General features: G+C 43.2%; 5 protein-coding genes across 8 annotated transcripts in view; 2 read left to right on the forward strand and 3 right to left on the reverse strand.

The window, feature by feature from the left end:
• The first annotated feature begins 375 nt into the window (after positions 1–375).
• Tmem62 (transmembrane protein 62) lies at positions 376–36,310 on the forward strand. The gene is made up of 14 exons (XM_034495348.2): positions 376–809; positions 1,032–1,143; positions 2,431–2,568; positions 4,910–4,955; positions 9,527–9,668; positions 11,788–11,912; positions 12,041–12,163; positions 15,387–15,542; positions 17,921–18,080; positions 20,850–20,963; positions 23,523–23,607; positions 29,487–29,591; positions 33,121–33,239; positions 35,285–36,310. The coding sequence occupies exons 1-14, from the start codon at positions 630–632 to the stop codon at positions 35,609–35,611; spliced, it is 1,932 nt and encodes a 643-aa protein (XP_034351239.1). The 5' UTR covers positions 376–629; the 3' UTR covers positions 35,612–36,310.
• A 485-nt stretch (positions 36,311–36,795) lies between these two features.
• Ccndbp1 (cyclin D1 binding protein 1) lies at positions 36,796–46,269 on the forward strand. Of its 2 annotated transcripts, XM_034496704.2 has the most exons (11): positions 36,796–37,099; positions 37,208–37,267; positions 37,544–37,623; positions 38,536–38,617; positions 40,441–40,537; positions 40,703–40,776; positions 41,366–41,442; positions 41,733–42,010; positions 43,191–43,251; positions 45,518–45,564; positions 45,794–46,269. In XM_034496704.2, exons 1-11 carry the CDS (start codon positions 37,000–37,002, stop codon positions 45,906–45,908), a joined length of 1,071 nt encoding a protein of 356 aa, XP_034352595.1. In that variant the 5' UTR covers positions 36,796–36,999; the 3' UTR covers positions 45,909–46,269. The 2 variants fall into 2 exon arrangements, with proteins under 2 accessions (XP_034352595.1, XP_034352596.1); XM_034496705.2 differs by lacking the exons at positions 45,518–45,564; positions 45,794–46,269 and adding an exon at positions 43,796–44,044 and having other exon boundaries at positions 36,899–37,099.
• A 4,267-nt stretch (positions 46,270–50,536) lies between these two features.
• Epb42 (erythrocyte membrane protein band 4.2) lies at positions 50,537–73,178 on the reverse strand. The gene is made up of 13 exons (XM_034495374.2): positions 72,728–73,178; positions 70,780–70,965; positions 69,626–69,859; positions 61,982–62,100; positions 61,055–61,159; positions 59,625–59,799; positions 59,066–59,204; positions 58,681–58,784; positions 57,715–57,957; positions 56,475–56,774; positions 53,504–53,664; positions 53,177–53,310; positions 50,537–51,343 (listed from the first exon to the last, which is right to left on the reverse strand). The coding sequence occupies exons 1-13, from the start codon at positions 72,735–72,737 to the stop codon at positions 51,181–51,183; spliced, it is 2,073 nt and encodes a 690-aa protein (XP_034351265.1). The 5' UTR covers positions 72,738–73,178; the 3' UTR covers positions 50,537–51,180.
• Positions 73,179–82,021: 8,843 nt separating this feature from the next.
• Positions 82,022–120,153, reverse strand: Tgm5 (transglutaminase 5). The gene is made up of 13 exons (XM_034495819.2): positions 118,829–120,153; positions 110,750–110,944; positions 109,986–110,231; positions 108,374–108,492; positions 104,780–104,908; positions 104,049–104,226; positions 89,582–89,720; positions 88,846–88,949; positions 88,497–88,736; positions 84,641–85,006; positions 84,145–84,305; positions 82,526–82,659; positions 82,022–82,369 (listed from the first exon to the last, which is right to left on the reverse strand). The coding sequence occupies exons 1-13, from the start codon at positions 118,836–118,838 to the stop codon at positions 82,216–82,218; spliced, it is 2,175 nt and encodes a 724-aa protein (XP_034351710.1). The 5' UTR covers positions 118,839–120,153; the 3' UTR covers positions 82,022–82,215.
• A 6,992-nt stretch (positions 120,154–127,145) lies between these two features.
• The window catches only part of Tgm7 (transglutaminase 7), a 19,427-nt gene continuing 3,365 nt past the window's right edge, over positions 127,146–143,207 (reverse strand). For 2 of the 3 annotated variants that reach the window (XM_076929573.1, XM_076929571.1), the window contains exons 3-13: positions 142,375–142,620; positions 141,030–141,148; positions 138,332–138,460; positions 138,068–138,245; positions 135,511–135,649; positions 132,283–132,386; positions 131,639–131,881; positions 129,797–130,123; positions 129,374–129,534; positions 127,733–127,866; positions 127,146–127,506 (exon numbers count right to left, since the gene is read on the reverse strand). In XM_076929573.1, coding sequence (XP_076785688.1) covers positions 127,347–127,506; positions 127,733–127,866; positions 129,374–129,534; positions 129,797–130,123; positions 131,639–131,881; positions 132,283–132,386; positions 135,511–135,649; positions 138,068–138,245; positions 138,332–138,460; positions 141,030–141,148; positions 142,375–142,531 — 1,851 coding nt within the window. In that variant the 5' untranslated portion in view covers positions 142,532–142,620 and the 3' untranslated portion in view covers positions 127,146–127,346. The remainder of the gene's footprint in view (positions 127,507–127,732; positions 127,867–129,373; positions 129,535–129,796; positions 130,124–131,638; positions 131,882–132,282; positions 132,387–135,510; positions 135,650–138,067; positions 138,246–138,331; positions 138,461–141,029; positions 141,149–142,374; positions 142,621–143,207) is intronic. The other variant, XM_076929574.1, reaches the window with a different exon arrangement.

A 143,207-nucleotide genomic window follows, 5' to 3' on the forward strand; every position in this document is an offset into this window, starting at 1 on the left:
AGGAACTAAAGATTGTTTACAGCACGATTTGTATAAAAATATTTATTCTTAATAGCAACACATATTAAAGAGTTGAAAGCCAACAATAAAGAAGTAGGTTTGATAAATTAAGGCCACGACTAGAGTCTAACTCTGCTTTCGGCAATAGGAAAGATTAATTTACAAGAATACTACAGTGCCACGATATCATATAAATAAGTACATATAAAATCAGATTAAGGAAAAAGATAATTTCCTCAAGATAAGGAATCCTGTGGGGTTATGTTATTCCAGAAGGAGCCAGAGTAAGCCGCCTGTCGCATTTGTACTTTAAGAGGCGTCCTCATACTCACTTTGATTCTCACAAGCACCCTGCACGCACGCACGCACGCACGCAAGGTATCATTAACTTCGCTTTACAGGTGCTGAGGTCGCACCACGGTCAGGGATGCCAGACCCTGGAGGAGCCAGGTGGCTTGCTGCCTCCCTGCCACCCCCTCGCTTTGTTCTTCCTGGCCCTCACTACGCTGTCAAACGCCGGGAAGCCGGGCTGCAGAGGCGCGGAGGCCTGGGCTGAGGCGACTTGTGGAGGCGGCCGGAGGCCACAGAGGCCGGAAGTGCGGGCCGGAGCGCTCGGGGGCTGCGCCGCGATGGCGAGAATGCTGGCCGTCCGGGTGGTGGCGGGGCTGGCGGCGGCCGCGCTGGCCGCCCTGCTGTTGGAGCACTACGGCCTGGCTGGGCCGTCCACGCCGCTGCCGAAGCCCAGAGGCTCCCAGAGGTCGCACCCCGCCCCGGGCTCGGAAGCCAACAATATCTTCTGGGGTCTGCAGGTGAAGCCGCGGGAGGCTAGGGGAGGGCACAGCGGCGGACCGGCTCAGCGCAGCAGGGGGCCTCGGTCACTGTCCGCCAGGAGGCTCAGCTCTCCTTCCCCCGGGCTCGTTAGGGCATCTTTTTCTTTCCCTTCCGCTCCCGAGAGCTGACGGGCCACCCTTGTCGGTGCTGCTCTTCCTGACTCAGATAATGTGTCTCTGTCCAATGCCTGCTTTTGACAGATATCCGACATTCACCTGAGCAGGTTTCAAGATCCTGGCAGAGCGCTGGCCTTAGAGAAGTTCTGTTCGGAAACTATTGACATCATTCAACCGGCTCTTGTCCTGGCCACTGGTAGGAAGGATTCCTGTACTGTGTGTGTGGTGGTGTTCTGTGGTCCTGATGGTAGAATGGGCAGCAGCTCTTCACTTGAGGGTGTTGAGAACTCTGGCCCTAGCCCTCCAGTGAGCCCTTTGAAGTAGTGGATAATGGAGTCAGGATCCAGGCTAAATCCTTTGCCATCTCAAGGTTTTCTCAAAGCCCTAGGAATAAGGCTTGTAATACTTATGACCAGATGTTGTCTGCCATATTTGTGCCGTGTGTGTGTGTGTGTGTGTGTGTGTGTGTGTGTGTGTGTTGATGGTGATGATATCCTGATGAATTTGAAAATTAGGAAATATCCTTTAACCGGGAAAAAGGCTCCTTTTTGCTGACTTAAATTTTTCTGTACAAAGAGGTTATGTTTTCAGTTGTTTGAGGACTCAAATGACTTCATCTGACTGCATTTCCTAGACTCTTCAAACCTGTGTACATGTGACCCCCAAAGGTTGGGTAGAAAAAGCTCCAAGGAGTTATGTGTTCTGTGTTCTGTTTATTGGATGACTCAGCTGTCACTCACCCTTCTGAAACATGTCTCTTATTAAGATGAAGTATCAGCCCTCAGATAATGAATAAGCCCCTGCTTCAGGTGTTCTGTTACTTCCTAGAAACTTTGGCATTTCATTGGTCAAACCAGATTGGTTTTGCTCTGAAGTAATGCTTGGTCACAGCATAAATCCTGATTTAGGAGTTGGAAAACAACTGTTGCAATTGTAATAAGCACTTGCTAGAATGTTGCAACATCTCATAAAGGAGTTTCGTTTAGTATATTGGTGAATTTTGTACTGTGTGCTAGTTCTCTCTCTCTCTCTCTCTCTCTCTCTCTCTCTCTCTCTCTCTCTCTCTCTCTCATTATATATACCATGTTCTGCCTGCATGCTAGAAAAGGGTAATAGATCTCATTATAAATGGTTCTGAGCTACTATGTGGTTACAGTGAATTGAACTCAGGACCGCAGGAAGAGCAGCCATCTCTCTAGCCCATTGTAGTGGGCTCTTTAAGTCATTCCCCTCCCTCCACAACTCACTCCTAATATCACTATAGACTACATAAATACTTGTTAACCTATAATAATAGCACCCTTGCTGAGATAATCTTGTTAGTTTAAATGGCTTGCTTTGAACATATGTGGGCTCAATTGATTTTTATGTATGTGTGCTGAATAGTTTACGAATGTGTTTGCTCAGCATGCTTGTTTGTTTGTTTGTTTGGGTCCCCTGAAATTTATTTTACATTTCAAGTCAATTCTGTGTAAACCCACAGGAGACTTGACAGATGCCAAAACAAAGGAACACTTGGGATCCAGACAACATGAAGTAGAATGGCAAACTTACCAGAGAATTCTGAAGAAGACAAGAGTCATGGAAAAAACCAAGTGGCTGGATATCAAAGGAAATCATGGTAAATCTGCCAAAAACAGAATAGAATAAATCATATATTCCTTCAAAAATATAGGTTTTCACCGGACAGTGGTGGTGCACGCCTTTAATCCCAGCACTTGGGAGGCAGAGGCAGGAGGATTTCTGGGTTCAAGGCCAGTCTGGTCTACAGAGTGAGTTCCAGGACAGCCAGGACTACACAGAGAAACCCTATCTTGAAAAACCAAAAAAAAAAAAAAAAAAAAAAAAAAAAAAAAAAAAAAAAAAAAAAAGTTTTTCTAGTTTATATTATAAAGTTATAAAATGAAAAATTGTAACACAAAATTATAGTGAAGGCCACATCTCTTATGTGCAGCTATAACACATAATATTAAAACTTCAGAGACAGCTAGATCTCTGTGAGTTTGAGGCCAGACTAGTTCATATAGCAAGGTCTAGGTCAGCTAGGTTGCCCAGCAAGCCCCTGTATCAAAACAAACAAACAAAACATTCTAAAACATTTAGATATCATTGTTGACCTTCCAGGTGGAAGTTGGTATAGTCTTTTCTTCCTTACATGGGAGAAAGAGTTCTTCAGAAATTCCTGTGGGTAAATGTTTAAAATGGGTACGATAAATAGCTAAAATAAAATAAAAGTAAAGTAAAACCTCTCCTATATCGTGTTAAGTGAAAGAAGCTAAATCCACATTTTCTTAATGTCTGATTCCATTTATATGACATTCAAGAAAAGATGAAAACTATAGGCAGAAGACAGGTTGTGGTTGCCAGAGGTAGGGAAAGTAGGAGAAACTGATTTTTTTTATTGGTTATTTTATTTATTTACATTTCAAATGTTATCCTCCTTTCTGGTTTCCCTTCTGCAAACCCCCTATACCATCCCCTACCCCCCCCCCAGCTTCTATGAGGGTGCTCCCCTACCCATCCACCCACTCTCGCCTCACTGCCCTGGCATTCCCCTACACTGGGGCATCAAGACTCCACAGGACCAAGGGCCTCTCCTCCCATTGATGCCAGATAAGGCAATCCTCTGCTACATATGCAGCTGGAGCCATGGGTCCCTCCATGTGTACTCTTTGGTTGGTGGTTTAGTTCCTGGGAGCCCTGGGGGGGATTGTTTGGTTGATATTGTTGTTCTTCCTATGGGGTTCCAAACCCCATCAGCTCCTTCAGGTCTTCCCCTAACTCCTCCATTGAGGTCCTCCTGCTCAGTCCAATGGTTGGCTGCAAGCATCCACATCTGTATTGATCAGGCTCTGGCAGAGCCTCTCAGGGGACAGCCATACCAGGCTCCTGTCAGCAAGTGCTTCTTGGCATCAGCAATAGTGTCTGGGTTTGGTGTCTGCAGATGGGGTGGATCCCCAGGTGGGGCAGTCTCTGGATGGCCTTTCCTTCAGTCTCCGCTCCACTCTTTGTCCCTGCATTTCCTTTAGACAGGAGAAATTCTGGGTTAATATTTTTTAGATGGGTGAGAAACTGATTTTAAAGGCATTAAGATTTGGGATGCAGCTGAGCTGTTCTCTATTTTGATTGTGGTCTTAAACATATAACTGTGTATTTGTCAAAAGCCATAGAACTGAGACTATAGCTCAGTTGGTTGAGTACTTGCCTAGTATTTATAAGTCACTTGACTTGGTTCCTAAAACTGCATTCTGGGTGTGACAGCTTTCCTGAGGTAGAGGCAAGAGTACCACAGACAGATTCAAGATCATTCTCTCTGGCATAAAGTGTTCCAGGCCACCCTGACTGGAGGCTCTGTGTAGAAGCACTTGTTATAGTTGTATAGATCAGGCATGGATTTGTTTATTTCTGACTCTATAATCCCATGATTAAAACAGACAGCAACAAGACAGATTAATATAGCACACACCTATTCCCACAGCTCAAGGGAGGCCAAGGCAAGATGAACAAGTTTGAGGCCAACATGAGCTACATAGAAAGTTCCAGGCAGGGCTGGAGAGATGGCTCAGTGGTTAAGAGCACTGACTGCTCTTCCAGAGGTCCTGAGTTCAATTCCTAGCAACTACATGGTGGCTCACAGCCATCTGTAATGGGATCCGATGCCCTCTTCTGGTGTGTCAGCGACAGGATGTGTATAAGCATTAAATGAATAAATCTTAAAAAAAAAAAAAAAAAGAAAGAAAGAAAGAAAGGGGGGGGGGGGGAGAAAGAAAGTTCCAGGCAAGCAGAAACAACATCTAGTCTTGGAACTTTCCAAGTGATTTCTTCTGAACAACATTACAGTGTACCTACTATTCTTCAGTATGCTCAGTCAGTAAAGTTACTGCTTTTAAAATGCAGTTGAGTGTCATCTTGCCATTTAATGTGTTATAGAAAGTGATACATGTTTGCTTTTCTTCTTTTAGATGCATATAACATTCCAAGTCTGGAGAGCATCACCAATTATTACAGGTATCTAAATGACCACAAGGCAGACTACTAAGTAGAATCTATCAAAAGGAGAGTACAGCCCATTCAATAAATGAATAAACTCGCTTCTAACAGATGAAATTTCTTTAGAAAGAACTTTGGATAATTTAGAAAATGTGTGTGTGTGTGTGTGTGTGTGTGTGTGTATTACAATCAGTCCTTTTAAAAAATATTTTTCTCTGCTTTGGTACTTTTTGGATTTTGCTTTTAGGTTGGTCTGAAACATCTAATTCTCCTTCTAGCTTCAGCCTCATATGTGCTAAGAATATAGTCATGAGCCATCATGCCTGGCTCTCTTTTCCACTCCTTTTTTTTTTTTTAAAATAGAGTCTCACTATAAAATGGCCTGGAACTCACAGAGATCTCCCTGCCTCTATCTCAGGAATGCTAGGATTAGGGGTGTGGGTCACCACATCCAGCTTCATTTAATTCCTTTGGTTGCAGTTGGTACATAGAAGTGTTTAGATCAGAGCCTGTAACTGGACTACTAAGGTCAGTGGGTTTTCAGAATACGGAGAGATTGATTCTGTCAGCCTCTGGAGTGGCCACAGAGGTCAGTGGTCAACAATGGCTGTTTGATCCTGTCATTTGATTAATATAAATGTTACATTTTCTTTATATGTAATGAATGTGATCCCCCAGACACCTCTGTGTTAGAAGCAAACTCTAGCTTCAGTATATTGGGATGCTCCTTTTGGTTGCAATTTCACTTTCAGCTCCAGGGTACTGAGGAGTTTTAGTCTGCTTTGTCAATTAATCAGGCACTAACTGTTTACTAAGCACTCTTCACTAGTTTGTGCTGTTCTAGATAGAAGAGCTCGTGCTAAGGAATGGCTCCTGCCTTCAAGGAATTTATGTTCTGTTAAGAGAACATGTGCTGGGGGAACCATTAGAAAAGAACATGAAGCCGAGGCTGATGAAATGCTGTATGATTTGGTTCATATGAGACTCATTACAAGAAATCAGAAAAGCTAGAGGTCATCACAGGGCAGACACAGAGAAGGCCTATGAAGAGGGAAGATGGTTGTGTTGTTGTTTTGTTTGTTGTTTGTCTTGGTTGGTTAGTTGGGGTTTTTGTTTTCTTGAGACAGGTCTCACTGTGTAGTCCTGGCTGTCCTAGAACTTGCTCTGTAGACCAGGCTGGCCTCAAACTCACAGAGATTCACCTGTCTTTGTCTCCTCGGTGCTGGGATTGAAAACATGAGCCATCTCCACTCATCCCAGATAAGTAGAGATGTTCTTAAGAGATGGGTTGTGGTTGCAAGTTCATTCCATTGGTTTTCAAACTTGAGTATGCAGAATAGTTGCCAGAAATATATTTTTAATAAAGTGGTTTACTTAAGATTTTTGTTCTAGGAATTGAATCCAGGGCCTTGTGCAAGCCTGCCACAGTATCCCAAACCTGCCACAATGGCATATGCCTTTAGTCCCAGAGGCAGAGGCAGAAGCAGGCAGAATCTCTGTGATTTTGAGATCAGCCTGGTCTATGTAGTGAGTTCTAAGACAACCAGAACTACTTAGTGAGACACTATATGAAAAGAAGAAAACAATGTTAACATCAAATACTTAGACTCTGTATAAGTAGTTAAATATAGCTTTAAATGTGTATGCTAAAGTTTGAAAGTTTGTTTCTAAGTCTTACATGTTAACTAAGCTATTATATAAGACACTTAGATAAAAAATACCTATTTTTTAATATAGCTCTGAAATTTGAATATGACAGATGTATCTCTAGGGTGGGAGAGGATCCCTGCAGGTGTCATACAGGGAAGTAAACTGCATGAAGAGAAGGAGGAAAACCCAGTGCAAATTGACATTGTCCACTTGAGTCAGACTTTGTAGAGTTTAATGCCAGGCAGTCTATTGTCAGTGTATTGAAAACACAGTACAATTTGGGGAAGGTTTCCAGGCAATAGTCAGTCCATCCAGTCTAATTCCAGATGTACAATAAGGCTTAAGGTGTGATTATATAGCAGCTTTTACAAAGTACGTGTGACTGTGAGGGTGGGTTCTATAGAATCTACTGTAGTCTCTGACAGATAGCATACAGGTCATCAGGCCATAAAGTACATGTGATATCTACCCTAAGGATGGGTAATGGTCTAGGGAGGGAAGAATCAGAATAATCATTCTGAAGAATTTGGATGAGGTTTGTCCCTTCAGATAGCAAAAAAAAGTCACCAGGTCATTAACAACCTCCACTCTCAGCTTTCTGACTGGAATGCAGGGATTTGATTTTCTCTCCTCCACTGAGGAGACACCTCTGTGTGTTAATGTTCCTGGTTCTCTTAGTGGTTCTCTGTGAGGACAAGGCCTCACATCATACCTCCAGTAGAATCCATGCTTTCTTTTTTATTTATTCAATAAGTAATGAATGGATGCCTACTCTGTATTAACACATCCTTTCCATTCTTCACCATCTTACTTCATGGATACATGCTTGATACCTAAGACACTAAGGACAGTCATTATTAGATGTGGATCCTGCATGTGTCACCAACATGTATTTTAGAAACTGAAAACTCTACAGTCTGTGATTCTAGGCTCTCACCTTCCTCCTATCTTGATGACTTTCCTTGCAAGCTTCCTTACAGATTAAACTTCTTTATGCCTTTTCAAGAAGTTCATTCTTTCTGTATCTCCCCATTGTAAAGCCTCTAGACTTCCAGTATTATATACTCAATGAGCTCTCACTAATATTCTTTCTCTTTTGCAATGCTAGGTATCTGATCCAAGGCTACCTACCTACCATTGCACTACATTGCTAATCCTCACTGAAGGTTTTTTAAATTATTGTATTTCATGTGTATGAATGTTTTGTCTGCATATATGTATGTGTACCCTGTGTGTACCTGATGCCCCACAGAGGTCAGAAGAAGGAGAAAGAATTCCATGGAGTTGGAATTACAGGAAGTTGTGAGCCACCATACAGGAGCAATAGCTGAACTCAGGTCTTCTGCAAGAGCAGCAAGTGCTCTTATCTGCTGAGCTTTCTTGCCAGCCCCCTCGCTGAAGGTAGATTTGTTGTTTGTTTGATTTTTAAGATTTATTTTTAAATTTTAAATCATGCATTTTTGTGAGTGTGAGCATTGGAGTACAGCTGCTTGTGGAGTCAGAAGAGTGTGTTGGATCCCCTGGAACTGGTGTTAACAGGCTCTAATGTGGTGTATGGCATAGGTGAGAGGCACTAACTAAGGTCCTCTGTAAGAACTGCGTGCACTCTTAATCACTGAGCCATTTCTCTAGACACAACTGAAGTTTTTAGAAATCGATATGTAACAGCTCACTGGGCTCCGATTTGTTTCTTTGTGAATGTTTAGGGGACTCTAAGGTAGTCACCACCTGTGCTTCGCCTGGTGACTTTATGTCTTGTTTGTGAATGTTTAGGGGACTCTAAGGTAGTCACCACCTGTGCTTCGCCTGGTGACTTTATGTCTTGTTTGTGAATGTTTAGGGGACTCTAAGGTAGTCACCACCTGTGCTTCGCCTGGTGACTTTATGTCTTGTTTGTGAATGTTTAGGGGACTCTAAGGTAGTCACCACCTGTGCTTCGCCTGGTGACTTTATGTCTTGTCCTGGTACTTAGGTGAGTTCTTGGAGATACTGAGAGAAAAATGTTGAAATGCAATCCTTTTATCAAATGAAAATGTAGTTTAGTGAATTTCTCTTTCAGATCAGGAAATCTCTTTTTCAAATGGAAAAGATCTGGTGTGATAGTTGGACAGAAAATCTTTTAATATATATGGGACAATTTTGTTAAGATTTAAAAGAAAAGCACTCAGGGTAGGCACAGGCTGTAAATCTCAGTGGTTGCCTGGAAGAATATTGGGGAGAGATGGAAAAAAGCCATGCCACTTAAGCCTTCCTGGTGGTCAGACACATACCTGTGGGCAAGCAGTCACATGATGGGCAAGTGAACATCAGAAAGTCAGGAAGCCCAGGTATCAGAAAAAGCACACTTAGGTTTTGGCCAGCATCCAAGGAAGAGAGACAAAGAAAGAAAATGAAAAGTTGTACATTTCTAACTTGGGTCTCAGTCAGGCAGTTTCTCATGGTGGCTCCTAGTAACTACACTGAGCATTGAGAATTTTGGGAAGGAAAGGCACAATTATCTCATTAAAGAAGAAATTATCCCAAATCCAGATGTGGTGACACTTGCCTTTAATCTTAGCACTCAGGAGGCAGAGGCAAATGGATCTCTGAGTTTGAGGCCAGACTGGTCTGCAGAGTGAGTTCCAGGCCACCCAGGGCTATATAGTATAACCCTGTCTCAAACCAAACCAAACCAAACCAAACCAAACCAATAATTAAATAAATTAATGAAAAATTTGCATCTCTCTTTGGCATGGCTTAAAATGATTCTGCCTTCCTAGGGGTGGTCTCTTGGCCAGATGACTGACCCAGTCTAGTTGTAATGATTGGTTTCTGTCCAGGCCAGAGATCTATTCTCTTGACTGGAAGGAGTTTTTTTCTTAATGAGCCTTTATTACTGGTCTAACATAAAATCCACTCTTCTTATAGTTGCACTAAAACCTTGCTGTCTGTGTTTTTAGGAAGTACTCTGCGGTGCGTAAGGACGGCTCCTTCCATTACATCCACAGCACTCCCTTTGGCAACTATTCTTTCATCTCTGTGGATGCCACCCAAAGGCCAGGGCCTAAGAGACCCTATAATTTCTTTGGGATTTTAGATGAGGTATGACTTGAAAAATTCACTTTCTTTTGCAGCTCACCTGGTTTTACTTTTTTCTTGAATATATTTAGATCACTTCATTATCTTAAATAACCATGTTCTTATCAAGGAATACTCAAGAAAAATTTTACTGTGGTTACAAATATGTCTAGAAGCTACTAGCTATTTCAGAATTGTTACTACTGTCTCTATTCTTATCCCAAAAATTGGGAAGGAAGCACCTCACTTTTTATATTTATTAAGCAAATAAAAGTAATTATGGGTTAAGTATAGAATGTATTCAGCAAACTACAGAGCATGTAGCTTGGTGTACTATATGATATATCATTAAATCCCCACAACTGTCAATATTAATTAATGGTGTATATTTTTCTAATAAGAGAACAACTCAAACATTTTGGCAAGGCTAAGTGAAAAATTGTCATTCATAAAAGCACAGATGAGAAGCTCTTGTTATAACAGATATAACCAATGCTAGCTCCCTTATTTGATGGGCATATTCTTTCATGAGACACATGTGTCTGTTTATAAGAGTATAAGGTGATAAGATCAAGAAAGTCCCTGAGTGTTTCATCTACTATTGGAGCATATGACCAGTAGAGAAAAAATTATAGTGAATAGCAGGATTTGACAAGGATTTTTGAAAGAAATTCAGAGTTACGTGAATGTTTGAGAAGTAAAGCACACAGGATAAAGTTATGTTGTGCTTCCCAATTACCAAGTGCCTCTAGTGAGCTGGTGAATGTATATTAAAAAATTTTTTAGACTAGAGTTTTAAAGATACAGTACACAGACCAAGTATATAAAAACCAATTATAATGTTACCTAATGTAGAATCCCTGGTCTTTCATTATTGTTTTATTATTTTAGGCTTATTTATTTTGTCTTATGTATATGAGTGTCTTGCCAGTATGTTTGTATGTGGACCATGTGCATGCAATGTCCATGGGAGCCAGAAGAGGGTATCAGATCTTCTGGAACTGGAGTTACAAATGGTTGTGAACCATCATGTGGGTGCTGGGAACTCAGGTCCCCTGCAAGAACAGCCAGTGGTCTTAACCACTGAGCCATCTCTCCAGACTCTGAGTCTTCCCAGTCTCCCCCCAGTTTTACCAAATTAGAAATCCTGGGGGTAAGGCTCAGAAATTCATTACTGTAAATATGTTACAGATACTATAACTCTATATTATATGTATATTATATATGTGCAAATTATGTTTTGAAATAAATGACATGAGATGTTTTATATATAGTAAAATACACCCATTTTAAGTGTTTGAAGAATTTACAAATATGTATGCTGTTATAACTTTCACACAATCAAGATTTATTACTGCCCTAGAAAGCTTTCTTGTAGGGTCTGCCTTTACTCCCATGGTACAAGTGATTGTTTTCTATCAGCATGATTTTATTTACTCATAAAATTTTAAGTAAATGTGATCATATGTAATAGACTCTTGGGTTTGACTTCTTATTTTCAGTGTGATGCTTCTGAGAAGCATGTATGTAACTGTGTCCATTAGTAGTTCTTCACTTCTCACTACTGAGTAGAATTCTATTGTGGGGGTATATTATACTTTGTTGGAGTTTCTGATATTTGACTAATATGAATAGAGCTGGTAAGAACACTTAGGTTTGTCTGTGGACAAATAACATATGTGCATGCTTTAGCATTTTGGCTTAGTGTCTCTTTTAAAAATTGTGATGTATTAGTACACAAAACAACAAAAGATTAGTTGTCTCATTAAGGGGATAATTATTTACCCCATTCCTGACACTGGGAATTCAGCCTCATGCAGGCTCCGAGGCTAAAGCTTAACCTCTGGGCTACATCTCCAGACCTAAAAAGATTAACTAACTTATTCTTCAGGTTTTATACATCAAATACAGGTAATGCTTGTTCTGCATACTACAGTCATCTTAGAATCAAATGAATTATAAAGTAAATGAAAACAGTTTGGAACTGATGGAGACCCTTTTAGGTCATTATCTAGTAGAATTGGGGCCACAGAGACAATGTGATTATTGTTATAAACTTTAGGGAAAATGTTTAATTTGTTGGCATTGGATTTTAACCTGAGCCCAAATTTAGAGATCCTTCTATTTTTTTCTCCCATTTTAGAAACAGATGGAGGAACTCTTATCATTTTCCAAGAAAAGTAGTCAGAACAACCAGACGATTTGGTTTGGTCACTTTACAACATCAACTATCATGTCTCCATCCCCAGGGATCCGGACAGTAATGGGGTGAGACAGATCTATAGAACCAGAACTGGTTGTTTCTGGTTATTTCCCATTGCTGAGCCCACTTGGTTTTTTGAAGAGACTTTCTTATTGTCTTTGTTCATTTATCCTGTTTGTTTTTCGTTGTGTAGTTCAGCTACAGCTTATCTGTGTGGGCACCTCCATACTCTCGGTGGGCTGATGCCTGTTCTACACACTCGTCACTTTACAGGCACATTGGAACTTGAGGTGGGAGACTGGAAAGACAACAGAAGGTGAGGAAACTTCCCTATAAGTGAAACTTACACAGATTTTGCTAAAATACCGACACTTTTTTAATTAATATCATGGATGATCTCAGGAAAAATTTATGAGAATTCTGTTAGTTCAGTTTGTTAGTTTGGAGGATAGTTCCCACTATAGCCCAGGCTAATCTTTAATCCTTCAGCCTCAGACTCTCACATGCTGAGATTACAGGTACATACCAACCCTAATTCAATATATCTTCTTTTAAGGTAATATGTATGTCTCAATTTCTTTCTTGTGGCTGTGGTTAAATACTTTGACAAAATTAGTTAAGGGGGAATTTATTCTGGCTCACAAGTCAAGGGGACAGTCCATCATGTTGAGAAGACCAAGGCAGCTGGTGTCATCATGTCCACAGTCAGGAGCAGAGAGTACAGAATGCTCAGCTCTCTTCCCTTTTGCCATCCTTGATCCCAGCCAGGGCATGGTCCCCACAATGGGGGCAGGGCACTCTTCCTACTCCACTTAACAAAGTCAAAAGATTCCCCGACAGGCATGCTCTAGGTTCTGACAAGTTATTACTTAATATGTATTAAGTATGGACAATCATTTCCATTATGTAAAACTTGTTCTGATTTTTTTGATTATTTTTTTATTCACTCATTTATTTATTTACTGGGTTTTTTTGAGACAGGGTTTTGTTTTGTTTTGTTTTTGTTTTGTTTTGCATAACCTGGCTGTCTTGCAACTCATAGATCTGCCTGCCTCTGCCTCCTGAGTGCTAGGATTAAGGGCATGTGCCACTCCATCCATCTTACTTTTATTTTATATATATATATATATATATATATATATATATATATATATATGTGTGTGTGTGTGTGTGTGTGTGTGTGTGTGTGTGTGTGTGTATACATATATATGTGTGTATATACATGTACATATATATATGTGTACATATATATGTGTGTGTGTGCGTGTGTACATGTACATGTTAGTGCTTCAAAGTGGGGAACAGATCTTTGGAACTGGAGTTAGGGATGATTGTGAACTACTGTGTGGATGCTGGGAACCGAACCCAGGTTCTCTGCAAGAAGAGCAAGTACATTTAACTCTAAATGTAACTTTTATTCTCCTGCTGTAATTGTCTAGGAGGCTCACGCCTCTGTCTGCTAACCTGGACCTAGACCTGGAAGCTTCTAGCCACTGTACAATCTAATCTAGGTCTAGGCTGTTTTCAACTCTAAGACTTGCTGCTGAATAAGCTCACCCTTTCCAGCTCTTTCTGGCCGGTTCAACTCAGCTGTTCTGGCTCAAAATCCTCTCCCAGCTGATTTATTCAATCTGGCTTCTCCCAGCCTCTGAATTGCTCTGTTTGGCCTCAAACTAACTCTGGAAACCTGTTCTAACTTTCTAGCTCCTCATTCTCTGGCTCGTTCTCTCTTCAACCTGCCTCTGTAAAACTGCCCCCTTCTCCCCCTCTGTGCTGCTCCACTCTTCCTCTCAACTCTGTTGTACTGCTCTCCATGAACTCTACTGTATTCCTCCTATATTGCACTCTCTTTGTACTGTCTGTCTCTCCCTTAAATAGCTTCTCTTTCCTATTTGCCAAATCATTCTCTGACTCATCACTTTTTCTGCCACTCAATTAGACATCACTTTCAAACATGGGTGCTTCCTTCTGCAAACTAACTTTACCTTCATTGTTTGGAACTAAAGGTGAGTACTAAGGGTGTGTTTGTATTCCAAATAGATTAATGGCGTGTGCTAAGGGTTGAGCCATACCCTAACTGAAACAGGTTCAAATATCCTGTAATGCTGGGCGGTGGTGGCGCACGCCTTTAATCCCAGCACTTGGGAGGCAGAGGCAGGCGGATTTCTGAGTTCGAGGCCAGCCTGGTCTACAGAGTGAGTTCCAGGACAGCTAGGGCTACACAGAAAAACCCTGTCTCAAAAAACCAAAAAAAAAAAAAAAAAAAAAAAAAAAAAAAAAATTTTGTAATACTTAACTACTAAGCCATGTCTTCAGTCACTATAGCACCCATGTTTAGCATTATTATGCCATGTAAGTTTTAAGACACGTGCATTAGAATGTAGGTTTGTTTCTTTGTTTTCTTTTGAGGAATACTTTCAATATATTTAGTCCCTAACTAGCCTGATACTGGCTTTGTAGAGCAGGCTGATCTAGACATTGTAGTAGTCCATATGCCTTTGCCTCCTGAGTGCTGGGACCACAGGCATACACCACCATGTTGGCTTTTTTTTAATTCCATTTTGTTTGTTTCTTTGGTTGGTTGGTTTTGGTTTTTGTTTTCAAGAGAGCAATTCACTCTGCAGCCCAGGATATCCTAGAACTTATTCTTTAGCCTAGACTAGCCTCAAACTTACTATCCTCTTGACTCATCCTTTCTAGGGATGAGTACGAGCTACCACAGCTAAGTTGCTATACTATATAGTTTTAAAATCAAGTGTTAACAAGAATTGTGAAAAATTTTAATGATGCCCAAATCTCATCATTAAAAACATTGTATTGGTGTGGGCTGGTCTGTGAACCGAACTTTCAGATTCACTGGGGCTGAATTTTTTTTCTCTTGAATTTTATGCCAAACATTTAGTTATTTCTGTAATAGTAATTTAAATTCTTCAGATAAATAGGAGTTCACATATGATGTAGCATTGTTGTGGAATGAAGAATAGCAGATCTTAGACTTATGATGTACACCATAGTTTCAAAATAGTCATAAAAGTATTGCCTAAAAGTGAACTAATTTTTAAAACATTTATCTTTAAAATCAAAGAGTGCAGGCATTGTTCTAGATCACCACTAGCTTCATCACCTCAGTCAGATCCCAGCTGCTCAGACAGGATGAAGGATGAAGCAGTAGGAAAGAGAGAAGAAGCAGGAGCAACCCTACCTTGTATCAATTAATTGTATAAAAAGTCCCAGTTTTGTGGGTCTTATTGTTTATCTGTGTTTTACTTTCAAGCACCACCCCCCTTTGAGAAAGGGTGTCATGTAGCCCAGGGTAGCCCTGAGCTCACTATCTAGCTAAAGATGATCATGAACCTGATCCTCCTGCCTCTACCTCCTGAGTATTGGAATTGCAGGTATGTGCCTCACACCTGACTTTTGGGAACGCAGAGCTTCCTGTATACTAGGCAAGCATTCTGCCAACTCAGCTACATCCTTAGCTCTCCTTCAAGCTTAAGTACCTAAAGTAACTAAATTCCCTTTTCTCCTATGGTCTCTAGGTACCGGATCTTTGCCTTTGATCACGACCTCTTTAGCTTTGCAGATGTGACCTTTGACAAGTGGCCTGTGGTTCTTATCACCAATCCCAAATCACTCCTCTATAGCTGTGCTAAGCATGAACCACTAGAAAGGCTCTTCCATTCCACACACATAAGGTATGTCTTATGTTTCAGATTGACTTTCGGTTTGATATGGATGAAGAGTTAGTTATAATTGTTGTGATATGAAAGCTAAGGGATGTCCCACTGTTTTTTCAACAGCACAAACATATAAGCTGTTCTCTGTTTCATTTCCATTCAATGTACATGTGTATATGTGCATATATGTGTGTGTGCATACACATACATACATGCATACGTATAAGGCTTGGGAGTTGGGACTTGAACCAGAGCCTCATGCATGTCAGGCATCTGTTCTACCACTCTTTCTAGCCACCCCCAAACATAGTTATTTTTAAAGTTGATAAAATCTATAAAATCCTCCAAAACTCAAGCTGATCATTATTTTTTTGTGGATTTTATTTCAGCCTTTCTATTTACATATGTTTACTCTGTTATAACCATGACACATTACCTTATAAAATATGCTTATTTATTTATATTTATTAATTATTTACACAGTTAGAGATAAAACTAGGGTCTTATATGTTATAGTCCTCAACAAAAGTTACATACACCATAAGCTCAAATGAGAGCCCTTTCTTTCAGCCAGAGATAAAAGAACAGGCTCCCACTACAAAGAACTTGGGGACATTGGGGTTTGTAAAGCACAAACCACAGTTATACCCTAACAGGGGCAAGAAAGTCAAATGTTTCAAAGCTTTTGGTTCAGTTCATTAAAACAATGGTGGGCCTGTGTGGATTGCTCTGCTCTACAGGGAATGCTCCGTGGAGCTGGGAGCGCAGGGTGGAGCACAAGAGGGAGTTAGCTGAAAACAGGGAGAACTGATACTTGGCAGCTTTCTCTTGCTCTACACCTCAGTCCCATATGCTCTACTTTTAGAAATTTGTATCATCAGGATTTTTGTTTGTTTGTTTTGCTGAATAACCTGCCAAAAAAGCAAAACTTGTATAATCCTGATGAAATTCAAAATATAGTTTATGTATGAAATTTGCTAATGTTTGTTAATAGAATTCTAATGAGATGTTATTTTTGGACAAATATCTTTCAAATGTAAGATCATTTAATATATATATTTAAAAAATTTAAAAATTAAATATATGTGTACATATATGTGTGTTAATTTTTCAAGACAGGGTTTCACTGTGAAGCCCTGGCTGTCCTGGAACTCACTTTATAGACCAGGCTGGCCTTGAACTCAAGAGATCCACCTGCCTCTATACTAACTCTTGCAGAGCACAGCAATGGGATTATGTGTGTGTTTGCCCATTTCTGAAGAGCTGTTATTAGCACTTCTGGACACTCCTTCACATGTGGTCTCCATAAGACATGTCTTTTTATCATTGTCATCAGAAGGCACAGTCCAAGCCTTTCTTCTGTGTGCACTTATCCACTTTGTTGTTTTATTTATGATGTTAGGGTTGTGCTTTGAGGATGAACATCTGGTAAAAGTAGGTTCTTCTCTTGCTTGAATAATTTTTTCTTTTTTCTTTCTTTCTTGTTTTTTTAAATGATAGTGTTGTAGAAATGGGTAAAAATTCTTAGGAATTTAAATTTTTATTTATTATTTTTTATTGGGGGAGGGGCATGCAAACGCCATAGCATGCCTGTGGATATCAGAGGACTCCTTTTAGGAGCTGGTTTTCTTCCTTCTACCATGTAGATTCTGAGGTTTGAACTTATGTCACCAGGCTTAGTGAGAAGCCCCTTTACCCACTGAGCCATCTCAGCAAACCTCTCATATGAATATTGATGAAGATTGCCTGATTACTTTTTTATTTTTTTTTAGAACTAAAAATATTACTCCCCTCCCCCCAGTCATGGTCTCTTTATGTAGCCTGGGCTGACCCAGAAGTCACTATGTAGAACAGGCTGGCCCCTGCTAGCATGAATGTGGTGTCTAGGCTACCACATCTGGCCTATCAATCACATTTTTAATGATGTCTGGATATCAGTGCTAAGTGTTAACTGAGAGGCCTGGTATTCAGATCTGGGTATGGCCTTGCTTTTTCTGGCCAATACATCAGGAATCAAATAAATGAATTATAGGCTTGACATTAGATTAACAGGATATGATAGTTCTTTGATATTCTATTCCTAAGATTAAAACCAGGAATTCAGGAATTTCTTCAGAAAGAATTTTTGCTCTACCTTAGGTAGATTTATCAAATGAAACGGATTTTGCTTTCTAAAAATTTAATAATATTTTTAGGGGCTTGAGATACCACACCAAAAAAAATAATAGAAGTGTCTAATTTCTTAGCAGTTCATTGCCGAATTGTCCAAAGTCTCTGCAGTTGCACAGTGTGGTTCTGCCTGCGTTCATGTCCTCAGACTACAGTAGATTGCTCTCCTCTATAAACACAATGTCCTATACCTAAAATCATGCATTTTATATATGCTCTTATTTTAGAGTATTGGCCTTTTCCTTATCCCCCATCACTTCTGTCACTGTTAAGATTGATGGAGGTATTATAGGCCAGGCCTCTCACTTGTCTGGTCCTATTTTCATACTGAAGTGGAACCCTAAAAACTACAGTAATGGGACACATACCATAGAAGTATTCGTCCAGGTAAGTTAGTCATTGTTAGTGTGTTGTGTCAATGGTTGGGCTCTTGCCACAGTGAACTCTGATTTGGGTTTATTGCTAGTCAATTGGTAAGCAACAGATTTGATAAACAGTAGATGAAGCTTGAGTACAGTGTATTTAGCATGCTCTTTTGGAAGTGACATTTTACTTTATGTGTCTGGGCAGAGAAGACTGTGTGATGAAAGGCTAGAGGACAACTTGTGGGACTTGGTTCTCATTTAAATATACCATGTGGTTCACGAGGTTCTATGCAGGTTTACTTAGTGGCAAGCACCTTTACCCACTGAGCCATCTCACTGGCCTCAGTTTTTTTTGTCCCTTGTGATCTTCTTTCCTTCCATCTTTATCCCTAGGCAATCACTAATCAGCTTTCAATTTTACATGTAGAATTTTAAAAAATTAACCTGCTAAACCCTGGTGAGGTGCCAAACATGTGGTCCTAGCTACTCAGGAGACTGAGGAAAGGGAACCATGATGTCAACCCAGGTATATAGTAAGATGCTATCTCGAAATAATTCAGTCTACTGAGTATTAGACAGGTAACCTGGCTCTTTCATTTGTTAATGCTAAAGTCCTGTCCTTTTAAGTATACCACACTAGAAATAGTAAATGTAACTGTTATTCTCCTGTAATAATTGTCATCTCCAAGGCTTACTGCCTCAAGTCTTCTAACCTAGGCCTAGTCCTGGAAGCTTCTAGGCCATGTACAATCTTTTCTAGGCCTAGAATGTTTTCAGCCTCTGAGACTAATTGCTGAGTAAACTCACCCTTTCTAGTTCTTTCTGAACTCTAGCTGGCTGGTCACCTCAGCTCTTCTGGCTCAAACTCCTCTCCAGGCCAACTGATTTAATCTGGCTTCTCTCAGTTTCTTCTGAATTGATCTGCTTGGCCTTAAACTAACTCTAGCAATCTGTTCTGATCTTCTGGATCCTTCTGTCTTCATCAGTGTCTAACTTGTTCTCTTTCTGCAACCTGTCTGTAAAACTCTCCTGGTAAAACTGCCTTCTTTCTCTTTCCTTTCTCTTCTCTCTTCTTTCTCTCTGCCTGCTCTGCTCTCTTAAGTAGCTTCCCTTTCCTTTCTTATCTCATGAGGGTGGGGCATATTCTATTCTGTCAAATCTTTCTCTGGTTCATCAGTTTGTCTGCTGCTCAATTAGATGTTATTTTCAAACATTGTTGTTTCCTTCTACAAAGCAACTTTACCTTCATTGCTTGGGATTAAAGGTGTGTACTAAGTGTATGTCTGTATTCCAGCCAGAGGGATTAAAGGTGTGTGCTAAGGACAGAGCCACACCACAACTAGAAACAGTTTTTTTTTTCAGTAAATAACATAATCTTGGGGTTCACAGTGTAATTAAATATCCTACAACAGATAGGTGTGATTGTGTGTGTGTGTGTGTGTGTGTGTGTGCATATGCATTTGGTTGATTCAAATCAAAATCCAAACAAGGTTCACAGAATTGCAGTTATCTAAATAGTATCTCCCAGTTCTTTTACTGTATAAGTCCTCTCCTCACCCCTGATTTATTGTCCTTTTCCTTACCTTATTTTGAAAAAAAATATTTTTCATTTTCATATGTATGTGTGTGTATGGTATGTATGTGTGTATGTAGTGTGTATGTGTGGGCATGCATGCTTGTATATGTAGTTGCATATGTGTGTGCATGCATGTGGAGGCCTTTGGTTGGTGTTGGGAATCATCCTTATTTGCTCTGCCATCTTACTTATTGAGGCAGGATCTCTCAATCAAAGCCAGAGTTTTCAGGCATGTCAGGTCTCTTTAGCTAACCCAAGCATCCTATTTCTACCTTCTGAGGCTGGAATTATAGGTGGGCAGACCACCCTTCCCATCAAGAACTTTTAAGCTCTTGATGAGAACTCCAGTCCTCATGCTTGTGCACAGGACTTCAATCATTGAGCCACTTCCCCAACCCTTGCTTTGTTTTTTGAGGCAGGGTCTCTCACTGAACTGATATGAGTAAATTGGCCAGCTAGTGAATTCTAAGACTCAGCCTCTCTTCTTCCTCCCTGTAGGACTGGGGTTACAGATGCATTTGTTTGTTTGATTCATTGATTGATTATTTATTTATATGTATATGTGTTTATATCTGTGTAAGAGTTGGGCCAGTGTTTGCACCTGTACATGCACAGAGGCTGGAAGAAGGTGTGTCAGATCCCTCCGAGGTGGAGTTAACAGGCATCTGCAGGCAACCAAGTTTGTTATATGAGTAGTAGGATCCAAACCCCAGTCGTCATGATTGTATCATCTCTACAGTCCATTCCTGGCTTTTTGCATGGACTCTGGGAATTCATCTTGGGTCTCTGTGATTCAATAGCAAGCATTTTACCAACTGAGCCGTCTCTCTGGCTGTTTTATTTATTCTCCTCCTCCTCCTTCTTTTTTAATGCAGTGTCTCACTGCTTCTGTATCCCAAGAGCTGGGATTAGAGGTGAGCACCATTACACCTGGCTCCTGCTTGCTCTTTCTCCATTTTCTCTTCTCCTCACCATCTGAGCCCAGCACTGCTTCTAGGCTGCACAGCTCCTTAACCCTGCCTCCTTCAGATTCAGCCTTCAGGTTTAGTGTGGGAAGACAAGACAGGTCTTCAAGCCCAGGAAGCCTTTGTTGTAAGACATATATATACATAGGTATATACATTATATATAGATTATATAGATGGGTATATAATCATAACCAGATACATGTTTAAGCATGGCTGCAAGTTGCTTCCTGGCTGTGTTTCTAACTAGGATTCTGCTGGAAGAAGTAGGAGTGCTCACCACATGTTTTCTGCTCAAGAGAACGCTCATCTCACATTTGATCCTTTGGCATCATTTATTCTCCTTACTGACCACTACATTGTGGTGAGTAACTGCAATTAAATTTTACTTGTGTCTATGTGTTTGTTTGTTTGTTTTTGTTTTTACTGGATTTGGTGAATGCAAACTTCTAAATATAGTTATGTGTCAAGAAATCTACACCTTATAAAATCAAAGCTATTTATTTATCTAGATATTTATCTAGAAGAATAAAATGTTTTGTGTGTATGTGGTAGGGGATACACATACCATGGCATGTCTGTAGGTCAAAGGACAACTCACTAGAGTTGCTTCTCTCCTTCTACTGTATGGATCCACCCCAAGGATTGGATTCAGGTCATCGAGCTTGTTGGCAAGTGACTTTACTGCTGAATCATCTCACCAACTCAGGGGTTTTCTTTCTTTCTTTCTTTCTTTCTTTCTTTCTTTCTTTCTTTCTTTCTTTCTTCCTTTCTCTCTCTCTCTTTCTTTCTTTCTTTCTTTCTTTCTTTTGATTTATTAATTTTTATGTTTACAAATATTTTGCCTGCATGAATACCATGTGTACCATGCATGTGTACCATGTGTATGTCTGGTTCCCTTTAAGGTCAGAAGATCAGATCCCCCGGAACTAGCGTTTGGATTGTGGAAACCATTATGTGGATGCTGAGAATCAAACCTGGGTCCTTTGGAAGAACAGTCAGTGCTCTTAACACTGAGCCGTCTCTCTAAACCCCAGGAATTTGTGTGTGTGTGTGTGTGTGTGTGTGTGTGTGTGTGTTTAGTTTTTATTGAGTTTTGAGGCAAAGGGTTACTGTGTTTTTCAGGGTAGCCTTGGACATTTGAGGTCAAGCAATCCTCTTGCCTCAACCTCTTGAGTACCATGGATTATACAACTGCACACCACTGTGCCTGCCAATATTATTTCATAATGTAAATTTAGCTGTATTATAGTAATGTATATATGCATATATGAATATATTCTTTGATTAAATATATAACTCAATATGTTAAGGTTTATTTAAGAAATTATTAAATGAACATATATTTATTTAACCAATTATTTATTTAAAATTATTTCTAGCTTTTCTAATAATTTCAACTAGTTTTTTCATTAGTGTTAATGTAAGTTTCTTAGAATAAACTCCTACAACTGACTTGCTAAATGAGGAGAAGTCACACTATTTTTAACATAATTACATAATTTATTTATTGTTCTGTTTTCCCCCATCTTCCTCATTAAAATATAAGGCCCATTAGAGTAAGTGATCTTTGATATACCTACCATATAATAGGCCTTCAACAAATATTTCTAAAGTAAGTTAGTGATTGAGGACTTTTTTGGTTTTGTCTGGTTGGTTTTGTTTTGTTTTAACATTTACTATTCAATGGTCTGGAGAGAGGCTGTAGCAATTTATATTCTAGTTTCATGAGATCTTCCTTATCATGAATATCATAATCTACCCATGCCCCATATCCAACTTCAAATAAAACAGATTACCCTTCAAGTATAATGAAACTCTAATATTGGCCTAAGTAAATTCAGAAAAAGCAATATTAAACAGTTTATTATACTATCAGTGAATCAGATATTTGGTTCTCTTGACTACGTTTTTTTTATTACAGAATATTTTTGTTGTTAGTGGTAATGATGTTAAAAACAAAATCTCTTGTTTCTTTTTCTACACTACTTTTCATATCAAATGTGTGGGGTTTTCTAGGATAAATAATTCTTTAGTCCTCAGCAGACACTGCTTTGAGTATTGTAGACTTTAACTCAGTTCTCATACTGATGGCCAAGAGAGAGATAGCGCTGATCCCACAGGCTAAGGGCTTCTGTCCTACAAAGTCACCCTCCTCACCACCCTCTTCTCCCAGCATTCTGCTCCAGATGGCCACCAATGCTTCAGATGGAGCTAGTAACGGGAGGTTCCTAAGACATCTTTCTGGGGTTTAGTAACTTGCTAGACTAACTCACAGAACTTAGAAAAATAGTTTCCTTACTGGATTCCTGATTTATTATGTAAAGATACAACTCAGCATCAGCCAGATGGAAGAGAGGGCAGGGAGAATCTTGGATGTTCACATCCATGTCCTCTGAGGCACATGCCACTGTGCTAACTCTCCTGCCCTTGACTAGGGCAGCCTCTGAACCCTCCAGTAGGATGTCTATGCCAGTCTTAGTATGTAGGCATGGCTGATTAAATTATTGGCCATTAGTGATGAATTCTGCACCCTCTTCCCTGGAGAGCAAAGCGGGTGATGTGAGGATGCATGCCAATCCTCAACACATAGCTGGTCCCCCTGGCAACCAGCCCCTCCTCAGTGGCTTTCTGAAGCTTGTTACTAAGCACAGGTAGCATTCTCTCCACTCACTACCTCACAGTTGTCTCAGGAACTGTGGTCTACAGCCAAGTGTATTAACAGGAAGTACTCTACTATTTTCTATTATCGTTTATAAAATTACAAAAATCTTAGTAGTTACTGGAGAACAGGGGATGAGGAAGACTAAAATATGTGTTCCATATTGTGCCATTTCCATTTTTGCGAATGAAGCCAGTATGAAAGTCTTGTCTGGAGCTGTGCCAGCATATCTGTTCATATTAATGTCCCTTCTCCCTGCAGGCCCGGGTCCTGTTTGTGTTGATTGTGCTGACCCAGCTCACCATGCTGATTACATTCAGATATCTAGCATACCCAGAGCTTAAAGGTTAGTAGTCATGATTCCTTTTTATTCTAGAAGATGTGAAAATATCCCATAACACCCTCATCATTAACAAGTGTACAGAGGACTCTGTGAGGTACATCTTTCAAATGAAAATTCTCTTTCTTTGTGATATTTTTATCTTGAAAAATAATTCTCTTCACCCTTCTACTGTATGGCAATAAAATGGGGTTTAATAAAAATGGGGGAAATTCACAATATTATTTAAAATGGCAAATTTATAATATAAGTAGTTATTTTTATAAATAGCTATTTAATATAATTTATATTGAAATACATTTGGATAGAAAAATAAATAATTAAAGATAAGGCTTTAATACAAACTTGGAAAAATTTGGCTGGGCATAGTGTGCATGCATTTAATCTCAGAATTTAGGAAACAGAGGTGTTGCGGTAAATCTCTTGCCCATGGGGAGTCCATAGAATAAAGACACAAGTCAATAAATATAAAATGAATGCTGCATGCCTAGATTGGGCAGATTTACCATTAAACTACACTATTCCCCGGCTATGAGAGCTCTTAGCAACTTGCGGTTTCCTAGGTCTTCTTCGTCTTCTCTCTCTCCACCAACTGCCCCTCCGCCGCTTCTCTTTGTATTTTTTCGGGGGCTATTTGCAATCCCCAGCAAGGCAAGATTTTCTTTACTTCATCAAACATTTTTTCCACGATATTAATATCTGAATCAGCCAACAAAATATCATCCATATAATGATAAATAATTGATTTGGGAAACCTTTTGCGAATTATCTCCAATGGCTGTTGTACAAAGTATTGACACAAGGTAGGACTATTTACCATTCCTTGTGGTAAGACTTTCCAATGATATCTCTTTACTGGGCAACCTTTATTAAAGGTAGGTACTGAGAAAGCAAACCTTTCCCTATCACATTCATGTAGAGGAATTGTGAAGAAACAATCTTTCAGATCAACTATAATGGGCCAATCCTTAGGCAACAAGGAAGGCAATGGGATACCAGGCTGCAAAGAACCCATAGGCTGAATAATCTTATTAATTGCTCTGAGATCTGTCAACATCCTCCATTTGCCAGATTTCTTTTTAATGACAAATACTGGAGAATTCCAAGGACTGGTAGACTCTTCAATATGCTGAGCCTCCAGTTGTTCCTGGACCAACTGTTCTAATACCTGTAATTTTTCTTTTGTCATAGACCACTGCTCAATCCAAATAGGTTGATTAGACAACCACTTTAGTGATAATGTTGTTGGTGTCTTGGTAGCAATGGCTCTTTGGGGTAGAGCTAAATTCTTGGCCTCTACCATATGTTGTTTATGAACAGCTTGGACAGTGTGAGACTGCCTTAAATGAGGCGAGGGAGATAGCATGACAAAATAGAGCCAGAGGAAGAGAGATTTCCATAGACCAACTACTTGGTGAAGGTCGTTTTGCTGAAATAGAGGTGCAGGCTGTATATGATGAAGAAACTCTGGCATTGTGTAGATTGTCAGCCTTAAATGCCTGGGACAAAGTTGCAGAATCCGGGAAGAGACTTGAACCATTTACTCAAGTCATACAAGGGCCAAAAGAAACCTTCCCTGACTTTTTACAAAGGCTAACCTCAGCTGTCGAAAGGAGTATATCAGATTCAGTAGCAAGAAAGGCAATAATTGAGTCTTTAGCCTTTGAAAATGCAACTGCTGAGTGCAAGGAAGTAATCAGACCACTGAGGGCAAGGTCAGCATCAATAGATGAATGGATTAGATACACAGCTGATGTTGGATCTCACTCAGCTGATATGTCAGTAATAGGAAAAACTGCAACTAGAAACCTAGAGATGACCCAAGATTTCAAATGTTTTAATTGTGGTAAATGGGGTCGTCTCAGAAATGACAACAGGACAAATAAAAATAATACTAAATGGGGGCCTAAGCTTTCTGGAATTTGTCAAAGATGTGGCAAAGGCCGACATCTGATTAAGGATTGTAGAGCAACAACAGACAAATGGGGCATGTAGGGCACACAGCTTTGTCAATGAAGATCAATAAAGAAAGGCCACTTTATTGAGGGCTCCAGACCAGATAATTTTTTAATATTAAAAAAAACATATTTTGATACTTAAAGATGACAAAAACAATGGATATCTTTTGGGCTTTATATGATGATATTTCAAATGGTTTGACAGAAATCAACTTAGGGAACACTTTATTATTTATCAGTATTGCTATATTTATTTTTTTGATATACTATGTCTTCTCAAAAGACAAAGCTCTAGATAAAAAATTCTTTGCCTTGGAAAAGAGATTACAAGAAACAATAGAACTTTTGGTACAGGATAGAGATGAGATTTGTAAACAGATAGAAAATAATGAGGAATGGAAGCAGGGCTTAGAACAGAAGTTACAGGAGCTAGAAAAGATGATCGAACAGAGCATACAACAGCTCACAGATCAGATGGAGAAGCGGCGGAGGGGCAGTTGGTCGAAGCAGAGGGCAGTTGGTGGAGAGAGAGAAGACGAAGAAGACCTAGGAAACCGCAAGTTGCTAAGAGCTCTCATAGCCGGGGAATAGTGTAGTTTAATGGTAAATCTGCCCAATCTAGGCATGCAGCATTCATTTGATATTTATTGACTTGTGTTTTTATTCTATGGACTCCCCATGGGCAAGAGATTTACTGCAACACAGAGGCATGTGGATCTCTATAAGTTCAAAGCCAGCTAGGGCTACACAGTAACATTCTGTATCAAAAAGTTGGGGGGTAACATTTGAGTGGTGTATGCGTAGTCTTGAATTACACTCATAGAACAGGCTGTAGAACAGCTATCAAGGTGACTTTGCCTGTAGTGCTTGTCACCTCTCCCAAGAGGAATCTTTCCCTGGAAAGGTTTCATAGTTATATTTGCCAAGCTACTAAGGTGTCTTTGTCGTATTGTAATGGATAATAAAAATTAATTGATGATTATTCATAAACAGCCCTTGTTAGAAGAAGGTGGATTTTCAAATGAGGGCTGAGCAGGGTCAGTCCTGTGCCCTAACCAGAGGGCTGAGCAGGGACAGTCCTGTGCCCTAACCAGAGGGCTGAGCAGCGTCAGTCCTGTGCCCTAACCAGAGGGCTGAGCAGGGTCAGTCCTGTGCCCTAACCAGAGGGCTGAGCAGGGACAGTCCTGTGCCCTAACCAGGTATTGTTCCTCCTCTCCATAATCATTTCCTCACTGCTGAGAGCCTGTGACTGATGGAAGTAACTGTAGTGTCACAGTTGTCTCATCTCAGGCGTCCTAAGGATGACTACCTGTGTCTGTCCTTGTTCCCCACACCCTGACTCGTGTGCAAATACCTACCTTGCTGCCTTGAACATCGCAGATGCTCCATAATAAATGATAAAGTCTGCTGCGTCTCACCCTCACTAAGGAAGTCATGGAGACTTGACATGCTGTCAGGCTGTGTGGCATGTGCATATAGTCCCAGTACAAGAGAGGTGGGGACAAAAGGATCCAGATCTAGAGGCTTGTCTAAGCTATGCAGTGAAACCCATCTCAAGAGCATGGAAAGCCGGGCAGTGGTGGCGCACGCCTTTAATCCCAGCACTTGGGAGGCAGAGGCAGGCAGATTTCTGAGTTCGAGGCCAGCCTGGTCTACAGAGTTAGTTCCAGGACAGCCAGGGCTACACAGAGAAACCCTGTCTCGAAAAACCAAAAAAAAAAAAAAAAAAAAAAGAGCATGGAAAAGATTTTGTGTGCCACCTTGATAACTGCTGAAGACGGTGCTTATTTCTTCTGAGATAATATCCTGTCAATAGAGCTGGGTACTGAGAGCACTTTTAGTGACCCTCAGAGCTTCCCATGAGTGTGTTTAAATGAAAGGGTAATTTGTGTTGCCACTCAAGCTCTTCCTAGGGAAACACCCATTTATAGACATGTTCATATGAAAGGCCCAGTATTGACTATTGGCTTACAGAGCTGAAGCATGTGGCTGCAGCTAGCTAACTTTCCCCCCAGTTTTCAACTATGTTCATCATTTACTGCTCAGTCTCACTAGGTTCTGTCACCTGTTTCTGCTTAGGCTGAGGCTAGTAGGTGGGTGGAGAAGAGCAGTCCTTTCTGTCCAACTTATGTTCTTGATGGCTTGAAAATCTGTTCCAAGCAGAGTGTGATATGGCTCATGCCTGTAATCCTACCACTCAAGAAGCTAAGGCAGGAGGATTGCCATGAGCACAAGGATAGCCAAGATTCATTAACAAGTTCAGCAAAGTGGGTGGATATAAAATTTACTCAAACAAATCAGTAGCCTTCTTTTATACAAATGATAAATGGGCTGAGAAAGAAAATACGGAAACAACACCCTTCACAATAGTCACAGATAATATAAAATATCTTGGTGTAACTCTAACCAAACAAGTGAAAGATCTGTACGACAAGAACTTGAAGTCTCTAAATTAAAAATATCAAATGAAAAGGGGGAAAAAAAGTCATTCCTTAAACTTTGTTGTGATAATTCTCAAAAAATAAGAAGAAAAGAATAACCTAAGGACATTAAAAAATATAGATTCCGCTGGGCAGTGGTGGTGCACGCCTTTAATCCCAGCACTTGGGAGGCAGAGGCAGGCGGATTTCTGAGTTCGAGGCCAGCCTGGTCTACAGAGTGAGTTCCAGGACAGCCAGGGCTACACAGAGAAACCCTGTCTCAAAAAAAAAAAAAAAGTTTTAAAAAAATATAGATTCCTAGGCCAACTTAACTCCAATATTCAAATATATGAGCAGCAGCATGAAAATTTGTTCTTGTTGGGGTAATTCTGAAAAGCAGTCACATTTAGAAAGCACTATTTTATAGTTCAAGTCCAAAAAGAGAAACAAGATCTCATAGCCTTTGTGTTAGTGTTGACAGGGCTTTTCTGTTAACTTCTCATTCCTGTGAGGGTTAGTGCTGCATTACTAATGTTAAAATAACATTAAAATTACACATCAGCACTTTCTTCCTAGCTGATTACCTTGATAGTTACAACACATAGCTTCATCTTATTTGGCCTAAAAGAAATATATTCCTTTTATGATACAAAGAATCTAGTTTCAAAGTATTTGAACAAAATTATGACCACATTTTAAAGTAAAGCTAGTTATTGGTTTGTTAAGGCTGAAGTAACAAAATAACATAGTTGGCCCAAACAACAACAAAATAATTTTTTCGAACTTCCATAGCTAAAAGTCCAGGATCAAGGCTCCCTACCCTCTGGGGCTTCTCTCCCTGCCTTATTGATGGCTGCCTTCTTCCCTCTGTGTCCTTCCGTGGAACATCCCTAGGTCTGTGTTATCTGTCCACTGGGAGGTAGAGCTTTATGGTGAGGGCTGCTGTGAAGTAAGAACCATATCATATGTGGGGAGCACTTTTTGGACAGATACTTGTATGTAAGATAAAAATGGAAAATATTTATATATTTGATATAGCTTTTAGAAGTTTGTGCACTTAGATACTGAATTCTATGAAAAGAGTAAGGACTGTATTGGTTATCCTTTGAACACGGCACAATCTTTTAAATCTACCTGGGGATGAAATAGTATAGTATAGACCAGACCTCTGCATGTATGTCTGTCATTTAAATTCATAATCTACACAAGAATTCAATATTATATATATGTATATTATAATTATATATATATATATATATAATTATGTATTCCCTTCTTTGTTTCTGTCTATAAAATATCTTACAACAAAATCCCCCTTTGAGCTTTCTACCATCTGTGATTTTGTGTGTTTGTGTGTTTTGGCTCCCCAAGATTCTGAATTTTTGAGTAATGTCTGTGTATGTAGCAAAAGCTTCACTGAGGATGGAAGGTGTGCCAAGAAAATCTAGAAAAAGTTTAGAGAAATTTGCATGTATTTACCAGGTTTTTATTTTTTTCTTCTGTTTAGAACCTCTGGGATTTTCAAATATGACCACATTTTCCCTTCATATCTTGAGCAAAATAAACATCTCCTACTATTCTGTTTTGTTGCTGACCTTGTATACAGTGCTGGGTAAGTAAAGTATAAACCCGGAGATTGTGGAGAATTCTGCTAAAGAATATATTAACAACAAAATAATTTATACTCCATGTATAACAAATGGCATACAAGTCCCTCATAAATTATTTCCTAGGAGCTGGTTTTAGTAAATAAAGTTATTTCTTAATATGTTTAAAGGACATGCAATCAATATCAAGTTAAAGCAAGGGTGTTAAAAACACTAAAGAACCAGGATTTATTATAGAGATATAGTAAATAGTAAAAATTCTGTGTGAATGCTACTTTTCACAATAGCTTCTCTGACCATCTTAAAAGTTTTCATCAGAATTTATATTATTCTCTGTTTACTATCTGTTTCCCTATAGAATATCCATGGGCATCTGTCTCTCCTATTTACTTACATGCCAGGCACTGAGCATGATGAGTAGGTAGTTTGGTGAATAGTTATCCATGTATGTGTGTGTGTGTGTGTGTGTGTGTGTGTGTGTGTGTGTGTGTGTGTGTGTGTTTGAGATGGGGTCTCACTGTGTAGCCTTGGGTGCCTTGGAGTTCGCTATTTAGACCAGGCTGGCTTTGAAGTCAGAGATGTCCGCCCCTGTCTGTCTCCTCAGTGCTAGAATTAAAGGCCTGTATCACCAAACCCAGAGAGGAGAGATTTTAACAACAGTGAGGAAGGACATGAGGCAGGTGGATCTCTGTGGGTTTGAAGACAACCTGCTCTACATAGTGAGCTTGAGGTCAGCCAGGTCAACACAGAGACACTATGCCTCGATAAAGCAAAGCAACAACAAAATTCATCTAAAAAAATGGAGCTACTGAAAGGAGAGCTGAGTTCAGTCATGCCTGAGGTAGCTTATTTTACTGATTATTATACCTAATGCTTTTTAAGTCACTTATAGAAGCAGAAAGTCAAATGTGGTAGCAAATACCTATAAGCTCAGCGCCTGGGAGGCAAAGGCAGATGTCTCTCTATGAGTTCAAGATCAACCTGGTCTACATAGTGAGTTCTAGGTCAGTCAGAGCTACATAGTGAGTTTCTGTCTCAAATGAACAAACAGCAGCAAAAACTCAATTTAGCTGGTAAGATTTCTTAGTGGGTAGAGACATTTGCCACCTGAGCTTGATCCCTTAGAAATAGTTGAAGACGGACTGAAGAAAAGGCTCAGCATTTAAGAGCAATGTCTGCCCTTGCTAAGGACCTGAGTTTGGGTCCCAGCACAACTGCTCATAAATCTAGCTCCACAGAAACCTTGTACATCAGGAGTGAACTCCTGAAGGTTGTCTTCTGATGCCCACATCTGGACTGCAGCACATGTCAGACATATGCGCTCATGTGCGCATATGTGTGCGTGTGCGTGTGTGCACACACACACACCACATACATAAACGATATAGTAAAATAAAAGAGGTTTTACACCAGGCAGTGGTGGCACACGCCTTTAATCCCAGCACTTGGGAGGCAGAGACAGGCAGATCTCTGAGTTCGAGGCCAGCCTGGTCTACAGAGTGAGTTCCAGGACAGCCAGGACTACACAGAGAAACCCTGTTTCAAAAAACAAACAAACAAACAAAAAACAAACAAAAAAGAGGTTTTACAATGTAGAAACAGCAGCTGGAGAGATGCCTTGGTGGTTAAGAGCATTGACTGTTCTTCCATAGGTCCTGAGTTTAATTCCCAGCAATCACATGGTAGTTCACAATCATCTGTAATGGAATCAATGCCCTCTTCTGCTGTGTCTGAAGAGAGTGACAATGTACCCACATACATAAATAAATAATTTAATTAAAAAATGTAGAAACAGAAAGCCCGGCAGATCTTTTCTTAGGCTTTTTGTTCACATTTTTTTCAGAGGCTCAAGGCACTTTGGGCGGATTAGCCTGATAGTTCCCCAGTCTTAGCTTTGTCTTCATACTTCTGTTCCACCTTTGGACTTTGTTTATTAGGAACTTCCGCCAAAAACAAATGAAACATGACACTCTATGTTTTTGTAACAAGCTACACAGCGTGTCCTCTTTGGAAGTAAGTCTATGTTAGAAGATGTGCTGGAGCTGTTTTCAATACTTGTCTTACACCAGGGAATAAAACAAATGATTTGGTTCCTAGGCTTCCATCAACCAATTAGCCATCAGTCCATAAGTTGCTCTGTTTGAAGAATTGAAACTAACAGAGTTCTTAGTATGTGTCTAAGAAATTTACCTATGACTTTGAAAGACAGAACATGATGGCATTTGTGCCTCTAGAAGGGAAATCAGCCTGTTCCTTAACACTCTTGACAGAAACCTACGAGTAAGAAGGAGCAAGAATAATGACAGAGATGAGAGGCTAGCCAGCATTCTAGGTGAAACTAAAGGTGCAAGTTACAGTGAGTGTTGATTCTGATTACAGACAGTTGATGGACAGCACAGCGACTGCCTTGATAAAAAAAGTTCGTCACTAGTGATAAGAAAGAAGAGTATATAAATGCATCTTTTAAATTTTTCCATTAGAAATAGTTGAAGACGGACTGAAGAAAAGGCTCAGCATTTAAGAGCAGTGTCTGCCCTTGCTAAGGACCTGAGTTTGGGTCCCAGCACAACTGCTCATAAATCTAGCTCCACAGAAACCTTGTACATCTGGTTTCCACAGGCACTCATGCCTGACCCACACTCAGCATATGTACGTATACATAATCTTTTAAAATAGTAACAATCTTTACAGCACACTTAAAGTTTTGTTGCTTTAAACAGTAGACCTCAAGAGTAATAGCTCTGTGTTAATGTGGTGCTGGAAAGCTGGCTCGGTAGTTAAGAGCTCTGGATACTCATTCAGAGGACTAGGGTTCAATCCCTAGCACCACATGGTTGTGAGCATAGCGCACAACTAGCTGTAACCCATTCCCAGGACATCTGATGCCATCTTCTGGCCTCTAAAGATACAGCATGCATATGGCACAAAGACATAATGCAGGCAAAACATATTACAATACACATTAAAGCAAATAAAATCTCACAAGAAATTTAAAAAGAAAATATTAATGTGTTATATTAAAGTTATTACAACAGAACGTTAAAAATCTTGAGCATGATGGTGTTTTCAGAATTTACGAACCATATACCAATTTCAAGTATATCATAGACTAAAATGATTTTATAATCCAGAAAAGTGTGGAGAAAATAGCTGGTTAGAATGTCAGGTAGGAAACAGTGATTATCAAAGAAGAGATGCCACAAAGCAAAATGCTTAGTGATGCTGACATTTGTATCTCTAGATTATTCCTGTAAGATTATTGTTTTATAAGATATGCAATCAGACTCATACTTTAAATTTTATTTTTGTTTATTTTCTATGTGTGTTTATATGTGTGGACATATGTGCCACAGTGTTTATTTGGCAGTTAGAGGACAATGTGCAAGAGTCAGTTCTCTCCTTTCACTATGTGGGTCACAGGAACTGAATTCAGGTGGCCAGGCTGGGCAACAGATGGCCTAACCCAGTAGGTGACCTTGTTGGCCAAGACTCATAGTTGTAACTCTTCTGCTTCTCTGTCCATCTCTCCATCAGGACCATGGTTTGTTGGTGAGATAATTGATGGCAAATTGGGTTGCTGCTTTTCATTTGGGATATTTGTTGATGGACATTTCCTGCAAGGTGGTCTAACATTTATAAGTGGAATTATGCAGGTAAGAGGTCCTCAGAAGAACATCCGGGCCCTGTTGGACTAATCACGTGACAGGGAGCTCCAGTTCCTACCATGCAGCATCTTCTCTACTTTACTTGTATGTCAGTGTCTGATAGCTGATGTTTTGCCCTCCTGCTGTTTTCTCCCTCTTCTCTTTTGTAACATCTACATCTGCTTTTATCCAAAAGGCTGAGAAGTAACTGTAGACATCTAAAATACACTGTGTCCATTCAGGATTCTTGTTCTTGTTCTATTGTGCTTTTGGGGATGGGGTGGGGTGAGGCAAGGTCTCTCTGTAGCCCTGGCTGTCCTGAAACTATATAGACCAGACAGTCCTCAAACTTACTGAGATCCACCTGCCTCTGTGAGTTACTATGCCCAGTTTTTATCACATTCTTTTATTGATGAAAATGAAATAAGAGTTTTATAGTAGAATAAATTTTACATTGCCAAGTTTAAAAAACTGATTATAGTGAGAAAAAATGTTTCAGAGGGTTGAGAAGAAGAAACAGACACATTAGGAGAGTGAGTTATCTAAGGAAAATGCCACTGTTCAAACAGTAGAGCTGGGCTTCCCAGCGCTGTCTTAGCAGAGAACATGTTAAGAAGGTCTCTGTCACTATAACACACTATGGGACATCCCCTTTCCAGTTTCTTGTTTGGGAAACACTGATAAAGTAGTTTATATTCAATTCCTTTAAAATAAACACAGAACTTATTTGCATCCTTATCCAGTGGCTCTATCTCCAATTACCAGCTGGTTTAGTGGTCAGCAAGTATTAAAGAGCCTAAGATATCTCCCAGTGCTGGATTTTTGTTTCTGATTTTCAGAATGTACTTCCCTCAGCTGACTCATTGCTGCTCTTTGTGCTTCAAAGAGTCTGTCTCCTAGTTAGCTTTTCATGAGCCAATTACTCCCTTCATTGCACTTATCACAACCTATAATTTTGTTTCTTGTAAATATACATGTTTGTCTATAATATATACGTATGCATATCTATCTTTAATGGAGCCCTTTTAATTTTTATTTTATGGGCATGAGTATTTTACCTGTATGGATGTCTGTGTGTCATGTGACTACAGTGTCCTGGGAGACCAGAAGAGGGTTTCAGAACCCCTGTTTTGAAGTTAACAGACAGTTGTGTTTATGTGGGTGCTAGGACTCAAACTTGGGTCCTTTTAAAAGCACCAATTGCTCTTAATCACTCCTCCCTAGCCTGCCACCCACCACACCCCCATCTACCCCACCCCTTTTTGTTTTTGTTACTTGTTCACTAGTGTGCCTTTAACTTAGAGTCTAGCACAATGCCTGCTGTGTAATGGGTGCTTTATGAATATTTGTTGAGTGAATCACACACAACTACATCTGGATTGTAACCTATATCTAATTTATATTTCAGTACTCAGACTGCTACCTTGATACTGATACCTAGATCCTCCTTTCACTCTGTCCACATAGAGTCTATACTATGTCGTGTGCCTATGCAGATTACTCAGTTCATTTCCAGTATAAACACTGTTGCATATCTACTTTTGGTATCTGAATTATATATCTGTATTATAGTATAACTCTATTACAATAGGGACTTCAACATAAATCATGTCTACCTTTAAGATAAACGAAAGGACAGGCAAATACACAGTTAACTATAGGTCAACTGTTCTCTAACAAAAAGTATAATCAATGCATTAAAACTCAGACATATGCTGGGTATGGTGGTGCAAACCTTTGATCCCAGCACTCAGGATGGAGAGGCAGGTGGACCTCTGAGTTTGAAACCAGCCTGGTCTATAGAGCTAGTTCTGGGAAGCCATACAGAAACTTTGTCTCCAAAAAAAAAAAAAAAAAAAAAAAATCGGACATATAAGAGCTGGAACACAGCTCAGGAGTAGAGTGCTTGCCCACTGTATGCAAATTCCTGAGTTATATCTCTATCCTCCATCCCCAAGAAAAAACAATCAGACGTCTAAACTAAAGACATATTAGTAGAAGTTACTAATCATGAGCTTGGTAATAAGTGAATGATTCTGCCTCCTTTTTTCTAGCTGGTATTCTTTAACATTCCCTTGATGGCTTACATATGCTGGACTTTGCTACATCGCTGTTTTGGTCACAACTTCAGGTCTCATCTCCACCAGGGAAAATACTTGAAGATTATACCTGTTTACCTACTGATGCTTCTACTGTATATATGGCAGGTTTATTCTTGCTACTTTCTTCATGTGACATATGGCTCCTTTGCCTTTATGCTCTCCCCATTGAGGACCTGGTTGACATTGCTGACGCCTGTACTCATTTATCGTGTGTGGACTTTGAACTCCACTGAACTCGGAATATTCATGGTGCAGTTAAAAAGTCATCTGAGCTCCTGAAGTCCATGGCTTACAGCTAGCAGCCTGGAAGAAGTCCAGCCTCCACATTTGTGGCCCAGATCTCTGCCCCAGTGGCAGATGGGAAAGCCAGTATCAGTGGGTGAGCTTCAGGAAGCTGTCACTCCTTGGACATCTGAATGTTGGAAATGTTTACTACTGATTCCTGCTGTGTGGACTGCAGAAAAGACTAACGGTTGATTATTCCTCAGGAGGCAAAGAGCCCTAATCAGGGAGATCGCCAGGGTGGCTCTCTGTGTCACTGAGTCCCTCAGGACTACTGTGTTTATTAGGCTCATCCCGTGAAAAGCATGGAGCCCAAATTTGGAGTTCAGGATGCCATTTTATGCCTAGGGAACCTGTGGAAATTTGTCCTGGACCTTTACCACTCTTGAGACTTGACTTCCCAGCCTGTTTTCCCAAGGATTATGGGCTTTCTGCTTCCTTAGTCAAGGCCGTTTTCAACTAATCAAATAAATGAATGAATGATAACCACAAACAATGGGTTGGAGAGATCAGTAGTTAAGAGCATGTACTTTACCTCCAGAAGACCTGAGTTCAATTCCTAGCAACCATGTCAGATGCTCACAACTGCCTGTAACTCTAACTCTAGCTCCAGGCCAGAGCCACTGTGGGCACCTACATTTATATGTGCACAGACTTACACTTAATTAAAAAATAATAAAAGTATTAACAAAGAAATATCACAAATGGATCTGCATTGTTGATAAGCATATGGGAACCAGAAAGTGGGCCTGGTGTTTGGGGCTTGGAGAAAGGGGTCACCATGGAGCTAGAGTCAGCAGTTAGAGTGCTGGCTCCTCTTCCAAAGGTCACAGGTTCGATTCTCCTCACCCACAAGGTAGAACTCCCCTGGAATCTGATGCCCTCTCTGGCCTCTACAGGCACTGCCACAGACATATTTGCAGGGGGAAAAACTCAGTTATATAAAAGAGTGGCTAGGTCTGTAGTAGGTCAGAAGATGTCTGGCTGGGTCTTTCTTTGAGTGGCCTAGTGTCATAGAGGGAGGGGTAGTGGGGGCTAGCCAGGGTTAAGCACCTGAACAAGTCTCTAGACCTGCTAGGAGGACAGATGAAGGAGGCGTGGCTGGGTCTCTAGGCCGGGCCAGCGGGGCGTGGGCAGGTTTCTAGGACGCAGGGAGGCGTGGTCTGGTTTCTGAGTGGGCTGGGTTCGGGTGGGCGGGTCTCTAGGCAGGCGGAGGCCTGGACCGATGGCCGGGCTGTCTGGGGAGGCGGGGTCGCTGCATTGGGAAGGAAGGGGCGGGACACGATGTGTGTTGCCGGAAACGAGATGAGTTTTTCAGCACCGGAAGTATTGCGGCAGGGCCAAATGGCTTAAGCGTTTTAGCTAGTTCACAGAGAGCGGCTGTGATGGCGAGCTCGACAACCGCAACCCTCTTCCTTGCTCCCCCTCTGGAGCAGCTCCGGCACTTATCAGAGGAGCTGCGGTCGCTTCTGCCTCGTGTGCGGGGTGAGTTGTGGGAATCTGCACCCCAGGCTCTGGGTAGGGAGGTCCGGCGTCAGGTCAGGGCTCCTCTCACCTGTCTTTTGCTTTTGGGGTGGTCCGGCATTCCTCAAGTCGGCGAAGCCCAGGAGACAACCGAGGAATTTAATCGAGAGATGTTTTGGAGAAGACTCAGTGAGTGTCTCTGCCATTGCGGACTCTTCCGTCATCTTCCTGTGTCCTAACCTCTTTTACCTTTGCTGTCCCTTGAGGAGATGACAATTCCTCCCAGTCCCCATCCCTTCTGCTACCCATTCTCTGAACTTGAGGCTGAAATATAAAACGATTCTGGAGTTGTTTTGGAGATGTTGATAAGGGTGGAGAAGGGACGCATTATCTAAAAAAGAGTCCAAGTAGCAACTTTAACCTTTTAACACTAACTTTGGCACCCGCCGCCTCTGACACCCCCAGATGAGGCAGCAGTGAAAGTGTCTGGGGAAGCCACTGTTCTGACCACGCTCTTCTCTAAACTTCCATTGCCATCCCCACAGGTGAGCTTTACTTCGGAGTATTTTGTGCTGCCTCCTTAAGAATCCTCTCGTTTTCTTACCTTTCACACTCAAACCACACGTATTTCCTCCACTTACCAAGCGAGATTACATTTCTTACCGCATGGGATTGTTGTAAAGATCAAATAGCCAAGTGCATGCGGGTCTTCTAAATTTAGTCTGAAACTCAGTCAGGTTAGTTCCTCGTAGTTTTTAAAGCCCTTGTTTATATATAGCTGTTCCCCTACATATTCTCCATCTGACAGATGAGTAAGCAGGTTTAGAGCTTCGGGTCAATAAATAGTGGAGGAGGAGGAGGAGTTAGTCTTCCCAGTATCTAAGAACACCTGTTATACAAAATCCTTTAGTGTTAAGTTGTTGTTGTTGTTGCTGCTGCTCCTCCTCCTCTTCCTCCTCCTCTTCCTTCTCTTTCTCCTCCTCCTTCTCCTCCTCTTCCTCCTAATCTTCCTCCTCCTCTTCCTCCTTTTCCTTCTCCTCCTCCTCTTCCTCCTCCTCCTCTTCCTCCTCCTCCTCCTCTTCCTCCTTCTCCTCCTGCTGCTGCTGCTCCTGCTGCTCCTCCTGCTGCTGCTGATGGTGGTGGTGGTAATGCACACCCTTAATCTCAGCACTTGAGAGGCAGAGGCTGACGGCTCTCGAGTTTGAGACCAGCCTGGTCTACAGAGCAAGTTCCAGGACAGCCAAAGCTGTCTTTCCTTTTATAATGGTTTTTAGAATTGTCAGGTGTCTACCTAATTTCTTTCTAGTGTGGGATGAGTACATCATAAGGCCTGACTCATAACACGTTTTCATAAGATATTTAATCATGCTCTATAGATGTTTGATCTCTTCCTTAGTAAATGGATTGACAGCATTGATGCTGAATATCCATTCTGAATTTGGTCCATCACCTCACAGGAAACCCAGAGGATCTGTGAGCAAGTCCATGTGGCCATCGAGGAAATAATTGCAGTGTATTATTCACTTCCTAAGGATCAGGGTAAGTCACCCTGTACACCATAGTGTTGTATTTACAGGCTAGATCTTTGCTGAGGTAGTGACTGTATCCTGATATGTAAACATGAAATATGTAAACATTATGTGTTTGTCTTCAATGTAGTGTTATATATATGTAAACATACATGTCTATTTTTCTTCATTTTTGAGCATGTGACTTTCTTATGAAATAGTCAAAGATAATTTTATATGTGGGTGACCTCCATTATGTGAAGGTACAGATGCCATGTAACTGTTATTTCCCATCATTACTTCCTTACCTAATTCTTTAACGTGTGTGTGTGTGTGTGTGTGTGTGTGTGTGTGTATGTATACACATGGGGAATGGGCTCTCTCCTTCCATTGTGGGTTCCTGGGATTCAACTGAGATCATCAGGCTCGTGTGGCAAGTGCTTTTACCTGCTGTGCCATCTCACCTGGCCATTACATTTTCTATTTTATTTTATGGGTATGGGTGCTTTGTCTGCATGGGTCTCTGTGTACCACATGTATGTCTAGTCCCTGCTGAGGTCAGAAGAGGGTGCTGGTTCTCTGGGAACTGAAGTTACAGACAGTGTGATCTGCCGTGTGAGTTGTGGGAGCTGGACCTGGGTCCTCTGGAAGAGCACTGAGTGCTCTTAAGTGCTGAGTCATGTCTTCAACCCCTCAACCGACCCTTTATAAAACTAATTTCTATTTGTGTCTGTGTATGTATGTACACACGTAGGTGCATGTGTTTATTTGTGTTTATGCATGTGTATACAAGTACACGTGGAGGCCAGTGTCTTGTGGTTTGAGAGTCTTCATTGGAGCTCACTGGTTCCCAGAACTGACATTATGGGAACACTACAGTGTGTCTGCCTCTCTCATGTAGGTTCTGGGAACTGAACTCAAGACATCATGGCTACATAACTGACACTTTACCAAATATCCTGTCTTCTCAGTTCCTAATTCCTTTTCTTTTCAGTCCAGTCTAACTACTATATATGCTTGCTGGGTCTCAGCTCCATACCCATGCCCAGGCCATCCCAAGCCTCTGTTGGGAGCCGACTTTAGTAGAAAGCGGCTAGATCAACTTTGCAGCCATCTGGAGCCATATACCCTGATGAAAGACTTGGTTGTCAAAAGCCTATAACAGCTGAAGCACACTCTGATAAATATATTGTTTAGCTTGTTTTGCTGTTTAGTGACTTCAGCTGTATGGTGCACGCGGTAAAGTGTTTTCACCTGTGTTCTCCTGCTTGTGTATATAAATACCTCAGAATTCCCTTCAATAGAAGAGACTCAATAAAGGAGACTTGGTAAGAGAGACTTGATCACACCCTGTTTTGTCTCCATTCTTCAAGTCTCCTGCCCCAAGAGCCCCACTCTCTCTCTCTTGACCAGAGCACTTAGCCCCAGAAGTGTTGAGGCAGAGTGTGGGCCCCAACAAGCCTCCACCTAGCATTACATTATAATATACTATAATATAATATAATGCAAATACAAACCCCTTCACGAGGTAAAGTACACTGCCTGTAGATTTATACTTCATTCATCAGGGTTGCTTACACAAGCTTTAAACGTCCAGTGTTTTACTCACAATTATCAAAGGGCCAGCGTCCTTCATGAATGAATTGGAAAGACTTGTTTCCAAAACACTTGGAGAACAGCTCTAAGGAGTGGCAAGAGGGGCAATAAAATGACCTGAGAATTTAAGTAAGGCTCGCACTGGTTGGTGATGTAAAGTATGTGGGTATCAGTTACCTCATGGCTCTGGAACACTCCAGAAAGCAGGTGGTGACATTTGAAATGACCAGGCAACTCACTGTTTTGGTTTGGCCATAGGAATCACCCTGAGAAAGCTGGTACGGAATGCTACCCTGGACATTGTGGATGGCATGGCTCAGCTCCTGGAAGTGCTTCTTACTGTTCCATCTCAGAGGTACTGGCTGCTGCAGTGTGGGCTAATGGTTAGTGGGGTTTCTTGACTCAGGGAGGGAAAATTGACCCTAACAGCAAAGTCACTCATAGTCAATCATAATAGTGGACCTTATTGGGAGACAGAAACCTAGGTTATTGATATGACCTTGTTAATTCCTTTCTCCAGCACTGAGAATGGTGACCTGATTTCCTGTAATAGTGTCTCAGTTGCATGCCAACAGGTGCCTGAGATCCCAAAAGGTAGGTAGAAGTAAATTATTACCTGCTGGCCAGAGCAGAGAGGCCTCTCAGGTTTAGCTTCCAGCATTGCATTATGGATATATTTTAATTTCTGTGAAGACTTCAGTGAAATAATATATAGTTTATTTTCATTAATATGAATTGATTTAATATTTTTTTCCATTCCTCATACTAGTTTTTGGTTTGGTTTGGTTTTGGCAGTGCTATGGATTGAGCTCAGGCTATGCCAGCCAAGTGTTGTGCCATTGAGCACAACTCTTAAATTCAGACTCCTCCCCTTACTGTGGCTCTGTGTCTAGTTGGAACAGATAGTGTGTTCTCCTATTGCTGTCCCAGGAACAGCATTGGAGAGCACACTGAGAGCTATAAAGCGGAGCCAGGCAGACCAGAGTGGTTATCAAGAGGACTGTGGTAACAAACACCACGAGACAATTGTAGGTGAAACTAAAAAGCCTTTTTAACTCTCTTTCTAGGCAGAGGGTGTAATGAGAGAGTTTTACTGTAGAGCAGTGCTGGTTGCCCTCTGTAATCTCAAGAGAAGGGTTAGGTTTCTCCTCTAATTCTAGTGCTTCTGATTCTTCACTTATAGATAACAAAGCTGCAGCCCTTTTGATGCTGACAAAGAGTGTGGATTTTGTGAAAGATGCACATGAAGAAATGGAGCAGGTGAGGGTGCTTACCCATCTTTCCTGGTCACAGGAAAGCAACTTCATGAGAACTGATCATAAAGGCAGGAGTTTCCGCAGCTTGACTGAATAATCACACACTCACTCCTGTCCTGCCCCATGTCTCCCACCGCGTTTGGCTTGTGTCTTAGTGCCTCCCCTGTTCCTTGCTGGACAAGCAGAATGAGAGAGTTAGTTTCTAAATCGATTCAGTCTTGTAGCTGATAGCAAAGCAGGTGGCTAACGGTAGTGGTGTATTTGCATTTGCAAATACAATGGTGTATGTCTTAGGCTGTGGAAGAGTGTGACCCTTACAGTGGCCTCTTGAGTGACTCTGAAGACGGCTCTGACAGCCACAGTGATGAGGATGGTGTACTAGGCCTTCCCAGCAATCGGGACTCACACTGGTCAGAGGAAGATCAAGCGCTCATAACCCCGTGCCTTGCACTGGTGAGAGCATCCCGAGCTTCCCTCAAGAAAATCCGAATCTTGGTGGCTGAGAATGGGAAGAAGGATCAGGTCGCCCAGCTGGATGACATTGTGGATATTTCAGATGAGATCAGCCCCAGGTAAGCGTGCGCTGCACTTGGGGAAGAAGGAGCATTGTGATCTGAGCAGTGTTGTTGCTCCAGGCTTTCTTTCCTCCAGCTTCTTGTACTTTGAAAAATTTCAAGCCTAAAGGAAAATTGAAAAATAATCCTTGCGTAACTATCCATCTGTCCTTGAGTAACTATCCATCTATCCTCTGTTCGGATTCTGTTCCACCCTTTCTCCTGTGTATGTACTTCTTGATAAATAGGTATGATATGTTTTTCCTACTTTCACCCACAAATATTTTATCAGCAACCTTCTGAGAGCAGACATTCTTAGAGTCACATTCAAGAAATTTAACATTTGATGTAATACTAATATCTAATGCTTAGATTTCTCTGTTTGTCTTAAATACATTCTGGGTCCCATTAAGATCTCTTACTGCATTTGCTTGGCATCTGTTTAGTTTCTTACAATCTTGAATAGTCTCTGTCCTTTCTGGTCTGAGTTGACATTAACATTTCAGAATTACATATTGTAAATACACAACAATTTAGATCTATAAGATTATTTTCTCATAATAGTAATAAAGTAAACCACTTTGGGTCAAAAAATAGGGTACTTTCCTTTATATCCTGTTGGAGAGGCTCATGATGTTGACTTTCTTCTTCTTCTTCTTCTTTTTTTTTTTTTTTTTTTTTTTTTTTTTTTTGGTTTTTCAAGGCAGGGTTTCTCTGTGTAGCCCTGGCTGTCCTGAAACTCACTCTGTAGACCAGGCTGGCCTCGAACTCAGAAATCTGCCTGCCTCTGCCTCCCAAGTGCTGGGATTAAAGGTGTGCGCCACCACTGCCCGGCGTCTTCTTAGTGGTAATAAATTTAGTCACATGGTTAAAAGTAGTGGCCTCTTTCGAGGGGGTGAAGGGGTCATTTTGCCTAACATGTTTAGTTTCCATTGGTGAACTCTGTCAGGATCACTGAACTGATGGTTTTGAATCCTCGTGTCTTTGACAGAACTAATCATTCCCCATCCTGTGAACCACAGACATTTTTTTCTCCAGCTTCCTAAATATGACATGTTTATCTCAGCAAACACTGGTTGAACTGCTTCTGCATTGCATGCCTGCTTAAATTAAGGAACTGAGTTGGTTCTGTTCTAGAGACAACCCCACTGAGCTCTGCCCCCTGTCTTAGTTAATGGTTATATTTGTCTCCTCTTAGTGTGGATGATTTGGTTCTGAGCATATATCCACCTGTGTGTCACCTCACTGTGCGGATCAATGTAAGTACTAGCTTTGAACTGGGAGAATTTCATTAGTATTTCCTATAAGCTATAGAGAATTTATGTCTTTGCCAAACTTGTGTGCGGGTAAAATATTTTCATAGTTCTTGCATGTATTTGTGCTTGATAAATACTGGCTGGACTCTAGTTATAATAGCCATGTGCTTTCATACTTTAATTTTTTTCTATTTTTAAAGATTATTTATTTTATGTATGTGAGTGCACTGTCCCTGTCTTCAGACACACCAGAAGAGGGTTACAGATCCCTTTACAGATGGTTGTGAGCCACCATGTGGTTGCTGGGAATTGAACTCAGGACCTCTGGAAGAGCAGTCAGTGCTCTTAACTGCTGACCCATCTCTCCAGCTCCTGATACTTTAATTCTTTTAGAACCACTCGAGTAATTGTTTGGAAAAAAAAAAGTCTAAACATCTTAGTGCTTTAAAAGTAATTTAAAAAAGTAAAACAGTGCTTTAAAGAGTAATTTTTTTAGTTTAATTTTTGATTTATCTGGGGAGGGGTATGTGTACACATTTGTGTGCAGCTGAATGTGTACCTACTCAGAGGCCAGAAGATGTTGAGTAGTCTTTGTCACTCTTCTGATTACCTTGAGACAGTTCACTCGCTGAACCTGGAGCTAGTCTGGCAGCCAGCAAGCTCAGCGATCTCCTTGTCTCTGTCCCCACAGCTCTGGGGACATGGTCATGCGTAATTTTTTTTATGTGTACTGGGGCTTGAACTCATGTCCTTATGCTTGTAAACACTCTTAGCCACGAAGGCATCATCCCATCCCAAGTCAAATTCTTTCTAGAGATCTGATTATACTGAATCAGTACCACAATATATATTTTGTATGTTTAATATGCATATGTATTTATGATTTGATTGTTTTCTTGAAATGCTATACCTTTATAGTTCTCTTATTTTCATGAACTCCAGTTCATATCACTAATGTTTTGGTAGAGAAGTGAACCTGCCAAGCAGCTTAAATTTTACAAGATGTATTGGTTTTACTATTTGATAAAATAGATGGCAGAAGATTAATTAATGTGCAGAACTCTAGTAGGACAGATTCTTTGGAACATTAACTTTTTTGGCATTAACTTTTTAAGAACTAAATTCCTGAGAAATAAAATTTTAACAAGATGGTCTATCAGTGATCCCAAATACAGTCTCATATGAAGTAATTTATAAATATATATGTGCTTATGTGTGTGTTATTTTATATTGTTGCCATAATCCATCTCCATGGAATTTTTTTGTTGTGGATGTGGTGCTTGGGATTCGAAGTAGGATATAACACATGCCAAGCATGGGCTCTACCTCATGTCTTGAGATCTCCAGTTTTACTGTTTGGGGCTTCTTAAAGTTCTAAACAGGACCGTACACCGTTCCTGCCCCAGCCTGAGCTATCACAACGGCTGGGTTGCCTTAAAAAATTTTTTTCTGTGTGCAGTCCTGGCTGCCTTAAAACCCATTATTCTCTGGCTAGGTTGAGATTATCTTTGTTCCAAATTAAAAACATTAAAAATGATCTGGGTGTGGTGGCACATGTCTTTAATCCCAGCACTTCAGAGGCAGAGGCAAATGGACCTCTTAGTCTGAGGCTAGCCTGATCTACAAAGTAAGTTTCAAGATAGCCAGGGCTACCCAGAAAAACTTGTCTCAAAAATCAAACAAAATTAAAACTGTTGAAAACATATAAATATATGCCAGCGGTGGTCCTAAATCTTGTTACATAGAAAAGAATCCATAGTAGCAGTGCCATAACCTAGTCAGCATTTTAAATTTCATTCATCCATCCATTCATTCAGCTATGGATTGATTGCTTGCTTGCTTGCTTGATTGATTGATTGGTGTGTGTGTGTGTGTGTGTGTGTATGTATGCAAGGCACAGTTGTATGTGTAAAGACCAGAGTATAGCTTGTGGGAGTCCTTCCATCATGTGAGTCCCAAGAATCATATTCTGGTTGTCATGACAGCAAGTGTGCTTACCCACTGAGCCATCTTATCAGCCCTTGTCAGCCAAGGCTTTTCTTTTCTTTTTCTTTTTCTTTTCTTTTCTTTTTTTTTTAATATGAATGCTGGAAGTTCAAACTCAGGTAGGTCGTCAGGTCTTCATGGTTTCAGAGCACCAGGCCACTTCTTCCACCCCCTTTAAGGCTCTTTTTAAATGATTCTGTTATCGTCATTAATTAGATCTTCAAATTCTCCTTTCTTTTGATGCCAGGGCTCAGAGTGAATGACATCTCTATTTCTTTTCTAGTCTGCGAAACTGGTGTCTGTTTTAATAAAGGCTCTTGAAATTACAAAGTAAGTATAAAGACTTCTTGCATGGCCTGAGGATAAAATCGTCTGCCAGCTCCTCTCAGGAACTAACCCCATTTCAAGAGTAGCACAGGGAGCCTCGGGAATGGGTAGGGGGTGGAGCAGCCACGATGAGGAGGATCCCTTCTCACTGCAGTTTCTTCTCTGCACCTCCTGAGAATGCTTTTCTCTTCACACTGCGTTAACTCTTTTTTTTTTTTCTGTTTTATTCCAGAGCAAGTCACGTGAGCCCCCAGCCAGGCGACAGCTGGATCCCTTTACTCATTAATGCTGTTGCCCATTGCATGAACAGAATTAAGGAGCTCACCCAGCGTGCAGCTGAGTTATGAGCCTCCAGTTCTGCTCTTCTTTTTCCCCTCTTGCTCCAGTGCCCGCTTTACTTATTTAAGTTTTTTCAGTGTCTGCTTTTGGAAGTGGAGCTGTGACAGGGTGGTTTGCTGGATAGAAAGGAAGCTTCTGTTTTTAAGAAGAGATTGTTATCAAGATTCTAGGCTAGGAGAGATTGCAGTTATCTATAAATCATATAATGTGATATGCTTCTGTGATAGACACAAATTTGTATAGACTTGTGCTCTGAGCTGTTTTTTGGAAATTCTTAAGGAAGTTGTCTTGTTGTCTAGTTTACAGTAAAGCATATTGTTTTATTAAGATTTTGATGATCTCAATAAAATGCTAACCTATGTGATTAAATGTGTCATTTAATGTGTCTTCTGAAGTGTCATTTAGCTCTTCTATTGTGAGCCAGGCGTGTTGACATACACCTTGAACCTTAGCACTAGGGTGGCAGAGACAGGTAGATTTCTGAGTTCAATGTCAGCCTGGTCTACATAGTATATTCCAGGACAGCCAGAGACCTACACAGGGAAACCCTGTCTCAAAAAGAATTTAAAAAGGGCTGGAGTGATGGCTCAGTGGTTAGTACTGTGTATGCTAATATACTAGTTGTGTGATGAGTGGAAAAGGAAAAGCTAAGACTAAGGTTAGTGTTGGTTTGAAAGACGAAGGGACCATGAGGCTGAGGTAGGTTGAAAAGACAGAGGTAAAGACATGCAATCATACAAGATAGAACAGTTTCTTCTCTCAGGAGACTAGGCAACAGAGGCCTGCAAATCAGTTCAGTCTGTTCTTTAGAAGAGGAAAATGAAAGGGGAGGGAAACGTGACCCGGGGCAATAACAGAACAGGAGCAAGGTGGCATGCTAACTTGACAGGGAAGAGAGAGATCTGAGTGAGGGTATAAGCTATGACCTCATAACCAGATTCAGCCCCTGAGAGTTCTGCCATTATACTATGGTTCTCTCCTGGTGTAACTTTGAATAACTGAATTACAGATGCTGGTCCAGCCTGTGCTTTATGGCTGGAGTCTCAGCCGCTGGTACAACTCTGGCTACCTTCAGCTTTCTGGTTGCAAATGCTGGCCCTGCCCTCTGTGGTCCACACAGCACTGCTCTCTCCACAGTCCATGCAGCTTGGGGTGTGTTGCTCAAATCCCAATGCTGTGTATGCTGAGTTCTGCCACATACATTTCCTAGCGTTTCAGTGCATCCCTGGCTTAATGGGACACTAGGAGGAGGCAGAGGAGGATGAGTGTTCTAGCTTTCACAAATTTAGGACCCTTTACCCCTTCTTGAGAGCAGTGACTGTGTGTTGTGGTGCTGCCCTCTGCTGGTCGGTTCAGGCAGTGTTCAGCCTTTCCCAAGCTTTCCTCATCATTATCCTGCATCCACTGGCTTGCCCCTCTAGGCAGTGGCAGTGAAGAGGGAAATTGTGGAAATCTTGGTTTCATATCCCTTTAGTTGTAGAACATGTCTGTGGCTTGCTGTAGTTAAATTTTCCCTTCAGTATGAGTTCAGCTTCTGATTTGGGTTTCCAGCAGTGGGACCCCATGGGCTAAGAGACCCTCAGGGCATTTTCCTGCTGGTAAGATGGGGGAAAGGGGATGGGAGTGGGAAGGGTGAGAGGATGGGGGAAGGTTCAGCTGTGTACTCATCAACAGGCTTCTAAGTACAAAAAAAAAATCTTAGTTTTTACATTTCTTATTTTTGCATTCTGTAATCTGTTCTCTGGCCTCTCCTGTTTCTACTGTCTTGGATTTCTTCTACCTACACTCCTAGTCACCCAGATGCAGTTTCTGAGATTATAAGAGACCCATTCCCAAGTTTTGTTCTACCAGAAATACAGTCTGTTGAGACTAGAATGTTGTTTTCATTTGGGCTTATAGTCTATGAGGTCTGATTCTGCACAGAAGTGCATTTAAAAGGAAAGTACTAATTTTCATATACATAGAGATAATCACGAAGACCCTCTTGGTGCTCACACATATTCTGTTATTCTGAATGCTATCCTGGTCACTCTATGCCTCAGAAGATTTTGGTATTGATCTCTGTCTTACTTACTGTTCTACTGCTGTGAAGAGACAACAAAACCAAGGCAAATTACAGAAGAGGGCTTGCTCACAGCTTTAGAGCTGTGATGACCATCATGACCAAAAAAGCAAGCTGGGAAAGGAAGGATTTATTTGACTTACACTTCCACATTGCAGTTCATCATTGAAGGAAGTCAGCACAGGAACATAAGCAGGGCTGGAACCTGGAGGCAGGAGCTGATGCTGAGGCCATGGAGGGGTGCTGTTTACTGGCTTGCTCCTCATGGCTTGCTCAGCCTGCTTTCCTATGGAACCACAGAGATGGCACCACCTACCATGAGCTGAACCCTCCCCCATCAATTACTAATTACAAAAATGCCTTACAGCTGGATCTTATGAAGACATTTTCTCAGTTGAGGTTTCTTCCTTTCAAATAACTGTAGCTTCTGTCAAGTTGGCATAAAGCTAGCCAGCACAATTGGCCTCTTGTCAACTTGACACACAAACACATCACTGTTAAGCCATAACTTTTCCTATTTTTGGTTCAACCCCAAGATCTCAGATTAATAAATATCATTGTGGTAGCTTGAATGAAAATGGCCCCCATAGGCCCATAGGCAGTGGCACTATTAGGGGGTGTGGTCTTGGAGGAAGTGTGTCTCAGGGTGGGGGTGGGTGGGTTTTTGACATTCCAGATACTCAAACCAGGCCTAGTTATCACTCTCTTCCTGCTGCCTACAGATCCAGCTGAGATCCAGCTCTCAGCTCCTTCTTCAGCACCATGTCAGCCTCAATACTGCCTCCCCTCCACGACGACAGTGGACTAACTCTGAAACTGTAAGCCAGCCCCAGTTAAATGCTTTCCTTTATAAGAGTTGCCATGATTATGGTGTCTCTTCATGCAATAATAGAACACTGATTAAGACAATCACAAATAGGTAACACATTACAAACTTAAAAGTCCCACAGTCTTTACCAATTCAAACACTTTCAAAGTTCAGTCACTTTGAAAATCAAAGCGTTTTTAAAACTTAAAATTTTCTTTTAAAATTCAGTTTCTAAACTGTGGACTCCTGTAAAATAAAAAAAATAAGTTAAATACTTTCTTACTTCAAGAGGGAAGAACTAGGATACAGTCCCAATCTGAACAAAGCCAAACCACACTCCAACAGTGTAACTCAATGTCCGATATTTGGGCTTTATTCACGATCTGAGTTCAAGGGACTCTAACCCTGCCACAAGCATCAAGCTTCAGCTGCTCCCCGTGACCCGCTCACACCTTCAAAACCAGCACCACTTGGGTAACTTATATCCCTAAGTTCAGCCACCAGCACAAGGCTTGAGTTTGGCTGCCTCTGGAACACAGCTTCTGTGTGCTGACTCTGAGGAAGCATTTCCCAGAAGACTTCACTCCAAGGATGCTGGTCTCTTCTTAATCACAGCTGATTCTTCAGCCCCAGCTGAGCAGCATCTATTGTTCCAGCAAAGCAAAGGCTTTACTTTAGTGGCTCTGGTCTTTTGTTAATCAGAGCCAATTCTTCAGCTCCAGCTGACCAGACACAACAGACTCCTTCACAAAATGATCTAGTGGAGTCTTTACTTCCCTTTGAAAGTTCTCAAGCCAGATCTACACTGTCTTCATTGCTTTTAATACTCTTGACTTCTAGGCTCCTACAGAACATCCCACAGAGCTCTCAACACTCAATGACATTTCTAGCCCAAAGTTCCAAAGTCCTTCCATAATCCTCCCAAAATCAACAATGTCTGGTCTGTCACAGCAGTAACCCACTCTCCTGGTACCAATTTCTGTCTTGGTCAGTGTTTTATTGCTGTGAAGAAACACCCAATTCCTCTAACAAGGCCATGCCTCCCAATCCTTCTCAAACAGTTCCACTAACTAGGGACCAAGAATTTTGACTTATGAGACTATAGGGAACATTCTCAATCAAACCATGACAAGCTTATTTGTTAGTTTGGTCCACTTTATTAAAAATATTTGTTTTCTTTATACATACTTATTTTTACATTGTTTAATATAATATGTATTCTCAAATGTAAACACCACATTTTATAAAGCAAAAAAATGCATAAGAATTTTTATTATTTAGACAGACATTTTTGGGACATTGTTTCTAACTACATTGCTATGAAATTATGTTGTATGCATCTAGAACAGCAGTTTTCAACCAGTGGATCTCAACCAGTGGATTTCCAACCCCTTTGGTGGTCACATGTCATATATCCTGAATATCAGATATTTACGTCATGATTCATAACAATAGCAAAATTATAATTATGAAGTAGCAACAAAATAACTTTATGGTTGGGGGTCACCATAACACGAGGAACTGTACTAATGGGTCTCAGCATTAGGAAGGTTGAGAACCACTGCTCTAGAAAATCATGTGCTGGAAAGCAGGTTAAAGCTTCAGTGGGCTGTGGGGTGTGATATGAATAGGGTCTCCACATACACCAACACTAATGAAGATCTAGCTGTAGATAAGTTTAGACTATTCTTCCAGGTCCTATGTTATGTGTTATAATAGCTTTATCCATTCATCTTTGGGTCTTTTACAATGACCACTAGGGAAAGTATTAATCAATGTAATTTTATTATTACATAAAAATTTTATTTTTAGTCAACATTGTCATATGTCATCAGAAATAAATTGATTTAAATATTAAGTTGTCTTTCATTCCTGTAAGTTAATGGATATCTTGAGCAACAAAATGGTGTGAAACATCTGAACGCTCCAAAATCTGAATGTACTCTGAAAAGTAGTCCAATACTCATTGTACTTTGAGAAGTTATCTGAGTGTCTTTTCAAAGGCTTGTTTTATGTAGAGCAGCTTATTCTAAGACAGTGTTTCTGACTGCCTTAGGTTGGCTTGATACAAATGGATTTTGGAGTCAGGCAATAGTGGTACAATGCCTTTAATCCCAGCACTTGGGAGGCAGAGGCAGGTGGATCTTTGAGTTCAAGGCCAGCCTGATCTACAGAGTGAGTTCCAGAACCAACAGGACTACATAGAGAAACCTTGTCTCAAAAATACCAACCAACAAACCAACCAACCAAATAACCAAAAAACAAGAAAAAAATGGATTTTGGTTTCTGTGAATCTAGCTTGATTTTTGGTCACCAGTCTGTTCAGCTTTAGTAGAGACTCATTTGTCTGACAGGCAGAGGTTCCCTCTGGAGCGTGTCAAGCTTTAGAAGTTTGAGGGTTGTTTGGGGGTTAAGCAGAAACTTCAGGGGCCACTACAAGGACACTTCTGTGGCCGGTCAGGTTCTGGAACATGTCACAATCTACTTCCACAGTGAGCCTTTGGAGCCCCAGATGTGTTGGGGTGAACTGGAAATGAGTGTGCAGGCTGCTTCCTGGCCACACAGAACCCAATCTGAAATAAAGGTAGAGACATGTGTTAATTCTCTCCAGATCATTGTTCTGCTGGTCTCCATGAGTTGTCCTTCCTGGCTTGAAGATATGGGGCATGAGGATATAGAAATCTAAGTACATTGTTGGGAAGCCAGAAGTGATCACAAGGGAGAGAAGACAGGGGCTTCTTTATACAGAGCAACTGCATGACCCGAGACAGCATCTGTGATTTGGTGTAGCTCTGTTCTTTGTAATAGCACTGGCAGTATGTTTGGTAAAGGCTATAGTTTTAAATTTCTCCCTGGTGAGCACAAGTGGGTGCTGTAGACATAGCAAGATAGTGCCAATGTGTCAGCAGCTTGTGGCTAATCTTCCTGAACTACAGTAGACCTTTAAGTAACTAAGGAAATGTTAGGAATTTTCTTTGAGGAAGTTTGCTCCACAATTGGTCTGGAAGATCATAAAGTCTAGGTAATTGTTCACGGGTTCCCCCTCTCATTTTATTGGCAAGAATGACACATTTTCATGATGCTGTACCAGTGGCTCAATAATTCTGGGAAGCTCAGTGTTGCCTTTAAACTGTACCCAACCAGGAGTGAAGCAGACAAAATAAAAGAGGATGCTTGCGATGTCTAACACCACTGAGGGGTCAAAATACACAGGAACTCCTGAAAGTCAACAAGAACAATGGCAAGGACAGAAGAAAAGCAGCCAAGACAGAGAGAACCATGGACAAGAAGATGGAAACGGCAAGCGAGCCTGAAGAATGGCAAATCCAAACAGTAAGACATGGCTTTCTGTTACACATATTTTTTTTTTTCGACTAGAAAGAAGATAATAGTTGGATATTTGCCAGAGAGGTGGGGAGAGAAACTGTCTTTTGTGTGGGAAGGATCCTGCTACTAAATCTGGTAAGATCTGGCCAAACCGGATCATATCCTATGACCCAGAAATTCCATTCCTGTATAGATATAATCCCCTGCATCATCAAAGTTTCAAAGTTTAGAAGGGGGGTATGCACAAGGCTGTTGGCTGTGAAACTTTGTGGCATCAGAGTGAGAGGTATTTGTTGCTCATCATTGTGGTGCAGTGGGAGGCACACAATGGAGTATTATGGGGCTTAAGAAATGGATTTCACAAATACATGAAAAGAACAATGAAAAGAAAAAACCAAAGCAGCTACATAAATTAATGAAGCAACAATATACATACTACATTATTCATTCACACCTGGATTCACACCTGGACATGGACGGTGGTGAAGGGTTTAGAAATAAAAGGAATTTAACTAGACCTGTATCTTGTGGTAGTGAATAAGAGAGCTTCATTGTTATGCTGACAGCCAGCATGTCCTATCTGTGTGTTCTCTAGTACCAGATCTAACCTCCCATCCTCACCGAAATACCTAGGCTCTTCTTGGATATCAAGACAGGTGAGGTGAGGGTTATGTGGGGTCCTCACAGTCTTCCTTAACCTCTCCTTTTGCCGCCTGAATAGGCCATTTAGTAGCTTTAATTCAACTTCTGAAGATACCTGCTCTATCTCCAGTGATATGGCAAAAAGATGGATTACTGTTTTTAAGTCAGTCCAAACCAGTTGAGATCTTTCAGTAGGATGAGAAGTTTAGAGTCTTATCCTGCTGGTGGTGGTGGTGGTGGTGGTGGTGTTGTTGTTGGTACACACCTTTAATCTCAGCACTCAGAAGGCAGAGGCAGGCAGATATTTGTGAGTTCAAGACCAGTCAAGTCTACAGAGTGAGTTTCAGGACAGCCAGGGCTGCACAGAGAAATTCTGTCTCGAAAATCAAAAACAGAAGAAAAGAAAAAGAGGAAGAGGAAGTATCATCTTCTCTTACCCATATCTCTTCTCTCTGTGAATGAGTCCCCTTCCAAAGATGGAAATGATGCAGTTCTGCATGGGGGCATCTAAGGAGTTGTGCATTCTAATTGAGACAGTGAGGGGCTGATACTGTGTTGCTCTCTTTGGCATCTGTAGGAAGAAGCAACACATAGATAACTACGGATAGACTCTGGGGAAGGGGCAGTCATTGATTTCAGGTGTCTACCCACCCGTAGCTACACATCTTCTCTGACAAGGCCACACCTCCTAATTCTTCCCCAAACTCTTCCACAACAGCCCTGAACCATAACAGCTAAGAGTAACTGAGAGAATGAGTACCCACCTCAATGACAAGATTCGGTCTACCAATGGCCAGATCTTCCTGAGCAAAGCAGCTGAGGCTGGCACGGGAGTGCCTTGCCATTGCTGTGACTCTGAGAAAGCTGTTCTCAGGTGGGTTTTGCTCAAAATAGAAGAAGGACAGGCTGGTGGATATTTTCAGAACTGCAACATTCAATAGACAAGTCAGTACAAAGCACGAAGTGCATGCATGCCGGAATCAAACTGTAGCTCCATCTACAACAAGGGACTTAGGGTCTCATGTAAAACAGGAAGAGGCTACATTCCCCACAGCTACTCTGCACTTTTCTCTGCCCCCTGCCCCATTACTACCTCCACCAACACTCTTAGCAGACGGTCTCACTGGGGACGTAGAAAGCTCCTGTGAGCTAGATCCTGTGGGCCATGATGTCTTTGCATAAAAATGGTAGGATAACTGGTGTTACATGACACTCTTCAAAGTAGTGCTTATCTCAAAACTCGCCACACAGCAGTTGCTGAACACATGCTTACATAGTCCTGCCCCTTCTCCTGGTCTCCTTCCTTTTTCACAGAAAATGTTAACTATCAACTGGGACTCTCTCAAGCTCTGGTTCCATTCTCAACCTGCAGACAGAGACATTACCCTTACAGTGACCTTTCCCTAGGGGATGTGCTGTCCCCTTGTCCATATAGAGTCCTATGTGTTTTAAAATATGTGCCCCATTCACACCCACTGCTGACAAGCTGTGTAACCTCAAGGCAACTTGTTTAACTTCTCTGTATCTTGGTTTCCTCCGATGGCAAGTGGGACTAAGAATGGTACACACCTCATCAAGTTGTGAGAAAAATGAGGTAAAGCATATACCTCACTCACCACCATTTCTAGCAGGTATTAAGTACTCAGTAAGTTCGAGTTACAATCATTCCAATCAGGTATTTGCCCAGAGACTATGCTGTCATCTATAACCCACCTCTCCCAAAGCTTCAGTCTTTATATTGATTATTTACTTCAGCATATACGCAGAGTCACCTTCAAAATAAACCAAAGAATCATAGCCTGTCTCTAGCAGCTGTCCTCCCACTGACTATCCACTTAGCCTCTTCTTTTTCCCATCACGCTTTAGGAAGAACTCCACTTCCTGAGTTGAATCTGTTTAAACCCCAGGGAGCTATCCTGGGTCACTTTCCTAGTCTAGGCTCTTCAGCCAGGACATCTCACTATCTCTCTGCCAACCTTGTTGTGTGTCCCTGTCACCTTAGACTTCTTTGTCTCCCTCATCTTTGTTCTTTCCCTAAATCCACAATTGCTGGTGTGGCTAAGGCTCTCTCCTTGCCAGCTCAGCTCCTTACCTCCGGTCCTCCAGCACTGTAAGTGCCCCTGTGCCCTGACTCTGAGTCATTGCCTCTGTGCTGGGATTTCTATGCTCTCCCACACGGACTGGATCTCGAACTCCGTGTTTAAGTTCTCAGCTGCCTGCTGCCTGTTGGAATACTTGGCTGTCTCATGGGCTTTTAACAAAACAAGCTATAACTAGATTCTTCTTCCTCCCAAAACTTGCATCCCCCTCTTCTAGTGGCTCATGCAAACCATAGACAGACATCCACACTCACAAATCCGATTTCTCTCACCTCTGGGTTATGTCTTATTTCTGAGTGCTACCAGGCTAGCCTGGCTTTTGTTTCTGAATTTCAACTGTTACTAGTTTTAACCTACTGGTTCTTTATGGCTGCATGTAAGAATTATAATACAGTCCCAACCCCATGCCACACCCCAAGTCAGTTAGACCAGAGGCTGGCAATGAGGCTCAGCATTAGGATTATAAAGTCTCCCAGGTGCTTCAGTGGACAGCCAAGGTTAAGAGCAACTGCTTTGACAGGACCCCCTCCATTCCATTTTGTCAAAAGGTCTTTCTTTTAAACATGGACTTCTGATAACATTGACACTACTAATGTAAACTTTTTACTAGCCCACGGTTACCCAGATAACAAAACAGTCTCCTGAGCATGACCTACAAGACTGTTTAGCTCTCATGCTAATTCATGCTATGCTTGAGCAAGGCCCAGTGACGGGGAGAACAGAGACCTAGGCTGCTGCAGTCCTGTAGACAAGCTCCATCCTTGTTCCTGAAGCTGGCCTGTGCAGTGAGACTTCCTCAGGAAGTCTGCAAATTCTGACGTTTGTGTCTACTACAGAGGTTTTGACTTTATTGCCTGGAGTATAGTCCAGGCATAGAATTTTCCCAGGTTACTACAGTTTGTGACCAAGTTTAAACAGGACTGATGGGACTTTAGGGAATCTTTTTGTTTGTTTTGTTTTTTGTTTTTTTGGTTTTTTTTTTTTTTGTTTTTTTGTTTTTTCGAGACAGGGTCTCTCTGTGTAGCCCTGGCTGTCCTGGAACTCACTCTGTAGACCAGGCTGGCCTTGAACTCAGAAATCCGCCTGCCTCTGCCTCCCAAGTGCTAGGATCAAAGGCGTGCGCCACCACTGCCCGGCTGACTTTAGGGAATCTTAACCCTAAAATATATAGAGTTTCTGGAGAGTGCCTGTGCAACCTCATCTCAGAGTAATTAAACAAGTATCTGAAAGAGAGAAGGGACCTTTGTACATCTTCCCTCTGTCTGGAATGCTTGGTGCATTTTTCTGTCTATCTGATTCTTCTTCACTCTTCAAAACAGCCTTTTGTGGATCATCTGGGTGCAGACTGCCCCAGCCTGGGCGAGGGGCTTCCTGTCTTGTACTCTGTCAGCCTCCCTAAATGCTTTCTTGCTGCCAGGGTAGGTTGGTGTATTTATCTGATTGCAGCTGGGATTGTGGTCCTCTCACTGTGTCAGGACGAACATATATGTGTTGAATGAATGTATGTGTTGAATGTATATGTGTTGAATGAGAGTGAGCACCAACAGGCTAAAAAGCTGTCTCTGGAGACCCATGCGTGGAGTCCAAGAAAGAGCCATGTGTGTACAGGAAGTCTGCTGGGGCCAAAGGGAGTTACCCTGGTTAGGTCCGAGCATGAGGAATTGCTTCTGCCTCCAGAGACCAGTAGCGAGGACTCCATTGTAGTACAAAGCCTGGGCCCCAATCACCAGATACACCTCCTTCTCCTCGTCTGTGGGGTTAATCAAGGTCACTGAGAGCCGACCATTTCCTCTCAGAGGGAGGGAGCTAGGTGTTTCCAAGAACAGGTGCAGAGGATCTCCAGGCTCACAGCTAGGAGGATACATGCCGTTGTCTTTCCCAAGTTTCATTCTTTCCTTTTGGGCTCTCTCCAGTACCTCCTTTTCTTGAAGAGATCCTGCAGAATAAAAGAGAATAGAAAGCACCCAGTAGGTACAGATCCTTCTGATAAAAGGGCAGGATTAAAATGTATTTACCACTTCTGCTCAGATACCAGAATTCTAAAAAACTTTGCAAATACCTCAGGCTTTGAATTTGCCTTTGCACAAAGAAAACACATTTTGTGACAAGTCAGTGCTGTCGCTGGAGATATTTTTGCAAGAAATTAACTCTTCATGTTTGAAGGAACTTGGAGTTACTCCCCACTCAAAAATACGCCCTGGAGTATTTTTGAGTGGGGAGATAACAAGGACATTCATGTCTTAGAACGTTTATTCTCAAAAGTGACACAAGAAAGGGAACTGCGATGGAGAGACCAGAGCCAGGGAGCTGCCACCCTACGGGCAGGAGGTGTGGGAGCTGCAGGATTACCTAGGTTGTGAGGAAGAACGCAGAGGACAGAGGCAGGCAGGGCCATGTGCTGTGAAGGGGAAAGTTCGAGTTACAAGCATTCTGATTTGAGCTGATAGACAAAAATGCTAATAGAGAGAAATAATTGGCCATCTTGGAAGAGAGGAAGAGAAGGGTAACTTCCTCTCCCTCAGTCCTGAAAGTCTTCTTGAACAAGGCTCCGTATTTAGTGTTTTGTTTCATGACAGTTCTCAACTGGAGGCAGTTTTGACCCCCTAGAGGACATCTGGAAATACATGAAGAGGGTTGGTTATCAGGACTGGCTGGAGTTGGGGACTGACATCTCAGGAACAGAAGCCACGAGAGAGCACCGCAGTGCACCCTGCAGGTCAGCCTCCTACAGTAGTCATGCCAGCCAGGCTTGAGAAGCTTACTTTTATTTCATTGGGAAAAGACCAGGCTCTTTCTGGCCCTCTTCGGTCCTGCCATTCCCTTCCTCGCATTTGCTGTCTCAGGTGAATAGGCCAGTTTCCTTGGCTGCTAAGTACCTGCAGGATACTTGTAGTTCTGAGTGATGTCTTCGCAGCGGTCACTGCCCACGACCTTGGTGCTGATGCTGTTGCCCACATTCTTTCTGTTGGAGTTGGTCAACTCCAACTTTCCATCCTCACAGCACTTCCAGACCACACACGAGGCATTTACTGCGGCAAAGAGCTCTGGTACTGCCGGGTCCAGCTGCAGCTCCCCCTCCTTGACTGCTCTGACTGGGACCAGATTACAGGATCCCAGGACTGAGGGGAAGAAAGGGCAGATGAGCAAAGGAGCCACTCTTAGACCTCTGCTCTGGTTAGGGCTTTTAGTGTCAGCCCTTGTCCTGTACATTATTTTTCCTTCTCCAGGATCAAGGTCAGAGGTAGGAAGGAGACAGATTTTCTGAGAAAGTATCAGGAATGAAACTCACAATTATGCAGTGAAAATACTTTTAGGTCCTGGCCTAAACCAGAAACTGGACAGGAAGGACCTCAGAGGAACATGATTAATGCCCAGTCTTAATACTAATATGCTAGGGACAGGCCACTTTAACTGCTTCTGGTGTGCTAAGCCCTGACAGTTCTGTTCCAGGACAAGGAGCCACCATTCTTTGGTTGCTTGAAGCTTTCCTCTGTAGGCTTGAGCTTACTATGAAGGTCCTTTCATCCACACACAGATAAGTCCACCCCACCAGGCACTACCCCAGAATACCCACAGCCATGTTAAGCTCCTTTGGCCTTCTTTGAGATGGTATTCCCTTGCCCATGGCTTTAAGTGGGTCTAGTGTTCATACATTCTCACGTGATAGCTGACAGCTCTATCCCCTGAGCCTGCTGGCACCATCTGACCACCATCACTTCTGCTACTCCTGTTTTAGAGGATGAAGACACTCTCTGGACCATACGCTGCTCCTAGATCCTTTGCAAGTGACCCCTTCAGCTCTTGCAGCCCTGGTTGGTCCTGGGCCCACCCTTAGGCTTTACCTCCAACTCCATTAGGAGTCCTTGGGTGCAGAATCTGCCATCCATCATAACCCCGGGACAAATCAGGTCTGTTCATCCAGCATTCTATGGAAGTTTGGAAGATCCTAAAAGTATCAAAGGCAAACTTCAAGTGAGGAAAAAAAAAGAATATGGAAGAAAGAGTCTAGGAATGTGACTTTAGGGTGCTGTTGCCATGGGGGATAGAGGACACTGTGAAAAGAGCAGTGACACTCCTAGAGAGGGGTAAGTACCCCACCACTGACCACCGCCACCTCCTATAAGAGTCCTGAAGGTCTGCTTTTAGCCCAGAGCTCTCTGAGTGTGGGGGTTCATATGGAACTTGGTGCTCTCTGGTCTAGAACCCGAACTCCTTTAGGCTTCTCACCAGATACGTCCCCTCTGTCCTTCTCCATTCTGGAGTCCCTCCTCATTGTAGTACTCATCCACCAGCAGGCTCCCGCCGGTACCTTGGGCTGAATCAAATGTGGTAACGACGCGGGCTGGAATGCCCAGGCACCGTAGCACTGCGAGGAAGAGGCATGGGATATCAGAGGGGAGAGCAAAGCCCCAGGTTGGACAGGGTCTGTCTTAAATGACAGGTGATGTAGAAAAAGGAGGATTCTGCACAGAACAGATGAAGGCTGGTAAGTGATGCACAAATCACACAGCACAGGGATGTGGAGCAAGAGGGGAGGTTTAGAAGTACTGAGGCTTGCTCTGTAGGGGGACAAGTTTGAGAGCAGACTTTGAAAATAAGCTCAGATTTGCAGAGGGGAAAGAGAAGCAGCAGCCGGTGGGGAAAATCAGTTGGGGGAAGGCCGTGGAGAGGAGACAAGTGCCTGCTTTAAGAGATGTCCCTCCTAGATGGGAGGCCAAGGGACAACTTAAGATGCAGGCTAGACACAGCAGCCCAGAGACTGACCTGTGTGTTGCCTGCCCTGTACCTGTGCAAGCAACAGCAGCAAACACCCACGCCTGGATCTCATACACGGGTCGGCCTTGACCAGTGAGCCACTGCCTCAGGATGGGCACGCTGCCTCGTCGTTTGTACAAGGCACCTTCCTGGGCAGCCTGGATCTGTGACATAGGCAGGACACTCTTCTTCTTGAGGGTATGCAACTGTTGGGGCAGATACGGTTGTCAGTGAGAGTCCTGTGGGTGGACAGCTTGCAGGGGCCAGCAAGGAATGCTTATTGTAGCTTGCCAAGCATGTGACTCAACCCCTAGAGCGTGTTAAACCAGCACGCTCCAGCCTGCAGCTTTTACTCTAACTGTGTTATAACCTCAGAGTCAGACCCAGGGCTCCTCATCAAAATCATCTTGCAGCCCCAGCCACTGGGTGGCATATGAGAGTTGGTTCTACTGGTCCTCAGCTTCCCTGCCCTGACTCCTTCAGTGTTGTTTGCCCTGGCCTACAAACAACACTAGAGGCCTCTTATCTCAAACCTCTTCCTTCTTGCAGAATAACCTCACTCCCACACCCTGCTTTTCAGAGAGGGACAGAGCGTTATGAAAGGAAATAAGGACTGTGTTACTTCTCTGAGAGGGTTTTGTGGACATAGTGTGTTGGCTAGTTTTATGTCAACTTGACCCAAGCTAGAGTCATCTGAGAGAAGGGAACCACAATTGTAAAACAGCCTCCATAAGATCTATCTGAAGGCAAACTTGTATGGCCTAAACCTGTATGTTCTAAATCACTGATTGGTTGATAGGAGGGACAGCCCATTGTGGGTAGTGCCATCTCTGGGTTGTTGGTCCTGGGTTCTTTAAGAAAGCAGACTGAGCAAGACATGAGGAGCAAGCCAGTAAGCAGCACCCCTCCATGGCCGCTGCATCAGTTCCTGCCTCCAGGTTCCTGCCCTCTTGAGTTTTTGCTTTGGTTGCCTTTAATGAACTGTGACTCTAAATGTGTAAGTTAAATCATTTCCTCCCCAACTTGCTTTAGTCATAATTATTTCATAACAGTAATATCAACCCAAACTAAGTCACATGGGAAAAAACAAGCCACCTTCATGGTATGCATATTCTTAGGAACATTTAGAAATAAAACAAGACCATTGGATTACCGGAGCAAGTACTGAGAAGGAGAGGGTATATCTTCCTTCCTAGGGATCTCAGCCTCCAGGTCAGGGCTGGGAGGACGAGCTCTGAGAAAACCCAGGTCAGCTTCCTCCCTCCCTGGCTTTCATCTTAGATGAACCTCCCCCCCCCCTTTTTTTTTTACCTTGTCCCTCTCTCCCATCAGGCTTTCCTCTGAAGACTGTCTCCCACACCCCAGGAAAAGGGACCTATCCGTGATTTGAGGGATTCCAGAGCCATGAAGGAGGACCCCTCGAGCCAAAGGCTCTCTCTGCTTCCTCAGCCTCATGCTCACCAAGGCGCCCACCACACGGGCCACGTGTGTAGGCTGATTCCAGTCTTCCACTTGCTTGTCCATACTCAGTAAGTTCAAGCTGAGGTCCACGACGTCTTTCTCAAACTGTAAGGACAATGTGGGATAAGAGGAGGAAGGGTTACCGGGCCAGGCACTATATCACAGGACAGATTTGTTATCTTGTCCCTCTCTCAAGCTTGGGTCTCATATCTTTCTCACCTGCCTCAACATCCACCATGGATGTTGTGGCTCGTCTCTCTTCTTACCACACCATTGGGCCATGTACCCAATGCCCAGTGCTTTGTTCTGTGGGCTTATCTTCCTGACAGGATGTGATCTCATGAAGATTAGTATTGGGCCATTTTATTGATTGATTGATTGAGACAGGGTCTTACTGTGTAGACCAGGATGACTTTGAACTCGCAGAGGTCTGCCTGCCTCTGCCTCCCAAGTGCTGGGATTTAAGGCATGTGCCACTATCAGAATCATGTCATTCGATTCATTTAATTTCATTCATTCATTCTTAGTGAATATCTAATGTTCCCACAGGCACTGAGCCAGCTATGGAAGGCTCCAGGTAGTTCCCTCTCTGGAGGAGCCCCCTAGTTGGGATGTATGTGGCCTTTCAGGTAACACACCATAGCAGTGCATCTCAGACTCCAGGCGTCTATTCTAGATGGCATAATGGGACAACTCCTATATCTTTAGGAATTGGGAGAATTTTCCAGAAGGTGGTAAGACTGGGGAAGTAGTTTTTCCAAGGGGAAAAATGAAGGAAGCTGGTCTAAGCAGCAGCTGCAGAGAGTACTGTAGTGTGGTCCAAAAGGAACAGAGGTACCTCAGTTGACAAGGGGTCTTGAACCTGCTAGCGCTGGCCTGAGTGTTAAAGGTTATGTGTGCCTCTTCTTCCCTGGAGGTCCCTATTACCTGACCAAAGTCCCAGGGCTCTTCCTGAATGCAGTCAGCTGTGCCCAGGTAGACAAAGCCGTTCTGGCTCAATACATACTCAGTGCGTTGAGCCTCGTTCTGTAGAAATACAGCATCATCTGTCAAGAAGCAGGAGAGGTTGAGGACCCGAGAGTGCTGGGTCTGTCCTCCATGCCCTGGCCTCTGCCCTGCTAGCCCAAGTTGGTTTGGTTTCAGCCCTCTCTTGCATCCCTGGGCCTAATTAAAACTCAGGTGGGTCCTTCTCATTGCTCCCTCAGGACCTGGCCCACACAAACCTCTGTCATTCAGGGTGTGGCTAGGAACAAGCCACCCTTAAAAAGCCTTGTGCTTTCCAGAAGAGGTTTGCAAACGAGAGCCTTACTGGCTCAACCGGAAATCCTAGGGAGTTTCCCAGTGGCCTGATAAGTCTTACCTAGAAGACCAATTTGTAACAACAAAAAAGTGTCTCAGAGGAAAAGCGATATGAACACAGCATTTACATATAGGTTAAACAGAATAAACAGAGGGGGCAGGGCAGGAAGGAGCATTAGGCTTCTGTTCTGGGAGGTTCTCTGTGTCCTGGGTGACCACAGTCCTTTTCTACTGCCTCATCCAATTCCCTTATCCAAGCGTTAGGCAGAGCATCACGAAGAGATTGCAGGCCAGAGAACAACTTTGGCTTGTCAGTCCCAGTCAAGGTCTCTTCGACACTGTGTAAGGTAGGCCAGCTGACCTACAAGCTTCTACAGAGTCTCCTGACTCTGCTTCCCATCTTCCTATAAGCATGCTGCTTTCGATTTTCCCTTGAATTCTAGGGATCCGACCTCAAGTCAATCAGGCTTGTACGGCAATTACTTTACCCACTGAGCCTTCCCTTACTCCTAGATATCTTTTAATGAAACCACTATTCACTTAGGAAGTTGAAAGCAGCATGGGGTTCAGCTTTTCTTGTCAGATTTTCTCTCTCAGCCTTGGTGGTCAGGCAGTGTGTGTGTGTGTACGCCCATGCAAACACACACACATGCACACACATGTTCACGTACTGTGGGGTTGTTCGACTAGTTTCTATAAACATTAAAGGAACATCCAGACCATCAAAAGAGTTTCTTAGGCTACAGAAACACTAGGCACTTGAGAGCTGTCCAGGCACCCAGTGTTGTCTCTGTATCCTGTGTGCTGGGATTAAAGGCCTGTGCTACCACACTTAGCCCATTGGAACCTCTCTCAGTCATCTCTCAGAGGAGCAGAAGCAATGGCTTCCACTACCCAATCCCTCCATAGCAGGGCTTCCCTAGTTGGGTTCCTATTAATGGAGCAAGAAGGCAGGAATCCTAGTAGTGGGATCATGGGTGAATTCCTTCAGAATCCAGTGCTGTCCTAGAACTCTCGTTGGGACTATATTTTGGCTGCCAGGGGCTAGTTTTGAATGTAGACTCTGGGCCAGTCATCTGAGATGTACTAAAGCCTCAGCTTTGGGAGAATGCTCCCAAGATCTTCCTGTCAGTATGTAGAGAAATGTGGGGCCTCTCTCAGCAGAAGGATCCTGAATCTACAAATGAATAACGAGGGGCAAAACCCACCAGAATAGATGAGTTTCCCAGCTATTGTTTCACTTGCCTTTCCCCTTGGAACACAAAGGAAGGCCCTCAGCTGAGAACAGGCAGGACTAACCTTAGGAAGTTCTCAACCCTTTATTTAATACAGTTCATCATGTTGTGGTGATCCCCAACCATAAAACTATTTTTATTGCTAGTTATGAAGGAATATTGCTACTGTTAGGAATGTGACATAAATGCCTGTGGTTTTTAGTGGTCTTAGGTGACCCCTGTGAAAGGGTTGTTGTGAACCACACACAGGTTGAGAACTACTGATCTGCCGGGCGGTGGTGGCGCATGCCTTTAATCCCAGCACTTGGGAGGCAGAGGCAGGCGGATTTCTGAGTTCGAGGCCAGTCTGGTCTACAGAGTGAGTTCCAGGACAGCTAGGGCTACACAGAGAAACCCTGTCTCGAAAAACGAGAGAGAGAGAGAGAGAGAGAGAGAGAGAGAGAGAGAGAGAGAGAGAGAGAAACTACTGATCTAAAGTAAAGGGTGGGAACCAGAGGTCTCTCTCACCCTGGACAAGAGAAGTAAATAAAGTCCATTGGCTTCAAACATCATGAAGGAAACAGCCTGGGACTTGGCTCTAGGTGTGGGTCTTTAGGAGCCTGGGAAAATTATGTTCTTTTCTCATATTTCCTCTGGTGTTCTAGCCCTGTCTTATAAAGGGGGCCTTTCAAGCTGACAATGAGATTATTGAAAGGAAAAGGAAGTGAGTGTCTAGTCTTGAAGCTAGGAAAGCCAGGAGAAACTGTTTTCCATTCTTCCTATCAACCCTTAAGAATCTACAGCATTGACTGAGCAGATCCCAGACGGCAACTCTGCCCCCAGTCTCATAGAACCCAGAGGAAACAGGCCTTCCAGGAGCTCCAACCCGGGCAGTATCTTAGGTAAGGAGACAGCAATGCCCGCCCCAAACAGGGAGTAACTGGGACCCACTAGGACCCAGGAAGTCACTCCTGGCCAGGAGCACTGATACTTTCCTGTCTGCACCTGAGTACTGAGCAGATCTTTGGTCCCAGCTCTAACCCCAGTAGTAACACCCACCCCACACAGTTCTGATACAACCAAGATAATAGTAAAGACAGGCTCCAGTAAGAGACAGGGCAGGTAGCACTAAGGAGATCCAGATGGTGAAAGACAAGCACAAGAACATAAGCATCAGCAACCCAGGGTACCTGGCATCATTAGAACCTAGTTCTCCCACACAAGAAAGTCCTGAATTCCCCATATCACTAGAAAAGCAAGATTCAGATTTAAAATCACTTCTAATGATGATGATAGAGGACTTTAAGAAGGACATAAATAACACTCTGAAAGAATTTGAAGAGATCACAGGTAAACAGGTAGAAGACCTTAAAGAGGAAACACAAAAATTACAAGAGAACTCAACCAAACAGGTGAATGAATTGAACAAAACAATTCAGGACATAAAAATGGAAGTAGAAACAATAAAGAAATCACAAAGGGAGACTACCCTGGAGATAGAAAGCCTAGGAAAGAAATCAGGAGTAATAGACGCAAGCATCACCAAAAGATAGAAAAGATAGAAGAGAGAATCTCAGGTGCAGAAGATACTATAGAAAATATTGACACAACTGTCAAAGAAAACATAAAGTGCAAAAAGTTCTTAACACAAAATATCCAGGAAATCCAGGACACAAAGAGAAGACCAAACCTAAGGATAATAGGTATAGATGAGAGTGAAGATTCCCAATTTAAAGGGCCAATAAATATCTTCAACAAAATTATAGAAGAAAACTTCCCTAACCTAAAGAATGAGATGTCCATAAACATACAAGAAGCCTATAGAACACCAAATAGACTAGACCAGAAAAGAAATACCTCCTGTCACATAATAATCAAAACACCAAGTGCACAAAACAAAGAAAGAATATTAAATGCAGTAAGGGAAAAAGGCCAAGTAACATGTAAAGGCAGACCTATCAGAATTACACCAGACTTCTCACCAGATACTATAAAAGCTAGAAGATGCTGGACAGATGTCATACAGACCCTAAGAGAACACAAATGCCAGCTCAGGCTACTATACATAGCAAAATTCTCAATTGCCATAGATGGAGAAACCAAGATATTCCAGGATAAAACCAAATTTACACAATATCTTTCCATAAACCCAGCATTACAAAGGATAATAGCAGGAAAGCTCCAGTACAATGAGAGAAATTATACCCTAGAAAGAGCAAGAGAGTAATCTTCTTCCAACAAATCCAAAAGAAGATAGCCACACAAAGATAATTTCACCTCTAATAACAAAAATAACAGGAAGCAACAATCACTGTTCCTTAATATCTCTTAACATCAATGGACTCAATTCCCCAATTAAAAGTCATAGGCTAAGTGACTGGATACGTAAACAGGACCCAGCATTTTGCTGCATACAGAAAACCCACCTCAGTGACAAAGACAGACTCTACCTTAGAGTAAAAGGCTGGAAAACAATTTTTCAAGCAAATGGTCCTAAAAAACAAGCTGGAGTAGCCATTTTAAAATCTCCAGCCTAAGAACACAAAGGGAGAAATTCATGGCTCCACCTGTATAGATATTTGAGGGTGGTCTTGCCAGGCATCAGTGGAAGTGGACAGCCTTGGTGCCTGAAAGTTTGGATTCCCTACTTTGGGGAATTTCAAGAGCAGGGAGGTGGGAATGGGAGGATGGTGAGAGCACACCCTCATAGAAACTCCCAGAATTATATGCATTAGACATGACAGAGGCAGGCTGCCAGAAGACTAGATTCCAGAATTCAAACAAAAATTTTCTTGGTACTAAAATTTGTTTTGAGAATTTTATATTGCAGAATACACAGCCTTGGTGTATCTACTCATCAAGCAAGCTGAGCAGACTTGCTTGAACCTCTGATGCACTGGAATTCCAGCTGGATGCAGTGAAGACACAACATCAGAGGCTTATCAATTTACTCTTCCCTCTGCCCCTCTTCTAATATCTCAATGCCCATAATCAGCTTGAAGAAGTTAATGAAGAGTCAGCATCCCTATTCCCTGGGCTTGGGGACTGAGGTGGTTAATATTGGGCTGTCTTTCTAGGGAAAAGTAGTGGTTTTGTTGGGACAGGGAGGATTAGCTAGGATTTATTGCATAGCCATAACCTATTGGTAGAAATATGTATAATTGTTATTAAGATGAAGTTATAATTTCTAAAATGGTACAAAATTTACTTTGATTTCAAATTTAAGGTCTTCATTGGTATGAGCTTCTTATTGATATAAAAGTGAGATGAATATTGTTACTCTCATAGGCATTGTGCCTATATAACACATTTAAGAATACAAGGCTTAGAACCAATCATTTTTTTAACTTTTTAAAACTGATTTGAGATGGTTAGCCTGTGAGTTAAGGGCCTATAGCTAATTCATGGCTTTGAGTTTATTGTTAGGGTGTTTTCTATATTTTATTTAGAAATAGCTGAGAGGAGTTACCAGACATCAGTCCAGATTGCCTTACATGGATAGTTGGTTTTCAAAACATCAGAAGTCCACAGAATTGACGTTACAAACATTTCTGTATTAATGGCTATTTTGATTGCCTGTCTGCTCCTGACAGCTTCCTGTCTTGGATTCTAAGAAGAAATTGAGCATCTTTGGAGTTACTTCAGTTGTGGTGAGACAGTCACTAGGCAGGCTGGAGAGATGGCTCAGTGGTTAAGAGCACTGACTGCTCTTTCAGGGGTCCTGAGTTCAATTCCCAGCAACCATATGGTGGCTCATAACCATCTGTAATGGGATCTGATGCTCTCCTCTGGTGTGTCTGAAGAGAGACAGTGTACTCACAGACATAAACAAATAGATCTTAAAAAAAAAAAAAAAGACAGCCACTAGGCAAGAATTGCCTCTTGTCATCTACAGATAAGTTACTGTCCAGAAAAGGACACACTTGCGGAATAGCCGAATGATTATATCTGCCTAGACAGAGTAATCAGCCCTTAATAATTCTGCATCACTAGGTCTGTCAGATGATCCTGTGCCAGAAGGCTGAAGATCGGATGCTCCAATGTTTTGTAGTATAGAAACTGTCCAGGTGTTCAGCGGTCTCTTTAAATTGGCTAAGTTTTAGAAGCTATGCTTTGTGCTTCCCATAATTTCAGTTAACTCAGTCATTCTGGATTTCTGACAGGGTTTAAAACTTATAGTCTCATAGCCAATCCTGGCTATTTACTTTGAGAGAAAAGATTTGAGAGGATGGTTTTCAGCTGACATTCATTCTCAAGCCAAGAAAAAAGCCAGGTTCAGAACTAAGTCTTTTAGTCAGGAGAGATGACAGAGGTTCTGGTTAGTCAACAAAATGATGGACTGTGTATTAGGTCTATCTTGTACCTCACTGGTACAGATGGGTATAATTATGCTCTAATTGTATTTTGAGAGAAAAGTTTTATTTTAACAGGAAGGGTGATATGTAGGAGGAGCTAAGGTGGGAGGAATACAGGAAGGAAGAAGAGGAGTAAGGAGAGGAGGAAGAGAAGGAGAGGAGGAGCTAGGTGACGAGAGAGGAGAGAGAGAGAGAGAGAGAGAGACAGAGCGAGAGAGAGAGAGAGAGAGAGAGAGAGAGAGAGAGAGAGAAAGAAAGGGGGGGCACAGAGGCGGATGTTCGAGTGTCTCTGCCAGTCAAAGATAGTTGAAATATCTAGGTTGGGTATTGGGTTACACTTCTGATTGTCAGGGCATCTTGATATTGAGCATTACCAAACTTATAAAGCCTTTGATTAACATTTAAAAAATTGTATAAAAGCAAAAAAGGAAAAGGGGGCATGGGATAGGGGTTTTCTATGGAGGGGAAATGGGGAAAGGGGATGGCACCCGAAATGTAAATAAAATATCCAATAAAAAAATAATGCAAAGAAAAAGAAAAAATAAAATTTATTAATAATAGATCACTAAAAAAAAGAATCTGCAGCATTAAGATGGGTGTGACAGATTTAAAAGGGAAAGAGACTCGAATCTTAAAATAAGAAGGAAGGGACAATGTCCCATTGTAGCCTCATTTGGACAAACCACCTAGGTCCACTAGATGAATGAAGACGAGCTTCAACCAGAGCTGTACTTTATAGGAGGCCATCTGGACCCCAGTGGAGCCACTTATAGACCAGCTCAACTACAGGACTTTAGACAGGTCAGTGTGGAGAGGACCCCACAACCTGCTTTAATAACAGAATAAACAAGTAGAGAGAAACAAAACCACAGAATTGGGCCGCTTTACCATGAAGCTGATGCAGATAAAGACTCGTAGCACAGACTCCTTTCACATTCTAGAGGGATTGGACAACTCAAACTTTTGTGTTCTTTTTCTTTAAAAATGTTTTCTTTCACTAGATAATCTATTGACCCCTCAAAACCTAACTACATCCAAGAGAGACTGGGAGAGATAGGAAAGAGACAGAGAAACCCCATCCCCTGGACCACCTCACTCCTGCATCTCTTCCTAGTTCTCATCCCCATTGTGTGTGTTTGAATGTATGTGTGTGTGTTTGAAAGTGTGTGTATGTCTGTGCATCTGTGTGTGCACACACCTGCACATCTTTGTCTGTGTCTGTGTATCTGTATGTTTATCTCAGTTTATGTACACATGGGTGCTCTGGTGTATACCTGTGCATTGAGAGGCCAGAAGAGCACATCGGATCTCTTGGCCCTGGCTTTAAATGCATTTGTTGGACATTTGGCTTGTTATTTATGATCTGGGATCCACGCCTTTGTCCTCATGTTTGTGCAGCGAGCAGTCTTGACTGCTGAGCTACCTATCTTTCCAGCTCCTCATTTCTTTATTATTACAATAAAGGGTAGATTTTTGAGTTCATCTCAAAGCATCCAAAATAATCTGAAGCAGCACCAGAGTTTGTCAGTAAGATAAGTAACTACTTGTAACATGAAGTCCCAGGGACACCAGGATGGGATCTGAGAAGATACTTGCTGGAATTTAATGCTGGTGTTGCCCATGGGGCTGCCTGTTGGAGCTGTGTCCCAGCTCTGTTTCCCTGCATCCCTGTGCATCTCAGACTAGCTCAGGTCCAAACTTACCTCTATTCCATGGATTAAAGAGCAGTGTGAATTGGCCCAAGGGATATTGTTTCCTGCCTAAAACCTGAAGCAGGAGTGAGTAGCGGCCAATGACAGCATCCACAGGTGTGGTCACAGAGATGGTCCAGTGTTGGGCATCTCTTTCCTCCACTGCTGCACTCCACCCTTTTTGGTCCCCAAGAGAGGAAATCGGGAAGATGACTTGGGTCTTACTGGTCTTGGAAGGCTGTTCTCCTGAAATGCACAGCAATAAATTGGTCATTTGGACTTCCAGGTCACAGGTCAGAGGTATAAATCAAGGTCTTACAAAATTGGAGGAGGTGCCAATTAGTTTTGGAGGAGAAGAAAAGAGGGCCTCCTATAAATAGAAACATTAGAAGATGGTGGGTGAACACAGGCTCTGGGACTTATGGATTTGTGTCTATGAAAGGGTCACGGTCTACAAAATGGGTGTAATAATGGTACAATCATCTCTCTGATCCAGGGGTATTGGTTCCAGGACCTCCTGCAATATCCAAATCCAAGGTTGTTTATGTCTCTTTATATAAAATATCATGGCATTGTATTTTCTCGCATACTAATCTTGTCATTATGTATGAATCCTTATACAGTGTGAATGCTTTATACATAGTCACTATGCTGTATGTTTTAAGAATAATTGCTGATGAAGAGGGAAAGACTGTACTCAGTTCAGTACAGGAACAATCTTTGCCCCGGTGTGTTCTATCATGTTTGGCTGATTCTGAGGAAGCAGAACCCATGGACCTGGAGGGCCTGTGAAGGAACTAAATTAGATACTGTATATGAAGTACTTGATTCGGTATCTGATACATAATTCAGATTTCAACGAGTGCAGACTAGATGCTACACGTAAGCCAGAGTTAAACCCCACCTAGCCTTTCCTACAAAGTTTCAGTCAAAAAGAAGTTTTAAAGGTGATGCTGTTAAGCACTTCAGAATCATAACAATAGCATTTCTTATGCACATTATCTTGCAAATTCTCACAATACCCCCTTATCAGACAGTGCAGGACAGCTTAAGGCCCAGCTACTTTGTGGACCATTTGTCCCTTGGTCTTCTGAGAGGATGCTGGGAAGAGATTCCCCTTTCCAGATACCCAAGTCCCCAAGGTGGTCTAGGCCCGTCACACATACCAGTTTGTGCAATGAGAGCCACTTTCTTCAGGGCAGACAGAAACTTGTAGGTTGGGGCACGGAAGTTCAGGGTGATAGTGAAGGACTGTCCCCTCCTCAAAATAAGGTGCTGGGAGCTGATGGCGCTGGTGTGGTGCTTCTCATTGTTTTCTGCTTCGTGGAAGTCACAGCTCTTGATACTCAGAGCTATCGTGGGAAAAAGCGAAGTCATAGATACAGGCTAAGTGCAGCAGCATGAATAAAAGTCACCTTCCAGGAGTGGAGTTCAAGTCCTGGACTCCGTTTCCTTGTCAGCTGTGCACCATCAAGCAAGCAACATGAGTTTCATTCCAATTTCAGTTTTCTTCTCTTTAGACTATCTATCCCTCTTTGGGGAGTTATACAAAATGAGTGAAGTTATACACATATATGTTTATATTTATGTGTTAGCATTTACTTTAGCATAATGTCAAACACATACTAAGACCCATTAAATGTTTCCATTTATTTCTGGTTCCAAATGCAAACAATGAATAAAATCTCGAATCTTGCCCACTCCTTATATTCCCCCCCCTTTTTTTTTTGAGACAGGGCCTCATGTATCCTGGGCTGGATACAACTTTCTGTGTATCTGAAGTTGATGTTAAACTTCTGATCTTCTTGAATCCACCTTCCAAGTGCCTGAGATTTAACACAGAGCTTATGCCGAATAGTTGAACATTCCCCGAGCTACATGCTTAGTATCACATTCATGTTTTTGAGACCACAATCAGATAATATTAGAACTGGATTGGGGGGTCACTGGGTCAAGTTCTCTTGTCTTAAAGATGAGATGGGTGAGGCTGAGAATAAAATCAACTCACTCAAGATCATGTGTGAGTTTTGATCTAAAGACTCACCATCTCGTGACACTTGAAAGGAGGTGGTGAGTGTATTGTGAGCCCACCTTCTTGATAGTTGAGTTGGACTGAGCAGTGGAAGGGTGAGCTGTCACATAATCTGACATGGTACACTAGGCCCATGCAATAACCACAGCATCATGGCGTGAGCTATTCTCCAGAATCCTTTAGACTCTTGTTCTGTCTGGAAGGCTTTCCCGCTTTTTACCTGAAAGGTGTCTGCTCACCTTCTAATACTGAGTGGCATTGATTCTAAAGCCCTTGCTGACCTGTCCAGGTGGAGCTTGGTCCCATTTTATAGGCATCACCCACTGTTCCCTGCCCCTCATCCCCTCCTGTGAGCTTGTTGAGGGGCTGTGTTTATTTCACTTCTGCATTCCTTGCCCTGCAGTATGTGAGCCTCAAGATTTCCCAGGTGTCTTTAGTTTCTTTTCTATTGCTGTGATAAAACACCATGTCCAAAAGCAACTTGGAGAAGAAAGGGTCAGGGAAATTGGGGCAGAAACCTAGAGGTAGGAACTGAAGCAAAAGCCATGAAGGAGAGGAGGGGCGCTGCTTACTGGCTCACCCAGCCTGCCTTCTTTTACTACCCAGGACCACCTGCCTAGGACAGTACAACCCACAGTGAGATGGGTCCTCCCACATCATTCAACAATGGATAAAATGAACCACATGCTTGCCCACTGGCCAATCAAGAGGGGATATTTTTCTCAATTGAGGTTTTCTCTTCCAAAATGATTCTGGCCTGTGTTGAATTGACATAAAAATTAGCCAGCACAACAAGTGTATCTCATTTGTATCATAGCCTAAAGAGTTGTAGCTGTTTTCATTATGTTGATCCTGGGCTATGAATACAAATGCATGATAATCATTCCACCAAAGTGCAATTAAAACCACCATGCAACCACCTACACCACACGCATACCACCACCCTTTCTCTTCCCGCTCCATGTACCTCCCATCCCACCCCTCACATCTTACACATCCTACTGTCACCTCCATTACCAGCCTATTTCCTTTAATAAAAACATGTCACAATGACAGTCCTAGCAGCGAAGAACTTAGCTTACCTTGCCCCATGGCTGCAGGCTACTTGAATCCACAGCACAGGAAATGCTGACCTTGGACTGTTGCCTCTGGGTTCTCTCTCCAACTCTATCTCCACACTGGCGAAGATGATGGGCTTCTGTTGGTTTAAAGCCTCTAAAAAGCAAATTTCCCTTACTCTTCTTGTGAGCCTGCTGACAGGTTTCTTGACTTCGACTCCCTCCCTGCTGCTATCTCCTAGACCAGCTGCTGGGAGTGACCCTTTTCTCTTTCATGATGTTGCTTAGGCAGGAGGCCTAAGCAGGCCTCTGTCTGTCAGGCTAGAGTGAGAATTCCTCAAGAACTGCTAGCTGGGAAAAATCCTTCGAAGTCTGATTCTTCAGTGACCTCAAGAACCCCTCAGAGATGTTTTCTGGACAACTCTAGATGCTGCTGTAGACAGCAGGTCCATACCCAGCTCTGAATCTCCTGCCTCAAGTAAATTATGAGCAGCTGCTTACCATATGTATGTCTGCAATCCATCTGTTTGAACGAGATAAGAAAATAGAGTCTGTTGAAAAAGAAAATGCAGAAGCCAGGGCCCAGGCTCTTTCAAGATGACCTGCTCTGAGACAACCAACCAAAGACAGTTTAGAATTGGGACTCGGCTCTAGTCCTTCTGCTTCCTCCTTGGTTCTTAAGGATGAAGATACAGGAGAGTGTCTCCTGTCTGGCCCTCCTGGACTTTCTAGCTCTTTGCCTGGGCTTCCCAGTGTGTGTCCAGGGGAACACTTAGGGCAGCTGGTGTGTGAGGTACCTGTGGAAGGATGCAGAACAGGCCACAAAAGCACTGTTTCCTATGAACAGGGAAGCTGGGGTGGCATGCTTTGCTGTTCACTCTTTTAAAACTTTTAACTATAACCTGCTTGAAGAATAATGACAAGAAAAAAAGAGAGAAAGGAGGAAAGGAAGGAAGAAAGAAATCCTGCTGTCTCCTAACCCCCAAATAAGACATTGTCCCTAAGAACTGAAGAAGCTGGCTTTTCATTATTTGATTTTTTTTTTTACCTGGAAAACACAAATCTAAATATGATGAGCAAAGGTGACGAGGACCTGGCCAGCACCAGGAAATGTATGACTACAGTTCAGAATGTAATTAAAGTCCTAACTTAACTGTACTTAACAATGAAAGGTAGAATATTCAGAAATAAACCCGAGGACTGGGAAAGGGCTGTGAGGAAAACTACTGACTACTGAAGAGCAGAAGGAAGACACGAACAGATGAAGGTGTAGCTCACAAGCTTGGCTAGGATGCCTCAGCATCATTAAGACACCAAACTTCCCAAGCCCATCTTAAGGCTCATGGAGGCCCAGCAAACCCATCAAAACAATTGTCCTTTGAAACCAGGCAAACTGACTTTAAGTTTCAAAAGGAAATGCCAGAAGCAGAAGTAACATGTAATCAGGGTTCCTAGATAATAAAACATGATGATCCTAATAACTAAGAAATGTCTGTATTAAATATACTAAATGTTGTACTTTGAATCAGTGAAGGAAGAAAAGATTCATTAGTATGTGGTTTGGGGACATTAGCTTGACATGAAGTTGACTTCCTATAAGACCACATACAGTCCAGATGGATCCAAACTGTAAGGGTAGGAGAGATGGCTCTGTCATTTAGAGTACTCAACTGCTCTTCTGGAGAACCCAGGTTCAATTCCCAACACTCAGGAGGTTTACAACTGGCTATAATTCCAGCCCCAGGGGATCCTATGCTCTCTACTGGCCTCTGCAGGCACCAGGCACACAGAGCACACAGACACACCACAGGCAAAATACACATACACATAAAATAAAATAGCAATTAAAAATTTATCTTTTTAAAATTTGTGTGCACACACACGCACGCACACGCTCTTGTTTTCCTGAGTGTATGTATGTATAACACATGCATGCAAGAGCTCAAGAAGGTCAGAAGAGGGCTTTGGATGCCCCAGAATTGGTTACAAGTTATAAGCCACAATGTGGGTACTGGGAACTGAACCTAGGTCTTCTGTAAGAGCAGTAAGTGTACTTAACCTCTGAGCCATCTCTCTGGCCCAATTAGAGTTAATTCTTTTGATTCAGCTGCTCCAACTAGGCAAAATGAAGTTTATACAAGTGAATTCAATGCATTTATACTTTTTTTTGTTGTTGTTGTTTTTTGTTTTTTGTTTTTTGTTTTTCGAGACAGGGTTTCTCTGTGTAGCCCTGGCTGTCCTGGAACTCACTCTGTAGACCAGGCTGGCCTCAAACTCAGAAATCCACCTGTCTCTGCCTCCCAAGTGCTGGGATTAAAAGCATGCACCACTACTGCCCGGCGCATTGATACTTTTAAAAAAGCAAACAACGGAAAATAACCTAAACATCCACAGATAAGATATTGTCAGGTAAACAGAAGGGAACTATTGTCTCTAAACAGATTGGAACAATTTTCAAGCAATATTATTAATTTAAAAAAGTGAGACCTGGCCGGGCAGTGGTGGCGCACGCCTTTAATCCCAGTACTTAGGAGGCAGAGGCAGGCGGATTTCTGAGTTCGAGGCCAGCCTGGTCTACAGAGTGAGTTCCAGGACAGCTAGGACTACACAGAGAAACCCTGTCTCGAAAAACCAAAAAAGAAAAAAAAAGTGAGACCTGGGACAATGAACAGTGTAAACTGCTTTTGTATAAAGGATGGATATATGTATGTGGGGGAGGATATGTGTATGTTCTAAATAAAGGAATATATGTGGAGAGAATATGTGTGAGTTCTGTATAATGATATATGTGAGGAGGGTATGTGTGAATTCTGTATAAGAGATATATGTGGGGAGGATGTATGAGTTCTATATAAGGGATATATGTGGGGAGGATATGTGTGTGTTCTGTATAAGAATATATGTGGGGAGGATATGTGTGAATTCTGTATAAAAATATATGTGGGGAGGGTATATGTGAATTCTGTATAAGGGATATATGTGAGGAAGATGTGTGGGTTCTGTATAAGGATATATGTGGGGAGGGTTATGTGTAACTTCTTATAAAGGATATATGTGGGGAGGATATGTATGCATTCTGTATAAGAGATATATGTGGGGAGGATGTATGAGTTCTATATAAGGGATTTATGTGGGGAGGATATGTGTGTGTTCTGTATAAGGATATATGTGAGGAAGATATGTATGAGTTCTGTATAAGGGATATATGTGGGGAGGATAAGTATGAGTTTGCTTGTATTTACCCAGAGCATTTCTAGAAAGTTCCTGAATTTGGACAAGGACATTCAGTGCCCAGCAGTAGGCTTTCTTCATCATTCTGTACCCTTGTACCATGAGCATTATTTATATATTAATATTAAAATAATCAAAACTTGCCAGAAAAATAAAGGTCTTACTAAACAGCTACATCGCCATCCTACCTGAGTGGACAATGGGCAGAGTTGTGGGCTTGCTCCATTTTGTGGGGTTTCTTCTACGTTTCAAACCATTTAGCAAAGACAATTTGCTGTAGTGGAATTCCCATGGGACCCTCACAATATCTAGTCTCTGGTAGTTTCCATGGGGGGGCACTTTTAGAAGAGCCTGGGATAAGGCAGATGCCACTGTGGCTTGATTTAGCCAGGGATGGTGGAATATGTGAAGAGGAAGGAGGGGTGACCCAAAATGTCCATCCTGCTACCTGTGACACCCACACCTTCCCACTCCCTGGCCCTCTGCAGAAAACCAGTACCCCAGCTGATCTGTCCCAAAGATGGATTTGTTTATATAACCATGAGGGGAGAACATTTTGACCATTCTTATGCACCAGAAACTATATTAGATTCTCATAAATTAGATCAATGATTTTTCTGTGCCTAGAAGCCTGTGTTCCAGCAGGGGGAGACAGACACTTGTAGGTTCCTGAAAGGGCTTGTCAGTCCAATCTGCCTTTGAGATAGGTGTGGAGTGGAGGTCAGGCTGGACTTCCTCATGAGTAGTACTGAAACTGAAAAGCTGGGAGGATAAATAGGCCCTGGCTGGCTGGGTGTTGTGGGAGGAAATAGAACAGGACATGCAGAATCGCTAATGCAGAAAGCAGGCAAAAGTCCAGGATGCGTTTGAGGGTTTGGTATTTATCCTCAGAGATCATCAAACCATACTTAGAGCAAACATCACCAAGTCATATGCTGGCTAAAATAAAGAAAATAGTCTAGAGGGATAAGAGAGAGGAAGTTGACCAATAAGAGACATCTAGTAATGGTTCAGGTGAAAGATAACAAGGACTTCATTAGGGAATGTTGAAGCAAAATATGAACAGATTTGAAAAGAAAGGTAATTGACAAGTTGTATTAATAGGAATAGAAAGGGCAAAATTTTCTTTCAGCAGGACTCCCAGGCTCACGTAAGCTATGCCGGTACTTGCTTTATAGAGCACTTTGGCATGCATCATCTCTTATGATCTCAACCTCAGTTTGTAAGCCAAATAAGTTATCTCAGTTTTGTTGGTATAGGGAATACATACTTATGAATGAATTAATTCACAAAACTGTCAATTAATATGCTACCTAGTTCCAGAATTTAAGACAGCTGATAATAAGGTATGACATGATAGAAGAGCATGCAGAATAGTGAATGCCAACAGTGAAGGAGTGGAGGAAGCACCCCAAGACAGAGCCATGGGTGAGGTTAAATGAGGTACAGCATAACCTGCTGTCCACATGCAACCCACATGCCACCCACATGCCATCCACATGCCACTCACATTCTGTCCACATACCACTCGCATGCCATCCACATGCAGTCCACATGCCACCCACATGCTGTCCACACACTATCCACATGCTGTCCACATGCCAACCACATTCTGTCCACATACCACTCGCATGCCATCCACATGCTGTCCACATGCAGTCCACATGCTACCCACATGCCACTCACATGCTGTCCACAGGCCGGGTGTTGAGGCTTCCTCAGCATCTTACAGCTTACGGTAAAGCCTCGATTCAAACTGAGGTCAAATCTCTCTCATTGTGGAACACATTAACTTGCATCCAGTCCACCATGGAAAAGGCTCTCTCTCTATTCCATCTTTTTTGAAAATTTTCTTACTGATTTCTGCTTTTGTAATCATTTCTGTTGAGAACTAGCAAAGCTACATAAAAGGTTGAAGTCATCATGGGAGCAAGGGTTGGCTGGGTCAAGAGCTTTGGAGGAGGGCGCACGGAAATGATCTTGACCCCAGCTCCTACCTTCCCATCGGCATTTGCTGACTCATAGTTGGCAGGTGAATGTGTGGGAATCTGAGATCATCTGGCAGCCTCACAAAAATGGAGTTCTATGCTCCAAGATGAAGGGTCCCAGTAAACACCACGATTTTGACTGGGGCCAAAACAAGACTCCAGGAGAAAACAGTAAATAGGAAACAGAAAGCAATTTTATTTTATAATTTAAAAGATTTATTTTAATTAATCAATTTGTTTTATGTGTGGGTGTTTTGCCTGCATGTACAATCTGGGCACAACGTGTGTGCAGTGCCCATGGAGGTCAGATGAGGGCATCAGATCTGGAGTTACAGGCAGTTAGTTCTGAGCTGACATGTGGGTGCTGGGAACTAAACCCAGGTCCTCTGCAAGAACAGCCAATGTTCTCAACCACTGAGGCATCTCAGGCCCAGAAACCAGTTTTAAATCAATGCTTTACCCCCATTCAAACTGGCAGAGAGAATATTCTCTAGAGTAAATTAGCATCATCCAGAGCCTGATGTTGAATCCAGAACTCTCTCTTTCTCACACGCACATGCCCACAGATTCACTCATGTTCTCCATCTTAACAGCTCCTAGACACCCTGGCTAGTCCAGGCTCCTGGCCTGCCTCCCTTCAGGAAGCTCCTTGCTCTCATACAGTTAAAGCCAAGACTCATCCTAGAGGAAACAGGGGAACTCTGGCTCTCTGATAATAATAGTTTAAAATCAAGCAGCCAGTCCCAAGCTGGATACTAGAAAGTGAAGCCTCAGAGTTGGTACAGAGGAGTTACATATTGCATGTGAGTGCTCACCTGCTGAAGAAAGGCTGGGAAATGGGTTTATTAGGCCAAAGATCAGAGAGCAGCAGAGCCCAGGCAACAAGGTCTAGCTGTCGCCACTGCCAGCCCTTCCCACACAGCCAGTCTCAGACTCTCTTGCTATTCACGATGTGTGAGGAAACGGGGCCTCTACTACTTCCTTTAGATTGGCTTATGGCATTAGCAGACATTTTTAGGACCAAAGGGTAGACCTCCAGAAGCACTGGGTAGGATGGCACAGTGGGCCTCTGGAGTCAGACTTTGCTGGGTGTATTGAAGAAGTCACCTAGTCTCTCTGAACCATATGGTCTTTTGATTTCGAGCAACGGAAACCATTTTCTATCAACGTAGCCCAAAATAACAGAGAATGAGGGATATCCTAGACTGAGGTAAAAGGAAAGTTGGGCTCAGAACCAGGAGAAGGTAGAAGCCAGGGCGGCTGAGGGGTCCTGGCAGCAGTGAGCAGTGATGTGCACTCTCTCTTCCACAGTTGAGAAGCATGGGCTGTGGGTTAGGTTTCTCTCTTCCCTCACCCTCTGAGAAGAGTCTGATCTGCCCAGCGTAAGTCATGTACCCACTCTGGCTGGGATACTCAATGAACGTTAAATGAACCAATGAAAAAACAGCCTTTGTGGTTAGGGAAGGCCTTTACTCAAATAAATGACTCTGGTGGGGACTGCAAGCTACTCCAGCTGACCAGGGCACCTATCCTTAGCACTTGTTAATTCACATGAAGTCTGCTCAGTGCTGCAAAGAATCTGCTCCAAGCCCTAACATGGCAGGCAAGGACTGGGCTCCAGGATAGAGAAGAAACAAGCCTTCTACAGTATTGGCCCCATTTCTTAGTCGGCTACCTGAAGACTTTCATCACCTATCACTCGGCCCATATTTTTCCCGCTAGTTGCTCCCTCCTACTCTGACCTCTAACCATCCTCTAGCGGTTTGTAGTTCCTGGCTGCTTCACCCAGCCTCATTGCTTTCTGATCTTGCAGTGTAATTTTGACCATCTCCTGGAATTTTAGTTTCTAATGTATGTTACTTCCTCCAGGAAGCTTGCTTCCTTTCTTTCTTTGTTTCTTTCTAAAGATTTATTTATTTTTATGTATGTGAGTACACTGTCACTGTCTTTAAACACACCAGAAGAGGGCATCGGACCTCATTACGGATGGTTGTGAACCACCCTGTGGGTGCTGGGAATTGAACTCATGATCTCCAAAAGAGCAGTCAGTGCTCTTAACTGCTGAGCCATCTCTCCAGCCAGCCAGGAAGCTTTCTTTTTCTTTTTTTTTTTTTTCTTTTTTTTTTTTTTTTTGTTGTTGTTGTTGTTGTTGTTTGTTTTGGTTTTTCGAGACAGGGATTTTCTGTGTAGCCCTGGCTGTCCTGGAACTCACTCTATAGACCAGGCTGGCCTCAAACTCAGAAATCTGCCTGCCTCTGCCTCCCAAGTGCTGGGATTAAAGGCGTGCACCACCGCCACCACTGCCAGGAAGCGTCCTTAATCTACAGTTTGAACCGAGCTGGTTCACCCTCTTTGTGCTCCTACAACACTCTGGTTACCTCAGTAATGGTCCTCAGTACTCTTAAAATTTTCCTTGGTAGGTAAGAGGGCTCAGTGGGTAAGGGTGCTTGCTGCCAAGCCTGATGACTCAGGAGTCCTGTGGTAGAAGTAGAAAACTAACCCCCTCTGACTGCCATATGCATGCTATGACATTCATGTGCACACACATGCCCACACATACTAAATAAACAAATAAACGTAAAAATGTTAAAATAAAAAATTAAAAGTCTTTTAAAATCTCCCACATATTTTACAGTTTTCCAATGCCTGTGCTTGAGCTCCCTGTGTGCCTGCCCTGGTTCCTCGTATATACTCAGTGCCAGCCTGCCTTAGGGCTTGTTCGTGTATACTCAGTGCCAGCCTGCCTTGGGGCTTGTGCCTAGAAGAAGAAACTCAGCCACTATTTGTTGAGTGAGCTAATGAATGTGGCATTAACAACAGGATTCATGGACACGTTTGAGAATGTGGCAGCTGAAAACTCCCAGTACTTCAGAGGTGGCCGACTCTCAGGTGTGCCTCTCCACGGTGTTTTCCTTAAATGCTTTCTTATTGTTGTCATGTGATAATTATAGGATAAAATAATTGTAGGTTACTTCCAGCTGTGCCACCAGCACCTGGTTCTCAGATGATTCTCCTACAGGACAATCAGCTTACTAGAAAAATTCCCACCACACCCTTTCTCTCCCTCTGATTAATGACATTGACCCTTTTGTTTATGTGTAATGGAAGTTGTTAACTTCTTTTTAATGTCTGAACATTCACTAGGACATCCGTCTTAGTCACAGTAGCCAGTGCCTGCAGGGCAGCAGCACCATGTCTTTCTTTGGCAGTGTCCTGGACAAGGAAGGAGGTGCAAAGTTGTTCTGTGTGTAGTAGCATCCTAAGAGGGCAGGGTTTGAGTGACCCTCAGCGTATGCTGCCACCAGGAGGCTATTTCGTTCCCACCAAATATCTACCTCATTGCATTATTCAGTTGGCTTTTACCTCCTGACCTCCAGCCAACAGACCTGTAAGGACACAAATGCATTGGACAGAGACCCTGGGACTGAGAGGACTGAAAAATGATGTCGACGTTATAATGGTCGTTAAGGGAAGGCCAAGGCGAGAGATCTCCCGGGATTTTATTTTTCTCTCTTTTTGCCAAGAAACTGAGACAAAACATGTGCATAAGAAACCTCAGGGATCTTTGCCCTTTGCATTGTGATGGGCACCTGTCGAGATGTTCAGTGTCTGTCTTCCATGTTCCCTCCAGCATGCCAGGGCTTTTGCTTGTCTCTATACTCAGAGTGGTGAGGTGCTCTGGACACCCAATAAATACTTGGAGAATGGGCTCAGACCTTGAAACAACAGGAAACTCATTAGCAACTGAAGGGCCTTAGGAGCTCTGAAGGGAAAGTGAAGACTGAGAGCAGGGCAGGGAATGGAGTTTGTCCTGGCTGTGACATCATTACAGAAACAAAGTGATAGGGAGCTGCTAAGCCTGTCTTCCCTTGACCTCTGTGCCAAATCTCACTTCTGTAAGATAGAATCCCCGGTGGTGTAAACAGACCAAGTAACTCGATATCTCTGGCATCTCCCTTGATGTTGATGATCTGGTTAGACCTTCATTTTAAAATCCATATTGCCGGCATATGTCACAGTTTATTTTAAATAAATTTAAATTAAAATAAATTTAAATAAAAATTTTAAAATTTTCAGATTTATTTATTTTTTACTTAATGTATATGAACGTCTTTCTTTTTTTCTGCATGCATGTATATGTACCATGTATGCTGGTTGGATCCCCTGAAACTGGGGTTACAGATGATTGTGAGCTACCATGTGGGTTCTGGGAAACTGAACCCAAGTCCTTTGCAAAAGCAACACGCTGCGCTTTCAACCACAGAGCCAACTCTCCAGCCTCTGTCTCAGAGTTTATAAGCCAATGTCTACGTACACGTTCTTGTAGCCCTTGATGTCTTTAAACCTGTTGCTCCTGAGATTAGCTTGGATCTGCCTTTGGCCACTCTTGAACGGGACAGTCTTCAGAGTGATGCTGGCTTTGTGATGGGGTTTGAGGACTCCAATGCTGCAAAGAGAGCAGAGAATGTCAGAAAACCCCTTTTCCTGTCACTCCCTGGACTGTTTTCCAGAGTCCTGTGTCCAGCCTAGGGGCCTGAAAATGCTAAAGGCAGGGTACAGTGAGAGTGCTCCCAGAGTGCTTCCAGAGTGCTCCAGCACTTACAGGACTCTCTGCTGCTTCCTAAAGAGGCCACTTCCTTCCAAGGTCAGCACACAGTCCTCTACCGGCTCTGAGAGTGGGTTTGAAAAGACCACCTGGATGGTGAGCGGCTGATTCACAAAGGCAGCTCCTAGAACCTGAGCAGAGACCAGAGATTAGTCACCATCGCCCAGTTCACTGAATGCTAATGCACAGGGCTGTTTGTAGGTGTCAGAACAAACCATCCCAAGTATGCCACTTTGGCCTAAGGATTATTTTGAGTTGAAGCTGTAAGAAGAAACAGACACAAGAAATGCTCTCAGGCTTCCATCCACGTACCAAATGGTATCCATTGATAAAGGTGCCTCCCTATCCCATCCTTCTACCAAGAAGTTCATCACTGAGACATTGGTCCCTGGACTGGTTGGTGTTTGTCAACTTGATAAAAGTTAGCATTATCTAGGAAGAGGGGTGACATCAATTGAGGAGTTGCCTTCACCATATTGGCCTGTGGGCACATCTGTCGTGGCATTTTCTTGATTGATGTGGGAGGGCTTAGTTCACCCCTAGGCAGGTGTTTCTGATTGTAAAAGAGGCTGGAGAGATGGCTCAGAAGTTAAGAGCACTGACTACTCTTCCAGAGGTCCTGAGTTCCATTCCCAGCAACCACATGGTGGCTCACAACCATCTGTAATGGGATCTGATGCCCTCTTCTGGTGTGTCTGAGAACAGTGACAGTGTATTCACATACATAAATTAAATAAAGAAGAAAAAAACTCAAAACACTGATTGTAGAAGAGCAAGCCATGGGGAGCGAACCGGTAAGCAGCACTTCTTCTTGGTTCTGATTCTATGAGTTTCTTCCCTAGTTGGTTTTGGTCAGTGTTTTGTTACAGCATCAGAGAAGCACACTAGAAGAGTCTTTTATCAGCCTGGAGAGGGCACTGGGGAATCTACATGACAGGTTTCCACTTAGCTCCTACTGACCTTGGGATTCTTGTACATTTGCCTTCTCATACTTTGCTGCTCCCAGAAACACAAGGCCTCTCCCATCTCTTCTCGTCTCTCTCAACATGTATTTGCCCCTTTGCTAAGATGCTGTTTATGCCTACTAGAGACTGTGAGGTGCTTGCTGTCAAGGGGGCTCATGGCCTCACTTGGTGGGAATCCAGGAGATGGGTTAGCACCCTGGACACAGCACTGCAGAGAAAGAGCCCAACCCCTTCCCACTCAGGTCACAGAGGCCCTGTCATCTATTCTCTTTTGACACTTCAAGAAGCAGATGCCCGGGAGGTTTGCCCAAGGACACATGGTCAGAAAATGGCAAATCAAATCTGACCTGACTTGGAGGTGGACTTCCCTCCAGTGAGCTACCATCATGTCATCTGGACTCTTTCCTCATTTGCCCTTGGAAGGCCAGCTCAGGAAGAAAGCCCTGGCTTCAGCTCAAGGGCCCACACAAAAGGCCTCCAACAGTACCAAGAGGTGAAGACCCCTTAGTAAGCTGTCCCCCTTCCAAGGGAAACAAAAGAAGCAAAGGAAGGACATCCTCTTGAGCAGGTCCAGCTGCCTCCCATCCAGAGCTCAGGACCCCAGGACCATTTTTGTAAGAGACCATTTTTTTTTTTTTTTTTTTTGCCTACATTAATCATGATGCCAGGGAAAGTCAAGGTGATGATCTTGTTCACCAGGATTTTCTCAGGACTGTTCTTCTCTTCACCCAGGGCACTGATGCGGATTAGCTTGTCTGTCGACAGATACTGGCTGTATTGTGAGTAGAGGATTTTGCAAGGGTAGGTCTTTTCTAGGGAGTGAAGACAAGGAGGGAGAGGTGAGAGTAGTGAGAAAGAGTTGGATCCGACGCTTCTTCTATGGAGAAGAGGGAGACAATGGATGCCAAGTTTTGCTAAAGTAGAAACTAACCTTTTGGAGGGGAAAATGGCAGTTAAGAAAGATAACATAGGTTGCCCAGTCTTTCTCAGGTCCCAGTCGAAGTCTAGTTGACTCCAAAGCTCGGGTTTTCACCAATAAGCGGGCTACTTTCCTCAGCGGTAGTAAAGCAGGTCAGCAGGAGGAAGGAAGGAGGGAGAAAGAAGTAGGAAAGGAAGGGGGGGGGCTATAGGAGAATTATATATGTACCTTCTTCAGGGACCAGTGTGATGAATGCTGTGTCCTGCCAGAATGGGGCCAGGGGGCTGCCATCATGCAACAGAGACTGGGCACTCAAGTTGAGTTTGAGATCCTTGAACTGAGGTGACATGTTGACAGCCAACAGGACAAAGTTTATGTCTTGGCCCATTTTGGGTGAGTCCAGCAGCTCAAACTTCAGAGAGACCTGGAGGACATCAGTGGGTCGAAGGGAAGGTGTGTCGGGGCTCCTGGCACTGTCCTGCCCTGGTGGCACAGAGCTGAAGGGATTCGAGTTTGCTTGGTAAGGCCCTTGAGACCTCCCAGCTTGTAGCTTCTGCAGAGCCTTTAGAAACACCTGTCTCTCTTGAAGGGAGCCTAGAAGGATAGGATAAAGTATTAGTATGGGCCAAGCTGACCCTGGAGGTAAGCCTTGGCTGACTATACTGTCCTCATCACCTCCATCAACAAAATTACACAATGCAAAATCAACTTGCAAAAATCATTTTCAGGGAGATTGGAAAAATGGCTTAAAAGTTAAGTATACTTGGTGCTCTAAACAGAGGACCAGAGTTCAGTTCCCAGTACCCTGTCAGGGTGATCCCAACCACCTGTAACTCCAGCTCTAAGGGATTGAACAATTTCTTTTTGTCTCCAAGGGAACCCCCACATACATGCGCATACACATTTGCACATACATACACATAAATAAAAATAAAATAAATCTATAAAAAGTCACCTGCACTGCTATATGCTAATAGTCAATTTTCAGAACAGAAATTAAGAAAGCGTTCTAATTTTTATCTAGTCCCTTGAGAAGAAAACAATACTTAAGAATGGATTGAATCAAAGAAGTAAAAAACTTCTATAAAGAAAATCATAAAATACTGATGAAAGAAATTGAAAAGAATACAAAAGGTGGGAAAGTATTTCATGTGCATGGGCTAGAAGAATCGGTATTGCTAATACCCACACTAAGACCCCAGTCAGAGACTATGGCGTTCAACAAGAATCACTCAGGCGTGGGAGTGACCCTAAGCAGCACTAAGAGTATCCTAATGTCCTATGATCATGTGGCTCTTACATTTAATGGCATGAAGAATGTACAAAGAGCCTTCAAAGGGACCAAGAGAGGTACCATCTACCTTATATCTACCTTATCCCTTAATGGTCTTTCTCTCTGATGTGAGAATGCAGTCCTTCTTGATGCCACTTTATGTGATGAAGGACCATGAGATCAGGCAGCCAGTGTTCCATGGGAACATCATTAAGAGAATAGTGATGACCCAGGACAGAGCTGGGAAGGCTTCCCTTCTTGTAAGTTGACCTCTACAGCATGGAGTGCTACTGAGTTTGGAGGGCAGATGCCCCAGGTGGCATCTCAAGCCTCCAGAGGTGAAGACCCTAGACATAACCTATGGGTACTCCAACAGCCCAGAAGAGCCTATGTGTCAGGGGCAGCTTTGCTTATACACTGAAGGCCTAAAATCAGCCATAGGCCTAAGTCAGCCTGCTAACACGAAGTCTTAGGTCTCTGTGGAAAAACACTGAAACAGCTATTGTAAACAAGCAGCTTTGGTGGAAAATTGCTAGCCTGAATAATCATAGACCTTGGGTAGCCTTGGTGGATAGTACCAACTTAGATTAGGACAAGTGAATCATAGGCGGAGTGTTCTGTCCCCTGAACCTTCACCCAGCTGACACTCTGTTCTGGAAGATATCTGTACTCCCCCTGAACACCTACACTCCTGCATCATCTCCTTCCCCACTGCCTTTTTATGTAGATAAGCCCTGTGTGAAAAAAGTAAAATCGGCGATTTGATCAGACTATAGACAGATCACCATTCTTTGTGTCTTTGCCTGTCCCCCCCGCCCCCCACTTCCTCCTCGCTGTCTTTCAGGTGACTTCCCTGGACCCCTGTTTAATGCCCTGTTGGACAGGACACCTATGCTTTTCTTTTATGGTAGCTAATGGATGTGCCCCTGGATACCCACAACTTTCCTCAACCTGAGTTATTTCTAGTTCCCCTCCCCCATGACGGATTGGGTCATAGGATTTGTAAACCCCCTGCCTATCCAGAGCCAGTGGAATCTCTGGTCAGAGGTCCCACCATCTTCTCCACTCCTGCAGTTGGGGCCAAGGCCACAAAAATAGCTGCTGGTGCCTATTACAACCCAGGCAACCAACTTAACGTCTACATGTGCATGAGCATCCTTCACCTTCATCCTGTCCCCCACAGAAGACAAGAAGACCCAGTAGACATTGTCCACTTCCCTGCCTCTTACTCCCATTTTGTGGGCCTCCAGTAGGACTGTACCCAGAACCCAGGGAGGCCAGGGAGGGCCCTTAAGGGTAGTCTCCAGGCTCCTGGACTCTGAGAAATACCTCCCAGCTTCCCAAGCTCCCACAGTGCTGCGTTCTTCCCACAGAGGCTACTCAGTGTGGTGGATTTGTACTCTACTTCATGGACTCATCAGACTAGTCATGTCTCTCCCAAGGGCCCTGCCAGGCCATATTCTCATTGCTTCCCCTGATGTCTGTGGCCCTGAAAGGCCACTATCTCAGTCAGGCTTTGGCCTCAGTCACACTTTTCCAGTTGCCCTTGTTCTTTCTTGTTCCTTCCTTGGCCTCCGGCTTTGAAAGTTGTACGAGATTCCAGGGATTGGTGGTATCAGAAGCAGAGCTGGGAGCACTGCTAATTTCTAGAAATTAGTTCCCCCTTTCCTCTCCTTTCCCATTGCTTCTCCTGGGAAGTGATAGAGTGCATATCTGTCCCATCAGACCCTATGGTCTGAGAATGAGGGGCTCAACAGTATGTGTGTGATATGTAACCTGACACCTGGTCCACCTCTTATGCTTCACAGCCCCTAGATGATGCATCAAGATTCACTGTGGTTTGTTCCTATACTAAGTTCAAAAAGAGGAGATGGTTATTTAAATAGAATTCCCTATTCATTTGATAAAAATCCAGTTAATATATTCATGTAAAATAAGCCTTGTTTATACTTTGTTTGCTCCAACTGTGAAATAGTAAAAATGAAGCAAGTGGCCAAAGGTGTCCACATAACCCAAAGTGATCTATATAGTCAACAGATTACCTATCAAAATAAAATGGAATTTTTCACTGAACTACAGAAAAAAAAATTGACATGAGCCATAGGGTACCGGGAATAGGTAAAGCTACCTTGAACAAAAATATAAAGTAGTAAGTATTACACCATCTGGCTTCAAAATACATGCAGGGGCCATATCAATGGCTCAGCAGTTAAGACCCTGATTCTGATCCTCATGGCTGGATCTTTACTTGACTTCCTAGATGTTGGTCTAGCAGTAACTTTCTTAGGAGTACATTTACACCTGACCAACATGGTCTCTCCTTTGGCCTTGCTGGCTTGGATCAGAACCCCCTGATAGGACTGTCACCTCAGCATAACCCTCTGGCCCTGCTGGCCCCACAAGTGTGAACACCGATTGACCCTATGTAAGTGTGAGTGCTAGCTGGCGATCTGGCCTGTCTCCTGAGCATTCAAGCAAATACAATGAATTAGAGGATAGGTTAAATAACTCATTGGTAGAAATCAACCAATAAAAGAAAGTTTACTAAGTTGACTGCCATCTTCAGCTGGAGGCTGAATTTTGAGGGAAGCTAGAAGAACTGATGTTTGCTCTGTTGGCAGGATGTCTGTAAATAACTCTCCAGTAGGTATGGACATATTGGAGAGAGGTCTCTGGCCTGTAGGACATGAGGTAATGGTGGACTGGAGAAGTGAGACTGTGGACCTGGGTCTTTCCCTATCCGTGCCCTCTAACTCTCCAGACTATGATGGGGATGGTACCCTAGATCTTGGGCTCTCAGGAAAGCTGTACCTTCTTCATACTTGTAGCTCTCAGTGATGTCATCACGCTCATCACTCTGGATACTCTTGGTGCTGATAAAATTCCCAACAGTAGCTGTGTCCTGGTGAAGTTTCTGCTCCTTTCCTCCATAGACAAGCCAGGACGTGCAGTCAGCATTCACCATAGAAAACGCAAAGCGTGTGTCATAGTTTAGGTCAACTTCTCCCTCTTTGATGGCTTTGACAGAAGCAGGGCCACAGCAGTAGAGACCTGAAGGAGAACAGAAAGGAAAGCTTTGGTGGGTGGTATGAGCTGTGCCACGCAGGAGCTGGGGCAGCTCTGTGGGAGTGGGCCCTGACTTCTCTCATGGGAGCCTCACCATTGCTGGTTTCCTGAGGGGTAGCATCAAGCACCTGCCAGCCTCCATATCCAGGAGGGAGGTCCTTGCGTGCCATCCAGCACTCATTCCACACATGGAAATTCCTGAGGAAGAAGCCAGGGGTAGTCAGTGTTAGCACAGAGAAGGCACAGGCTACGCTGCTTGTTTTCTTTCTAGACCAAGGATAAGCAAGTAAACTGGCCACAGAAAGACTCACAGGGCTTAAGCATCTATTGGGAGAAGTGACAGACCTTCCTCCTGTGAGCCTCTAGTTGCCTGCAGAAAAGACCATTCCTCCTAATTGTGTGAACTAAGTGAAGGCTTCCAGTTGACTAAAAACTCCTTTAGGCTCTCTCAAAGGAGGCCTCATGGCCCCTTTCCTCACTCTCTGCCTCACTGTCTGTCTCCATATGTATACACCTGCAAGCATTGTGTCCCATAGACTTGTAGCCCTAGTCTTCACCATGTCTACAAGTGAGATGTCAAGCCTCTGTGGTCAGACCCTTCGGCGATTAAAAGAAGGAGGTGACAAAGAAGGACCCCCAACCCCAGTCCAACAGTTTTAATGATGTGAGGATTCTAAAACCATAGCTGTTTTCTATTTTGTTTCAGCCCCAGGATAGGAAGCAGGAGGATGGGGCGAGGGGCATAGGCTATGAGCACAGTCCTGCCCTGCGGAAGCTTGTGGTGGTTTTGGCTCAGATCTGTGGTCTAAGACTGAGAGGTTAGCTCTCACCAGACGGTGTCCTTCTTCATGTTCTCCAAAATCCTGCCTGTGTTGTCGTAATACTCATCAATGATCAGATTCCCATCAGTGTCATGGCCAGAGTCAAAGTTGGTGATCACACGGGTGGGAATCCCCAGGCACCTCATCACTGTGGAAAGACAGAGAGACCACTGTTGGGGTTGTCCTGGTGTTCTTTGTATTCTGATATTAATTCTGCTTCAAGACGGGCTACACCCAACAAGAAGAGGATCATGTACTCAGGTGATTTCATGTGAACCTCCAGTCCCACCTTTCCCTTTCACCATCCAATCACAAGCTCTCGGGAAGGGTAGGGGACAACAGAGGAAGAAGGACAGAGGAAAAGGAGGTGGAAGAAAGATGGAACAGAACCACATGGCCTGGAGAAGCCTCAAGTAGCAAGGGATCTCATAGCTGGGGAATAGATTAGTGCAGTGGTAGATCTGCCCAGTCTAGCCATACAGCTTATAAATATAATAATTGGGTTGTGTATTTTTTTACATGGGCTTATTGGTGTTGGAGAATTACTGCAACAGACCACCAGTGTTCTGTCAATCCTGAAAATATACAGTGGGCTTCCTGGATCTAGTGAAAGCATCCATTTGGTAACTGCAGGACCACATAAGAAGTGCTTGGGCTGATGGCAATTCCATATTTCTTCCCATTTCCTGAGCTCAAGGGATGACTATGGTAAAGGTTAGGTTCCTGGCTGATCTGACAAGCTTTGCTGGAGCCAGGAGAAGTCTCTGGCATATTGTCATATCTGCTGTTTATGCCAGCAGGGTGGGGCAGAAATAGCTCTCTGTTGGCAAGACTCAGAGACCAGACTCCACCTCACTCCTGTCCTGGCCTCAAATCTTCCATTTTTAAACAAACAGCTGAGATTCTGCTTCTTGTCATGAGAATTATTGCAGAGATCATTGGATTGTCGGGCAAGGGTTTCTATAGCTTAGAGTTCCCTTTTATTCTTGGCATTATTATGTCGGAAGCCTCTCCAGAAAAGCATCCTAGATCAAGCAGTAAAAAGAGGATGTCTGTTTAACTTGGCTTAGAAAAGTGAATGTGTACCTGATACAAAACATTCCTGGAAAGAGGTAGATTGTTGTCCTTATTCCCAAGGGGTGCCCATTTCCTCAGCTAGCTAACTTCTTTTACTGTTTTCCTCTGCAGCCCCATTCTGTGCTCTTTAAATGACCCCTTGTCCCTGTTCAGCACTGATTACTCTAAGGATGCCTGTCCCCTGGTGCCCAGCAGTGTTGACCTGCCCAGCTCAGGACTAATAATAATTGCTTGTATCCAGCAGTGAGGCTACATGCTGCCTGATTCACCTTCACTATCTTCAAGAGAACTCTGGGTAATACCTGCTATAATTATTTTCATCCTGGTGACAGAGGCTAAGAACAATGAGCTACCTTGAGCTGAGTCATACAACTAGCAAGACACAGGGCTCTCATCCAAGCTGTGGCCTCGTCTCTAAGCCCACCCCTCAGTAGCATACTCACGGTGCAAGCAATCAAGGGTTCTACACATCCCACACACCTTCTCAGGTTATTCTATATTTGCTGTATTTCTATATTATGTTTCTAGTGCTACTTATTTTTTGAAACTTAGTGGGCTTCCAATATTTTTCCTATAGTAAGTAAAGGTGATGGATATCTTTGCAGATCAATCCCTTCTTATTCCTTGAGACAGATCCCAAGAGGCAAAATGACTAAGTAAAAAACAGATATTTGTAAAGTTTGTATACCTAGTTTTTAAATAGATTTTAGTTTAGGCCTTTTTTCGTTTTTAGACAGCATCTTATTATATAGCCTGGGCTGGCCTTGAGTTTACAGCTATGTTCGGCTAAGCCCGACACAACCTTTCTCATTATTTTTTTGTGGCGCTGGAGACTGAACTCAGGGTCTTGCACATGGTAGGCAACTACTTTATCACTGAGTTCAGGCTGCTTCTTCTGGTTCAATGCTGAGACAGTGTCATGTTAAGGTACTCAAGTTGACCTCATACTCATTATGTATCCCTGGCAAGCCTTGAGTCTGTGGTCATTCTGCTTCAGCCTCTGAAGTAGCTGAGATGACAGGTTTAAGCCAGCAGTCTTGGCTAGGCTCCTTCTTAGTAGGTTGACATAGGCCTCTCTAGGTCAGGAAAGAGAGTCACACCTGGATGTGACTTGGTTTGGGGAGGAGAGAAGCCCAAAAGGAAATCTTGAATTCTCCCTTGAGTGGCCAGATCTGAACACAGCCAAAAAAACAAAACAAAACAAAACAAAATAAACAAACAGACAAACTAGGGCAAGCAGTGGGCAGTCCTGATAGCTGGGTAGAAGATGGAGGTTACACAGGACACTCTCAGAGAAGAAGTGGTGGAAGGAAAGCTGCCACTGAAGAAACTCAGGATTGAAGTGTGGCAAGACTGGAGTGCTGTGTGGGCACACATATGCTAAAAGTGTGGTCAGGAAGGCAGATGCCACTCACGGCAGCAAGAGAACACGCCAAGGCAGGGCAGCTGGCAAAGAGCAAGAAAGCAGCCTCCTCCCTTTTCTGCTCTGACTGATGAATCCAGTCACGGCTACTCGAGGTGTCAGTGCTGACATCAACTCTTGGTAGTTGTGGCCTGATGGGTGGGTAGGTGGATGGATGATACCTACTCTAATGATTTCTGACTTGAACACACACTGTCACAATGACTATGCTATACACGGGCACCAGACTCGCCTGTCTATAGAGCACAGTGAAGGATTTACACCAACACATTCCTGCTTGAACTTATCGTGGCCTATGAAAGGACTGAGAAAGGAGGGCAGGTTATTACAGTGAGACAGAATGAAGCCACAGAAGGGTAATAATAGTTCTTCCTCCTTTTCTTCTGACTGAGTAAAATACCAAATGTTTGTAGAGGCTTACCACACATGCTGTTATCAATCTAGAACGTGTTCACACTTTCAGATTGGATGTTTTATTGCTTATAGAATTTAGTTTAGGCTCTTTAGGGTTGTCTTGATTTTACAGATATGTGTCACCAAATCCAATCTTTACTCTTTGTGGTACTGGAGACAAATCCAGGGCTGTTCTCCTCATCTTCTTCCTTCCCTTCCTCCTCCTCCTCCTCCTCCTCGTCTTGTTGTAGTGCTGGGAACTAAGCTCAGAGCTTTATATACATTAGGCATGTGCTCTATCACTGATCTGCAGCCCTGGGCCTTCTTTTATGGGTCTAAGTCCTGGCCTGTCTTTCTTCTCCTTGTCATGTGACCTCACCTCCTTAAGCTTAAGGTATGTCATCATTAAAGTTGAGAAAAACATAGGATTCTAGGTAGATTAAGTGAGAAAATGCTTATACTGTGCTTACCCTAATGGCCAACACCTACAGTAATGATGATATCCTTGGTTAGACAGGCATATTGGAAAGGCTAAAAGACAGTTCAATTATAGATGTTTAGTAATAGTGAGGTCTCCAAATAGGCACAAGATTCAAATCAGGAATCCTGGGCAAGCACTTTTCTTCTTCCTGTGGAGCTAGGGATCAAATCCAGGATTTCACCCATCTGGGCAAGTGTTCTACCACTATGCTACAGCTCTGCCTCCTTATTTTATTTCATTTTTGTTGGGGTAAAGAAGTTGGTTTTGAGCCAGAATCTCACTCTATAGCCCAGGCTGACCTTACTCCTCCAGCTATCCTCCTGCCTCAGCCTCCTGAGTGCTGACATTTTAGGCATTATAGATGTGAGCCACCATGCAGGCAAGAAGAGTTGCTGATATAGAACACGAAGCACAAGATGACACACCTGAAGCGTGGAGCAGTGACATCACAGGGAGAGGAGCATCAGGCCAGGACTTGGGCTCATGTTTTCCTAATCCCTTCCTTGCTCTAACTACAAGTTCCACCCTTGCCACCTCTCGGGGCACCCCAGGCACCTGTGATCTCAACGCGCATTCATCTTTGAAGTTTCTCTGACTACTCTGGGTCACGTTAGCCTCCTACATGCACTGTCAACAGAATTCCAGTCGCCTACACATTTTAGCACTAGATTAAGCTCTCTGTAATTTACCATCTCTATCTTATCTCATTGGCCAGATTACAAGTAACCTCAAAGCAAGGCTTCCATCAGATATTTCACTTGTGTTTCTTCATTCCTAACACAATGTCGTGAACAAAACCCATGTTCGTTTGCTTTCTGTTTAATTAATTGTCTTCAGCCTGTGAACAAGGTTGCCTGCAGACTATCAGTTCTGGTGACTCAGGATCTGACATGACATTCAAGAGACTCTTTCAGTGACAAAGTTGTGGGACATGAATCTCTTATAAAAGAGAGACCACATGGGCATTTATTAGTGTGTACACACACACACACACACACACACACACACACACACGCCTGCATGCTCGACAATGGTAATTGGGCAAAAGTGGATAGGGTTTCAATTAGGAAGGGGCTTCAGAATTCCTGATGTATATTCCAGCACACTCTTTGCACTACTAAGAGTTACAGTTAAAGCTTATATGAAGCAGCGAAATGATTACACTTACATGTGATAACCTATGTCACCCTTTGTCACTTTTTCTTTCTATCTAGATGTGCTTAGTTACCGAATGGTAAAATACTACTCCCAACCCCTCCCTCACGTAGCCAACTATCTTTTATAACCACAGTAATTGTGCAGCTTTAGGCCTTTCAAATAACACTGTCTTGAGGTCTTCACTTACCTAATCTCATTCACTGACAATGGGAATGGAAGGAATTCATATTTGTTTCCTTACTTATTCTGGATTTTTGAGTAGCTTGTTTGTTACTGTTGTTTTGTTTGGTTTTTTTTGTTTGTTTGTTTGTTTGTGTGTCTCATTGCTTGCTTTGTTACCATAGAATCTGTTACCTGACCGGCTTCTAAATATTGAGCTTAAATGTTCACATCCTGTGTTCACCTTTTAAGTAACTGAAACTGCGGCATGTGTAGCTCTCCGTGGTGTCTATTAAATGTAAAGGCATGTAATCCATCTTTTGTTACTACTTCAGCCTTCTAGCCTTGTATTAGGACCACACCCTACCAAATGACTATTTTTATTTCCTTGTTTACGTGTATGTGTGTGTGTGTGTGTGTGTGTGTGTGTGTAAAACAAGCACGTGTTATGTGCCTATATGCATGTAGGTCTGTGTGTACATATGCATGCCTGTACACATGTGTAGAGTCTAGAAAGGGTGTTGGGTATCCTCACTCTCTGCCTATGTTTCAAGGCAGGGTCTCTCCCTGAGCCTGGGGATCACATTTCTCAGCTAGGCTGGAAGCTAACAAGCCCCAGTAACCCTCTTTTCTCAAAGTTTGCTCAGATCGGGGGTTATAGGAGTGTATGGGACATATCTGGCTTCTAATGTGGGCACTGGGAGCCACGCTCTGACCCTCAGGTCTGTACAGTAAGTACCGTTAACTGCTGCACCATTTTTCCAACTTCCCAATTTTTTTTTTCAAATTTAAGAATTTAATTTAAAGTTTTTTATGTGTGTTATTGTTTAACTGCATGTATGGATGTGTATCACCTCTCTGTCTGGTCCTCAAGGAGGCCAGAAGAATACTTTGGATTCCCTGGAACTGGAGTTAAAGGTGATTTGATTCAACATATGGGGCTAAGAATCAAACTCTGAAGGGCATCAAATGCTCTTAAACCCTGAGCCATCTCTCCAGCCTGCAAAATTATTTTTTGATAGGAAGATGGGCTATTTCAGAGTAAATCATGATCATTGAGCTCCTTCTGTCATGGTAAGCATGCTCTTGTCTGCTCCCTCTGTCCACATAGAAGTCAGTCATCTAGATCAATACAGAAAAGAAACTCCATCCCCTTCTGTGCATGTGGAAAATCATAAGTCTGCTTGCAAAGGAGCTGCCTCTTCTTGACACAGCTGTAGCTCAGATATAATGTCTGCTTAGCAAGCACATAGCTCTAGATTCAGGGACCAGCACCAGAAAAGAACAGTCCTGAGCCCAAACTGTTTAATTTGACACTTCTGATGACAAAACAAAGTACAGAGGCACAAGATGACCAACAGTATGGTGAAGCCCTCAGGTGAATACAAAAGTGGGGTATTGCAGGAGAATGTCTTAGGGCTTTCAACATATTCAGAAACAAATCTATTCTAGATTAAATGAGACAAAACAAGACACAATAACCAGGCCTAATATATAGTTCTATATTGTATGCTGGTTTGTGAAAACAAATTGTACAGAAAAAGTTGTAATCCTACTCCTGCCACCTTGTACCTACAAAAGCAAACCATCAAGGCTAGGTATCAAGGTCAGCATTAACAGTGGTCAACAGCACTGTTGGGTGACATGGTCCCTTGGTGGATGTTATGACAATGGTGCTATACCTTTTTGGTCTTCCTCTCCTGAAGGCAATCACATAACTCAATCATGAGAAAGATATCAGACATCCCAACTGAGGCACATCCTCCAAGCAGCTTCCAGGCTGTAAGACAAGGAGAATGGACCCAAACAGCCCCCAGGAGTTCAAGGGATGAGCTCACAATTCAGGGAAGCAAAGGTGGCTAGAACTTGTGGGGTAGCATAGGACAGAAGAGAGACAGATCTGAAGAGTGTTCTCCCAGGCTCTGCAGAGGAGGCCCTTCAGTGTGGGAACAAAGTTCCAGAAGCCCAGGTGAAGTAACCCAATGGAGGCCTCATGCTACATGGATCCTTTAGGAGCATTCTTTGAAGAGTCATGACCTACTAGCACAAACTAGAACAAACATAAAGACTGTTCTAGAACCATCAAAACAAAGCTAAAAGGAATTCTCCAAAGGCTCAAATTGATATGCAAAAACCTTATTGTATACACAGCAAAAGCCTTTAATGGGTAAAATACATTCAGTTCAATAATTGTCAGAAGCCATCTAGAAAAGTCATAGCAAGCAAATGAGTTTTCTGAAGATGGCTCACTGCTTTGCATGACTGACATGGGTGAGCATCTCAGAGACTTTATCCCAGGATTGCTTCTTGTTGCTGATATACCTTTCCTGTCACTATTACATAGCCTAATGATCCCTGAGTATCAGCCCATCTTATTGGGCAGATCTTCTGCAGAATTAATATGAAGATGTACTTTCATGTAGTAATGTTGTATGATGAATTGATGATTTTGTAATACCTGATAATAATTTTATAGAACTCCTAAATTGATACAAGTAAGCTCAAGCCTACTATAGAATAAAAGCTGCAAATAGAGCCCTGTTAACCACATGTCACAGGCTAATTGCACTCAGAAAAGAAAGCAGGCTTGGAACAAATTTATGATCAAGGAAAACATTCCTCCTAGGTTAGGAATGAGGCCACTATCTGGTAACTAAAGGTCATAAACTGGGAGTGAACAATTTATTCAAACATTTTGTGGGTAGAGACTCAATGAATGTGAGTTGTTGGATAAAAGGAAAAAGGTAACGATGATTTGTAAAAGAGAGGCTGGAAGCAGACCTGCGAAGAAAGGAATGTGACCAACTGCAACCCTAAATACTTCAAGAAATAGAGGAAGAAAACAAGTCAGGGGAAGGGTGATAGGGAGGATATGGAATTGATGTTTGGGAGATGGATGGAGAGATCTTTAAAGATCCAGCCAAATCACTGGAGCCCAAGATGCAAAGACTAGAACAGTATCCCAATTATGACAGCTAATGCTTGTGTAAAGCTATGTGCCAGACAGCTTTCCAAATCAGTGTCACGTGTTAACCAACAACACTACAAAGGAACATTCCATACCATTTCTATGCTCATAAATCAATGGAAAATAACGGTAGGTAAGTGTTCCAGCCAGGGTATTGTGCAAGTCTAGACAGTAATCAAAGAAAAGTCGGGAAGAAATAAAGCATAAAGCCAGTGGACAAGGTCCTTTCTTGGAGACTTAGAACTCAGTAAAAAGAGTGAGAACAGGGGTTGTTTTGAAATCAGCTCCTATCATGAACGTTCATGAATGAATGCTGTTTAGATGAATTAATTATTTTATAGAATTCTTGATTTGATTCAAATAATTTTAGGGAGAAAGTTTTAAGAGATGGTTTTAGTTGTTTTGCCAGAAAGATATAATAAAGTTTAAAAAAAAAAAAGAAAAGAAAAAAAGATTGGGTTTGGTTTAAATTTCACAAGGCTTCATTGTATTAACACAAGAAAAAGAACAGGATTTTAGTGCATGCTTGTATAAAAATAGAAAAGAACACATGCTCATTTTACGTTGCTATTTTAAAACACTTGAAAGTTTCTAGAACTTAGAATCATTTTTTTTCTATAAGGAATTGAAGGTTTTAGCTTTTTTACTGTATGGATGCTCCTTTAACTACAACATTTATTTAATATAGCAAGAAAATTTGAATTGTGAGGACCTTTTGGGGGCCTTAGAGCAACTGTGTCAAGTAAAATGAATAAAGAAAGAAAGAAAAGAGAAAAATAATAGAATGTGCCCATTCCTTATAGAATATTAAGTAGAGGCTGCATAATAAGAAACACAATGGGGTTTTATAAATTGCACTAAGGAGAGAATGAGGCTTGAGACAAATCTGTGATCAAGGAAAAACATCCATTCTAGGTCAGGTCCAAAGGTGAAGCCACATGTGTTCACTATAATAAAGCAAGGCCATGTGAAACTGTGGCTTTGAACTTATAATGAGCTTAAAGAATGAAACACTGCTTTGAACTCACTATTGACATCCTTCTGTAGCTCACCCTTTGTGTAACATTTTATCTATGAGATAATTTTCTAAGAACTCTTGTCTAAGAAGGTCTAAGAAGGCCAGAGGAAAGAAACTGTGGCACCTGGGGCTCTGCCCCATCCACCTACCAAATGTATGTGTGTGGCTTTGGGGACTCTGCCCCATCCACCAAATGTCTATATGTCTGTCTATACATATGTGTGTAAGTATGTGTGTATGTATGTAAGTATGTGTGAACACTTATGGAGTTGATGACACAGGTGGTCAGACCCAACCAAAGTGTGTGTGTGTGTGTGCATGCACGCGCATGCATATGCTTGTGTAAGAGATTTTAATTCTTTTCCTTTCTTTTCTCTCTGGTTTACAAAGAGTTAATCAGTCCAAGCCTCTTTGCTGGCCAGTGAAAGGTCCTTGCGGGAAAGAGAAAGGAAATCAGCACTTATTAAAGCACAAATAGTAAGAGAGTTAGAGTAAGAAACCAGAGCTTATTAAAGCATAAATAATATTATAAGGCCAGGAATCATCAGTCTTTAGCCTTCTTTGATGCTGTACCCCACCTAGTACCATTCCCTAAAGACCCAGGCAGGCCCTCAGCATGAAATGATGATGAGGTACTTTGTGGAGACCACTACACAGTTAAGTTAGAATGTATCTTAAAAAGCATAGAGCTGGGAGGGGATCAAAAGCTTAAAATAGAAGACGCTACTGCAAGTATTTTCAAGGTAGAATCCAGTCAATGAAAGACATACAAGTGTAGTTACTATGGTTGGAGAGGGGAGCATCCAGTTCCCAGTCCACATCTCTTACATTGGTTCCTGCCTGGTGTTCTCACTGTGGTGTTCTCACCCGAAGCTGAGAGCTTCATTTTATATAGGAAAGGATAAACCCCACAGACCAGTTACCTTTTAGTGTCTTTTTGTCCGGGCCACTGCTTCCTCACTTACCCTAAGCTCATTTTGGTATGGGATAAAGCAGGGCAGGCCTATTTCCAAGATGCCTGGATTTTCCTCAAGCAACTTTCTTAACTCATATTCTACAGTTCACCTTTGTCAGATGTACAGTTCATTAGTTTGTGCTATTTGGACAAATTGTGCAACAACTCAAACTATTTCATTCTAGAACATTTTCATTATCACTCCAGAATGAAAGCCTGCTGAAGCCTGGTGTGGTGGCATGGATGTAAGCCCAGCACTTGGGAGGCTGAGGGAGGAGGAGGAAAAGGAAGAAGAGGAGGAAGAGAAAGAAGAGGAGGAAGAGGAGGAGGAAGAAGAAGAGGAGGAGGAGAAAGATGAGAAAGAGGAGGAAGAAGAGGAGGTGAGGAATCCCTGAGCTACAAAGTGAGTCTCAAAAGCAACAATAATAGCACAAAACAAAACACATCTACCCACTAGCAGACATTCCTGGCTACTCTGTGCTCCTCCGTCCTAAGCAACCACGGATGGATGCTCTTTGTCTGCACCTGCCTGTTCTGGGCACAGCCTGTGTGTGGAACCACATAACCATCTGGCTTCTGGGGGGAGTTTTCAAATAGCAGAACTCCACTGTCTCTGGTCCTCTGATCCCCTACTCTAGTGTACGGTATCTCAGCCCCAACTCAAGGGCTCCAGTCTTATCTAAAGTAGAAGCCATAAAAAGAAAGCACCCGATGTTCTAGAGCTCTCTGGAGGCTGGCACTGAGCACAGAAGGGAGGGCCAGGAATTTCTGTCTAGTTACCAAGTAACCACCTACAAATGGATGCCAAAGAAAACTCCTTGCAGAAAAAAAAAAAAAAAACTATAAATACCTTTGTTGAACACAAAGCCTCCCTTTGTGATTTTCCTATAGGTAATTAAGGTCAAATTTGACAGTCAAAAAGACAACAGTGGGTCCGAGGGCTGTAGAGGGGAGAATACACTCTTTTTTTTGTTGTACTGTCCACTACGTTAGGGATACAAGCATGCTAAACTAAGATTCTGTCAAGGAGCTACATCCTCCAGCTTAAGAATGTATTTCTTGTGTGTCTAGTATGGTGGAACACACCTTTAATCCCAGCACTTGAAAGGCAGAGACAAGCATATCTTCTTGAGTTTGAGGCCAGCCTGGTATACATAGCAAATTCCAGGACAGCCTCAGCTACATAGAGACACCCTGTCTCAAGCAAAACAAAAGAATGTATTTCTGACCATTTAAAAGTCATGTGGTCACAGTAAGCTTCATCTGTGAGACAGCTGTAACTTTTGGACAAATGGACAGAGTTGAAAATAAAGTAGCCCCAGAAAGACAAATATTGTATGGCTTCTCTTAGCTTTCTCGTACACATGGAGCTTAATACAGATGCCTGAATGCATACACACACGTACACACCACACAGGTGGTGGGAGGATCAGAAACAGTGAGAGAGCCCGGCATCAGTAGGAAGTACACAGGGCACTAGGTAAACGCAGCTGCTGGACAGTACAGCCTGTGAGTTAGACCATGGCCTGCGGTGAAAGCTGAATGGAAGGGGAGACTAGCTTTTCCACTCCATTTGATCTGGTAGATGGAGAGGATGAAAGACCATAAAGTCATTTAGGGGGAACCAACCAAGACACCATTAGCTAATACTGAATGCACACTCTAGCAAGACACTGTCAGCTCACATAGTCCTTTCAATAACTCTTGGCAAATAAAGAAATTGTCACTTTTGGACAAATGGACAGAGTTGAAAATAAAGTAGCCCCAGAAAGACAAATATTGTATGGCTTCTCTTAGCTTTCTCGTACACATGGAGCTTAATACAGATGCCTGAATGCATACACACACACACACACACACACACACACAGAGAGAGAGAGAGAGAGAGAGAGAGAGAGAGAGAGAGAGAGAGAGAGAGCAGGAAAACAGAAGTGTGACCACTGCAGAAGAGGAAGGGGATGACAGGAAAACCAGGAGAGGTGAGGAGAGCGAGTATGGTTAAGAACATGCCATATATTGTGCATCAAATGTTCACAAATAAAATTAAAATGAATAAAGTAAATAGCAGTCAGTGGAAAGACTAGATGCAATGGATGAAGCACTCTGGGCCTCTCACATGATAATTTGCATAATTTCTTAGAGAAAATTTTATTAACTAATTTCTAAAATAGCATAAACCACCTTCTATATGGCTAATAAGCCTAAGGCCTCATGTACCATTCATTTCCTCACCAAATATCTTAGCAAGCTGAGACACAAGTGACTTACCTGAAGTTAGTCAGATAGTTGATAGCAGTGTTAGTATCTATATTCATAATTCATATATATCAATTTCTCTGGTTTCAGTTACCCTCCAGTCAATCACAGAATGATAGTATTAAATAGAAATTGCAGAAATAAACATTTCTTGGCTTTTAAATCTTGCATTGTTTTGAGCATCATGATGATCTCTCAGCTGTCCTACCAACAACATGAATCATCTCTCTGTCCAAAGAGTTCGTGCTATATACACCACCTGCCTGTTAGTCACCTTCTGGGTTATCAGACCATCTGCCATGTTAGTGCAGTTCTGGGTTCAAGTGGCCCTCATTTTGTTTAATAATTGCCCAAAGTTCAAGAGTAATAATGTTGGCAATTTAATTATGGGGTAATGTTATAACTGTCCTGAGTTATTTTAGTTATTGTTACCAATTTCTTGCTGTGCCTAATTAATAAACTTTATTATAGGTGTATATGTATAAGAAAACACAGAGTATATATAAATAGACTTTGGTACTAGCAGGGTTGCAGGCTTCTTTGGGGAGGTCTTGGAATGTGTTCTCTATGGATAAAGGGACTGCAGAAACCCCAAGGAGTCTGCCTCCAGAGTACACATACTTTACTATTACTCTCCTTTGCTAAGCCTTTGACACAGTACTTGGCACTGTGTTAAATGCCCATTATCACTATAGCAGTTATGGAGCAATAATAACTGCCTAAGACATGAGTTGGCAGCTATGTTGCCATAATTACTTTGGCTAAACCCTTATCTTTCACTTTGGTGAGGAACCACAATGTCTGGGTCTTTTCCATCTTTGTGTCCAAGAATAGCTGGAACACAGCATCTAGCACAGAAAGACTCCGCTGTGTGTTGTTGGGTGAAGAGATTAGCTTTTTGGACTAATATATTTACTGATATATGACAGGGTGGCCCTTTATGAGAAAGCTGGAGTGGGCCACATTTGATCATTGCCTAACTCTTTGTTGGCAAGGTCACTGGAAGGCCATGATCCTCACAGACACTTTAATTGCCCTGCTGTCATTGCGTAACCTTCATCCACTGTCTCCATCTCTTTCATCACCTATTCCAGTCAGCCACTCCCAAACCCAGCTCACTCCTCTGCACACTAACTCAGTTTTTCCACACCTGGAAGTTTCCCTTTTCATCTTACACCAGATCCATTCTGCCCTTTCAGTGTGTGTGTGTGTGTGTGTGTGTGTGTGTGTAGCTCACTCTGTCATTCAGGCTGGCCTAGAATTCCTTATATAGCCCAGGATAAACTTGAATGTAAAGTGATCCTCCTGCATCATCCTGAGTGCTGGGACTGGAGTTTTGAGTCACTCTGCCCAGTTTTCTGCCCAGGCAGACTTGCATCTGCCTTCCGGGTGATTCAGACCCCCCCACATCACCCTAAACCCCTCATCTTTTGGCATCAAAGCTGTTGAATTATTTACATCTTATCACTGAGCCCTTGAAGCATCCATCCGGATCTGCAGCAGCAGAACAGGCAGACACCAGCTAAAGGCTGCAGCAGTGGCCTACTCTAAAAACACTGTCACACTCTGTCAGTGTCAACAGAGATTTCCTCATGCCCTTGGACTGAGGCCTGATGCTGCACACTCAGCAGCCTCTCTGGCTTTCACACTCTGTCCCGAGTCTGGTCTGGAATACATGGCTGTCTCGGGCAATTTCTATGTAACCGGCCTTCAATAAACACCAAGTTGCTGCAGCTCTGCCTCCCTGCCTCCTACTGGCTTCCTGTGAGTGAAAGCCTGACTTGGGCCCTCTCCCTAGCTAGCAGGAGTGATGACTGAGACCAACTCCGGGGGACTCAGGACTCGGGCATGCATAACAAGAGGATGAGAGTGGACAGAGTGAGGGTGGGGACCACAAGCAGGGTAAGGCAGGAGGCTCCACCCACCACCTCCTGCATGGGACTCATTTCCAGATGTCGCTTCTATTAAAATTCCCTCCCCATCTATTGCCCTCTTGCACACAGACCAACGCCCTCTTATCTTCCTCCGGCACATTTATTCTTTTAGTTTCTCTTCTGTCAATGTGATCTCTAATTCCTATCTAAAAACTGATCTTCCACCTCCCCGCATTCTCTAACTCCCTGTTCTGAGTCAGACCCCCAATTCCCTTTGAGCCTGTGGCAACTCCAAAGTCACGGCCATTCTACTGTGGTAGCCTCTTTCCAGCCCTACAGGTCAAATGCTCATCTCCCTTCTGTGTCCACATCTTCATTAAGCCAGAAACAGCTTAACTTGGTCTTTGGGCTATGGAATCATTTACCATTTCATCTCAAGTCTCTCTTGGACCTGAACCATTCCCATTCTTATGGGAATATTTTGTTGTGTTGCGTGAACTCAGAGAGTGATAAGTCTTGATGTGTGTGATTTCTAATTAAGAGCCACTGTCTGAAATAAGTCTAAACTGATGTGCTCAGTGATGAGCTATTTATGCAGGAAACAGCTGCCTTCCAAATGTCCCCTGGTGGGAAATGTGAACCGGAGACAAAAGTGGTTCTGAGGGCTCTCACACATCTGCTGTAGCTCCCCCTGGAGCCCATCTCACCTCCTACCTGTGCACATGACAGCTGCAAAGACCCAGCATTGCCCATAGCGCACGGGTTGGCAGCCTGTGGCATGCCACTGCTTTAGGATGGCCACACTGCCAGTCCATTCTGCGGGGTTGACACCATCCATGTAATTTTCACTCCAGTTGCCATTGAGCACGCCGCTGTCATCGTTGCTGTTTATCTGAAGAGAAACCATGTAGAGAAGTATTAGAAACATCTAATCCCTCCACAGGACGTGATGGGGGGGGGGCGCTGCTGCTGTGAAGGACCACCAGCCTGAGACACAGAAGAGACCTTTGACCTCACTTTACCTGAGACTTTCCAGACCTGCTGGAGAGAGTTGAGGATGGGAGGTAAGCTATTCTGACTTAAATGTGTTTTAATTCATTATTCTATTTCAATTTTCTATAAAGCAGGAGCTTGGCTTTGAGTAGTCTAAAAACACACTTGAACCAAGGAAATCTAGAAGCGACAAGATAATTCTCAAACTCAGTGACATTCAGCTCTGTCCAAAAACACCAAAAACACATAACTTGCAGTTAGTAGAGACAACAGCCCATACCAGCTATTCCAGGGTTTAGTTGCGCTAACGTATTTCCCACAGTCAGCTGGCAATCTCATTCTCAGAGGCCCCTGGCTTTTGACTCCTCATTCTCCTATTGCAGCCATGAGAAGGCAGAGGTCCCTTCACACAGATCCCTTCCTCCCTGGGCGGGGCACACCAGGGACCTCACCATGGCACACACAACTCTGCTGATGTAGACGGGGCTTCCCCGAAGGGCACAATCTGTGGATGGGTCGACCTGGAAGTTCAGGCTCTTCTCTAGCAGCTCCAAGCAGATGTCTATGATATTCTCTTCAAACTGCAGGGGATGAGGAGAAAAGGGGCATCACATGCTTGCTGTGTGTGAACAAATAAAGAAATAGACAACCTATACCATTCAGATCCCCAGGGCAGTGTAGAATAAAACCCAATTGCAAGGTAGTTGTCAAACAAAACGGCCATGAATGACCTCCCAGGAAGGTGCATGGTTTCAAAGCTACAACTCGCTTGGCTTATGTGTCCTGCAAGCCAAATATCTCACGACTCATTTGAAGTCACTGTTGCTACCGAGGTTTCTTTCCCCCAATGAATTTGCCTCATTGGAAAGTCTATGTTTGCCTCTTCTCCCTCCATCTCCTAAGGCCCCTAAGGTGCTCTTACTAAAGCCATATTCCCTTTTCTTCCACACTTATTTAACAACCCAGCTTAACATTGACAGTCTATTGAAGGGAGAGAACCAACTGCCTTGGCACTCACAAATCTGGAGCTCTAGACTGACCAATCACAGGTGAGTTCTGGAACACTGCCCTCCCCTGTGGGTGTGTCCCCTCTGGTTGTCAAATTTGGTTATACAATGTATTTGAGGCCTATCTTTCCTGCCTTAGTGTTTGCTCTGTCAGTTCAAGATCTCTTTACAACACTTGGCTCCAGACCTGGCATGGAGCTTGGTACATAGTAGGGATGCCACATATCTTTGTCAAATGACTATAAACAAATGCACTTACTCTCATGAAACCATGGTCAATAAGTAGAAAGGTTTTCATTGCCTACCTTCTCTAGGGAAACCACTTCTCTAGTTTACAGTTTTTAAAGGGACCTATAATTTAAAGAATCAAGATCAAAGCCTCCTTGAGGTGTTCTTCAAGGCCCTTAGGTCTGGCTCTGTTGTGAAGCAGTTTCCTCTGAGATTAAAACCTTAAACCTTCCACTGTAGAGCAAAGCTTGTTGTGATACAAACTGTTAAAGGGGGGGGGGGGGGTGAAACATTCCATCTTACAGAGAAGCTCAGAAAGTTAGTAACTCAAAGGCTTCAGGAAGTCCCTGAAACTGAAGAGATTCTCTAGGTCCCTCCCTCCCCAAGCAGTAAGGACTACAGATACATACTCTCAGACCAGCTGAGTTGCCTAGAAAGAGACAAATCACTTCTGCCAAACTGCCTAGAAGAGGCTCAAACTAACAAACCTATCTTGAAGGACACTCTTCAGCCTGTCCAGCTGCCTGCAGGCTGTGCAGTGGGCTCCAGGTCCCCAGCTCTTGTGAGCTGTCATCCATGCTGGGGTGAGATTTTGGTGATACAACTGTATTTGAGTCATTCCTGCTCCTCTAAGTAACTCATCACTCTTAAGTGGCTCCAGTAAAACTCTTTGGTTTACTAAGTTAGACTTGGATGATATCTATACTTCAGTGTATCACAGGTTCCCCATCTGGAGTGAGTAGATCTCTGTTCCTATCTCCCCAGCAGTCTTATTGTACAACAGGCTCCCTTCTACTTCTCCAGCCTCTGACCTCGACACCCCCTGCCCCTGACATTTCTGCTCCAGCTAGATCAAATCCCTTGTCATCTTTGCCAAGATGAAACCCTTCCAGCCTTTCCGGCCTTGCACATGCCTTCCCTTGTCCTTTGCTTGACTGAGTTCAAGCATAGCATCTTCTCTCCCAGGAAGCTTCCTTGGAATCTCTTGTCAAACCAAGAGCCTCCTTCCTGGTCCCCAAAACACTGTGTCCCTGTCTCTCAGTCTCACAATCCCCCTGTGTGATAAGTAACTGCTTACAAGTCCCTCCAGGACTGTGCTGCCTTTATTTCCACTCTCTGACATCCACGGTCCACCTGGTACTGAACAGATTATTCAGTATTTCCTTGCTGAAGAAGAAAAACAGGAAGGGAGGGAGCCAGAGCTCCGAAACCTGCAACTCCTCACTTCTGCTTCTCATTGATGACAATGCCCTTAAATGCCCACACTAAGAGGATTTGGGACCAGTTGAGACTGCTACATTTCCCTGGGCTGTAGCTACCTTGGCCATGAGTGAACCTGACAGTCACGTATTGAGAGTTCTATTTTGAGCAAGACCTGATGAGGTCACTTTATCCAAGTGACCAAGGTCTCCGTGAAGACCTCCATATTGTCCCAGCTGTCACCTCTTGTGAGTGGCCAAAGGCTCTCTCTGCTCCCTCAATACTCCCAGAACTGGGGCTCAGCTTAGAGCCACTTCTTCCCTCCCTGACCTTGGCCTTCCTGGAGCACCTGCTGGGGTTAACCTTCAAACAGGAAATAGATGTTAAGACAGACAAGAGTTGTCAAGCATTGCAATGAGTTTAGCTATTTTGCATACAAGGTCATGAGACTACATGTAGAAAATAAAGTGACATGGAATGAAGCTGGTAGCAGCAGTTACGATGGTCTTCATGTCCTAGATGATCATTTTGGAACGGTTTTGCTTTTTCTTTCATTTGGTTTTGTTTTCTACACAGGAAGTCCTGTGGCCTAGGTCATGTACCCAAGGATGGCCTTGAACTTAACATCCTCATGCCTCTACGTCCTGAGTTCTAGGATTACAGGGGTACACCACCACACCCTGCTTATATGGTGCTGGGGATCAAGCCCCGGGCTTTTTGCATGTCAGGAAAGTACTCTACCAACTGAGACACATCCTCAACCCTCTGTTTTTCAGAAAAGATTTTTCTATGTATCACGGGCTGGCTTCAAACTTGAAATCCTCTTGCCTCAGCTTCTCAGTCATTGATATTATAGGCATTCACCTTCATTGCCAGGTTTGCAAAGGTTGCTTGCTTCCTTCCTTCATTCATTCTTTCCTTCTTTCCTTTCTTTCTCTCCCTTTCTTTTTTCCTCCCTCCCTCCTTCCTTCTTCCTTCCTTTCTTTTTTCCTTCTTTCTTTCTAACAATTATGTATTCCTTATAATGAAAAAGCCTATTGTCAAAACAAACAAACACAAACAAACAGACATTGGCATGGGGGTCACAGAAGATTGTTCACCAGCCCTGTTTCTGGTACAGATGTCCAGGGGCATATACATACTGCTCATGTGTAAGTGTGACAGGTTTGATACCAGGTTCAGCAGCAGTGTTGTCAGAAAAAAGTGAGAGTAAAAAGTGAGACCCCACAGCAACTCAGTATAAAGCACTAATGTCAGGTGCAATCATTTCCATTATGATTTCGCCCCACACCCATCACCCTCAGCTGCCCTGTAGCTGCCCCTCCCTTAAAACCTAGTCAAGCCAGCCTGGTCTACAGAGTGAGTTCCAGGACAGCCAGGGTTACACGGAGAAACCCTGTCTCGAAAAACCACAAAACAAACAAACAAACAAACAAAAAACCTAGTCAAGTAGATGGGACCAGGAAAGAACCCTCCCTCCTTCTTTCTTTAGCTGCTTCCCTAGCAACCTGAGGTGCTTCTCACACATACTTTTTAGTTAGCATAAGCAGTTTGCCCTGTTCTGGATCCCTTTTCCCTATGAGTTTGGGGCTTATGTGATCTGGGACTCACCTGCCCATAGTTCCAGGGGCATGGGCGGATCCAACTCTTGCTCCCTTGGTAGATGAAGCCATAATCATTCACAACATACTCCTGCCTCTGGGGCTCACTCTCCAAGTACACTGCATCCGCTGGGAATCAAAGTGAGAAGACACAAAGTAGAAGGCTCTTTGTGCATTCCTTTCCATAGAATCTGCTCTCTGGAGAGGGTGCCTGAAGCTGTTCTGAGAGAAGCTGGTACAGGAAAGAGCCCATGCGGAGGTGGGTTCTAGCCAAGATCTGGACCAGTGTGGTGAACAGTTGTAGGTTCATGATTGAAGTCAGAAGCATCGCTGAACTGTAGGGTTGATCTTCCCAGCCAAACATCCCTGGCCCAATGGTGTGGCAGCTGTTGATCATGACTGTACTTGCTACCTGCCTCTATCCCAATGTTCTCTCTAGGACATGGATACAAGCTCAGGAGAGAAGCCATGCATAAGGTCCTCCTGCCACTCAGACAGACCCTATGTTCTCATGTTCAAATCTGAAGCCCAGTCTTGGAGGCCAAAAGTGTGTGTGTGTGTGGGGGGGGGGGTGTTTGGTTTTGTTGCTGTTGTTGTTTGACAGGGTCTCATTCTGTAGCCAAGTCTGGTATGAAACTCACTATGTGGTTCTGGCCTCAAGCTCACAGTGATCCTCTTGCTTCAGTCTCCCAAGTACTAGCACAGGTGAATATTTCAAAGAGAAATGCAAATTGGAGACTGGTATTATAATCATACTTGTCATATGGCATATATTAACATATAATTAATATATAATATATATTATAAAATCAATAGCATACAGATGTGTACAAACATGCACATATTTAAGCATAGAGTAGTTCTATAAGGTTACACAGAGAACAGTAACAAGGCTCCCACTGGGAAAATGGAGCTAGGAGACTGGAGGATCTTAGATCATGTAGTATTTCCTTTCCTTTCCTCCCCCTACCTCTCTCTCTCTCTCTCTCCGTGTGTGTGTGTGTGTGTGTGTGTGTGTATCCCTTCTTTCTTTTTCTCCTCCCTCCCCTTTCTTTTCTTTCTTTTCTCCTTTTTCTTTTTCTGACTTTCTCATACTTTTATTTGCTTCTTTCCTCAGATATTTAAAATAGTGTGTACTTATTACCTTTAAAATGAAAAAGTCCAAATTAACTTAAAAACAGATAATGAAGGTAGATGTTAATGGTAGTTAAACTTAACAATAGTTTTTTTTAAAGATTTTATTTATTTTATGTATGAGTGCTTTATCTGCATGTATGCCTGCATGCCAGAAGAAGGCATCAGATCCCAGTACAGATGGTTGTGAGCTGCCATGTGGTTGCTGGGAATTGAACTCAGGTTCTCTGGAAGAGCAGATAAATGCTCTTAACCACTGAGCCATTTCCTCAGCCACCCTAATAGTAGTTTTCTATTTAGTACAAACATAATTTTAAAATTCTAAATATGTAAATAAACATCAAGGTCTCTCCAACTTGGTTGTTGGAGGTCAGGTACTGAATCCAAGGGATTGAGGAACTTATGGTGGCCAAGGAGCAGGGGCTGGAAACCTGGCAGCACTGACAGAGAGACAGAGGTGAAGGAGCCCAAGTGAGTCCCTGCCTCACCTGGGCACCAGGGATTGAAGAGCAGGATAAACTCCCCCAGCTGGTAGGCAGTGACAGAACCCTGGTAGGAGTCGATCCGAATTTTCAGGAGGTATCGGCCCACAGCTGCCGTGGGAGGGGCACAGAGGCTCAGTTCCAGGGAGTTGGCCCTGTTGGCTTCCAGGGAAGCAATCCAGGGGCTTGGGCCACCACTGCCTGTGAGGCTAAACACTGCCCGAGTCCCCTTGGCCAAGTCTGGCAAGGGTCCTAGGAGGGAAGAAGAACTAAGACTCTTTATGGTAATCTTCCATTCCTCTAAGATCCTACTCAATGAACATGCACTCATACACATACACTCCACTTCATACATACATATATACATACAACAAACACATGCTGCACTTCATACATGCATGCATACATACAACACACACATGCTGCACTTCATGCATGCATGCATACATACATACAACACAACACATACACATGTTCCACTCCATACTCACATATACCACATATACACTCTACTTATCTCATACACACACATACTGGAGTATGTGTGTGTATCTCATACACACACATACTCCAGTCTACTTCACACACACACACACACACACACACGCACCACATGGTCCATTTCACACATACACACACATAAATACACACAGAGACATCACCCACATACACCCCAAACACACATATACACACAAACCACACACACACCACACACATGCAAACACACACATACTACATATGCACACACATTCTGTGGGACAGATCCTCACCAGTCTCAGCCACAAACATGATACTGTCCATGCCTGGCTGGAAGCCCCGATTCTTAAAGTACAGGGTGATGCAGAAGGCCTGGCCCCGGCGGACAACAAGACGGTCAACACTGATCTCTTCTGTGTGGTGCCGAACATTATTCCGGGAGCTCTGGAGGTCTGTGAGGGCCACCTCTAGCCCTGTGACGGGGCAGCCTGGGACAGACAAAAATCATGGTTGTGAAGACCAGCCCAGTTTTGTTCACACATATCAGTTGTGCAAACTCCAGGAAGTAATTTGGAAACACTTGAGTTTCCATGTTGGTAAAATAGAGTCTATAACATTACCCTAATAGGCCCAGCTTGAGGATTATATGAGATGCCATGCACATACATCCCTTTCTTTCCTCTTCCTTTCTTTCTTCCTCCCCTATTTCCTCTACCCTCTATCAACCCCTTCCCTGCACACAACTGCAGGCACATGCCTTTTCTAACTTACTTTGTAGGCTTCCTTCAGCCTAGCATGCCTTCAGATATAGCCTGATCCCCACTTCCTGAGATTCAAGTTACCAGTCTCACTTGTCCTTGTACCAACCTCCAAACCTGGGAGCAGGCTTCTGGATCGCCTGCCCCTAGAACAGCTGCCCCACTTTTAGCAACTTCCTGGTTCTCTACCACCACCAATGCCATGTGTCCAGTGTCCTGGGTACCAGCATATTCAAAATCAGAAAGGACATGCCCAGCCTTCAAGATCTTTTGCCAAAACAGAGTAAACAGAGTTGTTCTCTGGTGTGTCTCTCCAGAGGGCTGTATCTGATGGCTTCTTAAGGATGGTTTACAACACTTAAATTCCAACAGGCTCCCCCATCTCATCAACCTGTCAATTCCTATGTGACTTCTCCTCATCTCACTCTTAGTGACTTTAATAGGCTCTGAGAGTTTCTGCTCAAGCACCTCCCACCACCCTTAGCATATCAGCTACCTTCCCTCACAGTTCACCGTGCCATCTCATCTGCTTTAACAGTTCTAAGGCACTCTCCAGTATATACATAGAACACTTGTTTGCCCAACACATGGCCCTCCATTTCCAGCTTTACGTTCTAATTTTATTCTCAATTCTCACCACCCCCAGAATCAGTCCTTTCCCTCAGGCAGCCTATCTGCATATTCTATTCCTGTTATAGCCTTGTCTCAGAACATTCTTTGACATAGTTAATATGTCAACTTGACACAATCCTAGACACATCTGGGAAGAGGGAATCTTAACTGAGGAACTGCCTCCATCAGTTTGGCCTGTGGACATGTCTATGGGGCATTTTCTTGACTGCTGATTGAGGTGGAAGGTCCCAGTCCACCAGTACTGGTACCATTTCTGGGCAGATGGTCCTAGGTGGTTTAAGATAGGCAACTGAGAAAGCCAGGGGCAGCAAGACAGTAAGCAGACTCCTGCGTGGCCTCAGCTTCAGTTCCAGCCTCCAGGTTCCTACTTTGGCTTTCCTCAGTGATAGAGTATTGTTAAGTCAAATAAACCCCTTCCTCCCGTAACTTGCTTTTGGTCAGTGTTTTACCACAGCAACAGAAAACAAACCAGAACAGCCTTCCACAGCTTAGCCAAATCCTACCTGTCCCCCAAGACCTTCCTCCCTCATGAATCCTGCTCTAATTGGTCTACCCTTCTTCCCATCTGTATGCTCTACAGCACTGAACTGAGTCACCCTTAATCTTAACTGCTTACACTGACCAGTTAGTGTCTGTGTCACGTGCACACGCTCATTTACATGAATACATTTATCCTGGTGGCCTGCTCTTCTCAGCCTCGGCATCAGGAACTCAGATATTCTTTGTTATTTCTTTTTTTTAAAGATTAATTTATTTGTCATTTATGTGCATTGGTGTTTTGCCTTCAAGTATGTCTGTGTGAGGGTACAGGATCCTCTGGAACTAGGGTTACAGACAGTTGCGAGCTGTCATGTGGGTGCTTGGACTTGAACCCAGGTCCTCTGGAACAGAAGCCAGTGCTCTCCAGACCCTTCTTTGTTATTTCTTCTTGTGTCTCCCTCTGTAGCCAAGGCCAACTGCAAACTCTCAATCCTCTTTGCTCAGGCCTCAGAGTTCTGGGAAGGCAGGTATGCGCCACCACACCCAGCTCTTAGCTACTTTTTGTCTGCTTTCCAACACTAGATGTAAGCTGAAGACAGAACTGTACCTGCTTTCTCTTGGCTGTGCGTTGATTTAAAAACCTAATGAATTAAATCATTTGGCAAGGTCTAACACCTTTTCATGTTAAAAAATATTCAACAAACTAAGGAGGGAGGGAGTCCCTTGTTATGATAAATGGTATCTATAAAATCCACAGTTAGTCATATTTAATAGTGAAACACTTAACACTTTCCTGTTACGATAAAGAACAAATTAAGGATGTGTGTGTTCTTGCCTGCTCTTGTCTTGTTAAAGACAAAATGTGCTGGAGGCTCCAGCCAGGGCCATTAGGCAAGGAAAAAAGATCAAAGACATACAGATTAGAAATAAATAAAGTCATCTCCATTCACACATGATGTAAGAATAATAATATTCCAAAATTAGAATTCACAACAAAATGCTTCAGGATGTATGCAATAACAATATGCAAATTCAACTGTATTTTCATACACTTACAATAAATAATCTGAGAAAAGTGTAAAAATAATTCCATTTATAGTAGCAAAAGTAGTAACAAGTTCAACTTGGAATTCAAAACTTTTACCACAAAATATTAATTAAAGAAATTCATTTAAATAATGGAAAAATATTTCATGTTCATGGGTTAGAAGATAGTATCCTTCAAGTGACAGTATTATGACTCTGTATTCAACACAATACCTATAAAAATCTCAAAAACCCAACTGCCCACTGCATTAATAATATCTACAATGCAACCCCTATACCTAAGTCTCAGAGAGACTCAAAAGGGAGGAGAGATTGTAAGAGCCAGAGAACCAGGAAGCCTGCTGCTAAATGGTGTCCTGTAGATATAACAGAAAAGCCGAGAGAGAGAGAGAGAGAGAGAGAGAGAGAGAGAGAGAGAGAGAGAGAGATTTTGAATATCAGTTTTCTTCTTCAGGGATGAGCTCTACAATTGTTTAGCCAAGACAATTCCAAGTTGTCAACCCTAAACACATGTATATTCAAGCAACACTAAATGAAATCAGAAGGTTATATATATATATATATATATATATATATATATATATATATATATGTTTATGACAATAACAACTAAAGAAGAAGAGATCATGAGTTTCAGAGGGCTGAAAGGCATGGGAGGAGTCACAAAGGGATAAAATTCGCAAAAATGTTTAATTAAAAATTTTAAGCTCAACTGTCATTTTGCAGGAATTGACAAGTGGATCGTAAAATTATTTGAGAAGAAGAAATGATCATAGTCAATACAATCTTTTTATTTCTTCTTTCAGGGGAAGGCTAACACAGTATCTTGCTATGTAGCCTAGAACTCATAGCCTCCTGCCTCAGCCTCCAGTGTGTTGGGATTATAGTCATTCACTATGTCCAGGACAAAGGCAATCTTAAAACAAAGGGCTTGCACATCTATACTTCAAATTTTACTATAACACTAGTAATGGGGGGTAGCATTAGCACAGACACAGATCAGTGTATATGGGACAACACCAAATTCACTCAGATGGTTTTGTATGTGTGTGTCCAACAGTAATAGCATAAGAAGAGGCCATGAATGTGAGAGGGATGTAAGAACACTAGAAGGAAGTGAAGGACAGAGACCTACCTACTCCATCCTGGCCTGGATTTTAAAAGGAATGAACCAGATTAGTTGGTGTAATCCAACACCCCTGAATATAGTAAAATTCTCTTCAACAAATGGCGTTGGATTAAATAAATATCCACGTATAAAAATGAAGTTTCAGGGCTGAAGCAATGGCTCAGTAGATAAGAGCACAGGCTGCTCTTGCAAAGGACCAGGTTCAGTTCTCAGTACCTACATGGCAGCTCATAACTCCTTGTAACTCCAAATCCAAGAGATCTAATGCCTTCTTCTGACTTCTGTGGGCACAAAGCATGTACATAGTACCTATACTAATATTCAGGGAAACATTAATACATATAAAGTAAAGAAATAAATATTTAAAAAGTTAGTAAAAAGAATGATGTTCATTGCGTACTTCAAATGATATACAAAAATTAACTCAATGGATCAAAGATCTGAATGTGAGAGCTAAAAGTCATAGAAGAAAACAGGTACATCCTCTTCATCTTGATCTAGGCAATGGTCTCTTGGTCATGAGAGAAGAGGCAGAATTGGTGGGGAAACGGGTAAATTGGCCTTCATAGAAATTAACATTTCTGTTTCAATGACATAATAATGTAAAAATGTAATCCACAGAATGTGAGGATGTATTTGTAAATCATATGGCTAATCAGGGCCTTGTAACCAGATGGATGGATAGATGGATACATGGATGGATGAATCCTATAAAACAAAAAACAAACAAAAAAAACCCAAGGAGCACAAGTGGAAAACTAGGTACCTGGAACTATTGAGATGGTTGGGTAGGTGAAGCACTTAGAGCATAAGCCTAACCACCTAATGTAATCCCTGGGCTCTATGTGGTAAAAGGCAAGAACCAACGCCAGAAGATTGTCCCATGACCACTACATGCTCATTATGTCATGCCTCCCCACCCAATGGGCAAATGATCTGAGTAGATCTTTCTCTAAACAAGATATGAAAAAGACAATGAGCACATGGAAGGATGCTTAGGTTGTTAGGTAAAGACACATGAACTGTTACTTCACATCCATGAGGATGCTATGATAAGAAAACAGGCACTAGCAAGGGTTGGCAGGATGCAGTGCTTTGGGACACTCATACTTTGCTGGTGGTTTTATAAAATGATGCAGCACTTTGGAGAACACTAGCAGCTACTCAGAATGTTGAACACAGTAACCATGGGATCCAACTTCTTATAGTACACCACCATACAGTGAACACACACACTCACACCAAGCCCACATGCAGATGCTGATGGCAACATTATACAGGGATACCTGAAACTTTCAAACAACACAAATATCTACCAGCTGATGAATAGAAAATAGAACTGGTGTAAGCTGAGCACATTACAACATGAATGGACCTTAAACACATTATGGTATTGAAAAGAATCAGACCCAAGAGGACACATTTTGTGTGATGCCATTTCTCTGGAATGTCTGGAATAGGCAAGTCTACAGAAATTGAAAGTAGATTAAGGACCTGAATGCCTCCTCTTCCTCCTCCTCCTCCTCTTCCTCCTCCTCCCACTCTTCCTCCTCCTCTTCCTTCTCCTTCTCCTACCTTTCCTCTTCCTTCTTCCCTTCCTCCTAAGACAGGTTCTCTCTACATAGCTACATAGCCTTGGCTGTCTTGGAACTCACTCTGTAGATTTCAAACTCTCAGAGATCCTTCTGCCTCTGCTTCCCAAGTGCTGGCATTAAAGGTGTGCACAACCACACCTGGCTCTGAGCTGCTTCTTTCTGAGATGATGAGAATGTTTTGAGACTTTTAGAACTGCATAAATACACTTAACTGTATACTTCAAATGGATGAACTTTATTATGTTTCAATAAAACTGTTAGAAACAAATGTGACCCAAATCAACTACATAAAAGTATCATAACAAAGATTAGTCTTTATCTTTTGTTTTAAAGAGTCAGGACCATGGTCACACAGGATCACAATCACTACCCTGAAACCTACCAAGCTACCCTGGAACTCACATACACCATCTTCTCAGCCTCCCAAGTTGCTAGGAGTTTGCTACCACATCCAGCCTAATCTTTATCTTCTAAACATGTCTATGTTATTTTGTTTACTGTTAACACATATCTTTTTTCACTAGCTGGTATTATTATTATGATCATCATCATTATTATTAAAGAAACATAAAAATAACAATCAGCATATGCACATATAGGTTCATGGACATGTTTGCTGGTTGAAGAATTCTCTATCTTATGTAAAACCAGTTGCATTTATTTCAAGTTTTAGATTCTCTCAGTAGTTTATCTAGGTACAGTCTATTATTTAACCTTCACCACACCTTATATAGATGAAATATCAAGTCATCTACACTTCGGCAGAGGGTGGGGGAACAAACCAGGATTCTGAAAGATGAAGGGTTTGTCTCTTGTTAAACCCAGATTTGTGTCTCACAGCAGGATTTTTTTCATTGTCCAACACCTGGTGTCCATTGCTGGCTTTCATTCATGTTCAGTAAGAACATCCCAACACTGCCACTTGAGAAAGAACTTGACATTTCCTGATAATGAAGAAGGAAAAGGAGGAAGAAGAGGAAGAGGAAGAGGAGGAGGCACAAGAGGAGGAAGAGGAGGAAGAGGAGGCACAGGAGGAGGAAGAGGAAGAGGAGGAAGAGGAGGAAGAAGAGGAGGAGGAAGAGGAAGAAGAGGAAGATGAAGAAGAGGAGGAAGAGGAGGGGGAGGAGGAAGAGGAGGGGGAGGAGGAAGAGGAGGAGGAGGAGGAGAAGGAGGAGGAGGAGGAAGCAGCAGCTGATCCTTCCTTTATGAGACTAGTTGACTGGGAAAAGAGCACTAACTGGCTCAGGTCGGTGCATGACTAAGGCTACCCAACAGGTGGGGCAACACCTGCCTAACAGGAAGCACTTCAAGCACATCCTATTCTCCAGAGACACTACAGGCCAAGTCGACCTTCAGCTATGACACATGGATGCTCTGCACCCAAACATTGTGCTTAGCTTTCATTTTCATGACCAAACAATATTCCATTATTTTGAAATACTGTATTTTGTTTATCTATGTTCAGATGGGATGTTCATTTTTGATTCATTTTTGATTAGAGTATTTCTTCTTGCAGCAAGGAGAAAATAAGGAAAATAACAAGGAAATAACAGGATGGTAGGAAGAACTTACAAAGTTGGTGATCATAATGTCTGTCTAGAGAGACATTTCTTCACAAGCACCCAGAAGCATGCATAAAATTGCTGACTGTAAGACTGCTTGTCTCTCTAAACAAGTGGGAATGATCTAAGCATCCATTAAAAGAAGACAAGAATATACGGTGGAACACCATACAAAATGGAAAATACTGAGAGGTAGGTCCAATGTTACAAGACATGCTGTTAGTGAAAAAAATATTAAATTTATATTTATAGTATGATAATATCTGGATTTATAACAACACATGTTGATCCAATTGATTACATTCAGTACTTATATGAATGCTGATGTCTCTACCAAAGACTGGAGACAATGGTTATTCAAGAGAAGCTTGAGGTACTTAGAACTTTACCTGCAATTATTACTTTATGTTACTCCAATTGGGTCCTCATATATTTTCTTTGTAATTAAAATTTTATAGTTTACACAACATTAAGGAAATAGTAAAATATTTATTATACTTATAGTAAATAAAGGGGGCTATGTCACATTTGTAGAGGTAAGTTCAAAGTGCATCTCTTTTTTGTTTGTTTGTTTTTGTTTTTGTTTTACGAGACAGGGTTTCTCTGTATAGCCCTGGCTGTCCTGGAACTCACTCTGTAGACCAGGCTGGCCTCGAACTCAGAAATCCGCCTGCCTCTGCCTCCCAAGTGCTGGGATTAAAGGCGAGCACCACCACCGCCTGGCCAAAGTGCATCTCTTATAGATGACTTCACGTAATCATTTCTTCATCTAGACAAGAGAGGATGATATAAACAGAAAAGGATGATGGGAAATGAAAAGACAGGAGAATTCAGAGAACTTTAACGTGGTCCAAACCCTGACATGGGAGGCAGGAACCAGAGAAGTGACTTGGCCAGTATGAAGAAGATAGCTAGTGTCACAGAACAGGAATCCTAATGCCCTAATCCCTTGTCTTGCTCATCCACCCTATTGTGGAGGAGGCATGGTAGCATGCAGCCGTGTTTGCCTTCACCCTGCCACCTGGTTCTCAGGGGACCAATGAATCCTGAGGGCTCTTGGCTTCCTTCCTAGATCAGCTCTGCGTTTATTGTTTATCCACGCTCCTGCCCTTGATGTCTCTGGATCTTCACTGTCCCCACTCCTACCCACCCCATGGTGCTTCCCTACCTTGGGCCATGGTGGCTGCTTCTGGCTCCTGAACTGCTTCCCCACAGACAGCTGGATGGATTGGAGCTTCAGGAAACTGATCCTGGAGTGGCTGCTTCCCCTTCCATGGCAAGGTTCCGAGAGACACTGGAGGTGGAGCCAGCTGCTGCACTGCCACCTCTGACAGGGCAGAGCACAACTGGTTTTCTTACTTGCCCTCTGGTTTTTCTTGGCAGTGTTGCCCAGCTGAAAGGAGGTGTGGAGGCTGTGGATCCATCAGGGCCCTTGTGCTATTGGGCTTTCCATAGCTCTCGGGCCATGGTGCCATGGTAAGGGAGCCAGGAGGAACTGGTGAACAGATGGGGCCTCCACGGGAAGGGAACTGTGTTTCTGCAGGAAAGAGTGTCGTGGTCCTAGTTGTGAGACTATTGCTCACAACAGAGAGAGCCTCAGCCAGTTCTTGCCCCTGTTTCTGGAGTTTAAGCACTAACAGAAACCACTCTGGACCATCCTTGATAGGACTTTTTTTTTTCAGGCAGTGGCACTATTTCAAGTGAGACCTTCCAGGTCCACAGTGAATCTCGAATAGAATTAGCAGAGGTGGGGCTGGAGAGATGATCCAGAGGTTAAGACGTGGGCTATTCTTCCCCAGGACCTGAGTGTGAGTCCCAGCATCTCCATGGGGTAGGGGCTCACACTGTCTTAAATGCCAATTCCAGGTTATCTCATGCCCTGCTTGCCTTCTGCAAGCACCAGGCATGCACACGGCACACAGACATACATACACATAAAATTAAAACATTTTTTTAAATGAATGAAAAAGACAAGGTAAGAATGTAGCTTCCTGGTAAAGTAATAGTCCATCAATATCCAAGGCACTCAGAGGGGTGGGGAGGTTTTAGTGTATTAAGGAGCAAGTCAGATAGGGAGAAGATAAAGCAGGATCCTGTGTGAAGGGTGGGCAGGATACCCACCCACTCTGACTTTCCTGCTGTGACTTACTTCTTCCTGTGTCTCCTGATTTCTAAGTCCTCTGAGGAATTTATCCATAAGGGTCATTTTCTTTCTTGTGTTTTCAATTCTATGACTAACCAGCTTTTATAATGTATAGACATACAAATATAGTTCTCCGAGGTTATTGGTTTGCTGCTGTGTTGGGGATTGAACCCAGGGCCTCAAATATGCTGAGTGAACAACCTACCTGAGACACACCTGTGGCCCTGACTCATTTTCTAATACATTTGCACGCACCTTCAATACTCAACTTCCCTCAGCCCACTGAGCCCTGGAGCTCCTACCGTTCCTCCCCATTCTGTCTGCTTAGTTCTCTTGTGTGCTGCTTTGCTTCCCACCTCCTTCCCCTCTATCCCATCAGCTTTCTGTCCCCAGGCTCCTGACACATCTCATCTACTCCCTCTGAAGGCCAGGAACCCTTTCCTGCTCTTATCTTGAAGAACCTTTAGAACTCTGAGCATGTAGACCCTTCTCTCTTCTGCTCCCTCCCTCCCATCCCTCTTTCTTCCCTCCTCTCCCATTCCCTCTCATCTCTCTTCTTATTCCCCTGCCACCACCTAGTTTATCATTTTCTTCTCACACCTACATTGGTGCTCCCCAGGGATGTCTCAGCAACTCGCCTGTTCTCCCTCCACTCACCCACCATGACTTAGGTGATTCCCAGAACTTTGGCCTGCAGACCCCTCTTCTTTGCCAACTTGTGACACTTGACACCCAGTGTGCCCAAGTGATTCTTTCCCTGCTTTCTCTCAGCACGTGCCTTTCCTCCTGTGTTTCTGGTCTTGGTGGTGAGGATGTTGCATGCAGGTCGTGAAGGTGAGGTCAGGGCCTTTGCTCCTCTCCTTGCCTCCCTTGGTCCAGTTCAGCCCTGATTAGCAGCACCTTCATCTGCACCCCCTCAGCTTCACTGCAGGGAAACACCAGCTTGTCTAAATAACAACACCTAACCAACTTCCACCCTCCTTTCTCCAGATTCATTACTACTGAGTTTTCAACTTTTTAAAAATGAAATTATATTATTTCCTCCCTTCTATTTCCTCCTTCCAACCTTCCACAAACACTCTTCTGTCCCAACTTACTCCACCTTAAACCATGGCCTTTATTTCTTACCACTGTTTTTTCTGAAGGGCCAGTTCAAACAAATAGTCACCTGCTAGGATCCAACAGTGAATGAGGCCTAAACTTCTCAGCATCACCCTAAAAGCCATGGAGGATCATCTTTCTCTCCCCTCCTGGATCCCAGGTAGGCCACCCTCCCCTTTTAGTTCTCTGATGGAGACCTGTCTTCCTCCACCTCTCTCTGTCCCTCTGTGTGCCTCTGTTTCTCTCTCTCTCTCTTTCTCAAATGTCCTGTCTTGCCTACTTTCTTTTTTTTAATTTATTTTTTATTGGATATTTTATTTACATTTCAGATGCCATCCTCTTTCTCCCTTTCCCCCTTTCCCCTCCCTAGAAAACCCCTATCCCATGCCCCCTTCTCCTTTTTGCTTTTATACAATTTTTTTTTAATGTCAACCAAATTTGCCTACTTTCTTTATCCCCCCAGACTAGAGCATCGTCCTAGGTAGCTTCCAAATATTCTCTACCAAACTGAAGTCAATGGCTCCACTAATCATCTCTCCATATCATGATTATTAACACTATTGCCAGTGATTAATTATGGCATCAGATAATCATAGTGTTGCCCCTAATACACTCACAGTTGTTTTTTGCTTTTAGTATTTTAAATTCTTACGTGAATTAGCCCTTTGAGTCTCACGGCAGCTTTATAAATTAGAGGGGCTCTTTTTTAGATTTATTTATTTGAGACAAGGTCCCACTATATAGCCCTTGCCGACCCTTTACTTTGTAGACCAGGCTGGCCTCAAACTCAGAGATCCTCCTGCCTCTGCCTCCCAAGGAATTAAAGGTATGTATGTGCCACTACGTCCAGCCCAAAGATTTATCTATTTTTATGTGAACGACTGTTTTGCCTGAATGTGTGTCTGTGTACCACATGTATGAAGTGTTATGAAGTGTCTATGCAGGCTAGGAGAGAATTTCAGATCCCCTGGGTCTGGAGTTACAGCTGGCTATAAACCACCATGTAGGTGGTGGGAACTGAACCTGGGTCCTCTGCAATGGCATCTAATGTTCTTTTGTTGTTGTTGTTGTTGTTGTTTTGTTTTGTTTTTCAAGACAGGGTTTCTCTGTGTAGCCCTGGCTGTCCTGGAACTCACTATGTAGACCAGGCTGGCCTCGAACTCAGAAATCCGCCTGCCTCTGCCTCCCAAGTGCTAGGATTAAAGGCGTGCGCCACCACCAGCAAGCAGCAAGTACGCTTAACTCCTGAATCATCTCTTAGTTCCCTGTGAATTAGGAATTCTTGTTGGGCTTCTATAACAGATAAGGAAATCAAGACTTAAAGACATTTGTTTCCCCAAACCCTTCACAAATAACTACTATGTTGACCTTTGAATGCACCAGAACCCCAGAGCTTTTTAATTGGTTATTTTTTTTTTTTTTTATCTAAAATATAGCCAGTTGTTCAGTTCATACTCGTTGCCTGATGGAGTGGATAAATTCAAAGATGGTCCAGGCATCAACAGAGGATCAATACCTGAATCCACTGCCACATGCAGAGATAAGAACAGGCAGAGGCAGGAGGATGAGCCGGGCCAGGGCGAGCAGGTCTTGAGAACTGTGGTGGCTGAGCTAATGAGTGGCCTGTCCCTGCCTCTGTCCCTCCCACTACAGTTACTAGAGTGGGTAGGGCCAGAAGCTGGGCCCTGGCATCTCCAACAAGCCAGGCTTGGTTTCCTGTCCTCAACAGGCTGATTAAACAGATAATAGTAAAAGGGGTTAGGGGAAGGCCCTGACCTCATCAATATGGCCACAAGGGAAAAGAGACAAAAGATATCCAGGGACACAAATCCTTCAAGTCCATATTTGAAAACCAGATATGAGGTTCAAGAAGTTTGTATAGGAAGGGATGGCTCAGTGGTTAAGAGTACCTGCTGCTCTTGCAAAAGACTAGAGTTTGGCTCTCAGCATCCACATGGACGCTCACAACTCCAGTAACTCCAGTTCCAGGGGTTCCAGTGCCCTCTTCTGACCTACTTGGACACTGCACTCAAGTGTACAAACCTACACTCAGACACACATATACAAATAACAAATTAAAATAAAAGTAAAATATTTTTATAGTCTTTTTCAAACACAGGGTCTATAAAGCAGTTTTAATTCTGGATAAATCATTATTGTTAGGTGTCAAAGAAACCCAGGACAAGTCTCACTCAGTACCTGTGGCTCCTTCCAGCAATCCTCACCCCGGCTCCTACCCTAAACCTCTCCCTCCCAAAGGCTTCTCTTCTCCATCACAATCACTAATATAGAGCCAAGCAGTACCAGTTTGGCCTCTTGGCCAGGGGCACCTCTCTTGGTCAGCTATTCCACTCTTGCTCTCTCCCTCTCTCTGCTTTCATGGTCCACTTTAGTCTGCCAGCCATGTCCAGCCTGGACTCTTCCCTGTACTCTCTCCCTCATCTCTACACTTGAATCCTCTCCACACTTGAAGAATGGTCATGTCCGCCTCCTCTCAGCTCATCCCATTACTTTTTTAGGTAAAGATTATACAGTCAACATTGGAATATTTGTAGGTTTTGTTTTTTTAAACTACATGGAAATATTTAAGGAGCAGATCTGAAACAGTAACCACGCTGCTGTCATCACCGTGAGCACCACCACCCAGCAAGCTTCTCTGTCTTTTCTCCTACCTCCAACATTCATTTTATCTTCTTTATTTTTGAGATTATCATACGCTTCCACCATTTCCTCCTTCTTCCCCCCCCACCCCAAACTCTGCCAGATATCCCTCCTTGCTCTTTCAAATTCGTGGCCTTTTTTCCCTCATTAGCTGTTGTTATATGCATACACGCCTAAATACAAACTGCTCAGTCTGTCTATTGGCCCTTGCATGTATGCTTTCAGGGCCGACCACTTGGTACTGGCTAATCAGTGCTCTTCCCTGGGGCAGACCATTTCTCCCACTCCCAGCATTCCTCAGTTGCCTGTTGTTCTTTGTGTAGGACTGAGCCCTTTGGGCCTGTCCTCTGGCCCCTCACTCTGCCTATTGCTGTTGCCCTTGTTCAGCTGATGTTTTTTAATAAGTATGCATAGCTAAGCAGTCCCAGTCAAGGTGTGGTCTAGTGTTTCCTTTCCAAGTCTGTCCAGCAAGTTGGTCAGAACTGTGTGAAGTCTCTTTCCTCACTGGCTGGCGCCAGGACTCTGGCTTCTCTTTCTTCCAGCATAAGATTCCTGGAGAAATTCCAATTCATTGTTTCAAAATCTGATAGTCAAAGGGAGAGGTACACGTGTCTTTTAGAATATCTTCATTCTTGCCAGGACAGTTACAATACCTGGAGCAGATGTCAGGGCATTCACATCCATCCACCCCGGAGGACTTACTATGGTCAGGGGGCACTGACAGTAGCCACTGGATCACTGAGGGGAGGGAAAAATACCACAGTGGAGCAACTCTTTTTCAAAACTGCTCCCTGCTCAAGAGACCTGTTTTGTTGGCTTCTCAATAAATTTTGTGTGTCCTTCTAAAAAAGAAAAAAAAATCAACAAAAGATTAAAGAGGTTAGGGGGAAGTTGGAGAGATGGCTCAGCAGTTAGAACACTGTCTGCTCTTGCAGAGGACCCAGGTTTGGTTCCCAGCACCCACACGGAAACTCACTGCCATCTATAACTGCAGTTTCGGGAGATCTGATGTCCTCTTCTGGCCTCTACTGGCACTAGGCATGCACATAGTGAACAGACATACATCCAGGAAAAACCACACACACAATTTTTTTAAATAAAAATAAAAAAGAAGAAAAGGGAGAAAGAACCCTCTACCAAAACAAACAAAAACAAACAAACAAACAAACAAAGTCACAGAGTCATAGAGCCCATCTGGGACCAGGAGAGCAGCAGTAACTCTTTTACCTGGATCTTGTATCTGAATAAGACCTCGACTATGAGTCCAAAGAGGTAACTTACAGGTTAGCCTCCATTAGTTGCTGTAGACCATCAGTCACGGGGTGTGGGGGAGGTATGGGGAGACAGGGGATAGCTCTGATCACAGCAGTATGTTCCTTGTTCAGAGCAGCTAGGCTAAATCAGTGAGCACCTGACCTTCCTATCTGGACTGAAGCGGGGCTGTGTCCTCAGGATTGGGATATCTGAGTAGATTACTTACTGTTAACCCCAAGGAAAAGGCCAGCTCATTCAGAGGGATGACGAGGAAACTGCAGAACTTTTTAAGACCAACAGAGACCTGGGAGCTGATTCTGGCCTTGCCAGGCTATGCCCCTGAGAGTGTTCTGGTCTTCTGGTCTGTAGCTCCTGGTGTAGATCTAGGGGGATGGTGCTGAGGGTCTTACAAAGAACCACAAAGATCAGCTAGAATCAGAAGATTCAAGTGAGCTTTCTGCCCCCTCCCCTGCCAACCCTCAGAAATGGAGGCACCAAGAGAGTAAAGAGATTAGGGTACCTCACACTTTACTGTTGAATCCACTTTCTCATCTGACCTTCACAGCAACCTGTAACTGTCACTGTTGCTTCATATCTGGGGTTTCTAAGGTCTCTCCACGGAATCTAGAGAACTTTGGTTTGTTTGACACATTGCTACTATGTATCATGGACCCCAAAACTCTCAGCCTAAAAGTCTCATGTACCCCAAATTCTCAACCCAAATGTCTTGAGCACCACAGACTCTATCCACCCTGTATAGACAGAGTCTGGAGCTGTGCTGCCGGCCTGACTTGTGCCAACTCCTTGCTCCAGTGCCTGGGCATTTCTTTTGCCACCTTTGCCCACAGAAGTCCCTGCCTGGCTTCATTGGTTGGCTCCACTTGGTTGCTGTGAGATAAGGAGGTGGACTCTTTGAACTCTAAGCTCTAGGTGCACCATGCAGTGGGATGAACCTCATACTCTGGGCCTATGGGATGACCCACTGGAAAAGAACGTTGAGATGACCTAGCATATGACCAAGGAAAGGAAACAAAACCAGAGAGTTTGCAAGAGAGAGAGAGAGAGAGAGAGAGAGAGAGAAGAAAGAAAGGAAGAAAAGAAAGGATAGATAGAAAGAAAGAAAAGAATAGAAAGAAAGAATAAAAAGAAAGTAAGAGAGAGAGAAGGAAAGAAAGGATGGAAATTAAGAAAGTGTAGGAAGAAAATCATACCACTGAATGTGACTTTAAAAGCCACTCTCTAGGTAAGAAGGAAGTCACCTGAGCGGCAGCCGGTGAAAGCAGAAATGTTTAGGATACACACACCCTTAGAGGCACAGTCTAAAGGAAACCTGTCCATACCAGTGCCTCAGCCAGGAGAAGACTGACCAAATGGAGGACATTTGGCAGGAAAGTGAGGTATTCCATTTCTGAACAAACCAGAGGGTAGGAGCCTCCCAGAAGTCAGCCGTCACGAAGTAGTGACACAAATGCCCAGGGATGCCCATGGGGACAGGTACAATGGGTGGGGCCGGGTGTGCAGGCTCTTGCACCAAGCAGCTGGGTATGGGAAGGGCTGGGGAGGAACAGGCTGGGGACCAGCCTGAGATAGAAAACATGACGATGACTAAGGTAAGCAAGTAAGCAAAAGAACTGGGCAGGGAGGAGGTTGGACGCTAATGAGGGCAGGGCCAGATTCCTGGATTTAAAAAATGCCTGTTGGGAAGATAATAACAGGTGAAGAGGAAAGGGGAAGGAGAGAGAGGGGTGGGGGAAGAGGAGGAGAGGAAGAAGGGGGGAGGAGAGAAAGAGGAGGAGGAAGAAGAGGAGGAGAAGGAAGCCAGAAAAGGATGTTAACAGAGATTTTTCCCTGAAATGGGGAAGCTGTTTCTTTAGTTTCATTTCTATTTTTCTGTTCTTTCCACTTTATTAAGGATAAACATGGATGATTTTAATAACTACAGGGGAATATAGGGGAATGCAAAACACTGGCTCCCTCTGTTCTAAAAAGTAACAAAGATGTAAAGGAAGAGGCCGGTGGAGAGTTAGGGTAGCAGGAAAGGCTGGAAGATGGCCTGCGGTGTTTGCTGAGTACATGCTGGATGCTCTCAGAACTGCAACAGGGATTCTGCCTGGCAGCTTCTCATAACTGGCCCTGCATTTGCTACCTCCTCAGGCGGCTCTCTCACCTCTGCCTCTAGGTTAAGTGGAGAGACCTTGGAGTCTAAATGCAGAGGAGCAACATTAGAGAAGATCCCTGGGGCTTAGTGTGTGGATGAAGCCCTTAGCTGAAGAAAGAGACAATGAGAATGTAAGAACAGAGAGGGCCCACCCATCCACACAGTGGCTTCTTAACGTAGCAGAGAGCTAACACATCTTTATTGTTTCTTCCCATGATGCACAGTGGTTCTACAGAGTTTCGGCTACCCACACTACAGAGGTTGAACAAAGACTCCAACCAGGTTAAGAAGTAGAAAGCTGTGAGGCTATGCTGGGGGTGGGAAGGGAGGCTGGGACAAGGACCGGGGAGGACATTAGGAAGGCAGGCTTCAGGAGGCTGGAGCCGCAGCAATGAGGATGTCCTTGTAGCCTTTGATCTCCTTGACCTCACTGCTGCTGATGAGGACTTGTAGCTGGTGGGGCCCAGCTTTGATGGGGTAGAGCTCCAGATGAATTCGGATGGTATGTCCAGCCATCAGAGTCCCAAGGCTAAAAGTGAAAAAGCAGCCTGCTGGAGCCTTGAGAATTGGCCATTTGGATGGGCAATGGGGCAGGGAGATCTGCTTAGTGAGTAGCACACCCCACACCAGCCCCCGCCCACCGAACCCCCAGCTTCCTGAAGTTGGGGAAGTAAGGACATCTGGAGACAAGAGAGGATCCTGTAGTCTTATGAGGCACAGTCCCTCGGGGAGGGGCCAATGACAATGTTACTCACTCTTTTGTCATCTGCCCATTGATGAGGCCACTTCCCTCCAGAACCATGGTACAGTTATTCAGAGGCACCATTAGGGTGTTGGTGAGGGTGATGTGGATGTTCAGGGCCTTGCCCACCTCAGCCTTTTTAAACACCTGTGTGGAGAGAAGACGGAGGTGCCCTAGGTCCCTGGCCTCACTGTCACACCCCACTCAGTCAACTGCTCCTGTGACAACCAGGGACTGCTTAGAGCATAGGGGATACTAGTGGGGGAGAATGGCTCACACCAACACATATGTCCACCCGTCTTAGAAGTTGAGGACTCTCTAGGAAGTGTCACATTAGGATTGGGTATAGAGTTTCTCTCCCACCATCTATTTGAAGATGCCTGCTGGATTTCAACTGAAGTACTGGTCCCAAAGGGTTAGTGACATCTAGCATGTGTTAAGTAGGAAACCAAGCACAAGTCCAACCAGTTATGATTGAGGAGTAGTATCTAGCCCATGCATAGGACCAGGAAGAAGTGTCATGTGTGCCACCTATGATATCATTCAACCAACAAAAAAATGATGAAGCAGAGATCCCAACATATATTGACAATGAGACAGAACCTAACCTAAGGGTCTTAGACCCTAGCCCAGGCTCTTCCTCTCGTCCTGTTGTATCTTCCCAGATATCAGCAGGAGATACCCATTTCCTGCCCCCCCCCCCAGCTGTGTACAGTGCTTCTGTGTCATGGGAGAAGCACAGCCTTAGCCTGTAATGGGAGGCAGGGATTCAGTCCTGGAGTCAGGTATAGTACCATCTAGATGGTGAGCATCAGTGAATGAGTAATAGACTCAAATGCACTCTGTCCACCCAGATCACACTGAGGGCATGTTCAGAGAACATGCTTGGCCAGAGTATTGAAGAGGAAGAAGAATATATCCTAACTTACCTGAAGCTCAAACAAAAGAACTAAGTCTACAAAGCCAAATGGGTGAAAATAACTCTGGAATCCAGCAGTGACATTCATCACCCATGTGTCTTACAGCCATGTGGACCAAGCCATAGCCTACTTGGTCCCATTACAACTGCGGCTCTGCCCTGGGTAACAGGCAGGGCCCTGCCTGCACCAAGCTTATGTCTATGCTTGCAACTGTGCCTGCTGTTTGCCTCACACAGAAGGCATCTAGCAGCACATCACCTGACAACCTGAGAGCATGCCCAGTGAAAACCACAAATGTGCCAGCTGACTTACGATCTGATATGGAACTGTCCTATAGTCCTTCTGTTGGCTAGTGTCAGGCATACTGTTAACCAGGCTGCCAGGTACAGAGCCGGGCTTGGAGAAGGCAGTGGGAAAGGCTTTGGGAGAGGAAGAGAAAGGTGGGGAAGAAGGCTTTGGGGTAGGACAGCTCAGTGACAGGAGATAGGCCTACATCTGTTCTCTACACAGCATTTTCCTTTGCAAAATATGACCTTCCTAAGATGCCCTCATGACCTCAGGCTTTGTCATATGCAGAGCAACACAGCCTACCACCTCTCAGCCTTCAGCCTATGATCAAGAATAAAGCTGTATGGCTACACTGTCGTCATCTGTGACAGGGCATGGTACCCCACAAGCCCATGAGGAGAACATCTTAGAGCCTGTGCGTCCCCATCTATGTCCAGAGACCTCACCTCAATAGACAAGTGGGGAGGCTCCAGAGAGAAATCTTTTAGGACCAGAATGAACTGCCCTGTCTCTTCAACCTCAGCGATGCCAGCCACATGGATCAGGTTTTCATCTGTCAGCTTGTCCCTGTAATTGTTGTAGGGCAGCAGGAGTGGCCACTGTAGCTCTAAACATAGGCAAAAACATCGACTTGAATCCAAAGGATGGGCTAGAAAGAAATGCTACACTCAGAAGTCATTGCTGTCACACATGTTAGGATGATGCCACAGATATCAACTGCACTGGCACCCAACTCCTGCAGCTTCCCTGCCTGGGATCTGTGTACTGGGAGAGGGGTTCTCTGTGATTCAGCTAGACAAGGCCAGCCTGATTCACAGACCCAAAGCTCCCTCTCTACAGGTGACTTCTCATGCCTGCTACAAACTCACCCTTCTCAAAATCCACATTCAAGTGTACCACGTGTCTCCAGAAGGGTTTCCGAGTGCCACCCCCATGCAGGAGGGCCTGTGCACAAAAGCGCACCGTCAGTCCGATGGGGCCCTGAATGTGGGCTCTGACTGGCACCCTCCGGGCGTGTAGCGTAAGCAGCAGGTCCTGGCCCCACGTGGGTGGCCTAGCCAGGTGGAGTTGCAGCTGCACGGGCTTATCCTTAAAGCTCCCAGACCCTAGGAGATCCAGGAGGGATGAAGAGTTCCTTCTCCGTTCCAGCAATTTCCAGGAAGCCTTAATGAATACAGACCGCTCCTCAGAGGATCCTGGCAGAACAGAGCCACACAGAACAAAGACATCAGTCAGTCAGGGCAAAAGAGACCAAAGACCTTCTTGGGAAAAGAAATGACTGAACTCTTGGCTGCCAGCCAGAAGCCCTAACCATGTAATATACAGTGAATAGCCATACAGAGAAGAGTACAATATCATGGTTGAGATGAACTGGTGCTGCTCAGTGCTGGCTTCAACCCCTTGCTCTATCCCAGTCTCTTCATCTCTCAGTGTGTGGTTCTATTATATGGAACCCAGGGACGATACTGGGTTGCCCAGAGTTGCTAAAAGTTAGATCATGTAATTGCTGAATGTAAGATTCTGTGTGGTTCTTTGCCATCAGTACTGTTATCGCCATGAATACCACCATCATTATCACCATTATCACCACCACCATCATTGCCATCATCACCATCATGTTCTTCATCATCATCAAGGCCAGAGGCTTCTTTTCCCTGCCTGCATTCTCTCTCCTAAAATACATATTCAAGTCCTTTAGATAAAACTTCATCTCTTTCCCTTGGGAATAATTCAACATCCAGGCTCAAAACTCAAATTTACTCCCGACTGTGGACTCCTCTAGAACACTTACTATGTTTCCATTGTGTTCTTCACACTAACTCATTTAGCCATTTGAGGGGAGCTATCTCATTTCACTGATAAGGAAGTAGAGGCGTGGAAGATGAGCCAGGCTAACCCACCTATAGCACAGCAGAGCCTTGCTTACTTCTCAGGTGGCCAGAGTCCACCGAAGCTCTCCATAGGGATGTCTGCTCCCTTCCACAGGCCCAGAGCCCTGCTCCTCCTGAGTGTCCATCTCTCCCCTTGCCTCTACCCCTACTGTGATGGACACAAAGAGACAGATGTGTGACCCTGATAGAGCTACCAGATAAAATGCAGGACCTCCAATTAAATGTGAATTTAAGATAAGTAAATAATCTTTATTATAATTACATGTAATATTTGGAACACACACTAAAAACTATCTCCAGTTCATTTAAATTTCAGATAAATAGTGAATTCTTTTTTAGCAGAAGAATATCTCATACAGGGTTAGCATGATGGCTTAGTGGACACCCACTATCAAGCTTCACATGAGTTCAATCTCCATGTAATGAAAAAAAACCATGGGAGAAAACCTCTGACCTACACACACACATACACACACATACACACACATACACACACATTGTGGTACATGTTCCTATCGACATGCATGGGCATCTATACATGTACACAATAAATAAATGTAATTAGAAATTAAAGATGTCATTTGGGACATATTTATAATAATAATGTATTTGTCTTAATTTATCTGGAATTCAAATTTAATTGAGCATCCTATATTTTTATTTGCTAAATCTAGGCAAATCTATTCCAGGATCAAGTACCCAGGATCTAAAAAACTCCCAGTCCCCTGGGAGTTTGTCTAAGGGGGTGTTGGGTTGTGTTTTAATCTGGGATCCCCCAGTGATTATACCCAGCCCCTCCCAAATCCAAGGCCCAGGCACCTTCTGGATACTTGTAGGAACTGGTGATGTCCAGGCGCTCATCTGACCCTACCATCTTGGTGCTGATTGCTCTCCCGATGTAACTGGTGTTATGGGACAGGATTTCCTGGACCTGGCCACCCTCAAAAAGCCAAATGACCTCATCAGCATTCACCTCTGCATACACAAAAGGGGTATCATAGGGCAGCTGAACGTCCCCTTCCTTGATGGCTTTCACAGAGGCAGGGCCACAGCAGAACAACCCTGTGGGGGAAACAGAAACGGGGACACGGATGCCTATAGATACCTGGGCCTGAGACGGCGGTTTGTGGCCATGAGAGAGGATGCGAAATAACAGGCTGTGGTAATGATGCCTCTCACATCAGGGCCTTCTCCAGTTTACCAAATGCACTTACGTGTAAAAATTTGTCTGACCCTCACACCATCTTCCTGACTTTACAGGCGAGGAAAGAACGGAGATGCTCACTGCTCATCCCGGAGACCCCAATGTTGATGGTGAAGTTATACCCGGGACCTGACACTGTCTGGGCTACAACCCTGGGAAGTGAGGGAAGTGGGAAGCTGCTGTACCCCTCTGGCTATCTGGGTGCTCATCCTCATTGGCCTCCCAGAGAGCCTCGCCCCTGAACACGATTCCTACTCACCACTGCTGGTTTGCTGGGGCGTGGGGTCCAGAACCTGCCAGCCATTGTACCCTGGTGGAAGGTCTTTCCTGATCATCCAGCACTCATTCCAGACATGGAAGTTCCTGCAGATGGGGAAAGGAGCCACAGTTCATATTTCCTGAGGGATTTTCAGGCACCAGAGTACTTTATGGCTTTGGCTTTTAATTGTATTTTCTTCTACTTTGTATTAGAAAGTAATTATAATAGAGAAAGCAATCTAGGAACCAGTGGCACATGAATTTTATCGCAATAGTTAAGAGGCAGAGGCAGGTGGATCTCTGTGAGTTGGAGACTAGCCTGGGCTACAAAGAGAGTTCCAGGATAGCCAGAACTATAAGTAAATAAATAGGTAAAGGGAAAAATCCTATTCACAATTGCCACAAAAATACGTATATTGGAACAAATCTAATCAAGGGAATGAGAGTTCTACAATGAGAATTTAACACTGAAGGAAGAAATTAAAGAAGATGCTACAAGATTTAAAAAAAAAAAAAGGCCTGTTGTGCTTACGAATTGGAAGAGTTAATATTGTAAAATTGGCTATACTGCTAAAAAGCGATCTGTGGAAATGACACAGTTACTGTCAGCAAAGGAAAAACAAAGTCTTGTGTTTTGTAGAAAAATAGACGCACCTGAAAATAGCTATGCTAAGTAAGTTAATCCAGTATCAGAAAACAAATGTCTGGACTTCACTCAACTGTAGTTCTTAGATTTTAATCTTTTAACATTTCTTTATCTTGGGAGGGAGTGTGAACACCCATGAGTGTGGAGGTCAGAGGACAACTTTTGGAAGTCAGTTCTTTCCTTCGTCCTTGTAGGTTCTGGGACTCTTGGCAAAAAACACCTTTACCCACTGAGCGATCTTGCTAGCCACTAGATTTTTATAGATACATAAAAGAATGTATGTATATATTTACATACAAACATATATGTGTGTATATATATATATATATATATATATATATATATATACACAATACAAGTGAATACAAAGGGGAAAAGGAGGAAGCCAGGTCTGGGAGGAATATACTCAACACAAAATATAGTATAACTTGTTAAAAACTCTCTTATGTATCTGTTGGGACTGGGCTCCTCAACTCTGCATTCTGATTGGTTGTGGTTTTCTGCAATGGTTTCCAACTGTTGCAAAGAGAAGTTCCCTTGACAAGGTGTAGGACTACACTCATATAAGAAAATAAAAGAAATATATATATTTTTTTTTTTTTTTTTTTGGTTTTTTTAGAGACAGGGTTTCTCTGTGTAGTCCTCGCTGTCCTGGAACTCACTCTGTAGACCAGGCTGGCCTCGAACTCAGAAATCTGCCTGCCTCTGCCTCCCAAGTGCTAGGATTAAAGGCGTGCACCACCACCGCCCGGCTAATATTTTTAAAATATCCTTCTATAGCACAGTCCCAGGTAATGAATATATACAATAAAATACTCTACATGTAAATGAGTTTTTAACTGTGATATGTAGCATAAAATTTCTAAAATTCCATGCAAATGAATATAAACCCTGGAGGCAGTAGAAGAAAAAAAGGAATTTTTAAAAAGTAATTGCCAGTTGTCATCAGAGACACTTTACCCAGCATCTGATGGAAACAGATGCAGAGACCCACAGCCAAACACTAGGCAGAGCTTGGGGAGGAAGGAGTATAGAGGCCAGGCTGGTCAAGGACACCATAAGAAAACTAACAGAATCAACTAACCTGGGCTCACAGGGCTCACAGAGACTGAACTGTCAGCCAGGGAATCTGCATAGGCCTCACCTAGGCCTTCTGCATATAAGTTACAGTTGTGTAGCTTGGACTCCTGTGGGACTTCTAACAACGGGAGCAGGGGCTATCTCTGACCCTGCTACCCGCCTTTGGGACACTTTCCTCCTACTGTGTTGCCGTGTAAAACCTTAATAGAAGAGGAGGTATCTAGTGCTACTACTTGATATGCCATGGCTGATTGATATATATATCAAGGCCATCCTTTCTCTGAAGAAAAATGGAGGCGTGGATGGAGGGAAGAACGAGGGGAACTGCAGTTGTGATGTAAAATAAATAAAATAAAAATTTTGAACTTGGAAAGTATGTATCTCATAAAAACTAAATATTTACAAAAAATTGCCTATTTAAAGTTGCAAGAACAAAACAAAAATTTCATCTGTTAACATTTTTCACCATTTGTCTTCTTTTATATGGCTATGGATGTATGTATTATATGATACACACACACACACATATATATATATATATATTCCCCCAAGAATAGTATAAATAGTATATAACCTTGGACAGTTAACAAGCCTTAGCACTTATGGATATGACCTTTTTACAATCAATTTGCTATCTGTATTCCATTTGTCAGTTAACCTAATAATGTCCTTTGTGGTCTTTTTGCCCTACAGAACTCAGGCTAAACTCACACATTGCATTTTCTTGTAATATCTTAGTTTCCTTTGATATTGGATCTGTTCCTTGGCCTTTCTTCATTACGCTGACATTTTGAAAACAACCCTCCACCCTGAGTAAGCCCTGCTGGCTGGCAGCTTGTCTGGCGTTCTCTTGATCAAATTCAGTTATTTGTTCAGTTATGTAGACAGCATTCTAAGGAGGGATACCACCCTCTCAGATAGCCCACTGATCTTGAACCACCTACTCTGTGGAGCCCAGTTTGAAAACTCCTCTCACCTGCACTCTGTCCCTCAGCCCTAACAGCCTGTGAAGTAGGCACCATCTGCACTTTACAGAGGAAAGTACATCTCAGTTTCTCATACCTGGAAACTAACAGAAAAGAGAGAGAGGGAAAGCAGACTCGGGGTGGGGCAGGGAGGAAGAGGACAGGGAAATGGTCAAGGTGCATAAAGCTCCCTCTGCCCTAGCCCCAGAGAGAAAGCCAGACTGAAGAGCTAAGCAGAGAAATCCAGAAGGCTCTGCCTCCTGGGGGTGGGGGAGACTGACTGCTAACAACCCAAAGCCTCAGAGAGGCCAGTGAGCAGAACACAGAGCTGTCTCAGGTGCGCAGAATGCTATTCTGATGCCTATGATGTCTGAATGTTTGATGATCTAACTAGCCAGAACAGCCTCCTAGGCTGGGGAATTCTTCTCTAAACATCACCAACGAGGTATTACAGGACAGTCACACATCCGAGGCAAGCCGAATCAGTTTCATCCCCTACCTGGGACAGTGCTGAGTTGTTGCAAACAAAACCTCTTACCAGATTTTGTCTGGCCTCTGAGCCGGCAGCATTTCTGCGGTTCGGTCGTAGTAGGTGTCAATGGTCAAGTTCCCGTCTGTGTTGTGTGCAGAATGGAAATTGGAAACAACTCGGGTTGGAACACCTAAGCATCTCATTACTACAGAGAGGAAGGAGAGATGGCTGAGCTCATGTCAGGCAAAATTATTAACCTTTTCATGCACAGTTTCTCACCTTCAAACTTGAAGCAACTGTTTTATTCCCAAAGGGTGGAATGCAGAGAAGTTCCTGCCCACCTTGCCTGCCTGCCCACCAGTGGTATCCATCCACAAAGTGGAAGAAATTATTTGCAAGCAACTTAAAACAATAATTAACTTCTCGTTCCCTGATCTTTTTTCTAGCAGCTCTCCAAGTTAAAAAGCAACAAAACTAAAACACATAAGAATTTTAAAAGGAAAAAGAAAGTTTGACCAGTTTCAAAAGAGAAATTGTGTGACCTGGGATAAGTTTCTTAACTTCTTTGGTTTGTCTCCTTGTAAGTAAGAAAGTGAAGAGTTGAACTGCCTGGCTTTCAATTCTGAAATTCTGAATCTGTCATTCTACTTAAGAGTTGAAAGAAAGATGAAAATTTGAGGGCTAGGGATGTAGCTCAGTGGCAGAGTGCTTGCCCAGCATGTCCAAGGTTCAGCACTGCATCCTATATAAATAGCTGAACAGCCAGGCGGTGGTGGTGCACACCTTTAATCCTAGCACTTGGGAGGCAGAGGCAGGCGGATTTCTGAGTTCGAGGCCAGCCTGGTCTACAGAGTGAGTTCCAGGATAGCCAGGACTACACAGAGAAACCCTGTCTCGAAAAACAAAACAAAACAAAATAAAATAAAATAAAATAAAATAAAATAAAATAAAATAAATAGCTGAACAACAAACAAGACAGTGGCTATAGATAGAATACTCATTCCACTGTAGAGTTACGATGGGTGACATCAGAGATTAGGAACAACTTACTGTCTTCGATAAGCCAGCAGCTCCCTCTTGTGGTTCCTCGGGATAGTACATAAAGCTATGATTGCACAGCCATATTTGCTCAAAGCAGACATTATCCCAGGTTTACACACCTACTAACTACCTACAGCCAGGTATAGTCAAGAGCCGAGTGTGTTTTGGGACTATGTCCTCACCCCTGTCAGTGTGATAAGTTCAGAAGATGTGTATCCTACCCACTCTTCCTAGGAGGACAGCCAGTGTCAAACTGGGGCTGCTGAGGAAGTCACAATGTTGGTTTGTTTTGTTTTGTTTTGTTTTGTTTGCTTTTTAAGTAAAAGGAATAAGTCATTCTGTCTCTACACACTGAAGCACCCCCAGCAAAACCACCTGTCAATAGTTAGATGTCTTCTCCAGCACTGCTCCTGGACTTTCTACACACCTGCAGGATGTACGACCTGGCCGTACAGGTGACCAAAGGCAGCTTAATGGTCATGTCTCTCTCTACTCAACATCCCTGACACTCTGTGGCCTGTGAGGACAGAAGTGCTTGGAGAGGGACCCAAGCAATGGATCTAGTCCCTTTCCTGATCTTCCTAGGATTGGAAGGTTCAAGGTGAACTCCATAATGCCCACCTGACTACACTGGGGACTTTCTAGGCCAAGGCAGAACAGGGGCTACAGGAGGCCAGAGTAGTCACAGCCCCTCCTCATGAGTAAGCTGATAAGGTCTCCTAATGTCTACTCAGATTTAAATCTCTGCATCTGAGGCCCCAGAATGTAACTGTAAGACTGTGCTTCCCCTCAGAGAGTCATAGACAGCAAACCTGTTCTCAACCTATGCCCCACCCGCTTCTCTAAGGAAATCAAACTATTTCTATTCTATTTCTAAGGAAATCTATTGTCCCAGCAAACACCTAGCACAGGGTGTGAGCAGACAGCCCCATCGAAGGTCTACTCTAGGCTCTTCATCTTTCCAGATACTTGGGTCAAGACTTTGGCACTGAATTTTAAACAGTTGAGAATGTGCTCAGTGAGTAAAGTGTCCCTGATCCTCTAAAGGTAGTTAGCAATGCAGCAAAGCTCTAATTGTAAGTCAGGTCTCTTAGGGAGATCTATGTGTGGAGTCAAGCTATCTGGGATGTATTTACTTGCATGTCCATCTTCCACCTGCTGGCCCACTGTAGACTCACCTTGAACTGAGCAGGTGGTAGCTACCATTTTGTCTGTCTGTCTGTCTCTTGAGGCAAGATCTCATCTAGTGTAGAATAGCCTAACTCCCTATGTAGCCAAGGAAGCTGCTGATCCAACTGCCTCCACCTCTCAAATGCTAGAATTAGAAGCATGCCCCACCAAGCTCAGGTATCCACTCTTAATAGTCTTCATCAAAGAGTTGAATTGATCAAAGAGAAGAAATGATTGCAAAGATCCTCCTCTGAAGACTGGTTAGTATGCAGGTAAAGAACTCATGTGTAGTCATGGGCCATTGGTGAGCTCTAGACCCTTCATGAGCTGTAGTGGACTCTGAGAGTAGGTATTATCTTGGCCTGGCCTGAAGGAGAAGTTAGGAAGAATCAGTAGGTGAGACTTCACTCACCCGTGCACATAACAGAGGCAAAGACCCAACACTGTCCGTATTTCACAGGTTGCCCGCCCCTGGCTGACCACTGCCGCAAGATGGCCACGCTGCCGTTCCACTCCAGAGGGCTGGTACCCTGGGAGTAATCCTCTCCCCAGTTCCCCTGAAGCACACCACTGTCATCGTTGCTGTTGATCTGCAAAGGGCAGACAGGTGGTTTGCACAACGTTTAGGAGATGCTCAGGCTGTCCTCAGGCAGAGGCAGGAAGCTTCTGTTCTTACCATGGCGCTTACTACCCTGCATACATACACCACGTCGTTTCTCTGAGAATGGTCTTTGGATGGGTTCTTTAGAAAATAGAGGCTCTTGTTCAGGATTTCAAAGCAGATGTCAATGATGTCCTCTTCAAACTTGCAAGGCATTTCAAGGGCGAAATCAGAGAAAAGCAAAAATGTGTAGGGTCCAGAAACTTGGGCCTTAACAAGCTTTTAAGGGATGATGTGTTTGTGAGATGGAGACATTGGGGCCTTACTATGAGACAAGATCACACACTGGATATAAATCAAACTGGAAGTGTATTAGAATCAAATACATTTGCTTGTTTATATTTCATGTGCATTAGCGTTTTGCCTGTATGTATGCCTGTGTGAGGGTGTCAGATCCCCTGGAACTCCAGTTACAGACAGTTGTGAGCTGCCACATGGGTGCTGGGAATTGAACCCAGATCCTCTGAGAGAGCAGCCAGTGCTCATAAGTGCAAAAATTTAAGCAGTGTGACTCTTGATGGAAATACAAAAGATTTGAGAAAAGGAAAGAGAAGAGTTTTGAAGCCCCAGATTCAAAATGATAGGTGACTTCCTATTGCGGCACTCGGGAGAGCAAGCCCTGCACCACACCTGGCAGCACGGTAGAGCTGGCCCTGGTGGCACAAGCACAGGACAGCTGGCGGGCTGACCAACTCAGCTTCTACCCAGGCCCAGATCCCGGGCTCTGAGCTGTCTCATCCCATCAATGGACTGCTGGAGCACATGACCCAGGGCAACAACAGGATATAGACACCAAGATTTAAACTCCACATGCTGTCTAAAGTCTCGAAATAGTGTTTCTTTAAAACTCTTCCCGACGGTTTTAAAGCATGAAAAGTATCTTTCATGGTGAATCATACAAAAATAGTAGTGTTGCAGTGCAGAGACGGGGGATTTCATGTTTAAGGCCAATCTGTACTCTACAGGAAGTTAATCAAGGCTAACCAGGGAAACCAAGTCAGTTGGAACCTGCCTTTAAAACATAAACAAGCCAGAGGTGGTGGTGATGCACCTCTGCTGAGGAAGATCACACCTTAATTCCAACACTTGGGAGGCAGAAACAGGAGGATCTCTGAGAGTTCGAGGACAGCCTGATCTAAAGAGAGAGTTCCAGGACAATGAGGGCTACACAGTGAAACACTACCTTGAAAACACAAACAAACAAACAAAAATATAAACAAAGTCAGGCAGTGGTGGCACACACCTTTAATCCCAGGTGTAAACAGGCACATCTCTGAGTTTGAGGCCAGCCTGGTCTACAGAGTTCCAGGACAGCCAGGGCTACAGAGAGAAACCCTTAATTTCTCAAAAAACAAACAAACAAGAACAACAAACAAAAACCAAAAACAATAACAAACAAACAAACAAAAAACCACGAGGGTAGAATGGATCGAGGCATGATGGTCCAGTGGGGGGGTGGGGTGGGGAAGCCTTCCACCAAACCTGATGACAGCAGTTCAACGGCCAGGGCCCACATGGTGGTAGAAAGGAAATGATTCCAAGTTGTTCTCTGACTTTCATATGTGCCATGGCATGCTTGCACCGGTTCACAAACACACACAAATATGTAAAATTAATTAATTTAATTTTTAAAAATTAAAGCAGTAGGAGAGAGTCTGGAGAGATCGCTTCATGATTAAGAGCACCATCTGCTCTTCCAGAGGACCTGAGTTTGATTCCCAGCAGCTACACGGTGGCTCACAATCGGAGGCTTGGAGACATACTGTTACTGTGCACTATGTAAAGATTATCCTTATGCTGTTCAAATGCTGAGTTCTGTGCCCGCCCCCCAATCTGGTTGCAGTCCTTGTTCTGAGAATCTCTTGTCTCTGTGTTGTGTAAACATTGCTCCCCAATTATTCTCTGACTGATCAACAAAGCTAGCTGATGAACCAGTGACTGAGCAGGGGACAGAATTCGGTTGGGGTAGCAAGAGAGAGAGAGGGAGTGGGGATTAGCCACAGGAAGAGAATTTAGGAGAGATCAGGAGAAAACACCTGGAGCCCAGAGAGCCAGGTCAGTACTAAAATGCAAGTATCACTGGGATTTTGGCTGGGAGGTAGCTAGATTATCACAGAGGATTACAACAGAGTAACACTGCTCAGTTGTTGTGCCATTAAAACTTGTTAAATAAATATAATAGTCCAGTCTCAAATATTTGGGAGCTACGTGGATTAAGAGGAAAACAGAGACACTCTTACTTTTAAATAAATAAATAAATAAATAAATAAATAAATAAACCTCACTAACACACAATCTTCGGTAATCTAATCTCAGGGAACCGTTGCCTTTTTCTGGCTTCCTTGGGCACTAGACATGGTACACAGACATACATACAGGCAAAACAACCATACACAAAAAAATTGTTTTCAAATGAAGTGGTAGGAGATGTTGGCTTATGGGCTGTTGCTTTCAAATCATAGAAGAATGAAGAGCTTGTCATAAATCCACCCTAGTAGGGCTGGTAACTGGTACATAAACAGTCATTACAGTCGTGGGTCGACTTTCATCATGTTTTCTTAATAAAGCATAAAAACCTTGAAAGGAAAGTCACCTTTTCTTTGCTTGCCCCTCTATTGGATGGGAAATTGACCAGCACCTCACACAGTGCCCTTTGTTAGCTAACAGCCCCCAACAAGCCCATCCCAGGCCCACCTCCAGGAGGCGGTGTTACCTGCCCATAGTTCCAAGGCCTGGAAGTAATGGAATTTGCTTGACCCTTGTAAACAAAGCCATAGTCACTCATGATATATTCCCGCAGCAGGGTTTCACTCGGCAGGTAGACATCGTCTTCTGGGCAGGAAAGAGGAGTGGAGAGAAAAAAGAAACTCACAAGGGAAATAAAATAAAATAAAAGCAGCATAAAAGTAATAACATCCTTCTGAAACTGAAAGCCAATGGCTAACTCGGGCAACAGAGATTAAGACTAGACCCTCTTAAAATCCAGCCATGTGCTTCTCATGGCTAGCAACAAAAGCTATGCTATAAGAATATAGATTGTAAAAATTATAAGATTGTTTTAGACTTTTGGAAAATAAAGAAGAAAATCACTCATTCTCACTACTTAGAAATACACAGCATTACATTATAATATATTCTATTCTCTTGTTATATGCATATGTGTAATTAGTTAGAATCAAATTGAATTCCACTTGCTAAATTATCTCACTTAATGGTACAGTATGGATATTTTCATCATGTTATTAAAAATTTGTTGTGAGAGGCTGAAGAGGAGGCTCAGTGGTTAAGAGTACCGACTGCTCTTCCAGAAGACCTAGATTCAATTCCCAGCACCCACATGGCAGCTCACATCTGTAGCTCCAGTACCAAGGGATCTGATATCCTCACATAGACATTCAGGCAAAACACCAATGCACATTAAAAAAAAAAAAAAAAGCCACTTTCTAAAAATTCTTTGTGGGACCAAATGTGGTGTTACACACTTTAATCTCAGCATTCAGGAGGCAGACACAGGTGAATTTCTATGATTTTGAAAACAACCTGTAAGTCTGCCGAGTGAGTTCTAGGCCAGTAGGACTGTGTAATGAAGGCCCATCTCAAAACAAGACAAAACAAAACAAACAAAAAACTTTACAAGTGACTTCTTGCAGGCAGGTCTGTTGCAGCATGCCTGTAATTCCAACACTCAGGAGGCTGAGACAGAAGACTGTGAATTTGAGACCAGTGTAGACAACTCAGCAACACCCCATATCACAAAAGAGAACAATTTTAAAGATGTTTAGGGCTGATAAGAGGATTGAGCAGGTGAAGGCACTTACTGCTAACCCTGGCAACCCAAGGGCAGATCCTGAGACCCACATGCTGGAAGGAGAAAACCAGCTCCCACAAGCTGACCTTCACACATGTAGGTGCACACATGCACAAAGTTAATTTTTTGTTTCAGCACATAGTAATACGTTGCACAGATTGATAATCTTCCAGACTTTGCCAGAAGAACCAGAAAGAACTTTTCCAATGTATTGAAAAATGTATTGCTCCAAGCTGGGAGCAATCCCTACCTGTACTCCATGGGTTAAAGAGCAAAATGAAACTCCCCAGTGGGTAAGTCACACCAGGACCTTGGCCCCGAGAGATCTCTAGTTTCAACGTGTAGTGGCCAATGACTGCACTAGCAGGTGAGAAAATGGAGACTTGGAGAGAGCTGTTGTTAATCATGAAGTCAGAAGCACTCCAGACGTTCTCAGGTCGGGTCTGGACAAGGAAGAAAGTGGCTCGGGTCCCCAAAAGCTCTGTGGGCTCTGGTCCTGAGGAGAGAAAGAGGATCCCAGACAGAGGCTCAAATGTCTGTGATGCAGCTGGAAGGATGGCAGCCCAGCAGGTAAACATGCACCCTGCTCTTGCAGAGGACATGAGTTTGGTTCCCAGAATTCATGTGAGACAGCATTTATGTAACTTCAGCTCCATGGGATCTGATGCCCACTTATAGCCTCTCAGTGTGTGAACACACACACACACACACACACACACACACACACACATACTTAAAAGTAATAATTTTTTTAAGAAGGTAAAATAAATGTGGTAAATGATCCACTGTGGCCTGACAGAATCCATATCTTCTCGTAACATTTGCTAAAATCCTTGGTTTAAAGCTTTTACTGACACTTAAGATTTTAGGGCCTCAGCTGGGCAGTGGTGGCACATGCCTTTAATCTCAATCTCAGCAGTCAGGAGGCAGAGGCAGGCAGATCTCTGAGTTCAAGGCCAGTCTGTTCTACATAGTAAATTCCAGGACATCCAGGGTTACACAGAGAAACCCAGTGTCAAAAGAAAAGGGGGGGGGGGGGCTGGAGAAATGGCTCAGTGTTTAAGAGCACTAACTGCTCTTCCA

This window comes from Arvicanthis niloticus, chromosome 2 (genome assembly GCF_011762505.2).
Source record: "Arvicanthis niloticus isolate mArvNil1 chromosome 2, mArvNil1.pat.X, whole genome shotgun sequence".
Classification (NCBI taxonomy): domain Eukaryota; kingdom Metazoa; phylum Chordata; class Mammalia; order Rodentia; family Muridae; genus Arvicanthis; species Arvicanthis niloticus.

Bases quoted from the DNA above. Each gene is read 5' to 3' on its own strand.
- Tgm5 (XM_034495819.2), bottom strand. The intron at 104,227-104,779 runs GTGAGGTCCCTG...GTTTCTCTTCAG, and splicing joins GCAGAGTTGTGTGTGCCATG to ATAAACAGCAACGATGACAG. The intron at 82,370-82,525 runs GTAAGTGCTGGA...CTCTCTTTGCAG, and splicing joins AGGAAGCAGCAGAGAGTCCT to CATTGGAGTCCTCAAACCCC.
- Epb42 (XM_034495374.2), bottom strand. The intron at 69,860-70,779 runs GTATGTGTGACG...TGTGCATTTCAG, and splicing joins GGCTCTCATTGCACAAACTG to GAGAACAGCCTTCCAAGACC. The intron at 57,958-58,680 runs GTAAAGCCTAAG...TCTTCCCCTCAG, and splicing joins GACTCCTAATGGAGTTGGAG to TCCTGGGATCCTGTAATCTG.
- Ccndbp1 (XM_034496705.2), top strand. From the start codon at position 37,000: ATGGCGAGCTCGACAACCGCAACCCTCTTCCTTGCTCCCCCTCTGGAG. The intron at 37,268-37,543 runs GTGAGTGTCTCT...TGACACCCCCAG, and splicing joins GATGTTTTGGAGAAGACTCA to ATGAGGCAGCAGTGAAAGTG. The intron at 40,777-41,365 runs GTAGGTAGAAGT...CTTCACTTATAG, and splicing joins GGTGCCTGAGATCCCAAAAG to ATAACAAAGCTGCAGCCCTT.
- Tmem62 (XM_034495348.2), top strand. From the start codon at position 630: ATGGCGAGAATGCTGGCCGTCCGGGTGGTGGCGGGGCTGGCGGCGGCC. The intron at 810-1,031 runs GTGAAGCCGCGG...TGCTTTTGACAG, and splicing joins ATATCTTCTGGGGTCTGCAG to ATATCCGACATTCACCTGAG. The intron at 15,543-17,920 runs GTATGTCTTATG...CTCTTATTTTAG, and splicing joins TTCCATTCCACACACATAAG to AGTATTGGCCTTTTCCTTAT.